We start from the raw sequence: 144,179 nt of genomic DNA, 5'->3' as shown, positions 1-144,179 counted from the left end.
CGAGCATCACTAACCTTGAGAGTAAATAGAATAGAGCCATTCATCTTTGGGATTACATGTCTTGGTAAAACATACACAGCACTTTATTTCCATCAAGACCCGAGCATTCCAAACCACAGACTTAAGAGCTATGGGACATAAATCATTTACTGCAATGTATGGTGCTCATTCAATACAGTCAGTAGGAAGCCTCCCAGCAAACCCAAATTAGTTTTGTGAAAGTTCCCCGAACATTCGTTAGGTTCCGTCATAGGTTTTCATGACACAAAAACTGTCCAGTTGTGCTGATGATTATTCAACGTTTGTATAAAACATTCGGCCAACGTTGCAAGAATGTTCCCAGAGCACATAGTCTGTTCTTCAAAAGGTTCCAAAATGTTTCATTAGGTTGTGGGAACAGTTGTGGTTAGAACATTGTAGGGACATCCCAAAATATGTGTTCCTAAAACACAAAACTGTCCAGTTGCGCAATTGAATAAACAATGTTTATTTTAGGGTGAAAAAAACATTCACCTGATGTTACAAGAACAATAATTCACTATAAATGTTCCCAGAATTATAAAATTACGTTTTGAACAGTTCTTGAGGTTTCTTTCATGTGTTATCTTATTGTTGAAGAAATTAGTTGTACAACAACATATATGGCAATTACTTGGAATCACATTACAATTTATTAGACATTTATTACAGTTCTACTGTATTTTGTTGATCGTCGCAAGCGGGGATCGAGGTTTGGCATGTTAGTCCTGGAATTAATCCACTGCGCCACTTGAATGGGACCAACACAAATATAAACTTGTTTATACCTTTACTCTGACTTCCAGGTTGTGGTCTTTGTCTTAATCTAGAAAAAGAAGAACACTCTATTATTTCTTACTCTACCAATCTTCTTTATATACTGTAAAGTTGGGATGTTATGACTTTCATCTCCCCTACAAACTTAATTTCAGAAAACATGTTAAATTATTGCCTGGCAGATTGCGGTGATGTGCACATAGATGTGAATATGTACTAAGACATCAAGCCATAGTTTGGATCATAATTGAAGGATTTCAGTACAAAGGGAAATCCACTAGAAACATTAGGATCCTGGTGGTGTAGCAGACTAAATAACCTACAGGGCTTGAACATGACAATAGGATCAACTCTAATTCATTACTATTCTTTAAAAAAGCTATAACTATGTTTGGAAAATACCATAATAAAATATAGTGATGTAAAAATATTGAAATTACATTTGTTTAAAAGTTTGGCAACTTCATATAATAATGTTACATTACACATCAGTATTAGCTGAACATTTCAGAAATGTTTTCAGAACTACTTCCATTAATCGTTGAAGTATGTCATAACCTTACAGAATAACTTCATAAGAGTCTCGCAGGAACGATCCTTGTAGTTTTGTAATAGGAATATCCTTGGAATGTTCACCTTACATTCACTAAAATGTTTCTCACGATATCTGTAAAAACATTCCACTAAGGTGCTCATTAGGTTGCCAGGGAATGTAACAACACAATGTTTCGGTAATGTTCTTAGAACATACTGCCAAAACATCATGTGGGAGTAACAGAAATGTTTCTGGGGAAACATTACAGCAATGTTCTGCTAATGATGAATATTGTCACGTTCGTCGTAAGAACTGGACCACACAACTAACAAAAACAAAACAAGATCCCACAAAACACAGTGGGGAAATGGTTGCCTAAATATGATCCCCAATCAGAGACAACGATAAACGGCTGCCTCTGATTGGGAACCATACCAGGCCAACATAGAAATAAAACAACCTAGATTACCCAGCCTAGTCACACCCCGACCTAACCAACATAGAGAATAAAAAGCTCTCTATGGTCAGGGCGTGACAGTACCCCCCCCCAAAGGCGCGGACTCCGGACGCAAAACCTGACTCAATTGGGGAGGGTCCGGGTGGGCATCTAGCGTTTGTGGCGGCTCCGGTGCAGGTCGTAACCCCCGATCAGACCCCGGATCCGGCCATGGCGTCGGGCTGAACGTCGTGCCTGGACTGGGCACCAGCGCAGAAGAGAGCTCCGACCATGGAGCTGGGTTGGACGCCGTGCCTGAACTGGGCATCGGCACAGAGGAAGGCTCCGGCCATGGAGCTGGGTTGAACGCCATGCCCGGACTGGGCACCGGCGCAAAGGAAGGCTCCGGCCTTGGAGCTGGACTGGACGCCGTGCCTGGACTGGGCACCGGCGCAAAGGAGGGCTCCGGCCTGTGGACCGTCGCAGGAGGTTCCGGACTGTGGACCGTCGCAGGAGGTTCCGGACTATGGACCGTTGCACAGAGGTTCCGGACTGTGGACCGTCGCAGGAGGTTCCGGACTGTGGACCATCGCAGGAGGTTCCGGACTATGGACCGTCGCAGGAGGTTCCGGACTGTAGACCGTCGCAGGAGGTTCCGGACTGGGAACCGTCGCCGGAAGCTCTGGACTGGGAACCATCGCCGGAAGCTCTGGACTGGGAACCGTCGCCGGAAGCTCTGGACTGGGAACCGTCGCCGGAAGCTCTGGACAAGGGACCGTCGCCGGAAGCTCTGGACTGGGGACCGTCGCCGGAAGCTCTGGACTGGGAACCGTCGCCGGAAGCTCTGGACTAGGGACCGTCGCCGGAAGCTCTGGACTGGGGACCGTCGCCGGACGCTCTGGACTGGGGACCGTTGCAGGAAGCTCTGGACTGGGGACCGTTTCCGGAAGCTCTGGACTGTTGATGCGCACTGGAGGCCTAGTGCATGGAGCTGGTACAAGTGGCACCGGACTGGTGACACGCACTTCAGGGCAAGTGCAGGGAGCAGGCACAGGACATTCCGGACTGGGGAGGCGCACTGGAGGCCTGATGCGTAGGACCGGCACAGGTTGCACCGGACTGGTGACATGCTCTTCAGGGCGAGTGCGAGGAGCAGGCACAGGACATGCCGGACTGGGAGGGCGCACTGGAGGCCTGATGCGTGGCACCGGCACAGGTTGCACCGGACTGGTGACACGCTCTTCAGGGCGAATGCAAGGAGCTGGCACAGTACGTACTGGGCTGTGGAGGCGCACTGAAGACCTGGTGCGTAGGGCCGGCACAAATCATACCGGAACGATGACACACTTCGCACGGCGAGTGCGGGGAGCTGGCACAGGACGTACTGGGCTGTGGAGGCGCACTGGAGACTTGGTGCGTAGAGCCGGCTCAAATTGTACCGGACAAATGATACGCTCCTCAAGGCGAGTGCGGAGAGCTGGCACAGGACGTACAGGGCTGTGGAGGCGTACTGGAGACCTGGTGTGTGGAGCCGGCACAGTTGTTACCAGACTGCTAGCACGCTCCTCAGGACGAGTACGGAGAGCTGACTCAGGTGGCATCAAACAGATAACACGCTCCTTAGGGCAAATGTCGTGCATCATACACCAACAAAACAACTCTCTCATTTCTCTCTCCTCCAATTTCTCCATCAACTCACTGACGGTCTCTGACTCTCTCCATTCACTCTCCTCCAATTTCTCCCTCTTCTCCCAGATTGGCTCTGGTTCGATACCTCGGCTCCGCTGACCACCCCGTGGCTGTCCTTTGGGCTTTCCTTGTGGCCACGAACCCCGGCGTCGTCGCTGTCCTCCCTTATCTCCTTGCGTCTGCTTCCAAGGAAGGCTTTCGTGTCCCTCCATGATTTCTTCCCATGTCCAGGATATCTTCTCCTCCTTGATCTCCTCCCAAGCTTAGGATACCTTCTCCTCCTGGGCACGCTGCTTGGTCCTGTTGTGGTGGGATCTTCTGTCACGATCGTCGTAAGAACTGGACCAAGGCGCAGCGTACGTAGCGTTCCACATCTTTATTATAAAGTGAAACTTCAGCAAATACAAAACAATAAACGAACAAACGAAACGTGACGTTCTGGAGTGCTCACAGGCATCTACACAAAAACAAAACAAGATCCCACAAAACACAGTGGGGAAATGGCTGCCTAAATATGATCCCCAATCAGAGACAACAATAAACAGCTGCCTCTGATTGGGAACCATACCAGGCCAACATAGAAATAGTACAACCTAGATTACTAACCCTAGTCACACCCCGACCTAACCAACATAGAGAATAAAAGGCTCTCTATGGTCAGGGCGTGACAGATATGTTATTCAAAACGACCATAACAACAAGCAGGGAATTCCTACAATGGTCTCATGAAGTTATAGTGTGACATTATAACACGATGGTTCTAATAATGTTCCCTAAACACGGAGATATTACTACTTCGAACTACTTCAAATAAAATATTTGGTGATCAGCAATATTCTTTGAACGTTATCATAATGCAGTGTTGTGTTCGAGACCACCTAAAGTGAGACCGATTCAAGACCAAGACAGGAGGGGGGAGACCGAGTCAAGACTGAGACCGGGAGGGGGACGAGAGGTCCGAGACCGATTAAATACCGAGACCAGAAAAATGCAAGTCCAATTCAAGACCACGTTTGTAATTTTGTCAAATCGTCACCATAATAAGATTTCAAAATGTCCCGTGTTTCTGTGTTCATATTTCAGCAGAACATATGGATTCTTTAGATATTCAGAATGGTGTAAAATGCCTGCTGAGGGCAAATAGAGCCACTCTACAATGTTTTACTAACCCAAACACAGTGGGGAACAATGAGGGCCTTCTATGCTTTAAGAGAAAGGCTAAGGATTTATACAATTATTATTAATTATATTATTATTTTCAATGATGTTCTGATTTAATCTCTGAAATTTTTGTTAGAAAGGGAAGGGTTAACACTGAAGAGAAAAAATCTGGATTTTTCTTTGGCGGTCTCTGTGGAGATAAATCTAGCTAGCTAAGTCAGCCATTGGATAGGCCATCAGAAGCTTGATAGAAGGCATCTGCCATTCAACTGTATTAGGGCAAAATGCTGGAGTGACAGTGGAATCAACCAATCACAATGACTTGTAATGGGTGGGACCAATTTTACAAAAATGTATGTAAACTTTTGCCTTCTCGAAGGCCAACAGGTCACTGTGCAATAGCGAGCAGTAGTTTTCCCATGGTCTAGCTAGCTTTTGTTGTAGGCTAGTTTGCAGCGGCTGTAGAAGGATTTATCGAAGAAGTTGTTGTTGTTAATTTGTTAGCTTGTCCCTTTTCAATAATAACTTTCAACAATAAGTAAAGTTTCATATGATCATCATCTGGTGAGTGGAACTGTGTTTTTTATTGCAGCTCGCATGCTGTTAGCCATCTCTTTGAAAATAACTTACAGTATGTGCGTAAAACATTGTTGCATTTAAACTTTAGATCAATGGTTACTTTGTGTGCTAATGATTAAATGTTTTTTGCAATGGGAAGTAATAGTTGTACATTTCGATTGGGAAATGCTTAGCCTAATGGTTATGTTTTTGTATTCTTATGATTGGAACCTACTGGCATATTATGTCAGAGTGAATGGACTGCTGTCTTTCCATCAGCCCTATGCAGTGGTGTAGTGGTGCCTGGAGAAGTGGGTCCTATGTGAAGGAAAGGCGCCCTGTGTGATATATCCTATGTTTTCCTATAGTTTTGTCAGATTTTCACTCTGATTTTCACAATTTTTTAGAAATAAAATATGAAAATGTGATGTTCTAAGTCCACAACAATGCTTAAACCACATCAGCAGACCATTTGAGGTCTGGGAAAAATAAAATATGTATTTTTGGCGGGTGTAGTTACCCTTTAATTCAATTGAGCAAAAGAAATGCCCTACCCATTGATACAAAACAGCATTATATCATTCTGTAGGCCTACATTGCAGTTTAATTAATTGCAGTTTAACATTTAATTGGGAAGGTTTTTTGGGAATGCCTTAAGAAATGTTCATGCAAACTGTGCATGATGACTGGATTGCTCATTGCAAATATCCTACTAACCAAGATGATGGACCAAACTTTTTCAATACCTGGTTTGCATAGCCATTGTTGCCTTAGTTAGCATTTATTGGTAGATATCATAAGTTGAAACATCTTTCCTACCCTACCGGCTACCGATGTCATTCTTCTGTGAGCTGCTCCATGCGACAACCAGTTGAGAGCTGCACACTCTTGCTGCCTGCAGATGATATTCTGCTGAAACTAGGCTATGTGTGCTGCTCACATGTGAATATATTTCACCTGCTTTGCGATTGTGTAGGCTACTTTTTGCATGATTTCTCTATTGTACTACATCAATAATAAATCGTATACCTCCAATACACTACTTTGATACGCAACAGTAGGGATTAAGAACTGAGTATAGGCAGTGCCCACTGAAAGAAAAGTGGGTATAGGGCAGTGAAGGCTGCTGAGGTGAGAACGGCTCATATTAATGGCTGGAACGGAGCAAATGGAACGGCATCAAACACCTGGAAACCATGTGTTTGTGGTATTTGATACCATTCCATTTATTCCGTTTCAGTTATTACACACGAGCCCGTTCTCCGCAATGACGGTGCCACCAACCTCCTGTGGTATAGGGCATATACCTGTGTAGAACCTCCACTACACCAAAGGGCCCTTGTGTTTTACAAAAAGTGCACTCTCCTACGTGAGTGCACTGGTATTACAGTTGCTGTCCTTTCACCATCACGGGCCTGTCACACACTGAAGGTGTAATAGGTTTGCCACTGCGCAAACATGTCTATAATAGCTCTAATTTCCCCCACTCTTCCCTACCAGCGAGTCAAGGAAATTTGGACAAAGTTTGAGGATATTTTTTAATGAAAGTAAAGGACAGTAATTGTATGAGTAAAGTAGGAATCCCATGTTTCAGTAGGCAATATTATATTCATGTTTCAAGAAAGGAGTGTATATATTTGGCCTGGCAAATCGCTTTTATGCGCTGACTGAATGGAAGCTGATAATGATGAGTTTTTTACTCCGCTGGTCTCTGTAAGAAATGTTGAGTCATCACCGTCCATGACCTAGTCAAGACCGAGTAAAAATGTATCCAACACCGATACAAGACTGAGACACTCAATATGTGGTCTCGAGACCGGACTCGAGTACTACAACACTGTCGTAATGATAGCTCAAACCCTAACTAGAACTTAATTGGTATGTATGCAAATGTTCTGGGATATGTTCCCAGTTTGCTGTGCTGTTTGTTGTGATAACAACAACAGCACATCATTGGTTGTTAGGCCTATACCGGATCCTAAACAGGACCACCCTGTTGCAGGAGAAATGTTCCTGTGTCGCAGAATTTGAAAACTTGTAGTGTATTCACGGATGAAAAATGCTTCTGAAGTTTGTAATTTCCACTTAAAAAATTCAGACCTGATTTGGCCTAATGAAAAATGTGCAACTATGGGGCAAAACAGATGGGGTTGGCTTATACTGTTGATAGCATATAAACTATATTTCGTCTCCAATTTTATTGAAAACATAAATAAAGTTGCACAATAAGCACTTTTCTCTCAAATACATCATTATAGTTGTTGGTTAGCTAGCTAGCTAGCATATGTTTGCCATATTAGCATACAGTAGATGTGACATCAGTCAAAATACCTCAAAACAAGACATGGTATCAAGAACAAGATCAAACGAGCTGAAACAAGCCACTTACAATTCATCACCTGGCAGTTTCTTGTCATTGTTGTTCGCTATCTGGCCATCCAGAACCATAACAACACACAGCCTTTTGCCCCTTTGAAGCGTGCACATCGTTTTTGTGACGCTGTCAGCTAACCCGTCTATATTGCTGTAGTATGTTCAGGGAACGTTATTGGAACAATCATGTTATAACGTCACACTATATCTTTATGAGAACATTGTGGGAATATTCCCTGCTTGTTATGGGAGTTTTTAATAACATCTCCATCAACATTAGCGGAACATTCCCGTAATCTTTTCCCAGAACCATTTCTATTGTTCTCACATTTTGTTGCAGCAGTATGTTCTAAAACCATAACTGGTACATTGTGTTAATAATACATTACCTGGAAACATAATGAGAACATTTGTTTGTTACAGATGTTGTGCACAACATTTTTGTGAATGTTAGGAGAACAATCCAAGCATATTTAATTTAAAACATTTCTTTGAATGTTTTTGGGATGTTATCAACCTAATATTAGATAAAAACCCTAACTGGAACTTAATGGGAATCTTACATAATGTTCTTGGAATGTTCCCTAATTTGCTGGGCTACCACTTACTCGGCTGTGTTTTGTTCATGCCTGGAGGATACATTGACAAACTCATGAAAACCCATAAATAAGACGTTGGGATATTCTCTATGATATCGAAAAATAAAGACTTTGAGAGTGTGAATGACAATCTACATCCTGCCTAATGACTAATGAATAGGCCATATAGTTTAATTGATCGAGAGTCATTTCGAGAGCATTTACGGTCAAATGTATCACACATCCTTGTTTGCTAAATGTCCTTGATTAATCATTGGAACAATCATCCTATTGAGAAACGAATAATGATGTTATTGAACAGTGTAAATGACCCAAATGCAGATTAATGCAAACTAGTCGATGTGCTCATACTCAATCAGAGGCATGCCTTCACAATGAGCCTACATGACCGACTCGGTAACATGAAAGGCCAATAATGTGATGGAGAGGCAATTTACTGCTGCTCTCCATCTCTCTCCACGACCTTTTCCAAGAGGTGTATAATGTATTTGTGTGCCTACCGCTGTAGTAAATAACACCGAGGCAGAATCACAGACCTGTCACCACACCTCTACTCAGTCTTCACAAAATGCCGCCCAATCATCAAACAGAGGCCACCGGATTGATGTATGAATTTAAAGAGGGCCGCCTACAATGGCGTTGCAGTGTCATTGTACAGTATTGAACCCATTATTTCCTCAAAAAGGAAATACCTAAATGGTCTGAAAACATTAACCCAATAATGATGAATGAATGTCAAGATGATAGGCTGGAATAGTATCCGAATGCAGAATTACTTTTGCTGTAGGAATTAGGACATTTTTAAGATAGAACATCATCGCCCGGAATGTGTACTGATTATTAGGGTTATGGATTGTTAAGTTAAGGGGGATCTCTTTCAAATGTCTAAAGTGATTCCCTTACTTTTAGGAACATTGTCAGATTCCTTGTCAGAGAAGGAAGAGGATGGGAAATAATGAGTAATGACTTCAATTAGATTATTTTATTTTAAACACCAACACTTTTTTGAACAAGTCTGGAAACTCTATTGAGTGGGACAATATACATTTTACTTACACTATTAAAGTTGAATTAACACAGGCGCTTTTTGCTGTGTAGAAACACATAGCAACACAATGTGTTCATTTCTCCGGTCCTGGTCCTGTCCCAAAGCCATCCCCTCAGCTTTTTAGTCTCCAAGAATAGCTAGACATGGGAGATGAGCTGCAGCTGCTCCTCCTGAATCTCATTTACCTGCTACCGTATCCCCGCTCTGAGACTACATCGGTAATTAATAGGTTTTTTCGTCTTCTGAAGAAACTCCCCTCAGCCACTTCCCCAGCAGGCGTTGGGACAGGCAAGACAGACAACAGATTTTCTCCGGAGACACCCCTGCTAAGCAGCCAACTTTGAGAGAGACTACTGAAATATTGAGAAGCCGCACAGAAAATTAAGAGCACCCATCCTCACCGAAACCACCATGTTGTTTTATTCATTGATTGATGTGGGGTTCAAGTTTTGTTGGCTGCGCCTTCCAGTCACAGGCCAACATAACACACAGTAGGGCTGGGAATTGCCAGGGACCTCATGATACGATATTCAAATCAAATTGTATTAGTCACATGCGCTGAACACAACAGGAGTTGTGGCTCAGTTGGTAGAGCATGGTGTTTGCAATTGTGTTTGCAATGCCAGGGTTGTGGGTTCGATTCCCACCGGGGGCCAGTATGGGGAAGAAGAAAAAAAAAATGTATGAATTGAAATGTATGCATTCACTACAGTAAGTCGCTCTGGATAAGAGCGTCTGCTAAATGACTAAAATGTAGACCTTACATTGAAATGCTTACTTATGACCCCCTAACCAACAATGCAGTTAAAAAAATACAAATAAGAATAAAAGTAACATGGAATTAAAGAGCAGCAGTAAAATAACAATAGCGAGACTATATACAGGGGGGTACTGGTACAGAGTCAATGTGCAGGAGCACCGGTTAGTTGAGGTGACTATGCATAGATGATAACAACAGAGAGTAGCAGTGGTGTAAAGGGGGGGGCAATGCAAATAGTCTGGGTAGCCATTTCATTAGATGTTCAGGAGTCTTATGGCTTGGGGTAGAAGCTGTTTAGAAGTCTCTTGGACCTAGATTTGGTGCTCCGGTACCGCTTGCCGTGCGGTAGCAGAGAGAACGGTCTATGACTAGGATGGCTGGAGTCTTTGACAATTTTTAGGGCCTTCCTCTGACACCGCCTGGTATAGAGGTCCTGGATGGCAGGAAGCTTGGCCCCAGTGATATACTGGGCCGTACGCACGACACTCTGTAGTGCCTTGCAGTCGGAGGCCGAGCAGTTGCCATACCAGGCAGTGATGCAACCAGTCAGGATGCTCTCGATGGTGCAACTGTAGAACCTTTTGAGGATCTGAGGACCCATGCCAAATATTTTCAGTCTCCTGAGGGGGAATAGGTTTTGTTGTGTCCTCTTCATGACTGTCTTGGTGTGCTTGGACCATGTTAGTTTGTTGGGGATGTGGACACCAAGGAACTTGAAGCTCTCAACCTGCTCCCCTACAGCCCCGTCGATGCAAATGGGGGCGTGCTCGGGTCCTCTTTTTCCTGTAGTCCACAATCATCTCCTTTGTCTTGATCACGTTGAGGGAGAAGTGGTTGTCCTGGCACCACACCGACAAGTCTCTGACCTCCTCCCTATAGGCTGTCTCGTCGTTGTCGGTGATCAGGCCTACCACTGTTGTGTCATCGCCATACTTAATGATGGTGTTGGAGTTGTGCCTGGCCGTGCAGTCATCAGTGAAGAGGGAGTACAGGAGGGGACTCACATCGGCTGCGGAGAGCCTGATCACACAGTCTTCCAGAACAGCTGGTGCTTCCATGCATGTTTCAGTGTTATTTGCCTCGAAGCGAGCATAGAAGTAGTTTAGCTCGTCTGGTAGGCTCGTGTCACTGGGCAGCTCTCGGCTGTGCTTCCCTTTGTAGTCTGTAATGGGTTGCAAGCCCTACCACATCCGACGAGCGTCAGAGCCGGTGTAGTACGATCTTAGTCCTTTATTGACGCTTTGGCTGTTTGATGGTTTGTCGGAGGGCATAGCGGGATTTCTTATCAGCTTCCAGGTTAGAGTCCCGCTCCTTGAAAGTGGCAGCTCTACCCTTTAACTCAGTGTGGATGTTGCCTGTAATCCATGGCTTCTGGTTGGGGTATGTACGTACGGTCACTGTGGGGACAATGTCATCAATGCACTTATTGATGAAGCCAATGACTGATGTGGTGTACTCCTCAATGCCATCGGAGGAATCCCGGAACATATTCCAGTCTGTCCTAGCGAACGGTCCTGTAGCTTAGCATCTGCTTCATCTGACCACCTTTTTATTGATCGAGTCACTGGTGCTTCCTGCTTTAATTTTTGCTTGTTAGCAGGAATCAGGAGGATAGAATTATGGTCAGATTTGCCGTATGGAGGGCGAGGCAGATTTTTGTATGTGTCTCTGTGTGTGGAGTAAAGGTGGTCCAGAGTTTTTTTTCCCTCTGGTTGCACATTTAACATGCTAATAGAAATTTGGTAAGGCAGATTTAAGTTTCCCTGCATTAAAGTCCTGTTTGCTTATGGCGGAATACAGCTCATTCAGTGCGGTCTTAGTGCCAGCGTCTGTCTGTGGTGGTATGTAGACAGCTACTGTATGGAAAATACAGATGAAAACTCTCTAGGTACATAGTGTGGACTACAGCTTATCATGAGATACTCTACCTCAGGCGAGCAAAATCTCGAGACTTCCTTAGATATTGTGCACCAGCTGTTATTTACAAAAATACATAGTCCACCGCCCCTTGTCTTACCAGAAGCCGCTCTTCTATCCTGCCGATACAGCGTATAACCAGCCAGCCACGACTCCATGAAACATAAGATATTACAGTTTTAAATGTCCCGTTGGTAGTTTAATCTTCCGCGTAGGTCATCGATTTTATTTTCCAAAGATTGCATGTTTGCGAGCAGAATGGAAGGAAGTGGGGGTTTATTCGATCGCCTACGAATTCTCAGAAGGCAGCCCGCCCCTTTTTCTTCGACTTCTCTTCACGCAAATGACGGGGATCTGGGCCTGTTCCCAGGAAAGCAGTATATCATTTACGTCAGGCTCGTTAATGGAAAAAAAAGGATTCTGACCGTCCGTAGTGAGTAATCGCAGTTCTGATGTCCAGAAGTTATTTTCGGTCATAAGAGATGGTAGCAGCAACATTATGTACAAAATAAGTCAAAATATAAGTTACAAACAACGCAAAATGACCAAAAAACACAATTGGTTAGGAATACGTAAAACGTCCGCCTTGTTCTCCGGCACCATCATGTACCAAGATATTAGCATAATACTTAGGTGCTGATACGTTATGTATTGCGATTCTCACGATTCTATATGTATTGCAATTCGTTGTTCCAAACATATTGTTCACCATATGTCTGCTGTAGAGGAACAAGTGAGAACCATGAGAAAACACGTTTTGATATCAGATATGGAAATTAAAGTGCTGAAAATTGCCCCCTATTTAAAAATAATATGCAGAACAAGCTATGAAGGAAAAATACTGGAGTTTTGATGCAGGTACAGCCAACTAGCACAAAAATAATACTGCGAAATTATCAAAACGATACCATATGATATATCGTCCCCAAAATAATATCCCGATATGTAACTATCTATTTTTTCCCCCCCATCACTAGTGCACAGCAGCCTTTCTAATGGCATCTTGATTAAAGGCATTCATCACTGGGTTTAATCAGATGCGTATCTACACTAAATAGAAAGCAGGAGGCTATGGGACCTAAGCTATGAGTCTGAGCTCTCTGAAATATATATCTTATACCATGTGTGGTTTGATCTAACATGAAAAATGAAGCCCCCCCCTGTGAAATGCTGTAAGCTATATTATGTTATTTACCTCATTGTCATCGTCATTTCATAACGTTCTGTATCTATATGTGTGGAAGCTAATCTTAAGCGGAGATGGTGAATTAAAAGGAGGTCTATTCTAATTTCATATAATAAAAGAGAAACAAAACAGACTATGCATGCACTGCTCCACATTCTGAATCTCATCCAACCCGGCCTCTTCAGGGCTTCGAGAATGTCTCAGAGTATTCAATTAAAAACCAAAAGTCATTAAAAATGTAGCCACCTTGAGACTGTTCAGTAGTGAACTGCTTTGGATTCGCTGGTCGTTTCAGGGTACTCCCAGGGCCGCAGATAACACTTGAATTGTCTACATTTGAAATTAAGATTTAGAGGTGCCATAAAACAAAACAATTCTGTGTGAATATTACGCTGAGGAAAATTGAGGAGAGAGATCAAAATGCTGGAGACACTGCCAAAGAAACGACGACACAATTGCCTTCAAACAGTTGCATATGGGTCAATGCTGACAACTGAAAGGACTGAAAGGGCAACATGAATCTAGTGAAAGTACATTATATAATTGTTGTGGTGAGTTGAGAAATATTAGATTCCCTTGGTAAAGGTTCCATTTTGATAAACATTTCACCTAGAATAATCATCTATTTTGATAAAACTGTATTTTTTTTACATTAAAACCACTTAAAAGGGGCAGGATTGGAATAAATTATGTTGTGTTTTTAATATTGCTGGAGTCAAATCTACCTTGCAATAATGCATCCTATGATAAATGTGCATACTTAAAAACAGGTATACTTGTACTTGACTGCTTTGTACGCAAAACAATAGCGAAGCTGTCCATCTTTGTAAATCATTTAAACAGGTTATTAATGAATCAATAATGAACTATATAGAAGCTTTGCAGGTAACTTAATGTCTGATATTAATTGCTGTGAATAGTCAATGATATTTCAATGTATCAACTAAAGCATTAATAATGCCTTGGAGCAATTTGCATTTAATGAGGTGCTGCATCATAAACCAGAAAGACACTCAACGGCACAAACTAATAAAGTTATTCAAATTAATCAGGTATTACAGATATCTCCAAGACTTTAAACAATACCAAAGGGCATACTACTTTGGTGTAATTTACATACATATGTCAAGAGGTATTTGAAATACATTACAGTTAATGAACTCATCAACCAAATGTATTCAACTATTTAGGTCCTGTCATAGTAACTAATTAATTTCTCCTTACTGCGATGGAACTGACATTGATGCCATCTCATGGTAACTGTGTTTTCATAATTGCACAGGCTCTCACCCTGCAAAGCAAATAGAGGCAGCAGTTAACCGAGATAAGAGGTAGCAGAGGCCTGTTACGATGATTAACTGGGAGACACACAAGGTTGCAAACCCAGCTCTAATGCACAATGTGAGCAGTATGGAAATGTTCACGATATGTTCTGTAACAAGGAAATGGGCCTATGTGTACAATGATCCATTGAATAAATAGTAGCCTCGAAATATAAGCAAGTCAAAATAATGTGTGGAGCGAGGCTGGCTGTCACTTCACACTGGCAGAGCTGTTCCACATTGGAAACAGGATCTTGGTAATAGGGGTATTTCTCTTTGTCCAAATCAAGATGATGAGGGGTGTCATTACCAGCAGACAGTGCACTGAGGTGCACACACCTCAATAACTGGGCAACTAATGGGCCTAGACATCTGCATGGTGATCGGGGGCAAGACATTATTGCCCAGGAATACCGTGTGCAAGTCAAATACAGAATGTTAACCATTCAAATACAGAATGTTAATCATTCTCATTTTCATGGTAACACCATTGAAGAACATACTGTAAGTGCCTAGGGGATTGTAATTGCATAACAGCACACCAGGCAACCTGGCTTGCTGCACCGAAATGGAAAATATTTTATTCTCCATCCAAGCTGCAACCCTTTACATACAGTATACCTGTACTTGTGAGAATGTACAGTCTATCGCATGTCAACAGAAATTAATTTAGTTAAAAGAAAACACAATGACTTCATGTTTTGCCACCACTTAGCTCCTAAAGGGAAATAGACTATATTCCGGTACTGTCAGTAGTTAACATGTTCATTTGCCGAATCCCCTGGAATTTAACATTCTCTCTCCTTGGCTCTGAGGATGTATGGTCTGCAGTGAAACAATCTTGTATGTGCATTTTTGTGGGAAGAAGCACTTTATTTAAAAAGAAAACGGGACAGGCTAACCATCTGAGAGGGAGGGAGAGACTCAGCCTTCTCTCCTCTCCATCCTCCTCTCCTCTCCTCCCCTCCTCTCCTCTTCTCTTCTCCCTTTCTTAGTCAGCCCCTCCTCGGTGGGTCCACACAGCAACAGCAGAGAGAGACTGGCCAAACTCATGGCTGATTCACAAACCTCAGTTTAATTACTCAGTTAACGATAGAGCTCTATACACCAGAGACTTTAGGGCTGACACTGACATTGACACTAATTTTCCTTCATCACAAGTACAGTCCAACAAAGATGTGCGGTTTTGCAAATTGCGCATCAATTGTGGTGAAGCAGATTCGTTTTTTTGATTCTGCCAAGAAATATTACTATCCCTGACACCAAAACACCAGCCACAATTAGAATAAAAGTACTCAGTACCATGGCTCAGAATAACTACAACAAATAAATAATGGGGAATAAAATTTTACCCACTCTTAACCTACTGTATATTGATGAAGGTAATCCCAGTCCCTGCTCAGTAGTCCAGGTAATAGTGCTGTAAATAAGGCTAGTATATGTGCTAACCTGTGCTTAGAGGCTTATACAAACCAATGTACATGACAGAGGGCAGCCAATTAAAAAGAAGCCCATGCATTCCGCAGCAAAGTCCTCAAGAGTTTTGCTTTCAGCAATCATCCAGTCTGGTGTTACAAACACCATGCTCCAACCAACTGAGCTATTGGAATCACGTCTAAATGTATTTTTGTGTGAATTATTTGGAAACCCAGAATACCAGGTTTCATAGAATACAGACCATAGTCATTGAGTTTGGTCTATTGTTAAGATAGACCTGAGGCTACTTGTCTATCAGCAATACAGCACAGCACTCTAGTGGTCACAAGGGGAATGTGTGTGTGTGTGAGAGAGAGAGAGAGAGAGAGAGAGAGCGAGAGATTTATTCTATTGCTGTGTTTTTCAATACTGTGATGTGAAGGTACACTCCATTTCCACCCCATACATTTCCATGAATTAATCTTTGACGTTTGTCAATGGTGTGCGAACTGGGAGAGGAGTAAGGTGCAGGAGAGCAGAGAGTTGTGAACAGGCGCGCACTTTATTTAGGCAGGAGAAACCAACAGACGGACGTCACTGCGTCGAAACCTCCATCCAATATGAAAAGTGCAAAAACGCGCAAACAGTCACAATAATAAAGTACAAACAAATAAACATACCTCGTGAATAAAAACACGGAATAAACGCACACCAGAATTAGCGCGTCAAAAATGACACGTAACACGAAACAATCACACATAAAGACATGAGGGGGAACAGAGGAATAAATACGTGTAGTGTGATTGGGGAATGAAAACCAGGTGTGCAGGGAACAAGACAAAATGAATGGATAAATGAAAAATGGAGCGGTGATGGCTAGAAAGCCGGTGACGTCGACCGCCAAACGCCGCCCGAACAAGGAGAGGAGCCGACTTTGGCGGAAGTCGTGACAGTACCCTCCCCTCGACGCGCGGCTCCAGCAGTTCAGGGCGACGGTGGAATTCCCGCAGCAGTTCAGGGTCCAACACATCCGCCACCGGAACCCAGCACCTCTCCTCCAGACTGTACCCCTCCCACTCCACGAGGTTCTGAAGGCCCCTCGCCGACGCCTCGAATCCAGGATGGAACGGACGGAGTACGCCGGGGCCCCCTCGATGTCCAGAGGGGGCGGAGGAACCTCCCGCACCTCAGACTCCTGGAGCGGACCAGCCACCACCGGCCTGAGGAGAGACACATGGAACGAAGGGTTAGTATGGTAATCGGGGGAAAGCTGTAACTTGTAACATACCTCGTTCAGTCTCCACAGGACTTTAAATGGCCCCACAAACCGCGGGCGCAGCTTCCGGCAGGGCAGGCGGAGGGGCAGGTTTCGGGTTGAGAGCCAGACCCTGTCCCCCGGTGCAAACACCGGGGCCTCACTGTGGTGACGGTCCGCGCTGGTCTTTTGGCGCAGCTTGGCCTGCTGGAGGTGACCATGGGCGGCTTCCCATGTCTCCTCCGCGCGCCTGAACCAATCGTCCACCGCAGGAGCCTCGGTCTGATTCTGATGCCACAGTGCCAGAACCGGCTGGTACCCCAGTACACACTGAAAGGGGGAGAGGTTAGTGGAGGAGTGGCGGAGCGAGTTCTGCGCCATCTCTGCCCAGGGCACGAACGCCGCCCACACCCCCGGCCAGTCCTGGCAATAGGACCACAGAAACCTGCCCACATCCTGGTTCACTCTTTCCACCTGCCCATTACTCTCGGGGTGGAAACCTGAGGTGAGGCTGATCAAGACCCGCAGACGTTCCATGAACACCCTCCAAACTCTTGAAGTGAACTGGGGACCTCGATCAGACACTATATCCTCAGGCACCCCGTAGTGCAGGAAGACGTGTGTAAACAGGGCCTCCGCAGTTTGCAGGGCCGTAGGGAGAACGATGAGGGAGACAGGACTTAGAGAAATGATCCACAATAACCAGGATCGTGGCGTTTCCCTGTAAGGGAGGAAGATCCTTTAGAAAATCCACCGACAGGTGTGACCAAGGCCGTTGTGGAACGGGTAAGGGATGTAGCTTACCTCTGGGCAGGTGTCTAGGAGCATTACACTGGGCGTACACCGAGCAGGAGGAAACATAAACTCTCACGTCCCGAGCCAAGGTGGGCCACCAGTACTTCCCAGTCAGACAGCGCACCGTCCGACCGATCCCTGGATGACCAGAGAAGAGTGATGTGTGGGCCCAACAGATCAACTGGTCACGGACAGCAGACGGAACGTACTGACGCCCGACGGGACACTGGAGTGGAGTGGGCTCTGTACGCAACACCTGCTCAATGTCCGCATCCAGCTCCCACACGACCGGCGCTACCAGGCAGGAGGCCGGGAGAATGGGAGTCTGATCCATGGGCCGCTCCTCTGTGTCATACAGCGCGTCTGCCTTCACATTCTGGGAACCTGGTCTGTAGGACAGGGTAAACACAAAATGGGTAAAGAACATGGCCCACCTTGCCTGACGAGGATTCAGTCTCCTAGCTGCCCGGATGTACTCCAGGTTGTGGTGGTCAGTCCAGATGAGGAAAGGGTGTTTAGCCCCCTCAAGCCAATGTTGCCACGCCTTCAAAGCCTTAACCACAGCCAACAGCTCCCGGCCCCCACATCATAGTTCCGCTCCGCCAGGCTGAGCTTCTTCAAGAAGAAAGCACAGGGGCGGAGCTTCGGTGGCATGCCCGAGTACTGAGAGAGCACGGCTCCTATCCCAGCCTCGGATGCGTCCACCTCCACTATGAACGCCAAAGAGGGATCCGGATGGGCCAGCACGGGAGCCGAGGTAAGCAGAGCTCTTAGGTGCCCAAAAGCCTTGTCCGCCTCAACCGACTATGCAGACATACAGGACCCCCCTTCAGCAGTGAGGTAATGGCCAAAACCCCGGATAAATCTCCGGTAGTAATTGGCAAACCCTAAAAATCACTGGCACCGAGATGATGCAGCATTGCTGAGTGTTCCTGGACGCGCTCCTCGACTCCTCTGACCGGGGTACCTGCTCCTGCTGACCCATGGTGGGTGTGTGATTCTGTCAATGGTGTGCGTACTGGGAGCGGAGTCAGGTGCAGGAGAGCAGAGAGTTGTGAACAGGCACGCACTTTATTTAGGCAGGAGAAACCAACAGACGGACGTCACTGCGTCGAAACCTCCATCCAATATGCCAAAGTGCAAAAACGTGCAAACAGTCACAATAATAAAGTACAAACAAATAAACATACCTCGTGAATAAAAACATGGAATAAACACACACCAGAAATAGCGCGTCAAAAATGACACGTAACAATCACACACAAAGACATGAGGGGGAACAGAGGAATAAATACATGTAGTGTGATTGGGGAATGAAAACCAGGTGTGCAGGGAACAAGACAAAACAAATGGATAAATGAAAAATGGAGCGGCGATGGCTAGAAAGCCGGTAACGTCGACCGCCGAACGCCGCCGGAACAAGGAGAGGAGCCGACTTTGGCGGAAGTTGTGACAACGTTAGACTCCAGATGTTAGGACAGCAATTTCAATTAAACATATTGTTAAGCACCATATTACATTTTGAATCTGTGTTTTACAGATAATAGTAAATGAATCACACATCACATAATATTCAGGCAGGTGTCATTCAAAGATATGCAAAGAAAGAACACATAATATCCATTCATACAGTATCGAAGAGACTTGATGAGGCTATACATAGAAGAAACACATTTGAATACATTTGAAATGCAGTGTAGTGATGGGAGGGAAGGAAGTGACTTCTGCAATTAGGAGATAATTACTCACAGTTAAGATGACATTTTGACACTGCAAGCTTTTATCTGCATATGAGTGTGTGTGTGTGTGTGTGTGTGTGTAAGAGAGAGAGAGAGAGAGCCCTGTGTGTCCCTGAGCCCTGTGTATCCCTGAGCTCTACTGTATGTGTGGGTAGAAGGGTGTTTGCAATCTCAATCTCTATGTAATCTGTGAGGTAGGTGACCCATCAAGGCTCCTATTAACCCGAACAGAGCTCATTTTGCACCATGCCAAAACAAGGATGCCATGACCCCTCCATAGCCTTTGCTTATTGAATGAAAGAGTTACATCAGAGGGCCAAGTCACTTCTCTTAGTTACTGGGACGACTATTAGGTGTAAGGCTGTGCTTATTTAGCCAGCAGCCTGCATTAAAGTGAGAAAGATTATTGTGCCGGCTAGGGCACTAGCCAAATGATGAGGTGACAACCAGGTTTTAGCAATAGGGTGCTTTTCGGGTTCTCTATTAATATAATGGCAACAAACAACTTCCAGTTAATGTGAATATTTGATGTGTATTGTTTACCATCAATATACAGTACTTCATTAAATTGACCGGGAAGAGAGATAGGACCTCAATGATGTACTTAGATTGCACCAACAAAAATGTCTGCCGGAAGAACTTCAACGCTGGCTAACGGCTGAATAAATACTAGCAAAAAGTAACTTGCATTAGTGAGCAGTCCATGTTATGCAGTAGGCCTATCAAAACATGTCAGCTAAAAAAAGGAAATAGAACTCTGTTAAATATTTCATGACTTTTTATGAGTGCAGTAAAATGAATAGCCAACTCCTCTCTTCAATTAAATGATTCCTGACTCTGTCAGTAGGCCTAGTACAGTACACTATTGAATGTGAATAGCTGCTAAAAATGTCCAGCTATAGCAATTAAGAAAGACAATCACACTTTAATTACCCTGGTCTTAAGTATCCTCGCTATTAAAATGGAGTCATTCAATGGATTTAATACGTCAATCATGGCTATATAATCCCTGTCTCATTAGAAACCAGCTTTAAAATAAAATGAATATGAGAAAATGCAGTTGAGAATGGGAACAAAAGAGGGCTAGGTATGTGCTGAAATGTAGGAGTTAACACTGGGGATGAAATGTACTTTTAATTAAATCCTGCCAGAGTCACACAATCACGCTTATCTCCCCTATGTGGGGGCGCATAAAGAGTCAAAATTCCATACACAGTTTTACAAGAACATAAAACAGATATTAAAATGGTAGTGCTTTACCTCCAGAGGTATTCATGAACAATGAATGAGCTTGTTCTTTCTTTTTAATTTGCATGATCGGCCTCTCCTATGCTTTTCTCTCGCTGTCTTTCTGGCACAAAACTAAAATCTATAATGTCCTAATTGGAAAGGTTATGTACAGTATCTGTGCAGTGTGCAATGATTAATCATTTTTTCAGCAAGTCTACTGCATGAGTGCATGAATACAAATGGCTTTGCAATTTGTTAGAAGAAACATTTGGACTTAAAAGTAGACTCAGCGATATGACATAGAAGCAGAAAGTAAACAGCAAAGTGGCTTCATTTCCGCAACAACTAAGAATGTTGAAACGCGAGGCTCAACTTCTCCGCTGTTTTGGTCCCGTGGCTACCACGCTGTAACAGCGTGAAGCAAAACCGTGCACAATCAGACACTGTGTGTGAGTCATACGTCTCGTCATCTGTGGCGCTGTTCATGGCAACCCCATTTCGCGGAGTCTACCTTTAAAAAGCCTGTAATGTCAGTTTCACTGCATCTGTTTCATTTGCCATTCAGTACCATTCATTCAGTGTTACATATGAATCAGCCAGATTAGACGTGACATAGCAAATGTAGATCCAGGCCTTCAAATTATTAGGATATGTTAGGTTTGATTACATAAAACAAAAGGAGGTTGGAGGTTAGTTGGTTGGTTGGTTGGTCAGGGTGGATGGGTGGGCGTATAACACGAACGTCTAGCAACCCAAAGGTTGCGTATTCAAATCTCATCACGGACAATTTTAGATAGTTTGCAACTTTCTACTTTTTAGCTACAGTGGGGGGAAAATTATTTGATCCCCTGCTGATTTTGTACATTTGCCCAAATACAAAGAAATTATCGGTCTATAATTTTAATGGTAGGTTTATATGAACAGTGAGAGACAGAATAACAACAACATAAAATCCAGAAAAACGCATGTCAAAAATATTATAAATTGATTTGCATTTTAATGAGGGAAATAAGTATTTGACCCCTCTGCAAAACATGACTTAGTACTTGGTGGAAAAACCCTTGTTGGCAATCACAGAGGTCAGACATTTCTTGTAGTTGGCCACCAGGTTTGCACACATCTCAGGAGGGATTTTGTCCCACTCCTCTTTGCAGATCTTCTCCAAGTCAATAAGGTTTCGAGGCTGACGTTTGGCAACTCGAAACTTCAGCTCCCTCCACAGATTTTCTATGGGATTAAGGTGTCTGGAGACTAGCTAGGCCACTCCAGGACCTTAATGTGCTTCTTCTTGAGCCACTCCTTTGTTGCCTTGGCTGTGTGTTTTGGGTCATTGTCATGCTGGAATACCCATCCACGACCCATTTTCAATGCCCTGGCTGAGGGAAGGAGGTTCTCACCCAAGATTTGACAGTACATGGCCCCGTCAAATGATGCGGTGAAGTTGTCCTGTCCCCTTAGCAGAAAAACAACCCCAAAGCATAATGTTTCCACCTCCATGTTTGATGGTGGAGATGGTGTTCTTGGGGTCATAGGCAGCATTCCTCCTCCTCTAAACACGGCGAGTTGAGTTGATGCCAAAGAGCTCCATTTTGGTCTCATCTGACCACAACACTTTCACCAGTTGTCCTCTGAATCATTCAGATGTTCATTGGCAAACTTCAGACCGGCATGTATATGTATTCTTCAGCAGGGGGACCTTGCGGGCGCTGCAGGATTTCAGTCCTTCACGGCGTAATGTGTTACCAATTGTTTTCTTGGTGACTATGATCCCAGCTGCCTTGAGATCATTGACAAGATCCTCCCGTGTAGTTCTGGGCTGATTCCTCACCGTTCTCATGATCATTGCAACTCCACGAGGTGAGATCTTGCATGGAGCCCCAGGCCGAGGGAGATTAACCGTTCTTTTGTGTTTCTTCCATTTGCGAATAATCGCACCAAATGTTGTCACCTTCTCACCAAGCTGCTTGGCGATGGTCTTGTAGCCCATTCCAGCCTTGTGTAGGTCTACAATCTTGTCCCTGACATCCTTGGAGAGCTCTTTGGTCTTGGCTATGGTGGAGAGTTTGGAATCTGATTGATTGATTGATTGCTTCTGTGGACAGGTGTCTTTTATACAGGTAACAAGCTGCGGTTAGGAGCACTCCCTTTTAGAGTGTGCTCCTAATCTCAGCTCGTTACCTGTATGAAAGTCACCTGGGAGCCAGAAATCTTTCTGATTGAGAGGGGGTCAAATACTTATTGCCCTCATTAAAATGGAAATCAATTTATAACATTTTTGACATGCGTTTTTCTCGATATTTTTGTTGTTATTCTGTCTCTCACTGTTCAAATAAACCTAACATTAAAATTATAGACTGATCATTTCTTTGTCAGTGGGCAAACATAGAAAATCAGCAGGGGATCAATACTTTTTTCCCCCAGTGTACTTTGCAACTACTTAGCATATTAGCTAACCCTTCCCCTAACTCTAACCCTAACCTTAACCCTTTTAGTTAACTCTAACCTTAACCCTTTTAGCTAACCCTAACCTTAACCCTTTAACCTAACTTCTAACCATAACCCTAACCTTAACCCTAACACCTAACTCCTAGCCCAGCAAACGTTAGCGTTAGCCATCTAGTTAATGTTAGCAACAATAAATTAGAATTCGCAACATATCATACGTTTTTCCAATTCGTAACATATTGTACGAATTTCAATTTGTAACATATCATACAAAATGGATGATGGAAATCCCTAAATTAATGCATACCATACTGTCACGTATACTCCCTCTCCGGCGCTCGAGGTCACCAGGCTGCTCATTATTACGCACAACTATCATCATTGTTACGCGCACTAGCGCCTCATCAGACTCATCTGGACTCCATCACCTGCCTGATTACCTTCCCAATATATGTCACTATATATGCCTGATTACCTTCCCTATATATGTCAACTTCCCTATAAATTTCACTCTTTTGCCTAGGTGTTATTGTTTCTGTTCCACTGTTCATGGCTGTACGCTACCTGTGTGTTTTGGTCTATGTTCATTTAGTTATTAAATACACTCCTTGAACTTGCTTCCCAACGTGCTCGTTACAGAATAACGCCTCACCAAAGGGAAGCATCAGGGAGTGTTTTTATTTTTTTTGTTAGTGTAAGTGACTGGCTCATCAGGCTCCCGCGCTTCAGCCTAGCTCGTCAGGCTCCCGCGCTTCAGCCTAGCTCGTCAGGCTCCCGCGCCTCAGCCTGGCTCGTCAGGCTCCCGCGCCTCAGCCTGGCTCGTCAGGCTCCCGCGCCTCAGCCTGGCTCGTCAGGCTCCCGCGCCTCAGCCTGGCTCGTCAGGCTCCCGCGCCTCAGCCTGGCTCGTCAGGCTCCCGCGCCTCAGCCTGGCTCGTCAGGCTCCCGCGCCTCAGCCTGGCTCGTCAGGCTCCCGCGCCTCAGCTGGCTCGTCAGGCTCCCGCGCCTCAGCAGAAGTGACCGGCCCGTTCCTGGTCCCCTGGTCAACGTCCTGAGGCTGGAGCCACGCATCAGGGAGGGGATACTGTCAGGTATACTCCCTCTCCGGCAATCGAGGTCACCAGGCTGCTCATTATTATGCATACCTGTCACCATCGTTACGCCCACCAATGCCTCATCAGACTCACCTGGACTCCATCACCTGCCTGATTACCTTCCCTATATATGTCACTCCTTTGGTTCTTTCCCTAGGTGTTACTGTTCCAGTGTTCATGTCTGTACGCTACCCGTGTTTCTGCTTTTGTTCTATGTTCATTTAGTTATTAAATACACTCCCTGAACTTGGTTCCTGACTCCCAGCGTACACGTTACACATACGAAATTTAACATACAGTATCATATTCCAAATGAAGTGTGTCGGATTTATATACAGAATAATATGAAATGCTGTGAGAGGGGGTTGTGTGAATCTACGTCACACCTTGGAATGGAGATTGGAGATCCAACACAGCAGGGCTAGACTAATTCTGTTCTTGAAAACCAGACCAAACGTTGTAGGCTATAAAGTAGGCAAACATCTTAATTGTTGAGGGGATTTTAAAAAATGGCTCTGTCATGTAGCAACAGCTAATCATTAATATGCATCAACAGCAAGCAGAGCTACTACACCCCCAATATTTGCCACATCCATATGGTCTACAAGGTGACAGCTGCTCCTTCAGTCAGGAAGAGATGAGTGAAGAGAGGGGCCTGCCTATGTTAGTCAAATGAAAGGGAACGTAGTCCCGGTGACAAAAAATGCAAGCTTTGCAAATTTTTTCAGGTGGAAGCGATGCAGTGAGACTCCCCTGAAGTCTGCCAGTGCAGCGCCAGAATGATGCACAAAGAGTCATCTCTGTGAACATGACACAAAATGTCAAATAGACCAGGCTCAGCGGAATTGTTATGTGCTCTCCTGAGGGACGCTCAGACTGAGGACGAAGATAACATGAAAAGAGAGTTCTTCGTGGAGGTTTAACCTTATCAAGCACCCCTCAGTCGAGTGTCCTTGAGTCCCGCTACCTGGGGTTTCACTTTCAGATAGCAGGCCTTAGCAGAAAAAAAACACCTTGTTGTTTGAAAGGGAGAGGGTCCAACTCTGATGTAAATAAATAAAAACATAGGGTACAAAGGTGTATGGTGTGAGATTATCAGCATGGCTACCAAATTCTCCAAGTAGAAGTATTTCATCAAAGTTCACTAAGAATAAGAAATCAGAAAGGTCACACACAGACAGGGTTGGTTGTTAGTCTACAATTTCCATTTCAGGTTTATCTTTCTTTTTGTCTGTTTAAGACAGTCTTAGAAAGTTAGCTGGATAACTTTATATGCGATGTTGTCATATTTGATGACAGACCTTGACAAGAAGGATGGTTCCCTCCCTTGTGTTATGTAGCCTACACAACTGCACGAATGCGCAAGGTGCACAAGACCTAGATTAAACACTATATATGCAAATGTAGGTGGACACCCCTTCAAATTAGTGGATTTGACTATTTCAGCCACACCCATTGATGACAGGTGTATAAGCAATCTCCATAGACAAACATTGGCAGTGGAATGTCCTTACTGAAGTGCTCATTGACTTTCAACGTGGCACCGTCATAGGATGCCACCTTTCCAACAAGTCAGTTCATCAAATTTCTGCCTTGCTAGAGCTGCCATTGTCAAGAACAAGATCACAGAACTGGAGCGGGACCACCGAGTATGCTTGTAAAAACGATCTGTCCTCGGTTGCAACACTGACTACCGAGTTCCAAACTGCCTCTGGAAGCAAGATCAGCACAAGAGCTGTTCATGAACTGGGTTTCCATGGCCGAGCAGCCGCACACAAGCCTAAGATCACCATGCGCAATGCCAAGTATCTGGAATAATGAATCATGATTCATCATCTGGCAGTCTGATGGACGAATCTTGTTTTGGCGGATGGCAGGAGAACGCTACCTGCCCCAATCCATAGTGCCAAATGTAAAGTTGGATGGAGAAGGAATAACGGTCTTGGGCTGTTTTTCATGGTTCAGGCTGTGCTGCTGGACACTCCTGATATCCATCCAAATCCGACGCATTGTGAAAACTGAGTGCAAGTAGGTCTATGTCCGGCTTATTTTATGAAACATTTATAACAATGGCCACATCCCAACGGTACAACAGATTTTGCTATCAACTCAATGAATCAAATCAGACTCACCAAAATTAAAAACTCAGTTTTAGTTTCTTCTCCTTTATTTTGCAGTGACGTAGGCCTAGGATGTGGTCCAAACACTTAAAAGACACACCCTCGTCCACTTAACCTCCCTCGCCTTATGCCCTTGGGGGAATCCCTGTCGCCATCGTGGAGGGCAGTCCAAATTATTAGCCAAACAAGGGAAGTTTGCAACGTAAGCCTCACAGCCCTCGTTTTTAAGTCGGCTTTGCGAGTGTACAATTATATTCACTCCGTGGCCTAAAACTCCCCATAATTCAATTTGCGACGATTGTACATCCGCTAAGAAAAGTCTGCGAAAACTTAAAAACAACCTCAATTGAGAAGTCAACATACAAGTGTAAGTAAAAACAAATGCAAATAAGTTTGAAAATGTGCTACTAGTGCACATGATGGCACAAACACGTCTTGTAAATACTAAATATGTTTTTGTTTGGTTATCTTTTGGAAATTGTAGAAATAAAACATTTTCCTTCTTCAGAAGTTCCAGCTAGGCAGGCTAACGTTAGTTAGCTAATTAATTTGCTAGCTATCAAACAGTAGGCGTATATATTAATAATTATATATTTAATATAAGTACACATGCACTCATAGTTGACTGTAGCGCATATAAAGCACCTACAAGCTACCGGTGGCTGAAAACACAATCATCACGGGATGAACAAGTGACGAATTTCTGACCAAGGGTGGTCCATTTGAAAATCATTCCTTCCTCCATCACCCCTTGCCCTGCAAGTGTTAACTCAAATCAAATCAAATCAAATTGTATTTGTCACATACACATGGTTAGCAGGTGTTAATGCAAGTGTAGCGAAATGCTTGTGCTTCTAGTTCCGACCATGCAGTAATATCTAACAAGTAATATAACCTAACAATTCACAACAACTACTTTATACACACAAGTGTAAAGGAATGAATACGAATATGTACATAAAAATATATATGAGTGATGGCCGAACGGCATAGGCAAGATGCAGTAGATGGTATAGGGTACAGTATATACATATGAGATGAGTAATGTAGGGTATGAAAACATACAAAGCGGCATTGTCATGATACATCATCAGAAGTGTCCACTTAATTTGAGAGTTGAGGGAATAGGGTGTCTTTTAAGTGTTTGGACCGCACCCTAGGCTACTTTTCCTTTCCCCACCACAAGAGGAGCATTTGAGATTACCTTCTAAACATTGTGGCAGAGTGTAGTGCGGCCTAAACCGAAAACAATATGCTATGCTGGTTTAATATAAATACGCCTACTTTAACACACAAAATGAACGATTTTTCAAACTTTCAGTGGGAAAACAGGTAAACCCACAGCTGCAGCTGCTTCTCTATAGTATTTCCCACCCTTTGAATACAGGTAATTATCATTGTTTCCACTCCTTGTACTCCGTGTCATATGCCAGACTGGCCTTTCAGTAATTTCAACTTTCAATATGCAGTTTGACAATGTGGAAACAGACTGATACCCAGACTAGAATTCATACTCCGAAGATGGAATATGCCATTGCCATACCTTTAGTTTAGACACATCCAAAATCAGTTTTTATCACAATCATGATTGTGTTTACAAATGTAAAAACCAATGCACACAGGCTCAATATGGCTGATCTCAGATCTGCCCTTAGAAGCGACAGGACCTGTAGCGTGATTTCATTCTTCAGTGGCAGTGCGCATGTGCGAAATTTAGAGAGGGACGCTTGAGAAACTGAAGCTGCAGACGATATCTATGCTTATAATTAACAGCCTTCAATAAAGGTTAGTATTGAAGTTCACGGCAAACGGATCCCAAGAGGCACACGGTGTGAAATATTTCACCACTATTTAGAAAATCTATAGGTATCTGACTTTTTTAACGAACAACGGTAGCAATAGCAGAATCCTGTCGATGTTTCAGTGCGGCCGCGGCCTCGGCATATCCTAGATCTGCTTGCCGATATGAAATGCCACAGCAGCGGGGCGAAACTTTGGCTCTTCAGCCTGCATTAGCCCAATAGATGTCTGAGATTCTGGTTGTTGTAATAGAGAGCTTGGTCAAAATTGTCGAATTAAAGCTTGGTCAAAATGTTCTTGCACTTTCATTAGCGATATATGCTTGAGAATACTCTTTGAAAATTATGTTTATTTTGCAATAGAATAATCATGTGGCGTAATGTTTACTTTTCTCAATGTGTTGCTTACATGTCTTTTTTTTTGTTTCAGGACAGAAAGAAAACCATGTCAACTCAGCCTCTCATCAGATCAAAGCAGACCGAGAAATCAATCAATGGAATATCCACACAGGTTGTTTGCACAGAATTCAGTAACTACATATTTATAGTTCTCACACAGTATGGAAAGATTGGCACTTTAGTATCAATCACACCTGACTCCAGATCAGGTGATATCAGCACTGCCATGTTCACCACCAAAGTATTGCTGGGAAAAGAAGAGGTAAGCAGCTAGACACCACTGGAATTTTTCTTAATATTAGTAGCATTGTATTACCGTAATTGACTACTATGAGTATGAGTATGGCTGGCTACACTGTTCCTCACACACGGTCTTGTTTTATTTCTCTCTGCAGGCTTTGACACATGTCTGTGCCAAAAACTTGGCAACATTTGTGTCACAAGAGGCAGGCAACAGGCCTGTTCTACTGGGTTTGGCACTCAAGGACAGTTCCATAGAAGCAATAAAGGCCATGAAAGATGTCATCAAAAGTTGTCAAGTCTGGTAACTACTGGTACAGGGAACGAGCAACAGAATAGCTTACCTGGAAAGACAATTTAAGAATTTAATTTAACACGTTTTTTCCTCAATGTTTTCCCATCCTTTAAAAATGTATTTTGTTATCTGTTGTTACTTCTAAGCATGATGTGGTAATAAATGCCATATAAATGGGAAGGTTATGTATTATAAATGCCTATGGAATTTTGGGGATTGAGTGGGAGCCAATGGCCACAAACTGATTCTGTTTGAGACAACCATCTCGATTTTAAAGCCACACTCTAAATACTGTTAGTGCACAACTAACACAAATATAAATAAAGGAGCGAATGCATCTCATTCCCATGAAATTCACATGCAAAATAGCATTTGATTGCTATGATATAAAAGTTTGGGGTCACTTAGAAATGTCCTTCTTTTTGAGAGAAAAAAAAAGTGTCCATTAAAATAACATAAAATTAATCAGAAATACAGTATAGATATTGTTAATGTTGTAAATTACTATTGTAGCTGGAGATGGCAGATTTTTTATGGCATACAGAGGCCCATTATCAGCAACCATCACTCCTGTGTTCCAATGGCACGTTGTGTTAGCTATTCCAAGTTTATCATTTTAAAAGGCTAATTGATCATTAGAAAACCATTTTGCAATTATGTTAGCACAGCTGAAAACTGTTGTCAAAGACGCAATAAAACTGACCTTCTTTAGGCTTGTTGAGTATCTGTAGCATCAGCATTTGTGGGTTTGATTACAGGCTTAAAATGGCCAGAAACAAAGAACTTTCTTCTGAAACTCATTAGTCTATTCTTGTTCTGAGAAATGAAGGCTATTCCATGTGAGAAATTGCCAAGAAACTGCAGCTCTGGTACAACGCTGTGTACTACTCCCTTCACAGAACAGCGCAAACTGGCTCTAACCAGAATAGAAAGAGCAGTGTGAGGTGCACAACTGAGCAAGACGACAAGTACATTAGAGTGTCTAGGTTGAGAAACAGACGCCTCACAAGTCCTCAATTGGAAAACTTCATTAAATAGTACCCGCAAAACACCAGTCTCAACGTCAACAGTGAAGACGTGACTCCAGGATGCTGGCCTTCTAGGCAGAGTTCCTCTGTCCAGTGTCTGTGTTCTTTTGCCCATCTTAATCTTTTTCTTTTTATTGGCCAGTCTGAGATATGGCTTTTTCTTTGCAACTCTGCCTAGAAGGCCAGCATTCCGGATGTCCCCTCTTCACTGTTGAGACTGGTGTTTTGCAGATACTATTTAATGAAGCTGCCAGTTGAGGACTCGTGAGGCATATATATATATATATATATATATATATATATATATATATACAGTTGAAGTTGGAAGTTTACATACACCTTAGCCAAATACATTTAAACTCCGTTTTTCCCAATTCCTGACATTTAATTATAGTAAAGAATTCCCTGTCTTAGGTCAGTTAGGATCCCCACTTTATTCTAAGAATGTGAAATGTCAGAATAATATTTGAGAGAATTGTTTATTTCAGCTTTTATTTCTTTCATCACAGTTGGGTGAATTTTGGCCCATTCCTCCTGACAGAGCTGGTGTAACTGAGTCGGGTTTCTAGGCCTCCTTGCTCGCACACTCTTTACCTTCAAACTCAGTGTCTCTGCTTGACATCATGGGAAAATCAAAGAAATCAGCCAAGACCTCAGAAAGAAAATGGTAGTCCTCCACAAGTCTGGTTCATCCTTGGGAGTAATTTCCAAATGCATGAAGGTACCACGTTCATCTGTACAAACAGTAGTACGCAAGCATAAACACCATGGGACCATGCAGCCATCATACCGCTCCGGAAGGAGACACGTTCTGTCTCCTAGAGATGAACGTACTTTGGTGCGAAAAGTGCAAATCAATCTCAGAACAACAGCATAGGACCTTGTGAAGATGCTGGAGGACACAGGTACAAAAGTATATCCACAGTAAAACGAGTCCTATATAGACAACCTGAAAGGCTGCTCAGCAAGGAAGAAGCCACTGCTCCAAAACCGCCACAAAAAAGCCAGACTACAGTTTGCAACTGCACATGGGGACAAAGATTGTACTTCTTGGAGAAATGTCCTCTGGTCTGATGAAACAAAAATAGAACTGTTTGGCCATAATGACCATCGTTATATTTGGAGGAAAAAGGGGGAGGCTTCCAAGCCGAAGAACACCATCCCAACCATGAAGCACGGGGGTGGCAGCATCATGTTGTTTGGGTGCTTTGCTGCAGGAGGGTCTGGTGCATTTCACAAAATAGATGGCATCATGTGGATATATTGAAGCAACATCTAAAGACATCAGTCAGGAACTTAAAGCTTGGTAGCAAATGGGTCTTCCAAATGGACAATGACCCCAAGCATACTTCCAAAGATGTGGAAAAATGGCTTAAGGACAACAAAGGTATTGGAGTGGCCATCACAAAGCCCTGACCTCAATCACATAGAAAATTTGTGGGCAGAACTGAAAAAGCGTGTGCGAGTACGGAGGCCTACAAACCTGACTCAGTTACACCAGCTCTGTCAGGAGTAATGGGCCAAAATTCACCCAACTTATTGTGGGAAGCTTGTGGAAGGCTACCCGAAACATTTGACCCAAGTTAAACAATTTAAATGCAATGCTACCAAATACTAATTGAGTGTATGTGAACTTCTGACCCACTGGGAATGTGATGAATGAAATAAAAGCTGAAATAAATAATTCTCTCTACTATTGTTCTGACATTTCACATTCTTAAAATGGAGTGGTGATCCTAACTGACCTAAAACTTTGGAATTGTTACTTGGATTAAATGTCAGGACTTGTGAAATACTGAGTTTAAATGTATTTGGCTAAGGTGTATTTAAACTTCCGACTTGAACTGTATGTAAATAAGGTATTTCTGTTTATTTTTAATACATTTGCAAAATTTCTAAACTGTTTTTGATTTGTCGTTATGGGGTATTGTGTGTAGATTGCGTGTAGAGGATTTTTTTATTTTTTTATCCATTTTAGAATAAGGCTGTAATCTAACAAAATGTGGAAAAAGTCAAGGGGTCTGAATACTTTCCAAAGGCACTGTAAAAAAAAAAAAAAAAGTTCATATTTTTATTTCATCCTTATTTAACTAGGTAAGTCAGTTAAGAATAAATTATTTTTCACAATGACATCCAAACCCGGGCTACGCTGGGCCAATTGTGCGCCACCCTATGGGACTCCCAATCACGGCTGGATGTGATACAACCTGGATTCAAACCAGGGACTGTAGTGTTGCCTCTTGCGCTGAGATGTGGTGCCTTAGACCCCTGTACCACTCGGGAGGCTCATTTACACTGATGTCCCCAATTCTGATCTTTTGCCCAATTATTGGCAAAATAATAATTGTTGCAAAGATCAGAATTGGCTAAGTGTGTAAACACAACCTAGCTGTAAGGAGTTCACACTTGACTTGATTCTACAGTGAAGGCTAATGCAACACTAGAATAAACACTATGCACATAATAAATATATATATATATATATATAAATATATATATAGAACAAAAATATCAACACAACATTCAACAATTTCAAAGATTTTACTGAGTTACAGTTCATAGAAGGAAATCAGTCAATTGAAAGAAATGTATTAGGCCCTAATCTATGGATTTCACATGACTGGGCAGGGATGTAGCCATGTGTGGGCCTGGGAGGGCATAGGCCCACCCACTTGGGAGCCAGGCACAGCCAATAAAAATGAGTTTTTCCCCACAAAAGGCTTTATTACAGACAGAAATAGTCCTCAGCAACTCCCCCACCTCTCCTCAGACGATCCTGCAGGTGAAGGTCCTGGGCTGGCGTGGTTACACGTGGTCTGCGGTTGTGAGCCCAGTTGGACATACTGACAAATTCTCTAAAATGACATTGGAGGCAGTTTATAGTAGAGAAATTAACATTCAATTCTCTGGCAACATCTCTGGTGGACATTCCTGCTGTCAACATGCCAATTGCACACTCCCTCAACTTGAGACATCTGTTGCATTGTGTTGTGTGCACATTTTAAAGTGGCCTTTTATTGTCCCCGGCACAAGGTGCACCTGTGTAATGATTATATTGTTTAATCATCTTCTTGATTTGTCACACTTTGGCAAAGGAGAAATGCTCAATAACAGGGTTGTGCCCAAAATTTAAGAGAAATAAGCTTTTTGTGGGTATGGAGCATTTCTGGGATTTATTTTTTCACCTCCTTAAACATGGTACCAACACATTACATGTTGCGTTAATATATTCTTTCAGTGTAAAGTGTTGTTTCATGAGCTGAAATGTAAAAAAATCCAGAGAATTTGGTATGTCCAACTGGCCTCAAAACCACAGACCACGTAGTTCTCACTTATTACATACACACACGACTAGATGGACATGCAAAGGGTGTATATGCCACTAGGCCTATGGTTATGTCACATGACGATGACCGCGTCTACGTCCATGTTCCACCTGGGTGTTTACCTGGGGTGTATTCATTAGTCTGGTAACGGAAACCGTTTACCGTTTAAGAACCAAACTGAAGCAAACAGAGCGAACGGAACGAAACTGGGAGGGACCTATCTGAATTTGTCCAATTGAAACTCGTTTTCGTTGCAAAACCTTTTCCTTTGGCTTAAAACGGTTTATGTTGCGACGAAACGTTTTGAAACAGAAACAGCGCAATGAATAAATCCTTGATGTTGCAGTTTATTGAGAAGGGACAACAGTCCAAAGAGGATATATTCGGTATTATCTGTGTCGCTTTTATTAGAACATGAATTAAAACATAGGCCCATATCCTCCTTTATTCGAATAACCTACACTGACTGAGTCACCGGCTCTGTGGACTTCGAACTCGCATTACACCTGTCTTCACAACAAGGAAGTATTGAATCCTTCGTTCGTACCTTTTGAAAGGAAGCCATTTCTCATAGCAAGCTCACTGGTAATGGTATTCGATAACATCAGCTAAATCGTCTTTATTTCTTAATTGTTCCAGTCTAATTTATTTTTGAGAAACGGCACGATTTTCACCTACCCCGTTCCATTTGAAGTCTATTTCGCTCAATGTGGATATACCAGTAACGTTAGGTCAAGGCCATCGAGTCTACAGACCGCTAAGGTAAACCTCAGTATTTTACCTATGTAGCCTACATATAACTAAGTCATTACAAATATTTGTTTGGACAAAATGTGTGTAGGCTATGACTTGCCCATGCAACAGGTTTCTCAGACAGATTATTAAAGCTGTGGATGTTTTTGTCTTGATAATTCACATAGGCCTATCACAGGGATTATCAACTACTGTAGATTCAGCCGCGGGACGATTTTTTCCTTGAGCGGGTGTTCATGGGCGGGTGTTGTGCCGAAAATCCCCCCTCTGCCAGAACACCGGAACATAATTACAAATCATTTGTAGATAGCAAATAGACCGCAAGAAGACTAAAACATAATCATTTCAACCCTTGCCCACATTTTGTATACAATTCAATATATATCTCTATTATGCGTGGGAATATTTTGGAACAGAGTTCCCAAATTAAAATCACATGGAGCTGATCTGCTAGTGTTTTTAATGGTATTTTATACTGGAGTTGTGATCTTATAGTTTTTGTTTCGTTATTAAGAAGTTCGCAGCTCATAGAACCTGCGCTTTTTCATAAACCAGCAGCCCTGATTCAGTCATGCAAATGTTTAGGAAATGTAAAATATGTTTTCCTATATGTATGTAGCCTAGACAGTGGTGTAAAAATACTTTAAAGTACAATTTAAGTAGTGTTTTGGGGGGTGCCTTCTGGTTTGCTTAAAATAGAAGTAATTTGAAATGATTTATACTTTTATACTTTTACTCAAGTAGTATTTTACTGGGTGACTTTTACTTGAGTCATTTTTTATTGAGGTATATTTACTTTTACTCAAGTATGATAATCGCATACTTTTTCCACAACTGCGCCTAGAGCAGGGTTCCCCAACTGGCGACCTGCTGGCCAAATTATTTATTTGGCCCCCCACGTTTTCTGAGCTCTATCTGTCTACGCTGAACAAAAATATAAATGCAACAATTTCAGTTTATAAAAGGAAATCAGTCAGTTGAAATAAATTCATTAGGCCCTAATCTATTGGTCACAGATACCTTTAAAAAATGGTAGGGGCATGGATCAGAAAACCATACAGTGTGACACATCTCCTTTGCATAGAATTGATTGTGGCCTGTGGAATGTTGTCCCACTCCTCTTCAATGGCTGTGCGAAGTTGCTGGATATTGGCGGGAACTGGAACACGCTGTCGTGCACACCCATTCAGAGCATCCCAAACATGCTCAATGGGTGACATGTCTGGTGAGTATGCAGGCCATAGAAGAACTGGGGACATTTTCAGCTTCCAGGAGTTGTGTACAGATCTTTGCGACATGGGGCCGTGAATTATCATGCTGAAACATGAGGTGATGGCGGCGGATGAATGGCACGACAATGGGCCTCAGGATCTTGTCACGGTATCGCTTTGCATTCAAATTGCCATCGATAAAATGCAATTGTGTTCGTTGTCTGTATCAAAACCCCACCGCCACCATGGGGCACTCTGTTCACAACATTGACACCAGCAAACCACTCGCCCACACAACGCCATACACGCCGTTTGCCATCTGCCCGGTACAGTTGAAACCGGGATTCATCCGTGAAGAGCACACTTCTCCGGCGTGCCAGTGGCCATCAAAGGTGAGCATTTGCCAGCTGCAGTCAGGTCAAGACCCTGGTGAGGACGATGAGCATGCAGGTGAGCTTCCCTGAGAAAGTTTGACAGTTTGTGCATCAATTCTTCAGTTATGTAAACCCACAATTTCATCAGCTGTCCTGACAAATCCACAGGTGAAGAAGCAGGATTCGGAGGTCCTGGGCTGGCGTGGTTACACGTGTTCTGCGTTTCTGAGGCCAAATTCTCGAAGACAATGTTAGAGTTGGCTTATGGTAGAGAAATTAACATTACATTGTCTGGCAACAGCACTAGTGGACATTTCTGCAGTCAGCATGCCAACTGCACGCTCCCTCAACTTGAGACATCTGTGGCCTTGTTTTGTGTGACAACTACATTTTGGGGCTTTTTATTGTCCCCAGCACAAGGTGCACCTGTGTAATTATCTTGCTGTTTAATCAGCTTCTTGATATGCCACACTGTCAGGTGGATGGATTATCTTGGCAAAGGAGAAATGCTCACTAACAGGGAAGGAAACAAATGTGCACACAATTTTAGAGAAATAAGCTTTTTGTGTGTATTGACATTTTTTGGGTTCTTTTATTTCAGCTCATGAAATATGGGGCCAACACTTTACATGTTGCATTTATATTTCTGTTTATATATATATATATATATATATATATATATATATATATATATATATATATATCACTCATTCCATTTTTTGTAAAAAAAAATTACATTGTAGAATAATAGTGAAGACATTAAAACTATGAAATAACACATATGGAATCATATAGTAACCAAAAAAGTGTTAAACAAATCAAAATATGTTTTAGATTCTTCAAAGTAGCCACCCTTTGCCTTGATGACAGCTTTGCAAACTCTTAGCATTGTTTCAACCAGCTTCATGGGGTAGTCACCTGGAATGCATTTCAATTAACAGGTGTGCCTTGTTAAACGTTCATTTGTGGAATTTCTTTCCTTCTTAATGCGTTTGAGCCAATCATTTGTGTTGTGACAAGGTAGGGGTGGTATACAGAAGATAGCCCTATTTGGAAAAAGACCAAGTCCATATTATGGCAAGAACAGCTCAAATAAGCAAAGAGAAACAACAGTCCATCATTACTTTAAGACATGAAGGTCAGTCAATCTGGAGAAAAAAAAATCTTCAAGTGCTGTCGCAAAAACCATAAAGCGATATGATGAAACTGGCTCTCATGAGGACCGCCACAGGAAAGGAAGACCCAGAGTTACCTCTGCTGCAGAGCATAAGTTCATTAGAGTTACCAGCCTCAGAAATTGCAGCCCAAATAAATGCTTCCCAGAGTTCAAGTAACAGACACATCTCAACATCAACTGTTCAGAGGAGGCTGCATGAATCAGGCCTTCATGGTCGAATTTCTGCAAAGAAAGCACTACTAATGGACACCAATAATAAGAAAAGACTTGCTTGGCCAAGTAACACGAGCAATGGACATTAGACCGTTGGAAATCTGTCCTTTGGTCTGATGAGTCCAAATTTGAGATTTTTGGTTCCAACCGCCGTGTCTTTGTGAGAGACAGAGTAGGTGAACAAATGATTTCCACATGTGTGGTTCCCACCGTGAAGCATGGAGGAGGTGGTGTGAGGGTGCTTTTCTGGTGACACTGTCTGTGATTTATTTAGAATTTAAGGCACACTTAACCAGCATGGCTACCACAGCATTCTGCAGTGGTACGCCGTCCCATCTGGTTTTGGCTTAGTAGGACTATCATTTGTTTTTCAACAGGACAATGACCCAACACACATCAAGGCTGTGTAAGGTCTATTTGACCAAGAGGAACAGTGATGGAGTGCTGCATCACATGACCTGGCCTCCACAAGCACCCGACCTCAACCCAATTGAGATGGTTTGGGATGAGTTGGACCGCAGAGTGAATGAAAAGCAGCCAACAAGTGCTCAGCATATGTGGGAACTCCTTCAAGACTGTTGGAAAAGCATTCCAGGTGAAGCTGTTTGAGAGAATGCCAAGAGTGTGCAAAGATGTCATCAATGTAAAGGGTGGCTGTTTGAAGAATCTCAAATATAAAATATAGATATAGATAGATATAGATAGATAGATAGACAGACACATGCATACTGTACATTCGGAAAGTATTCAGACCCCTTGACCTTTTCCACATTTTTCCATATTCTTTTGTGTTACAGCTTTATTCTAAAATGTATTAGTGTTTTTTTCTTCTTCATCAATCTACACACAATACCCCATATTGCCAAAGCATTATAAATCACATTTACATAAGTATTCAGACTGTTTTCTCAGTGCTTTGTTTAAGCAATTTTGGCAGCAATTACAGCAAGTCTTCTTGGGTATGACACTCCAAGCTTAGCACACCTGTATTTGGGGAGTTTCTCCCATTTTTCTCTGCAGATCCTCTCCAGCTCTGTCAGGTTAGATGGGGAGAGTCGCTGCACAGCTATTTTCAGGTCTCTCCAGAGATGTTAGATTGGGTTCAAGTCCGGGCTCTGGCTGGGCCACTCAAGGACATTCATAGACTTGTCCCGAAGCCACTCCTGCGTTGTCTTGGCTGTGTACTTAGGGTTATTGTCCTGTTGGTAGGTAAATCTTCACCCCAGTCTCAGGTCCTGAGCGCTCTGGAGCAGGTTTTCATCAAGGATCTCACTGTAATTTTCTCTGTTCATCTTTCCCTCGATCCTGGTGCCAGGTTTCCTCCAGATGTGATGCTTGGCATTCAGGCCAAAGAGTTCAATCTTGGTTTCATCAAACCAGAGAATCTTGTTTCTCATGGTCTGAGAGCCTTTAGGTGCCTTTTGGCAAACTCCAAACGGGCTGTCATGTGCCTTTTACTGAGGAGTGGCTTCCATCTAGCTACTCTACCATAAAGGCCTGATTGGTGGAGAGCTGCAGAGATGGTTGTCCTTCTGGAAGGTTCTCCCCCAAGGCCTTTCTCCCCTGATTGCTCAGTTTGGCCGGCGGCCAGCTCTTCTTCTATTTAAGAATGATGGAGGCCATTGTGTTCTTAGGGATCTTCAATGCTGCAGAAATATTTTGGTACCCTTCCCCAGATCTGTGCCTCAACACAATCCTGTCTCGGCACTCTACGGAACATTCCTTCGACCTCATGGCTTTGTTATTGCTCTGACATGCACTGTCAACTGTGGGATTTTATATAGATAGATAGGTGTGCCTTTTTTCCAAATCATGTCCAATCAATTGAATTTACCACAGGTGGACTCCAATCAAGTTGTAGAAGCATTTCAAGGATGATCAATGGAATCAGGATGCACTTGAGTTCAATTTCTAGTCTCATAGGAGAGGGTCTGAATACTCACTTAAATAAGGTATTTCAGTTTTTAATTTTTAATACATTTGCAAACATAAAAAAAAAAAGTTTTCGCTTTGTCCTTATGGGGTTTTGTGTGTAGATTGATTTATTTCATTTTACATTACATTTTAGTAATTTAGCAGACGCTTTTATCCAGAGCGACTTACAGTAGTGAATGCATACATTTCATACATTCTTATTTTTTTTAAATATTTTTTTTGTGCTTTTAATCCATTTTAGAATATGGCTGTAACGTAACAAAATGGAAAAAGGAGAGGGTCGGAAGTGTGTGTGTGTGTGTGTGTAGTATGGGACATAAGACTGTAAAAACACCCCGCAAATCAGATCCAAGTGATATACAGTTGAAGTCGGAAGTTTACATACACCTTAGCCAAATACATTTAAACTCAGTTTTTCACAATTCCTGACATTTAATCCAAGTGAAAATTCCTGGTCTTAGGTCAGTTAGGATCACCACTATATTTTAAGAATGTGAAATGTCAGAATAATAGTGTAGAGAGTGATTTATTTCAGCTTGTATTTCTTTCATCACATTCCTAGTGGGTCAGAAGTTTGCATGCACTCAATTAGTATTTGGTAGCATTGCATTTAAATTGTTTAACTTGGGTCAAATGTTTGGGGTAGCCTTCCACATGCTTCCCACAGTAAGTTGGGTGAATTTTGGCCCATTTCTCCTGACAGAGCTGGTGTAACTGAGTCAGGTTTGTAGGCCTCCTTACTCGCACACGTTTTTTTCAGTTTTGCCCACAAATGTTCTATAGGATTGAGGTCAGGGCTTTGTGATGGCCACTCCAATACCTTGACTTTGTTGTCTTTAAGCCATTTTGCCACAACTTTGGAAGTATGCTTGGGGTCATTGTCCATTTGGAAGACCCATTTGCGACCAAGCTTTAACTTCTTGACTGATGTCTTTAGATGTTGCTTCAATATATCCACATAATTTTACTTCCTCATGATGCCATCTATTTTGTGAAGTGTAGCAGTCCCTCCTGCAGCAAAGCACCCCCACAACATGATGCTGCCACCCCCGTGCTTCACGGTTGGGATGGTGTTCTTCGGGTGGTGTTCTTGCAAGCCTCCCACTTTTTCCTCCAAACATAACGATGGTCATTATGGCCAAACAGTTCTATTTTGGTTTCATCAGACCAGAGGACATTTCTCCAAAAAGTACAATCTTTGTCCCCATGTGCAGTTGCAAACCATGTGCAGTTGCAAGGTCCATTGCTGTTTTTCTGGGATTGATTTGCACTTTTCGCACCAAAGTACGTTCATCTCAAGGAGAAAGAACGTGTCTCCTTCCTGAGCGGTATGACGGCTGTGTGGTCCCATGGTGTTTATACTTGCGTACTATTGCTTGTACAGCTGAACATGGTTCTTTCAGGCCTTTGGAAATTGCTCCCAAGGATGAACCAGACTTGTGGAGGTCTACAATATTTTTTCTGAGGTCTTGGCTGATTTCTTTTGATTTTCCCATGATGTCAAGCAAAGAGGCACTGAGTTTGAAGGTAGGCCTTGAAATACATCCACAGGTACACCTCCAATTGACTCAAATGATGTCAATTAGCTTGTCAGAAGCTTCTAAAGCCATGACATAATTTTCGAGAATTATCCAAGCTGTTTAAAGGCAGTCAACTTAGTGTATGTAAACTTTTGACCCACTGGAATTGTAATACTCTGAATTATAAGTTAAATAATCTGTCTGTAAACAATTGTTGGAAAAATTACTTGTGTCATGCACAAACTATATGTCCTAACCAACTTGCGAAAACTATAGTTTGTTAACAAGAAATTTGTGGATTGGTTGAAAAACGAGTTTTAATGACTCCAACCTAAGTGTATGTACACTTCCGACTTCAACTGTATGTGATTATTTTCAAATGTTAGCAAGGTTTGAAATGATTTATGTTTTAGTCAAATAATGTATCTGTTTGGGCTTCTTGCGGTCAATCTGAAGTCTAGAAATTATTTGTCATTATATTCCAGCCCCCTGACTATCCACTCAAGATAAAATGGGCCCGCTAGTTGTCGATCCCTGGCCTAAAGCTTCGTCATTTACCCGAAACAACACTTTTTATTGTTTCAGATGAACAGCTCAGCAGAGGCGATGGCGATGGACTCGGAAGTCCCCCAAAATGAGTCTCTGATGCGTTTCGCATCTCCAATTCTTAACAAGTCAGACATATCCAACATGACAATAATTCAAACAGGGAATGGGACTATTGTGGCACACGATATCTTCTTGAATACGACCGCTGCTCAAGCTCTGTCGGGGATCTTCGTCTGGTCAGCGCTGCTCCTCACTTGCCATCAGGTAGGTTACATTATATCAGTTGTCTGCCTCTGTACTTGTTTTGATGTGAATCTAGAAAACAAAAAGCATGGCTCCAGGCGTTGTCAGTATCACTCAGCTTCTAGGCAAACAAATGCAAATATGTAATGGGAGCTAGGTAGGTGTTGTGGGTTGTCTACACCCTTACCAGAGGGCAAAGACTCCAGCCAGACAATACTTTTTGTTTTTCACTTCTACATTTGATCCAGTATCTATTGTTGACCAGACCTACTTTCTCCATCATTGAGAGGCACGACTGAGTGTGATAGTTAATTGGCCCCTATCTGTAAAGTGACGGTCTGTTCATAGTGTGTCATTGTTTCTTAATTGTTACTAGGTGATCCATTAGTGTTGCTGTTTGCGGGCACTTCCGTTGACCGTGACTACCACTGATAACGACACAATGCAAACAGAGCTGTCATCGATCAAATGGCCCGGGCAGAGCAGTCATATAACTTTAGTCAAGTATAGTAAGGCCTAACCATGATTATATTCACATTCAGTATAGGCTTACTGAAGGGTGTTTTTTTTTCTTCAGTTATTGCTATTTACTCTGTCTCTTGCTGTAATCCTTCAGTAGAGACAATGGTGATCCTTATCATCAGACTGGGGTTTCATCAACTCCAGAGAGGGTGTACATTTGAATGGCATGCATTATCAGCAGAGAGGTGACCTCGACAACACCTGCACATTTCCAGCTTCGCAATAAAAGGAGAGGATCACGTTTTGCGAAGGGCAATCAGCAGAGGCCCCGTGTGTTTTCTGCTGCTCTGCATTGGGGAGCGAGCCGTCTCTTCTCATATTGTGCTGATGAACCGATAAACCTGAGTGCTGCTGAGAATGGGTCCATCCAACCTTTAGCGGCTGTATAGACAGGAAGCCCCCAGGGAGTCCCACTGTGTTGGCTCTGGTTGGAGATTTAGATGATCACATATTTCTAGATAGGAATATGATGGTGTTATTGTCCCCAGGGTTCATGTGCTGACCTTTTCTATACGCTGGTTGCAACATTTCTGATACGTTTCACATTATCATCAGCTCATACTTTATTACTGAAAATACATCAGGCAGAAGTTGGCATACCTCTGGTATAGCAAGAATGCCCTTTTTTACTAGATTTAACATGTCTTTATAAAATTGAAATTGTTCATAAAAGGAGTTTTTAAATTAGATTTGTTTTTTTCACGACACGCAACATTTTTTTTGTCAATTTGGCATTCTATGGAGTCTCCCGTTCCGCCCATCTGTTTAGTTCTGGAGTAGTTTGTTTTCCCATCCATTCCCCATCGAAGCAGGCCAGACATTAACATATGTGGCCCGTGAGATAGTTGCAGGGTTGCATGAGGCAAGCATGCAGGGAGATTAAAAACAGCCTTCCCGACAGGATTGGTTTTATTTAGTATTCTGGTGTATCATCAGATTTTCCTCTGTAAGAATGTCTCTGGAGAGTTCTCCTCCTCTCCCAATCTGCATGCTAACACCGTATGCTGGTCGATGCTGACCTTAGATGTCCCTGTCTGCTCACTGTGGTCCAAAGCACCAGGTGTTACAGTGCTATGGAGTGTTACTGATGTTCTCTGACACACTACACTGTTCAGACCTCCCACTTCCCGGGGCAGCTTGTCAGGGAGAGAGGAGGGTCATGATATCACACTATAGTCAGTGTGATGTGTGGTTTTCTCATTCTGTCTGGGTGTTCTGTATAGAACCGTCATGCTCAGTGCGCGCCCCTCTCACTTTCTCACGGACACTGCTTGGTATAAACGCGAGGCACTCCACAGACTTTCTCATTCCAACATGGACGTTTGGTGTGTCACAGCTGTCAGTGCCAGGGGCGGGCTGGGGAGTGTTATGAGGTGGAGTTATACGCCTTTCACAGACTAACTGAAATTAGCTGGGGGTTGGACTTGGGCTACTGCTCAACTAAGACAGAAGGGTATTGAGTCAGGCTAGAGCAGAGTCATTACCCAGGGCACAGCTCTGTCTGTCTACCTGTCAGCTCAGCATTATGGAGCCTGGAGGACCGCAGTCTTTCCACCAGCCAGTCTGCAGCCTGCTTCACTTCACTTCTCAGGAGAGCCACATGCATCACGCCCTGGCACTGGCCAGCCTCTAATGTGCCACCTCTAATGGCCATTCAATCATGTTGCATGAGTCTGTGTGAGTGGATCTGAAGTCAAGAAATGCCAGGGTGCACCACTTGAAATGGATCAAACTGCAATACTCAACTCTGACCATTGCTGGTGTACTGTATACGATGCATCACTAGATTATGAGCTTTTAGTTTCCTTTGGCATTTGCCCCTGAAAATATGTAGTTGATTATGTGCTTCACAACTTAATTACTCCTCATAGCTTGGTTCCTCTCTAGGTTTCTTCCTAGGTTCTGGCCTTTCTAGGGAGTTATTCCTAGCCACCGTGCTTCTACATCTGCATTGCTTGCTGTTTGGGCTTTTAGGCTGGGTTTCTGTATAAGCACTTTGTGACATCTGCTGATGTAAGAAGGGCTTTATAAATACATTTGATTTAATTTTGATTTGAATTATGTAATGGATGCTCTGAACTTTCCTTCACCCCATGGCCTTGACTCCAATTCTGAAAAATGTTGGTTCCTAGAATAGGGAGTCATGGCACACCATTTAGCATTCACATACTGCATTATGTTTTAAAATGATTCAGTGAAGTCGAAGAGTTCAATCAAATTCAACAGTCTGAGACACAGGTTTTGAAGCAGTGCACCCCTCTACTTCTTTCTGTTCTCCCTCCCAAGTGTAAAAACGTCAGTGTAACACATCTCTAGCGGAGTTGATCCTATAACACAGACATTCACTTTTCATTCAAGCTTTTGTCTTGATCAGCAAAAATTCATCCCGCTCACCTTGTTACCCCAATTATGCAGTGTTATCTTTCTGGGTTTTCATTTTTACCCTCCTTTATCGTTTTCTTACCTCTCGACCCCAAATCTACAGACACGGTCCTTTTTTATATATATTTTAGTCAATGCTGTAATGCTGTCCTTCTAAAGCCTGTTGGGCCCTGTGTGATAGCCAAATCGTGCCTTGAGAGGGTTCCAAGGAAGTGCCGTTTATTCATAAGAACCCATCTCTGAAGCACTGGCCCCCTAATACTGCTCGTCCGGTTTAGCTCAATTATTCATAATGGTTGGTCTAGGGGCTGAAACTGGGATTTGAATACCTCAATGCATTTTTGCCTAGTCAGTGCTCTTGTTTTTTTAAATAACAATTTTTGTTTTGTTTCTGTGTTTTCCAGATCTACACACACCTGAGGTCCTACACAGTCCCTAACGAGCAGCGCTACATCATTCGCATTCTTTTCATCGTGCCAATCTATGCGTTCGACTCCTGGCTCAGCCTGCTCTTCATCAGCAACGACCAGTACTATGTCTACTTTGACTCCGTCCGAGACTGTTATGAAGGTACGGTAAACAAACCACCCCACCCTTCTCCTCCCCTTCACTGTTGCCTCATATCTCAGCCAGCGCCCTGACAGCGGTTTACTCTATAAGCACCTGTACAGGCGGCAGTAGTCCGACACCGGGCGGGTTCTGTCTGGCCAGTAATGACATTTAGACTGGCGGTAGACCTATTATGAGTTGATTGAAGCTAAAACGGACTGGCCCAACCTGTTTTTCCTCACCTGTCAGTTCTTCCCTTTGGGCAGAGAGGCCCTATTGTTCATGTTGTTCTGTTTCCAGGGCGTGTAGACTTTCAGACCTGTCTTTTTTTCCTCTTAGGCTTAGTGATTTTTGTATTCTATTCTTTGCAAAAGGTGGAAAAGGGATGTACTTTAGTTGAGATCATTCTAATCCGAACTAAACTAGTCAAGAGTTGTTTTTTAATTCAAAACACAAAGGAAATGTTAATCTTCCTCATTAGCTATTCTTCACATTAAATTATTAATGTCTCATGAATTTTACTCTGAAAAGCCTTTCTTTAATAGTCATTATGTACCGAAGCAATAAGAAAGGACTGTAGTACTTTAACAATATCAGAGGTGAATCACATGCAGAATTGTGTAATTTGATATATGGACAAAACTATTAGTATTTCACATACATTATTGACCAGACTCATTTAGTGTTTGAGACACGTTTATGATTGGTGGTGGAGATTGCTCTTTAAAAATAGCATCTGAAAGCAGGTTAACTGCATTGCATTGAGTCAGCATGGCCAGGGCTAAAGCACTGTGAAACTCTGTGCCCCTGATACTTGAGAGTGTAACCTGAATTCGCTTTTTTTTAAACCCCTCCTGAAATAGCATCCAAGGCTTAGGAAGGATTTGGAGGACAGAGAACCATCCTAAACCTCTTAGCGGTGGGGAGGTAAACATTGATTGGTGAAAAATATGATTATTGTTAAGTGAAACCCTCTCACCAAAGTCTAATTTCAGTTTCCACAGCTTCTAAATTAGGATGCAAGATCTCTACAGTGCTATCATCACAATCTGGCCCACAATATTACCTGCAGCACAGAATGCTCACAGGTTGACAAATTATCTTTAAAATCCATGTTTATCATGAATGATTTCTACAGACAGAACATGAATATTTACTGAGATTAGCTGGAATCGGTAGCCTTTACACTCGTACCCGTATACGGGTTGAAATGGCAGATTTGGGCACCAATAAACGGCTAAATTGGAAGGCATTGGCTGTACAGTAACATGTTAAAGATGCACTTCAGTGCTGTATGGGTTCTGACTGACATCCGTGCTGAACTTGAGCACCGCGCGTGACAAGATGTCACTCCCATCCCTCCCCCTAATTGGTTGACTTTAGCAATTTTTGTTGTTGTCTGAGTGAGGGAAGTGCTGTAAATTAAGAGAACTCTTATGTATTTTGAAAGATGAGAAATTGAGGATTATAATAAATACCGCTTTGATGTCATACAAGTAAGCCAAACACCCGTGAGTCCAAATGTGCACTTCACATTTCCATATCATAAAACTCATGTCATATACAGTGTCAACGTTTATGATCACTATGTTTAATGTACAGTTACATGATGACATACCCAGGGTTATTGTGAACAGAATGAGCCTATGTTTGTCTACCGTGAAGAAATCTCCCCCGTGGCACACGTACATGAATGCAGTCACGACTCCTTTCTATGTGCACCAAAATGATCTGTTTCCCTGTATTGCATTGAGAAAGCCTGAAATTGTAAGATCGTATTTTATAACTTAGCTAGTCATGTTGGCAATAGAACAAGCTTTCAAATGATGCCCACCTGACCCAGATTGTGATTTGTAATGGTCTGTTTTTGAATTGCGTAAACGACAACAGTAATTAAGTGATAGCAGGTTTGTGTTCAAAACAACTAAAAATATGCTTGCTCTAATTCCTCAATGGAACAGCTAGGAGAGCGAAAAGCACCTTACAGTGGAAGACTCTCCTTGAGTCATAAAAATGCATTGAAATTACTTGTGCACACTTTGGAGAGGTGTGTAGCCACTTGGACCTCTCACTCAAACCCTTGTCTTTTTTTTTTCTTATGTTGCGCCTACCCCACATTTTCCAGGAATATTCTCATCATGTTACTGAATGTATCAAGAGTATTTTCAGATTTCGTAATCAACAGATGCGGTGAAAAGTACAGTAAATGTAAAATGCACATAAAATCAACAGTGTAATGTTTTGGATTCAGTCTTGTCAGGTGAACTGTTGTGTCCTCACCTTTTGGTGTAATAATTTCCCCTTTATCTCTAAACTGTTCCCTTTCAGTTGCTACCATGGTTATGCATTTCATATTTCTTCTGAAAAAAATGTAGCCCTATCCATGTAGGCTAGTTCCCACGAGTGTAAAGAGTTAATGGTGAAACAGCCACACCCGTTTGTGATATTACAACATCATTGCACGCGCGGTAGAGCACAATATCTACTGCAAAAATGTTTTACCATGCTGCACGACGCTCCTCAGCTCAGCAACAAAAACAATAAACATGGTGGTAGAGCGGCCAGTGGTGCTGTTTCCCCCTACTACGGATTCCATCTTCAAACGGACTGACCCGTGACGTTGAATTATTGTTTTTGAAAATTACCCCACTTGCAAAACCTAGTATCAGTGTTGTAAACAACATTCCATCATTTACATTTACATTTACGTCATTTAGCAGACGCTCTTATCCAGAGCGACTTACAAATTGGTGCATTCACCTTATGATATCCAGTGGAACAACCACTTTACAATAGTACATCTATATCGTTTTTTTGGGGGGGGGGGGTTAGAAGGATTACTTAATCCTATCCCAGGTATTCCTTAAAGAGCTGGGGTTTCAGGTGTCTCCGGAAGGTGGTGATTGACTCCGCTGTCCTGGCGTCGTGAGAGCGCTTTTTCCACCATTGGGGTGCCAGAGCAGCGAACAGTTTTGACTGGGCTGAGCGGGAACTGTGCTTCCGCAGAGGTACGGAGGCGAACAGGCCAGAGGTGGATGAACGCAGTGCCCTTCTTTGGGTGTAGGGACTGATCAGAGCCTGAAGGTACGGAGGTGCCGTTCCCCTCACAACTCCGTAGGCAAGCACCATGGTCTTGTAGCAGATGCGAGCTTCAACTGGAAGCCAGTGGAGTGTGCGGAGGAGCGGGGTGACGTGAGAGAACTTGGTAAGGTTGAACACCAGACGGGCTGCGGCGTTCTGGATGAGTTGTAGGGGTTTAATGGCACAGGCAGGGAGCCCCGCCAACAGCGAGTTGCAGTAATCCAGACGGGAGATGACAAGTGCCTGGATTAGGACCTGCGCCGCTTCCTGTGTGAGGCAGGGTCGTACTCTGCGAATGTTGTGGAGCATGAACCTACAGGATCGGGTCACCGCCTTGATGCTAGCGGAGAACGACAGGGTGTTGTCCAGGGTCACGCCAAGGCTCTTAGCACTCTGGGAGGAGGACACAATGGAGTTGTCAACCGTGATGGCGAGATCATGGAACGGGCAGTCCTTCCCCGGGAGGAAGAGCAGCTCCGTCTTGTCAAGGTTCAGCTTGAGGTGGTGATCCGTCATCCACACTGATATGTCTGCCAGACATGCAGAGATGCGATTCGCCACCTGGTTATCAGAAGGGGGAAAGGAGAGGATTAATTTTGTGTTGTCTCCGTAGCAATGATAGGAGAGACCATGTGAGGATATGACAGAGCCAAGTGACTTGGTGTATAGCGAGAATAGGAGAGGGCCTAGAACTGAGCCCTGGGGGACACCAGTGGTGAGAGCACGTGGTGCGGAGACGGATTCTCGCCACGCCACCTGGTAGGAGCGACCTGTCAGGTAGGACGCAATCCAAGAGTGAGCCGCGCCGGAGATGCCCAACTCGGAGAGGGTGGAGAGGAGGATCTGATGGTTCACAGTATCAAAGGCAGCAGATAGGCCTAGAAGGATGAGAGCAGAGGCGAGAGAGTTAGCTTTAGCAGTGCGGAGAGCCTCCGTGACACAGAGAAGAGCAGTCTCAGTTGAATGACCAGTCTTGAAGCCTGACTGATTTGGATCAAGAAGGTCATTCTGAGAGAGATAGCAAGAGAGCTGGCCAAGGACGGCACGCTCAAGAGTTTTGGAGAGAAAAGAAAGAAGGGATACTGGTCTGTAGTTGTTGATATCGGAGGGATCGAGTGTAGGGTTTTTGAGAAGGGGTGCAACTCTCGCTCTCTTGAAGACGGAAGGGACGTAGCCAGCGGTCAAGGATGAGTTGATGAGCGAGGTGAGGTAAGGGAGAAGGTCTCCGGAAATGGTCTGGAGACGAGAGGAGGGGATAGGGTCAAGCGGGCAGGTTGTTGGGCGGCCGGCCGTCACAAGTCGCAAGATTTCATCTGGAGAGAGAGGGGAGAAAGAGGTCAAAGCATAGGGTAGGGCAATGTGAGCAGGACCAGCGGTGTCGTTTGACTTAACAAACGAGGATCGGATGTCGTCAACCTTCTTTTCAAAATGGTTGACAAAGTCATCCGCAGATAGGGAGGAGGGGGGAGGAGGATTCAGGAGGGAGGAGAAGGTGGCAAAGAGCTTCCTAGGGTTAGAGGCAGATGCTTGGAATTTAGAGTGGTAGAAAGTGGCTTTAGCAGCAGAAACAGAGGAAGAAAATGTGGAGAGGAGGGAGTGAAAAGATGCCAGGTCTGCAGGGAGGCTAGTTTTCCTCCATTTCCGCTCGGCTGCCCGGAGCTCTGTTCTGTGAGCTCGCAATGAGTCGTCAAGCCACGGAGCAGGAGGGGAGGACCGAGCCGGCCGGTAGGTTAGGGGACATAGAGAGTCAAAGGATGCAGAAAGGGAGGAGAGGAGGGTTGAGGAGGCAGAATCAGGAGATTGGTTGGAGAAGGATTGAGCAGAGGGAAGAGATGATAGGATGGAAGAGGAGAGAGTAGCAGGAGAGAGAGAGTGAAGGTTGCGACGGCGCAATACCATCTGAGTAGGGGCAGAGTGAGTAGTGTTGGAGGAGAGCGAGAGGGAAAAGGATACAAGGTAGTGGTCGGAGACTTGGAGGGGAGTTGCAGTGAGATTACTAGAAGAACAGCATCTAGTAAAGATGAGGTCAAGCGTATTGCCTGCCTTGTGAGTAGGGGGGACGGTGAGAGGGTGAGGTCAAAAGAGGAGAGGAGTGGAAAGGAGGCAGAGAGAAATGAGTCAAAGGTAGACGTAGGGAGGTTAAAGTCACCCACAATTGTGAGGGGTGAGCCATCCTCAGGAAAGGAACTTATCAAGGCGTCAAGCTCATTGATGAACTCTCCAAGGGAACCTGGAGGGCGATAAATGATAAGGATGTTAAGCTTGAATGGGCTAGTGACTGTGACAGCATGGAATTCAAAGGAGGAGATGGACAGATGGGTCAGGTGAGAAAGAGAGAATGTCCACTTGGGAGAGATGAGGATTCCAGTGCCACCACCCCGCTGACCAGATGCTCTCGGTGTATGCGAGAACACGTGGTCAGACGAGAGAGCAGTAGGAGTAGCAGTGTTTTCTGTGGTAATCCATGTTTCCGTCAGCGCCAAGAAGTCGAGGGACTGGAGGGTAGCATAGGCTGAGATGAACTCTGCCTTGTTGGCCGCAGACCGGCAGTTCCAGAGGCTGCCGGAGACCTGGAATTCCACGTGGGTCGTGCGCGCTGGGACCACTAGGTTAGAGTGGCAGCGGCCATGCGGTGTGAAGCGTTTGTGTGGTCTGTGCAGAGAGGAGAGAACAGGGCTAGACAGACACATAGTTGACAGGCTACAGGAGAGGCTACGCTAATGCAAAGGAGATTGGAATGAAAATTAACTAAACAACTGGGGAAGCGAGAGAGCAGGGCCTCCCTCACTAACCATTCACTGAAACACTCAAATATAACTTTTCCAACTTCCACTATAGAAATTATAATTGATGTAAACTACAGTGGTTCAATGTTTCCAGGAATAGGCTCAAACTTAGTTTATTCAGCTAGATAACTTGGTAGAGTATTCTTCCGTGAAACCCACCCAGTGCACCGTGTCCTATGACGCCGTAGCTAACTAGCATGCTAGCATCCAATAGCACACGGTTAGCACCAATACTTGGTTACAACCAACTACCAATGGATCATTCGTGTCCGTGTCTAGTTCCTTTCATAACGCAGAAGTGATTAAACGTTGACTAGCTAACACAAAGTCAGTCCTGCTAGCTACACAAGTGGACTACACAACTCGAAAGTTCAGAAAGTTAAGCTTACGTTGCAAAAATCTTATTGACTAAAAATGATACAGTACTGCTAGCTGCTAGAGTTGGCTAGCTAGCAGTGGCTGCGTTTACCTTTGTCTTTTATCTTTGATACGTAGACAACTATGTAAATGTAAATGTAGCTAGCTAACATTACACTAATCAAATCGTTCCGTTGTAATGTATTTAGTTTCTACAGTACTGCTAGTTGGTAAAGTTGGCTAGCTAGCAGTGGCTGTGGTGTCATAATGTACAGGAATGTATGTGAGTGACTTTGTCCCTTCTCTCCATGACAGCATTTGTGATTTACAACTTCCTAAGCCTGTCCTTTGAGTACCTCGGGGGAGAGAGTGCCATCATGTCCGAGATCCGAGGGAAGTCCATTGAGTGAGTGCTCCCAGTCCCATCCCCCATACCATGGTCTCATACTACACTCTATGCAAGTAGCTTTCAAACAACCCACCCAAAATGTTGGGGATTTTCAGTTTGTATTGCAAGTCTTGCAGTCACCCAGGGTCAGGCTGTAATTTCCGTGAATTAACGTCTTGATCTTGTTTTAAGGTAGTCTGACTTCAAGGATAGTGCTGTCTTGTATTTTGGACACTAGAATGTCTTTAAATCTGGTACACATTCACAGCATACAGTTGTGACCACACATTTTCTATCATTCCCAGGTCGAGCTGTATATATGGTACCTGCTGCTTAGGTGGAATAAGCTACTCTATTGGCTTTTTAAGATTCTGTAAACAGGTGAGTTTCCATCTCCCTCCTTGCTTGGGTGATGAAAGCACTCTGAAAATATGGAAATGGGAAATTGTGATTTTGTTATTTTAATGTCACCTCGTTTAACTTTTTTATCAAGATCGCGCCTCTATTGCGAAATGACAGCCATTATAATTGGCTGTCCACTTTTTAGAGGATAAGGTTGACTGGTTAAAAAGGAAAATAAAAGCAATCTGAGAACAGGTGAAAGCAGCTTTGTAATAAGCACAGAGAAATAACATGAGCTGTCAGCTTTACTGTCCCCATAGTGTCTTGGGGATGCAGTCTGTGCTCTGAGTCTTACCCTGATGTCAATTGGATCTGAAAGGTATGTCCTCAGAACAGTCAATAGACGTCCAGAAAAGGGAGCTGATTAACACTCGGCATGTTCTGGCTGGACTCCTATGTTGGCTGGTTTCAAAGCACAACCTTGCTGTTCTCTTCCCTCTGGTAGCAGAGTTGGAAGGGATAGAAATATATCTGCTCTGGCTCTGTGAGACGACAAGTTGGAGGGAATGGGATCAATAACTGCATTTAGAGATTACTCCGGGTTTCAAGAGGAGGACGTCTAATCCAAAAGCACCGGCCTGTCCTAAAGTTGCTATATCATTTCCCATTTAAAGGTCTGCAGGTGGCCCCAGTAAGGAAAACTACTGACCCTTGAAACTCAATCCCATGTCCCTTAGTGTACTTTAACATTACTTCAGACAGTACATTGTTTTGGCATAATGTCAATACATGCATTTTTTTAACATAGTATATCATACATTGCAAATTGATAGACACACAATTTCCACAAAATGTTCATTCATTTTATAGATTACTCAGTGTTTGAAGACGTACAGTACAGTTGGCTACCTTTCAAACCCAATAAACAGCACCAAGTAGTTGGCACCTGCATTGTTCCTTGTTTTGTGTCTGTGTTCAATGCATGTCCCATCCTGTATTGATGTCATGCAGGCCACTCTTCAGTTCTGTGTCGTCAAACCCATCATGGCCGTCATCACCATCCTCCTGCAGGCCTTTGGCAAATATCATGATGGAGACTTTAAGTGAGCACAACCTTTCATTCCATTCCATTTCACCCATTCAACTTCACTTCACATGCTTGCACTACTCAGTGTGTGTTTTTGCTTTTTACATTTCACATGAAAGTATTAGACATTGATATTTACAATACGAGTATTGAGTAATACATCAATTTGGATGGAAATTCAGAAAGTGAATGTACAAAGATCCCCACTAACACGTCTGTATTGATCCTGTTCCCCTCTGCAGTGTGAATGGAGGATACCTCTACATCACCATCATCTACAACATCTCTGTCAGCCTGGCCCTGTACGCTCTCTTCCTCTTCTTCTTCGCTACCAGTGACCTGCTGAGGCCTTATGAACCCGTGCTCAAATTCCTCACCATCAAATCTGTCATCTTCCTGTCCTTCTGGCAGGGTGCGTTGGTCCCTTTACTTACCTTGACTTAATATCAACAGATTCAAACCCCGATGGGGTTGGAAAAGTCTACAAAATACATTGTAATTGATACATTAGACTGGAGTAGCACATGAAGGTGTTGTCTTTTGTTGTTTAGGTATGGTGCTGGCCATCCTGGAGCGCTGTGGGGTCATCCCTAACGCCCTGTTTATCGACGGCCAGGAGGTGGGGGCCGGCACAGTGGCAGCAGGCTGGCAGAACTTCATCACCTGCATCGAGATGTTCTTCGCTGCTATCGCCCTGCGCTACGCCTTCACCTGCACCGTGTACCAGGAGAAGAAGAACGAACTTCCAGGGACACACGGTAACTGCACTTCTACACGTCCAAAGAGAGGGGAGGTACAGTTGAAGTCGGAAGTTTACATGCACTTAGGTTGGAGTCATTAAAACCCGTTTTTTTCAACCACTCCACAAATTTCTTGTTAACAAACTATAGTTTTGGCAAGTCGGTTAGGACATCTTCTTTGTGCATGACACAAGTAATTTTTCCAACAATTGTTTACAGACAGATTATTTCACTGTATCAAATCCAGTGGGTCAGGAGTTTACAAACACTATGTTGACTGTGCCTTTAAACAGCTTGGAAAATTCCAGAAAATGATGGCATGGCTTTAGAAGATTCTGATAGGCTAATTGGCATAATTTGAGTCAATTGGAGGTGTACCTGTGGATGTATTTCAAGGCCTACCTTCAAACTCAGTGCCTCTTTGCATGACATCATGGGAAAATCAACGCATTCTTTCTCCTAGAGATGTACATACTTTGGTGCGAAAAGTGCAAATCAATCCCAGAACAACCGCAAAGGACCTTGTGAAGATGCTGGAGGAAATGGGTGCAAAAGTATTTATATCCACAGTAAAACGAGTCCTATATCGACATAACCTGAAAGGCCGCTCAGCAAGGAAGAAGCCACTGCTCCAAAACCGCCACAAAAAAGCCATACGGTTTGCAACTGCACATGGGGACAAAGATCGTACTTTTTGGAGAAAGGTCCTCTGGTCTGATGAAACCAAAATAGAACTGTTTGGCCATAATGACCATCGTTATGTTTGGAGGAAAAAGGGGGAGGCTTGCAAGCCGAAGAACACAATCCCAACCGTGAAGCACGGGGGTGGCAGCATCATGTTGTAGGGGTGCTTTGCTGCAGGAGGGACTGGTGCACTTCACAAAATAGATGGCATCATGAGGAAGTAAAAATAATGTGGATATATTGAAGCAACATCTCAAGACATCAGTCAGGAAGTTAAAGCTTGGTCGCAAATGGGTCTTCCAAATGGACAATGACCCCAAGCATACTTCCAAAGTTGTGGCAAAATGGCTTAAGGACAACAAAGTCAAGGTATTGGCGTGGCCATCACAAAGCCCTGACCTCAATCCGATAGAAATTTTGTTTGCAGAAGTGAAAAATGTGTGCGAGCAAGGAGGCCTACAAACCTGACTCAGTTACACCAGCTCTGTCAGGAGGAATGGGCCAAACTTATTGTGGGAAGCTTGTGGAAGGTTACCTGAAGCGTTTGACCCAAGTTAAACAATTTAAAGGCAATGCTACCAAATACTAATTGAGTGTATGTAAACTTCTGACCCACTGGGAATGTGATGAAAGAAATAAAAGCTGAAATAAATCATTATCTCTGCTATTATTCTGACATTTCACATTCTTAAAATAAAGTGGTGATGCTAACTGACCTAAGACAGGGAATTGTTACTAGGATTAAATATCAGGAATTGTGAAAAACTGAGTTTTTAAATGTATTTGGCTAAGGTGTATGTAAACTTCCGACTTGAACTGTATCTGTTGGGAGCTGATGAAGTGGTCATTTAGAGGGCTGGAAATTGGCAGATACGATATTATCAACCTACTTGGGTGCGGATACGATATGTATTGCAATTCTCACGATTCTGTATGTATTGTGATTTGATACTGTGATTTCTTTGCAATTCGATGTTCCAGACATATGGCTCACCATATGTCTGCTGCAGAATTTCCCTTAAGTGTTCAATTGGGTAGGCGATATAGTGACCCCACACACTTTAAACCCTTTACGCTCCTTTGAGACCCCTTTTTCAAAGTCACCGAGCCATGGTAGACAAAATAATGAGATGTTAATTAATAACTTATCTCAGGAACCACACCTGTGTGGAAGCAACTGCTTTTAATATACTTTGTATCCCCCATTAACTCAAGTGTTTCCTTTATTTTTGGAAGTTACCTGTGACAATGCAGTTTCAGTCCCATTCCCTGGCTGTAAACATGGAATGGGAAACACATCAGAGAGTAAATGCCAGTGTGAACCAGGCAGGCTTGAGGTCAGCAGAGGAACGGTCTTCAGGGTGTTCATCATTACTCATGGCTCACAGGAAAGTTGCTAGCCCAGCACACTATAGAAAGAGCATTTCATAGCCTCAATACGCTTAATCGCAGGAACTAGCGGTACCACTCTGATGTCAATACCTTTCACGAGCAGAAGACAAATGGAGACCAAGGGAAAAGACTTCTGCGAAGATATCAATCATCTCGGCTCGTTCCCTCCTGCAACAGCAATCCTGCTGAGGCCTTGGGCTATAGGAGACAGACATGCAGAAAGAAACGGAATCGCTAAATGCTGATTAAGTGTGAAGTGTTACCATATCCATTTCATTTGACTGGTAAAAGTTTTCTCTTCATCTTGCCGAGTGATCAAAATGAATTGAGGATGTCTCCCATGTTCGGCGTTCATGCTCGTGCACAAAATGTATTATTCATTTGCTATATTTGATATTCATTTAACTAATGATAATGTAGCTGCAGAAAGTTAAGCAGCAAATTAGATTTTTATTGTGGTCTAAACTTGTAAATGAAATGCAGCTGAAGCCAAACTATTCACTGAGGAGTTTCCAAAAGTATGGTTTTGAAAGTAAATTTTCCCTCTCAAAGGGATGCATGGTGTTGGGGATACATTTCTTATATGCCCCACGGAGTTGTTCTTTCTTACCAAAGCATCAATTCAAAGGTCATAATTCAGTGCTATAGTATGTGACTGGACTGCATAAACATTACCTGAACCAGAAGGATTCCCATTAAGACTAGTCTAGCCTTTTGATATAGCTGCTGAGCGTTGTAGAGTCACAGCCCCATCCAACCCTCCCTGTGCTGGGAAGTGTCAGAAGGTCATCCATGTGTAAAGGTGTTTTCAGTGTCTGTGGAGGTTTGGGAGGTTTATATACCTCCAGGCTGTCCTCCTCCAACCCTGACTGAGGCCAGCCCCAGCCCTAGTTGCAAAACAGGCCAGCTGTGATGGAAAAGCTCAGGAGAGCATGCCTAACCACGACTCTGACCCTGAAGCACAGCGGAACCCTCCGCCGTGCCGCCTTCCCTCCAGAGACCTGGCCTAGACTGCACTGTCGCTGACCCTGAAACAGAAGGCTGCGTTGGTTCTGTCTGTACCGGACCACTCCCGGGGCGTTGGATGAGACATCCTGGTATTATAGGGTCAAGTATCAGCCTGGCCCACAGCTGGAGGAGCTCAGCCGGGGAAGTGACTGGGAAGGTAGACAGAGGAGAGGAAGCATCTTCCTCACTCCCACTGAATTGCTGCAGACTCCCTGTCATCTCTCTCTATGCTCTCATCCATCAACACTGAGAATAGAGGAACACTAACAAGAGGTTCTCATGTGGTGGAACACTGGGCACAAGGACTGAGTACAGGCTTAAAACCAATTAATTTGCATTAGTGAGATTTGTATCAACTGTGGTTCTGGACTAGGGAGTTTTTCCTAATGAGTCTCTGTCAGCACCTTGTCTTTAAAAATGCATGAATTTAATTTGCATAAGCGTAACTACTCTTGTATTTCTCATGTTGTATCTTGTATTTTCTGTGGTTTGATATTCAGATCAAAGTTATGTCCTATAAACAAGTTAAATGACCATGTCAAAATGTGTCTTATATTCTTCTAGACAACATCGCCCCCATGCAGAGCATCTCCAGTGGTCTGAAGGAGACGATGAACCCTGGGGACATGGTCCAGGATGCCATCCACAACTTCTCCCCAGCCTACCAGCAGTACACCCAGCAGTCCACCCAGGAGGTGGTACAGCCCAGCCAGAACAACGGCAAGGCAGGCACAGGTGGCAGCAGCAAGAGCTCCAAGAAATCTGACAAAGTCCTGCTGATTATCTCTGATGACGAATTCTAAGGAGCCGCCCACCACCACGAGTATCCATGTCTTTGTTTCCTCACCACACCCAGGACAACACTGGCACCGCATATCCCACTGTCAGACCTGGCATCCATCCGTGTGGTTCATTTTCATCTTCTTTCATTTTATTTTTTTAAGATGAACTCTTTACTTTAGTCCTGGTTTTAAAGTAACTGTCCAGTGTTTCCAGATTTCTATGAAATATGATCTATATATAATTAATTACAACATTTGGGAAAGTTTTCCTTCCAAAAATGTTTAAGTATGCAGTTTTTCTCTGTTGGAATGGTGTCAGCGTACCCCAACAATAGAATGGTGAGGTAAAAATATTAATGCGAGTAGATAGCTGAGGAGGATGACATCATCCTCTATGAGGAAATGGCAAGCATGTTTTAAGCGGTCTGTTTGAAATACAAGTTTGAGGTGAGGTTTCTGAAGTGTTTTTCTCCAACTGATGCTTTCACCACAACATTATTTGGGTACGAGTTAACAGATGATGAACTTTTAAAAGTGAGATTTTCACTGGACAGTTAATTTAATGACTAATTCCTGCCGGTACGATCAAGAAGGGGACAGAATGAAGATTTGAATAACCTTATGTGATGAGATGATTTTTGTTTCTGCCTTGCTAGTCATGATACTATGGGAAAATAGACTGTCTGCTGAACCGTATCAGACAAGGCAGGTAGTGATGCAATTTTTATTTAGGTAATTTCTCTGATCCTGATTCGGTCTCTATCGTAGCAGTGACTGAGCTCTTCTCTGGCCGCTGAAGTATGTACTCCGCTCTCTCTGATTCATGTGAGTTTCAAATAGGAGCTGATTAATGTACGACTTCAGGAGGGAACCCAGGAATCGTGCCTGTCATGGCTGGCTCTGACACTTCAAGGACCATTTCTTGCATTTGCGTGTTTGAAGTATTTGCTCAGCAGTCCTCTGTTGGGTCTCCTGACGAACTGAATTATTTTTTTCAAAGACACAACTGACTTTGGAGTAGGAACTTCAAACTCTAGACTTTGGCGCTTTGAAATCCTTTGTATCTAACATGCCACAGACAAATTGGAGGATAAGGCCGACTCCCACAAACTTGGAGGGTTGTGGTATTCTCGTGAATTTTCTCAGCATGGATTAGAGTGTATAATTCAGCAGAGCTCTACAATGTTAACCCTAAAAAAAAACATTTGCAGTATTGTAAATAGTTTGAGTAGAACCTTTATAGTTTCTGATGTTCCTGTTATTGTTCCTTTCAACTCACTGAAGATAACATTTGTACAGCAATTGTTTGATTGGTTTAAATGTTGAATTATGTAGTGTAATTTGGGCTCAATGTTCTAATTTTTAAGACATGTCTGCTGTTATGTTTAGCTTAATGACAAAGTTTGATAAATTGCTATATTGTATATAAGCTATGTAGTATTAACAATGTGTTTTCAGTGATTTCTGCAGATCAGTTTGATATTTCATGATATTTAAGTTGGTTTCATGTCATTAGAAAATATATAATATATTTTGTTTGTGGGAAATTGTGATAGGGTAGATGGTGTCCCTCTATCATTTTGAACTGCATTTAAGTCAGGGAAATGAAGTGCAGTGTAATCACTTTTTCCATACCTTCATGTGCCAATTATTGCTGCCTTACTGGGAAAGCAGAAACAGATGTAGAGTTGGGTATAATGTGATCACTGAGATGTAGTGTAACTATAGTGTCTATTACTGAATCCTGGTTTATTTGGTTGCTTGACACATTTTGCACTCATGTAAAATAAACGACTAAAGAGATGTTTCGGAACTTTGGCCACTGCGTAAGTATTTTTTTAAACCTCCTGTTTTGGGCTGGATGTGTCAATGTGTAGTTCATATATGCAAGAAAATGGAATGTCCGCAACTGGGGTCAATCTGACGAAGATCCAACTCTGATTGAAACTTTGTCTTTATTGTGCATCTGATTTAAATCACCATGGGAGCATACCAGAGTTGCGCACATTCCTTTGTCTTTGATATGTTCTTCTGTCCTGCACCTGATAAGTTGGATGTGCATATATATATTTTCTATAGTTTATATACAGTTGAAGTCGGAAGTTTACATACACTTATGTTGGAGTCATTAAAACTCGTTTTTCAACCACTCCACAAATTTCTTGTTAAACCTGTTGAGGACAGACGTTCCACTAGCGCCTCACCAATATCCAATGGTAGCGCGAAATACAAATACCTAAAAAATGCTATAACTTCAATTTCTCAAACATATGACTATTTTACACCATTTTAAAGACAAGACTCTCGTTAATCTAACCACATTGTCCGATTTCAAAAAGGCTTTACAGCGAAAGCAAAATATTAGATTATGTTAGGAGAGTACCCTGCCAAAAATAATCACACAGCCATTTTCAAAGCAAGCGTCTATGTCACAAAAACCAAAACCACAGCTAAATGCAGCACTAACCTTTGATGATCTTCATCAGATGACACTCCTAGGACATTATGTTATACAATACATGCATGTTTTGTTCAATCAAGTTCATTTTTATATCAAAAACCAACTTTTTACATTAGCATGTGATGTTCAGAACTAGCATACCCACCGCAAACTTCCGGCGAATTTACTAAATTACTCATGATAAACGTTCACAAAAAAACATTAAAATTATTTTAAGAATTATAGATACAGAACTCCTTTATGCAATCGCGGTGTCAGATTTTAAAATAGCTTTTCGGCGAAAGCACATTTTGCAATATTCTGAGTAGATAGCTCGGCCATCACAGGCTAGCTAATTTGACACCCACCAAGTTTGGTGCTCACTAAATTCAGAATTACTATAAGAAAAATTGGATTACCTTTGCTGTTCTTCGTCAGAATGCACTCCCAGGAATTCTACTTCAACAACAAATGTTGTTTTGGTTCCAAATAATCCATAGTTATATTCAAATAGCTCTGTTTTGTTCGTGCGTTCAGGTCACTACCCAAAGGGTGACGCGCGAGCGCATTTCGTGACAAAAGATTTCAAAATATTCCATTACCGTACTTCGAAGCATGTCAAACGCTGTTTAAAATCCATTTTTATGCTATTTTTCTCGTAAAATAGCGATAATATTCCAACCAGGCGACGTTGTATTCATTCAAAGACTGAAAGAAAAAAATGGAGTAGTCTCGTGGACGCGCATCTCTAGTGTCACTGTTCCCAGGCTGACCACTAACAAATTATCCTGCTGTTCTTCGCCCAGAGACAGCAGACACCCCATTACACTTTCTGGCGCCTTCTGAGAGCCAATGGAAGCCTTAGAAAATGTCACATTACAGCACAGATGCTGTATTTTCGATAGAGATGCTACAGAAGGACAACAAATTGTCAGACAGGGCACTTCCTGTGTGGAATCTTCTCAGGTTTTGGCCTGCCATATGAGTTCTGTTATACTCACAGACACCATTCAAACAGTTTTAGAAACTTAAGAGTGTTTTCTATCCAAATCTACTAATTATATGCATATTCTAGTTTCTGGGCAGGAGTAGTAACCAGATTAAATCGGTACGTTTTTTATCCGGCCGTGAAAATACTGCCCCCTATCCCAAACAGGTTAAGGACAACAAAGTCAAGGTATTGGAGTGGCCATCACAAAGCCCTGACCTCAAACCTATAGAAATGTTGTGGACAGAACTGAAAAAGCATGTGCAACCAAGGAGGCCTACAAACCTGACTCAGTTACACCAGCTCTGTCAGAAGGAATTGGCCAAAATTCACCCAACTTATTGTGGGAAGCTTGTGGAAGGCTACCCAAAATGTTTGACCCAAGTTAAACAATTTAAAGGCAATGCTATCAAATACTAACTGAGTGTATGTAAACTTCTGACCCACTGGGAATGTGATGAAAGTTGAAAAAAGTTGAAATAAATCATTCTCTCTACTATTATTCAGACATTTCACATTCTTAAAACAAAGTGGTGATCCTAACTGACCTTAGACAGGGAATTTTTACTAGGATTAAATATCAGGAATTGTGAAAACCTGAGTTTAAATGTATTTGGCTAAGGTGTATGCAAACTTCCGACTTCAACTGTATGCACAATGTATACTTAACAAAAGTATAAACACAACATGTAACAATTTCAAAGATTTTACTGAGTTACAGTTCATATAAGGAAATCAGTCAATTGAAATAAACAATATTAGGCCCTAATCCATGGATTTCACATGACTGGGCAGGGATGCAGCCATGGGGAGCCAGGCGAGGCCAATCAAAATTAGTTTTTCTCCCACGAAAGGGCTTAATTACAGACAGAAATACTCCTCAGCACCCCCACCCCCGGATGTGAAGGTCCTGGGCTAGCGTGGTTACACGTGGTTGTGAGGCCAGTTTGGCACACTGCCAAATTCTATAAAACGACAAGGGGGCAGCTTATGGTAAAGACATAAACATTAAATTCTCTGGAAACAGCTATGGTGGACATTCCTGCAGTCAGCATGCCAATTGCACTCTCCCTCAAAACTACTTGAGACATCTGTGGCATTGTGTTGTGTGCAAAACGGCGCATTTTAAAATGGCCTTTTATTGTCCCTAGCACAAGGTGCACCTGTGTAATGATCATGCTGTTTAATCAGCTTCTTGATATTATCCACACCTGTCAGGTGGATGGATTATCTTGGCAAAGGAGAAGTGCTCGCTAACAGGGATGTAAACAAATTTGTGCACCAGATTTGAGAGAAATAAGCTTTTTGTGCATATGGAAAATTTCTGGGATTGTTTATTTCAGCTCACGAAACATGGGACTAACACTTTACATGTTTCATTTATACAGTGCATTTGGAAAGTATTCAGACCCCTTGACTTTTTCCACATTTTGTTACATTACAGCCTTATTTTAAAATGGATTAAATCGTTTTATTCTCCCAATTCTCTCAATCTACACACAATAGCCCATAATGAAAAAGCAAAAACCTTTTTTTTTATACGACAAATATATATCACGTTTACATAAATATTCAGACCCTTTATTCAGTACTTTGTTGAAGCAACTTTTGAAGCGATTACAGCCTCGAGTATGATGCTACAAGCTTGGCACACCTGTATTTGGAGTGTTTCTCACATTCTTCTCTGCAGATCCTCTCAAGCTCTGTCAGGTTGGATGGAGAGCGTCGCTGCACAGCTATTTTCAGGTCTCTCCAGAGATGTTCAATCGGGTTCAAGTCCAGGATCTGGCTGGGCCACTCTAGGACATTCAGAGACTTGTCCCAAAGCCACTCTTGAATTGTCTTGGCTGTGTGCTTATGTAACAGTATAGCTTCCATCCCTCTCCTCGCCCCTACCTGGGCTCGAACCAGGGACCTTCTGCACACATCAACAACAGCCACCCTCGAAGCATCGTTACCCATCGCTCCACAAAAGCCGCGGGGGGGAACAACTACTTCAAGGTCTCAGAGCGAGTGATGTCACCGATTGAAACACTATTAGCGTGCACCCCGCTAACTAGCTAGCCATTTCACATCGGTTACACTTAGGGTTGTTGTCCTAATGAAAGGAGAACCTTTGTCCCAGTCTGAGGTCCTGAGCGCTCGGGAGCAGGTTTTCATCAAGGATCTCTCTGTACTTTGCTCCATTCATCTTTCCCTCGATCCTTACTAGTATCTCAGTCCGTGCCACTGAAAAACATCCCCACAGCATGATGCTGCCACCACCATGCTTCACCGTAGGGATGGGTGCCAGGTTTTCTCCAGACTTGACACTTGGCATTCATGCCAAAGAGTTCAATCTTAGTTTCATCAGACCAGAGAATCTTCTTTTTCATGGTCTGAGTCATTTAGGTGACTTTTGGCAAACACCAAGCGGGCTGTCATGTGCCTTTTACTGAGGAGTGGCTTCCATCTGGCCACTCTACCATAAAGGCCTGATTGGTGGAGTGCTGCAGAGATGGTTGTCCTTCTGGAAGGTTCTCCCATCTCCACAGATTAACTCTCAGGTTCTTGATCACCTCCCGGACTAAGGTCCTTCTCCCCCGATTGCTCAGTTTGGCCGGGTGGCCAGCTCTAGGAAGAGTCTTGGTGGTTCCAAACTTCTTCCATTTAAGAATGATGGAGGCCACTGTGTTCTTGGGGACCTTCAATGCTGTAGACACTTTTTGTTACCCTTCCCCAGACCTTTGCCTCACAATCCTGTTCCAACAATTCCTTCGACCTCATTCATGGCTTGGTTTTTGCTCTGACATGTGGGACCTTGAATAGACAGGTGTGTGCCTTTCCAAATCATATCTAATCAATTTAATTTACCACAGGTGGACTCCAATCAAGTTGTAGAAACATCTCAAGGATGATTAATAGAAACAGGATGCACCTGAGCTCAATTTCAAGTCTCATAGCAAAGGGTCTGAATACTCACGTAAATAATGTATTTCAGTTTTTTATTTTTAATACATTTGCAAACATTTCAAAATAACTTTTTTGCTTTGTCATTACTGGGTATTTTGTGTAGATTGATGCTTTTAGTTTTTTTAATCCATTTTAGAATAAAGCTTTAATGTAAAAAAAAATGGAAAAGGGAAGAGGTCTGAATACTTTCCGAATGCACTGTTTTTGTTGAGTGTATGAGCCGAAAAACAAAGGTCATGTGGTTTGGTAAGAAGAATGACCCTCTCCCCACAGGTGTGATTACAACCTCTGAGGGTTTAGAGCTTGAGGTAGTCACCTCATACAAGTACTTGGGAGAATGGCTAGACGGTACACTGTCCTTCTCTCAGCACCTCACTGTAGACTAAAGGGTGATTTATCATTTAACCAATACATTTTTTTAATTTTTAATTTTAAATCAGGAAATCTAAACTATAGTATGGTCCTTTGGGTGAAGGATTGTTGACATTTATTTGACATTTGTATCTGAAAGCGTAATTGAGAAATAATACCAACTCCATAAAGCAAATATTTGTGTCATATGAAGCTTCACTGCTTACTCTGAAATATGGGTAGTATTTTGATTTTTCTTACATTATTTTATTAATTTTAAAAAATATAAAGATGAATATAGAAAACATGCAAATATTTCTATATATCGTTGAGCATAATATACTTTATGGGCATATCAATTTTCCAGAGTGGGATCTCTGCTAGTTTTAAAGTTATGGCCCTTTTTCTACAGAGAAATTGGTACAGTAGGCAATGTAACCAATCACAGCCCTGCTTTTACTTGTATCATTGCACATCCTGAAAATCACCAACAGAAGGTGACCATTTTTGTCCATTTTCACATTCACTCAGTTGGTAACGCTTACAACACTTACTGAAATTCAGCGAAACGTGTTTAATATTTGTAACCAGGATTTGACAGTGACTTCTACATTGGACACTTATATTATTGACATTTTCAAAAATTACAATGAAAAAAATTCTAAAAAAACAAAACTCCTATGTGTAGCACCTTTAAAGGAGGCCTGGGTAAGGCCAAATTGTTATTAATATGCCAACATTGATTCATTATTTCTCTATTATGCTTTGATTAAAAAATCAATATTTGTCAACAATCCTTCCCACACAGGATCTTTCTATGGATTAAAGTTTGTGAAAATCCCCCAAACTCTGGGCCTTTTTTTGTCCTGGTTTCCTGAGGAATCACCCTATAGTGTTTGAAATCATTCAAGGAGTTAGACAAAAAAAATGAGAAAAAAAGCTTTATTTAAAAGTACAAAAACAGACACAGCAGACGTCTATTTACAGGAAAAATTTACCTCCTTGTTTTCAATCGAAAAAGAAACAAATTATTTTATTTGTACAGGAGGGTATTTCATTAAACGCAAAAAGTAAATAAATGAATGTAAATAAAATAATTTAGATGTTGAAAATACAATTTACAGAAAATCAATCAAATAAATATTGAAGTTCAAATAAAATACATACTAGTTAGCAGAGTAATGAAAGGTCACGCATGGTACGGTTTCTCTTCAAAGTGCTGCCTCATTATTATTTTATTTACTCACCATCAGCTAGAAAGCGGAATAATAGAATTATCATCATGCCTCATTAACTACCACAAACTAGACAAATTAGCATCTAATCTAGTGTCGTTGTGGCTGTGCATTAAAACTTGAGATCCCATTCATTGTGAAAGTCCAAACGATAACATTTTTTATAGTTAACATACAATTGTGTGATACAAAGTGGAAGATGGTGAGTGAAAGCATAACATCCATTGTATTACAACTGTTATTCTTTCACCCACCACCACCTTGTTTACTCATTTGAATGTTGACGTATACAAAGTACTAATTTGGAGCAGCATACTTTATATGTCATGGAACTGTTTTACCAATTTATAAGTACATCTGCTGAACATAGGACATTTAACATGCATGTTCTGTGTGCGTTTATGGAAAATAGCTTGTAGGACTGACTGACAGAGCAAATATAGGAAAGATGTGTAGGCCTACATAAAACATAGTGTAGATATAATCAGGTGAAGAATATACAATCATTTAACCACGGCAGCCTAAAAGGCAACATATAGCAAAACGTACAAGATAAACATTTAAAAGTGCCCACTTGGTTTTTGAACTATCCAATTTCCTTACCGTTGCATTATAATGGCTCATATCAGAAAAGATGCAATCAACCATGGCAGAAAAACATGTTATCTACATTGCCCTCTAGTTGCTAGCAGTTTCATTCATTACAGTGCCCTGTGCATATGAATTTGCCATCTTCAATGTTCAATCCAACTCTAGGAGCAAAGTTCTTTATTTCTAGATCGAGGGTACTGAGGGATAACACAGCCACCTGCTGTGCAGGAAGAGCATAACTACTAGTGCTTCCATACTCCATCTTCAGCTGGCAGAGCTATGTGTAGATGTGTATCAAGCCTTAGTGAGTTTCAATACAACTAGGGAGGAAAATGCAGCTTGGGTTACATAGAAATTAATCTTTGTTGGATGTTTATTTTGACACAAAAGTATATGTTTTGCACTCAAATTTGAGTCAGACAGTATTGTGGCTTTGTTTAGAACAAAATTGAATGAAATTGAAAGCAATAACTAATGGATAAAAGTCATAAATTGATATGCAATTGGACTGCAAAAGTCTCCAAAACAATTTGATCAATAATAATGTGCTTATTCACAGCATTTATAAAGACTACCAGCAGAGGTCAGTGTAAAGCTCAGAAAAGGGTGCTAAATAATTCAAGTGTTTTCACTTCAACTTTAATTTCATAACTTGCATTCTGCGGTATATTCTCCTCCAAATTGTAATACTTGTATCTGTTTCATAGCTGTCACAAAAGCATCAACTCAAACTTCAAAAGTCTTGGAGTTTAGCAATGTGATACAAACGTAACTTCCTTATAATAGCATGTGGGCATATGGCAATTAGTTACCAAAGTAAGTCTTTTCTATCAAAATATACCCAATCCAGCTACTCTAAAACAGTCGTGACTGTAAACACAGACAACCTAATTTGCAGAATAGCCGAGGGTAGTTTCCAAGTAATAATTATGAACTGACCTTCAAAGACAAATACAACTATAAAGTCAGCAGAATAGATTCCTTATGATTTAATTGATGCTATAGATAATTGAACTATCCTGCTGAGATAGGCCAGAAAATAGGAGACAATTACAAGATCACACCACTCCCAGGTATTTAATATCCCTATAATAAAGCAACAATTATAGAAAAACACACATATATAAAAACATGGGAATTAAAGTGTAATAACAAATATACCAAATGAAAACACAACATGAGAATGATAAGAGCACAGCAATGGCCCTGCCTGAAATAGCAGAGGGCCATGCAGCAGCAAAGTCCCCCTTAGTGCTCTTTACAGCTAAGAAACAGGGGAAGAGGAAAAGTCATGTCCACTGGGGTAAGAGAAAACCTTGACAAGAGCCAACTCTAGACTTCACTCGTGACTAACTGTGATAAGTGCTGAAATGCAAAAACTATAGATTCTAGATAATTATCCAGAACTGGCACTTATAAACTTCAAAAAGCATACTCAATCTGTGCTTGTTTACGGGTAACATTTGAAGCTAACGTGCCATTGGATTTGGTCATGACACCATTCCTAGAGTTTTTTTTCTTGAGTTTTATGCCGGGATTCCTCTTACCCAAGAGTCTGTGTCGAAAGCATTTATGTTCAATGTCTACTGTTTCAGAGAGTTACCAACACCGGCAGCAGCACTTTCAGACGACCCAACAGTAGGAATGATTTGTAAGAGGACGGCGTTCTCAATGTAAAGTGACAGGAGGCAGTTGAGAGCTTCAATTTTCCTTATCTTGCATTGAAACTAAAATAGAGGCTCTAGCTTAAGTCTGTAATATACAGGAATTCATTGAATTGCATTTCATTTGTCAAGGCAGCTCCCATTATCACTATATCCAATATGGATTACCTACCATGAAATATGGCATAGCATGGAGAGGGAAGTTCAGAGGCAAAATATCATAGGTAAGTGCTTGTCTTAATAACATAAAATAAATATGCCACCCTTGGCAATAGTTATAAACTAGCTGCAACTTTAGCAATTCTGGGATAGACCACAAACTATGATCAGCATCATACAATCTCCCATTGCTAAAGTAATACACGAATGGACTGCGGTATTTCCCAAAAAGATGCTTCAGGTGTCCTATGATTTTAGATGTAAATTTGCAGCTATATGATTTTTAACATTTGCAAACCGTGATCTAACAGTTTCATAGTAAGTGCCGTTCAATGATCTGTCATTTGCCTAATTTGTGTTTTACTTGTACTGTAGATTTAGTTCCTCACAGCTGCATGGAGGATAACCTATGAGTATGTTTGTATTCTTATATGTAGGCAATGCTATATACCTGCAAGTCTAATCTACAGTCTAAACCAGATAAAAGTTGTCCAATGTCAAAAGGGCCTGGTTCATCCAGCTAAACATGCTTGGTCAGTTATCAAATATATATATCCTTACTTTTATTTTTTTTACAGTTGTCAAGCTGCCTTTGAAATTGGAAATATAAAAGCTTAAAATATTGAACATACTGTATGAGTGACAAAAAAATTGAATATTATTGAGAGATCATTCCGAGATCAGTTTAAGGCAAAAGCTTCAATGCCTCAATTTTCATTGAGATAGTATATGCTTTCATATACAGAAGAAAGAAGGCTTTTAGGCTTAGATCAGCGTTTTTTTGTTTGTTATTTTAAATATTTATAATGTATTAATACTGTATTTATGAAAATAATATATTACTTTATACTCTGTAAATGCAAGATACCACAGGCATCAGAGCTGTCTCAGACCAGTGCTGCCATCGCGGGGTATAATATCAAGTATCCACTCACACTGTAGTATGAGCTAATCTCTGTCATCAGTCAAGGAGAGAGGGTCAGAGGCCCAATGCCCTGCCGGTGCTGGGGAGGTTGTAGCACAGTGCACAGACAATGTAGATTATGTACAGTATGTGAGAGAAAGAGAAAGAGAGTAGAGAATAAATGCAGCATCATGTTATCATCACACAGAGCTAGTGGCCACCCCACCCCCTTCCCTCAGTCTAATTACTGAGCTTCCTCTCAGCATGGGTCAGGTGCCATTGGTTTCAGGCTGGATCGGGTCGTAACCGGTAAGGACCAGGCAGGACGGTGAGACGAGAGCGTAGTCCTGTCGACACTAGGAGGGAGCTGAGAAGGAGGTTGGGCTGGAGTTGTGGTTGTTTGTAGACTTGATGATGGTGATGACGCTGGTGGTGGCCACCTTGCCTGGTGAGAGAGGCCCGCAGGTGACAGTCCGGGCAAAGCACTGCAGGGCCTCATACTTGGCGCGCAGGGCGTCCAGCTCCAGCCTCATGCTGGCGTTCTCCCGGGCCAGCTTGTCTACCTCGTGCTGCAGCTCCTGCTTCTGCCTCTCCAGCTCCTCCTTCTGGGTGACCCGCTTGATGCGGCAGCTGGCGGCGTAGCCGCGGTTCTTCAGGGTCCTCCGCCGCTGCTTCAGCCGCACCACATCCTCCTTGGTCAGCCCGCGCAGGTGTGTGTTGAGCTCGCGCACCGACATGGCCACCAGCTCGTCATCACAGAGGGCCGGAGCATTCTCACCCACTTCCTTCTTAACCTGCAACAGAGACAACCGTTGATGAGATTCTGGACCTTTCCTGAACTCATCATTTACATTAAAGATGGTGTACGAATACAAATTTACCTTTAAAGTCTTGTTTGCTTTAAACTGAGTCGTCATACCCTGCATGCATAAACTGGCCAGAATCCCACAGATGTCACACTGCAAAACAAAGAAGGGAAAATTGGAATTGGAATAAAAAAAAGGTATATATTTGTATGCATAATGTAGTGTATTCGTTGTGAAATTAAAGTGTCGGGTTTGAGTGTAGCCAAGTTCAGATACAGCCATCCTAAGAAGCCACTCCCCTTTCCCAAGAAATCTATTGAAGAGATCCCACAACAACATTCCTGAGTTAGTTACATCATCTGTAACCAGCTCAGTAGATTCTCTAGTAACAGAGACTGCCAGCAGAGGTCAGCATCACACTGGAAGATGATGAATACACAGACTGCTGGGCAAACCTGTTTACTTGCTGCTGTAGGGAGGGCCCTCACAATGTAGTTCACTAGACCGTAGCAAGACAGCAAGAATAGAAACAGGTCAGCTCTCACCACACAGCTTGTCTGAGCCCTCTGCTTAGAAACTGGGCATGGCCTATTTTGGTCAAAATTGTTTTTAGAAAAAGGCCTATCTGAACACTATAGTGAAACGCATGCCTTTGAGACTGCCACCATGGCCAAAAAGAGAGAGAGACTGCTGTGTACCTGACTGTGAATAAAGGCCCACATTCTCCCAAGGCTCCATTTCAGCACCCTGACTTGCTCTCTAGGCAACAGCTGCCATGGAAATGCCCTGAAAATGGGTTTGGGAGTATAGTCACATGGTCAGCCAAAGGGTAAACAAGTCTCATTCATAACCCTGTCATACACATGGTAGACATTACAAGGGCAGGTCAGTTTGAAGAACTTTAAGTGAGGATCACCAATAGTTTAGGGAGTGTGTACAATAACAGTCTCAAACTCTGAACATCGGCCCCTATTTTTAATTTCCCTCAGACCTAATGCATAGTCTCTTTTTAGATACAGTACTATTTAACCTAACATGGCCTACATTGACCCGTATGGGTCTCCTCTTTATAACACAGAACAAATGCCTACGTCAACAGTAAAACTACCCAACAAACACAAGCCTACATTTATGGTCATACTGAACTTCATACTGAAGTCATGTAGATATGTGGGAAATTCCTGAAGATCGTGTGTCACAGAGGAATAGTTTCCCTTATGGTCAGGGGTGTATTTTTGTAGTGAGACAATGTACTCTATTTGGTTTAGGACTTGTGTCTGCCTGTCTGGCTCGTATTACACTGGGCTTTCCTGAGCTGCTACATGCCCTTATTTAACGCTGCTGGATATATTTAGCTCACTGTGCTGCTGACGCAAAATTCTGCCAGCTAAACAATTTAGGTGAACATGTGATACCTCATTAAGAGGCCAAATATTCCATCCGGCGCTTTGAGCTGCACTTTCTCGAACAAGATACAACAACCCAAAGGGTGAGGTTTTAATGACTATTCCTTTAGGGAAGTTCATCTCATGCCCCCTCATGCTGATCACAGCAGTTTCTGACAGCTGTTGCTGGGTTGACCTTGTGTTGAAGAGCTGAAGTGGTTTCACTGTATCTACAATAGAAATACTGTTCTTGCATCGAAAGTCTTAGTCAGAGGTCCTAAGTGGAAAGGGGCAGAATGCTAAATGATTGGTCTGATGATAATGGAAAGTTCACTGGCTTTGGCACTGAATCTGAACATATCACTTATAAGTTCTTAGTCAGCCATCTGTTTTGTCTTTTGTAAAACCACATCGGAGGTACAGCCTGTGCCTGGCCGCATGTTTCTGTAATGAAGGGATACATGAATGTAGAGAGGGGACACACACAATCCTAACTTGGAAAATGAACCAATAGATTCTTCTGTTTTGTGTGGATTTAAGAACCACATGAAAACTTGTTTGGTGAACCATCACGTCTGATACTTGTTTTGGCCATCCCCTTTGAACCTCATTTGAAATTCACTTGGGTTTTCAACTTAACTATAGGAAAAAGAGTAGAGAAAAGCATACACATTGCCTTATTTTGGCACATGTATGCATCTTTGAATCAAGCACTGCACGGCCAGCCAAAAATGTAAGACAACGTTCCAGCAAGTTGGCTGAAAGAGCCTGTTTTGAATTGTTGCATCAGGGGGGAGACCCTGGGTAATATTCCATGAGACGCGAATATCATGAAATGGGATGGAAAGGCCTCCCTCTCCGTACACGGGGTGCTCAAGCTTTACAGCTCAGAGGCCACGTTGTTTCCTTCAAATTCCTTCTGCATGTGCTCCTCTCTGTTTTTGCAAATGACACTAAGTCGAGCTCCACTTTGCTGCTTTCCTTCTTCCAGAGAGGAAAAGAGCAGTAATGTCCAAAGACCAAATCCCTGTTTTGATCATCTTTCAGGACGAGCAAGAGGCACATTTTACAATTCAGTACCGCTTTTGACTGTGCACATTTCACGGTCCTCCAGAAAACCATTTCCCTTTTCACCTTTTTGAGTGCTTCAGCTCGTGTCAGAGAAGACCTTAAAGTAAAGCCATAGAAGGTGGCTGAAGTGTGGATAACAGAACCACCTTTCTGACTGAGCACACACACAAACACAAAGGAAAGAGGCCCCAAGTTTCAATTGGGAGGATAAATGTACTCAGAATAGATCCTGTGTAATGCACCCATCTCTGAGAGGAGGGCTTAGTCTACTCAGATGTAAAGACGTCGCTGTAAAATCTTACAAATGTCTGGACTTCAGATGCGTCTCATATCTAAGTCTAACAACAGCCAGAATGAATCAAGTGTTTACGACTAACAGGGATACAGAGTAGGACTATCCCTAATTTGCATCCTGTAGCACAAACTCCAAAAGGTTCTGGGACACTAAAGTCCATGGAGAATAAGAACACCTCTTCCCAGTTGCCCACTTCACTGAGGCTAGCAAACACCGTCACCACCGATAAATCCACGATAATTAAGTATTTTTCTACGGCTGGCCATGCTTTGCACCTGGCTACCCTTACCCCAGTCAACAGCCCTGCACCCCCCACAGCAACTTGCCCAAACCTCCCCCATTTCTCCTTCACCCAAATCCAGATAGCTGATGTTCTGAAAGTTGCAAAATCTGGACCTCTACAAATCAGCTGGGCTAGACAATCTGGACCATCTCTTTCTAAAATTATCCGCCGCAATTGTTGCAACCCCTATTACTAGCCTGTTCAACCTCTCTTTCGTATCATCTGAGATCCACAAAGATTGGAAAGCTGCCGCGGTCATCCCCCTCTTCAAATGGGGGAGACACTCTAGACCCAAACTGTTACAGACCTATATCTATCCCACCCTGCCTTTCTAAGGTCTTTGAAAGCCAAGTTAACAAACAGATCACAGATCATTTCGAATCCCAATCTGGGAATCCCGAATCTCCGCTATGCAATCTGGTTTCCGAGCTGGTCATGGGTGCACCTCGGCCACACTCAAGGTCCTAAATGATATCATAACCACCATCGATAAAAGACAATACTGTGCAGCCGTATTCGTCGACCTGGCCAAGGCTTTCGACTATCAATCACCACATTCTTATCGGCAGACTCAACAGCCTTGGTTTCTCAAATGACTGCCTCGCCTGGTTCACCAACTACTTCTCAGACAGAGTTCAGTGTGTCAAAATCACAAGGCCTGTTGTCCGGACCTCTGACAGTCTATGGGGGCGTCACAGGGTTCAATTCTCGGGCCAACTCTTTTCTCTGTATACATCAATGATGTCGCTCTTGCTGCGGGTGATTCTCTGATCCACCTCTACGCAGACGACACCATTCTGTATACTTCTGGCCCTTCTTTGGACACTGTGTTAACTAACCTCCAGACGAGCTTCAATGCCATACAACTCTCCTTCCGTGGCCTCCAACTGCTCTTAAATGCAAGTAAAACTAAATGCATGCTCTTCAACCGATCGCTGCCCGCACCTGCCCGCCCGTTCAGCATCACTACTCTGGACGGTTCGGACTTAGAATATGTGGACAATTACAAATACCTAGGTGTCTGGTTAGACTGTAAACTCTCCTTCCAGACTCACATTAAGCATCTCCAATCCAAAATTAAATCTAGAATCGGCTTCCTATTTTGCAACAAAGCATCCTTCACTCATGCTGCCAAACATACCCTCGTAAAACTGACTATCCTACTGATCCTTGACTTCGGCTATGTCATTTACAAAATAGCCTCCAACACTCTACTCAGCAAGTTGGATGCAGTCTATCACAGTGCCATCCGTTTTGTCACAAAAGCCCCATATACTACCCACCACTGCGACCTGTATGCTCTCGTTGGCTGGCCCTCGCTTCATATTCATCACCAAACCCACTGGCTCCAGGTCATCTATAAGTCTTTGCTAGGTAAAGCCCCGCCATATCTCAGCTCACTGGTCACCATAGCAGCATGCGCTCCAGCAGGTATATTTCACTGGTCACCCCCAAAACCTATTCCTCCTTTGGCTGCCTTTCCTTCCAGTTCTCTGCTGCCAATGACTGGAAAAAAATGCTAAAATCCCTGAAGCTGGAGACTCATATCTCCCTCACTAACTTTAAACATCAGCTGTCAGAGCAACTCACAGAGCATTGTATCTGTAAATAGCCCATCCAACTACCTCATCCATGTTTTGTTTTTTTCTCCTTTGGACCCCAGTATCTCTACTTGCACATTCATCTTCTGCACATCTATCACTCCAGTTTTTAATTGCTAAATTGTAATTACTTCGCCACTACGGCCTATTTATTGCGTTACCTCCCTAATCTTACCTCATTTGCACACACTGTATATAGATTTTTTCTATTGTGTTATTGACTGTACGTTTGTTTATTCCATGTGTAACTCTGTTGTTTGTGTCGCACTGCTTTGCTTTATCTTGGCCAGGTCGCAGTTGTAAATGAGAACTTGTTCTCAACTGGCCTACCTGATTAAATAAAAGGTCAAATAAAAAAATAAAAATAAAATAAATAACTTAGTTAGACAACACTTAAGTTTCCATGATGAGAGAGGGAGCATTTACACACAAGGTGGTGGCTAAACAGATGGAAAATAGAAACCATTTTCTGGCCACAGGAAAAGCCTGATGATTTCAGCACCATATTTCATCAGCTCACGTAGTCCAGATCATGAGGAAATGACTCATCGTATCAAAGCACACAAGTCCAGCTGACAACATTACTGTAGGCTCCAGATGCAGCCCACTGCTAATAATCACTGTTCTCTGCCCAATTGAACTCTGTTGGAAAAAGTGAACATAACCTTTGTCATAGTTTGTTGTTTAGTCATTCAGTGTAATTGACATTAATGACTTACTCAAAGCTTGAGCCAAGAACTAGGGCTATAGCTTTGCTAAAATACTCTAGAATGAGTTTTACTTAGGTGCATATTAAATCAGCACCACAGTATCAGCCCAGGCAGTAACCATTAATAATGGACGAATAACTGCCTTTTAAGCACTGATCGTGACCTGGCTAGAAAAACAAACCAATAAGCTGCAGGCCTGTTATGGTATTAGTCCAGAGACAATGTGTGAAATGTGACTCCGTTTCGTTTTTGTCATTCAGACATCAGCTCAAATTCAAATCTGTGTGCTTGGTTTATGACAGGTACTGTTCTGGGGCCTGACGTTTCGCTAAAATAAACAGCACATCAAAGTGCTGAGTGCTCAGGTCCTAGTGATAGATGAAGTGTTGGCTTGTCTTGGCTGCTTGTTTTCCTTCTCTTTTCGATTCGTTTTGGAGTTTGGGTTTGGTGGAAAACAGACACGCTACGTTCCTCTGAGAGAGCAGAGCGAGCTTGATGGAGCTCCCTTCTGTTCAGAATGTCTCCTCTGTTTTCTCAGGGAGTTGGGGAGGAGAGAGCCTTCCTCCAGACTATGCTGTGGTGGTGCACTCTGCTCTGCACTCCAGCGCAGCACATTTGGAGAGATGTTATGTAAAGGAAATGGAGAGCATAGCCGAGCCATGAGTCATGCTGTTTACTGGTAAGAACTAGGACGAGCGGCAGGGAATCACACCCTCCCAAACTGACGTTTCCTGGAAATGAACGTTGTTTCTCAGGGCAGAAGGAAAAGTACAGGAAACGGCTGGCATAACCGCCGGAACTTTTTTACAGAAAAGGGAGGAGGTAGATATCTGAGCGAAGCAAACTTTCCAGCTGGGGACATAGGAATTCAAAAGAATGTCAAGTACGCACACAGCAAGGACAAATCTGTCCAGTTATTACCTAACTAAAGCCATTCCATAGTACACATTGAATAACAATGAAGATCAATGAGAAAACAAATGACCATTACATTTTCCAACTTCAAATAACAAAGGAGTTCAGTACTTGTTAACACAAGAGACTTGAGATTACATCAGCAGGAGAAAAACGACAGTCATTAATCCAATCCCGGCTCTCCATTAAGTTGTTAATATTCTTATTTCAGTCTGAGTACCCAGGTTCTCAGATGTAAAAGTGAGAAAGTTCAGGACATTTCTCCTTGTTTACTGTATACCACCTAATACCATAATTACAAAAACAAGGCACTTTACTCGAGACTATCCCTCCACACCCCAGACCACAATGTGGCGGGAGCATTGGTCTGAGATCCAGGAAGTCATCCAGGAATGGGCTGGGTGCAGATCCTGGTGGTTGGTACAACACAGGCACCTAAGGGGCCCTTGTTGAGAGATGCCAGTGTATATCTCTCCATGCTTCAGTGTAAACTTGTTAATGGGACTGTTAATCTGTACATGTAATACAGTACTGTAAATATGTGTCATCTGTCATAGCTGTGTAATTCTTATGACATGGTCTTTGCCTCTAGAAATAAATTATTAGAACATATAGTAAGGAAATTAAGTTACACATTTCACAGTTAAAAAGGAAGTTTACACACAAAAATATCTGACTTGGGTTTCCTTTTGAGTCATACCTTTTCACTAACCACAGAAATTTCACAATACACTGCAAAACCCACAATGAGTACAGGGGGTGGAGGAGAACACGCAGAACACTCAATACTATGAAAACTGTGGCCATCATTAACCATTATGAGTATGTATACATCATATTGTCATGCTGAAATATTGGGTAGGGAAGTGAGAGAGCAGAAGATGATAAACCCTCTCTCTCCTCCAGACATCACATTGGGAACCAAGCCACATGTTAACCTCATGACAGAGCATGGATATGATGCACTTGGTGTGGGAGCTCACCACCACCACATATACCTCATTAACAGTGACTCAGGACATTGGCAGCCTCTTAGACAAGGTTTCAAGGCCCTCATACAGTGTGGAAAGTTTTGGATGAGAAAGGACTCCTCTCATATTTTCCATATAAATCACAATGACAGTAAAGTGTCCAAGAATATGATCCCAGTCTGGAGACATGCAGTCAGCACCAAAATATGAAATTGCTAAGGATTTCTCTTTGTTTATTCTATAAAGCTGGGCAACGGGACAGAGGCAGAGACAAAAGTCAGCGTAGCAGGCCCGTAGATTCAATTTCATATTGGCCTGTGACACTGCGGTTTCCAAAAGAGATTCTGCTGAACCAGGGCCGACTATGGCACTCTCTCCACTCTCTACTGTCAAACCAGGGTATAGGATAAAAGAACGAAATCACTGATACAGCACTAACAATTTGTCTTTGGGAATGTCTACAGTAGTATTCAATAGGACACGGCACCACACTAGACACTAGCCTTCATAAAGTATTCATACCCCTTGACTTAGTCTACAAATATTGTTGCCTTACAGCCTGAATTCAAAATGAATTAGATTTTTCTCAACCATTTACACACAATAGCCCACAATGGCAAAGTGAAAACGTGTTTTTAGACATTTTTGCTAATTAATTGAAAATCAAATACAGAAATATCTCATATACATACAGTACCAGTCAAAAGTTGGGACACACCTACTCATTCAAGGGTTTTTCTTCCTTGAATGAGTAGATGTGTCCCAACTTTTGACTGGTACTGTAAGTATTCACACCCCTGAGTAAATACTTTGTCAAATCACCTTAGGCAGCGATTACAGCTGTGTCTTTCTGGGTAAGTCTCTAAAGCCTTGTTCACACGGCAGGCTTTAATGCTCAAATCAGTTGTGTTCAGACAGCAGTCATTTGCTGACATGGCTACGCTTGTTGTCATACTCCCGACAGGTGTGTGCATGGGGGTGTAGGCTGATTGATGGTGGCGTTCGTGCTTCCCATCACTCTGAAGTTATGTAGTAAGCTAAGGTGACAATGCCTGCCATGGATATTTCCCAGTTGCTTGAATGTTAAAAATCATTGTAAGAACACTTAAATCCTAAAAGGATAGGATGACCCATCTTTCAAAATAAGTCCTTTTTTGCTAGCCAAGGCAGTCAACTAGCTAGCTAGGTAGCTGTTTAGCTTTCTAGCACATTCACTAATTTGTTTGTAAACAATTAACAAGCTAATTAGCTACCACATTTTCTTGTCAAACAGTCAACAGAGTAGCTTGCAAGCAACATGATATGACCATTCAGACAAGTCACATGGCCACAAATCAGATTTGTATCAGACTTCAAACCACCTACGAAGGTGGCTTGAAATATCCGACTCCATGTGGCGTTCAGACTGCAGGAAGAATAACAGATTTGAATCAGATATGCAAATAAATAGGATTTGAGACTTCAAACTGCCAATGTGAACACGGCTTAAGAGCTTTGCACACCGGAATTGTGCAACATTTCCCTATTATTCTTTTCCAAATGCTTCAAGCTCTGGCAAATTGATAGATAACCATTTTCAGTTCTTGCCATAGACTTTCAAGTAGATTCAAGTCAAATTGTAACTCTGCTACTCAGGAACATTCACCGTCTTCTTGGTAAGCAACTCCAGTGTAGATTTGGCCCTGTGTTTTAGCAGCGGTAAGAAGGACATCTGTATCTTTGTAGTGACTGGGTGTATTGATACACCATCAAACATGTATTTAATAACTTCACTATGCTCAAAGTTATTTTCAACATCAACTTTTTATTTTTTTCCCCCCATCTACAAATAGGTGCTCTACAAATTGCAAAACCTCCCTGGTCTTGTATGTGTGGGGTGCAGTGATTAAGTAGTCATTCAAAAATCATGTTAAACACTATAGAGTACCACAGCATGAGTCATAATACCCATAAAGGCTAGCGGTCAAACAGGGAAATGGTTCCAATCCTTTTTTCACCATACATTTTTCCCCATATGGGACTTTAGAAACACTTAAAATAAGGGCTGTGTTTCATTTAGGCTTACCCTGGCATGACATTTTGATAACCGTGTAAATCTCTAGGACATATTTACCCACCAAAAATGAAATGCTAATTCCAGTCTCAGCATGACAATGCCCCCGTGCACAAAGTGAAGGCCATACAGAAATGATTTGTTGAGATCGGTGTGGCCTGCACAGAGCCCTGACCTCAACCCCATCGAACACCTTTGTTACCATTTACCATTTTACATTTTAGCAGACGCTCTTATCCAGAGCGACTTACAGTAGTGAATGCATACATTTCATACATTTTTTTCTCCGTACTGGTCCCCCTGTGGGAATCGAACCCGCAAACACCATGCTCTACCAACTGAGCCACACGGGACCACTGGGATGTTGAACGCTGACTGCGAGCCAGGCCTAATCGCCCAACATCAGTGCCCGACCTCACTAATGCTCTTGTGGCTGAATGGAAGCAAACCTTCCCATTTTACATTTTAGTCATTTAGCAGACGCTCTTATCCAGAGCGACTTACAGTTGCATACATTTAATTTCATGCATTTTCGTACTGGCCCCCCGTGGGAATCGAACCCACAACCCTGGCGTTGCGCACACCATGCTGGCGTTGCAAACACCATGCTCTACCAACTGAGCCACAGGGAGTGGAGACGGTTATAGCACCAAAAGGGGGACCAACTCCATATTAATGCCCACAATTTTGGAATGAGATGTTCTTAAAGCAAATGTCCACAAACTTTTGGTCATGTAGTGTATTTAGGCATGCCAGAACAAGACAGTTCAGATTTTCATAACTTGTAAACATAAAAAAACAACTAATTCCAATGTACCCCTTTTACCAAAGAGTACCATCTGTCTACCACAATATACTATTGCTTAACTTAGCAGAGCAAACATAATTCCACTTTGACATTAAGGGGCATTGTGTTTAATTTAATTCATTTTAAATTCAGGCTGTAACAACAAAATGTGGAAAAAGTCAAAGGTGTGAATACTTTCTGAAGGCACTGTATATTGCAAATTATATATAATAAACTGAACATAAACCTAACTCCTACAGTATATACTACATTTAAGGAAAATAAACACTGCCATATTTGCTGATAATTACAGTAGCCCACACACTTTTAAGGGCCTTGATATAGTAAAACAAGCAAATCGTAGAATTACTCACGTCTGAATCAGGGGCAACGTTTTATAACTCGGCTCCGTCTTCATTATTTTTATCCGCTTTACTAGCCTCCTGGTGGTCTATCCCCACACCGTGCACTTTGACTCAGAATTCTAAAACCCAAACCACGTGTTGTTTCCTTCAGTCGTAAATATAGATGTGGACAACGATATGGATACAGTAATAGATCTCTGAAAATATTACACATTTTCAAGTTATTAAGAGGCAGAAGTAAAACATTATCCTTCAAAATATTACGATGGGTAAATAGATGGAATAAAAAAATAAAAACTATTCAGAAAATCACGATTGTTAAATTGGTGAAAAAAGTTCATTTCTGGCGTTACGCTACTCCAACACGTGTCCATATATAGCAGAACAATATTTGCAAATAACCATAAAAGTTTGCAAACTATTTCAAATTGTTAAGATGGGCCTAAAAATTACCAAGTACGTTGATAACATGTAAATTAAATGTTTGGTTAAACCTGATCTTACTTGTTGATACATGCGTAAAATCGAATCTGTCACCGTGATAGCATCAGCAATTTTAGAGAGGAATGTCAAAACATCTCCCAGAAAAGCGCTCGTACCCTCACCTTATGAAAGCGGATATTCTCCTTCGGGAAAGCGTAAAGCTTGTGAAGTTTCCGTCCTATACGGGTTGAAGGTACTTGTCGCAATTCTGAAAGGCGTCCAGCAGTCGAACCGAAATGTATCCCCGTACTAAATTAACTACAAAACAACAACAATGTATCAACATTCCACTCCGTGCTTCCGCAAGCACTCTCGTCACCAATTCCTCGTGACCGCCCCCTCCATTCATGAAAATAACTTTCTGCTGACGTGAACGAGGCGGGAAACTAGGCGAAGCTAGAAATAGACGCAGTTTGCGAATACTTTAGGGGAAATTAGCGAGATAATGTGTAGATTAAATCATTATTATACTAATGATGGGTATCCAAATATAAATAGACTGTTAATACTTCACAAACAATGTCAGCACGTTTTAGCTTTTTATAGGCCGATTCAATAATTCCATGCGCACCTGATTGCACAATGTTTGTTTTTATGTAACTATTAGTGAATCCCTATCCCACATACCTTCCCATAATTTTACATTACAGAATTATCTTTTTTTTTGGTAATCTGACCCTAAAGTTACTGCCTCACTGGTTAATAGAAGAAACAGCGCCATCTGTCTTTTCCAATGTCCTGTCCTTCCAACCTTTCTTTTAAGTTTTGGATTAATTATAGGCTGCATAATGTTGAAGGCTCTGAGCCCAACTATAAACTTGCTTATTCCGCCTTCTTACTAACCACTTACATTACTGCCCCAAGACCATTCTCATGCATGACAATATATAGTCTGAGAAGGGTGACAGACATTCTCTTAGGTGAAATGCTTTAGAAAAAAAACGCTGCATTTTTTATTTAAACAGACAGATAAAATATTCTTCCAAAAACGATTTACTAATTTTAATACTGCATGTTTAAAATGTGTATGTACATGATACACATTAACAGCCTAACTCTAGGGCTCATCTCATTGAACATCCTCAAACTGAGCACAGAGGTTGATAAGCAATGCTGACACACCTTAAGGCTGTGGACTATTTGGCTTCAACAGTATTCACCTGCCACATCAATTTAGATGCACCAATAGAACCATTGAAACAATGAACACGCATTTACACGGGCATTCCAATTCTGGTCTTTTGCCCAATTATTGGCAAAAGATCCGATCTGATTAGTCAAAAGACCATTTAGTGGCAAAAGATCCGAATTGGGCTGCCTGTGTAAACGCAACCATAGACTGCGCTGCAGAGGTTTGAGAATGGAAAAGGTCAAATTTATATGGAAGGGTTGTAAATTACTAAATGATATTCATATAATAATCAACTTGCTCCTTACAATATGCATTAATACATTGATTCAAATCAGGATGTCTTTAGTGAGGACCTCTCCATTACACTGGAAATAATAAGAAAAAAGATTCCCACAAATTTCCTCGCAAAGGAACTGACTAACTCCCGTGGAGTTCACCCACTGTGGCTGGGCCTAGAGCCAGGAGGTTGGTGTATGGTTGTATTTCTGTGGATGACCATTGCCATGGGTGATTCAACACATGAGCGTTTTCCTCAGTAGAGGCATATGGACTAAATTGTACATTGATGTGCTGGGATCTGTACATTTAAAGTTGATAGCAAATGCAGCTTATGAGATGAGTATTTACTCAAGTTTCTGTTATGGGTGGTTCTCATTCTAAAGCAATGCCCAAACCTGCATTATTAGAGCACATCTTGTCAACAGAATTAACATCAGGTTATGTTCGCAATAGTTTATATGCGTCTGTAATCCCCCCCTGAGCATTCTTGTAATTAAAAATATAATTGAATGTGCACTGTGGCATGGGATTGTTTGGCTTGGTGTATAGTTGGGCTGTCGGCAATTCATTATTTTATTGATCATGTGGACGATTTATTAGAAAAATGTGTCACCCATGTTCCACTCCAGCAGTGTCGAAGCCTTTACCTGAGGCAGGACTTGTCTGTTCATGTCTTTGTTTTGACTAAATCAATATTACACAGTAGTGTACTGGGACATGAAACAATAAAGATCAGAGGAGGTGTTATCTTTTATGCCCACGATATCCCACCGATGATGCTGAGCTCGGATAAAATTATCTGAGACAAAAACCTCCAATACCCCAACAGACTGTTGATGATTAACATATACATGATGACTTCACTAACTTCTTCAGTCTAGTTATTAGCAGGGTTTGGGAGTAACTGTTTACATGTAAACAGATTACCAAAAAAAACGAATCAGTTACGTTACCAGCAAATTTTTTTTTGGGAAAAACTAGATGATTACTTCTTGAATTACTTTTATTTTCAGAAAGGATGTTTTCTCAATGACATTCAATTCCTCTTTGTAGTCTTCTAATGCCTCTTGAAGCGAAAGTAATCCAAACATAACTGGAAGTCATCAGATTAGGTTACTGAGTTTGGGTAATACAAAAATTAAGTTACTGACTACAATTTTGGACAGATAACTCGTAACTAACAGATTACATTTAGAAAGTAACCTATTCAACCCTGGGTACTAAGCAAAACAAATTAAAAGGGTTGCAATTGTCACAGCAATATGACTACCACATTGACTTTAGCTTCCTGAGGTGCATACAAAATGGGAGATTCTGTTTTGGGTGGATTTCTCCTTAAAAACATTGACTCATAGTTGCCCGTGAGCTGTTTCTGAAGAAACAGAATACTCACAAATTGGTTTTGCAGGTTTGTGGACTTCCCATGTGACACAGGATTTATATTTGGAACATGACTAAGCATTCCACTGATTTATCCAAAATATGGTTAATATGAAAAACACTTTATGTAACACACTGTCAGGTTACAGGGCTATGGAAACATGTGGTGAAGCAGTTTCAGTTTGTCTTAGTAGTCTGTTATGAAAGACTGGTATTCAGCAATATTGTCTCTGAATAAGATGTAGGCTAGTTTGTTGCTATTAGAGAAAGTGTCAAACATGTCTGATGTAATAGCATGGAGAATACTGTAACAGTGTCGAAAGTAGGATAGATGGCTCATCTTATGTTTTGGGAATAGTACGGCGGCTATGTTATGCACTGTAATGATGTCATCAGATAAATGGAATGTGTATCATCAAAGGAGAGCACAGTTGACATGCTGTTTTCATAAGCAGTAACTGTAACCAAATACAAGAACTAAAGCATTTTCACTAACAAGGCTAGATTACAAGCACATGTTTTTTTTTTTCAATGTGTGCTTTACAGTGTGTGTTTTGTGGTGTGCCTTTCTGGGTGACAGTACTGTTTTCTTATGTCTGGCACAAGCAGTAATGTATGTTTCCATGCCTGACATCATTGTTAGGATTATTGGAAACCTTATTCCTTTTCCAAAGCTTTTAGGCAAATAGTGCCACCCATAACAACACCCACTGCCATATATTATTACACTTGGCCTATGCCTACTTGTGAAACCGGAGAAATTACATTATAGGATAAATACAATTACAATGGGAACATTAGTCATACATTATTTGAATGAAAAATATTTAAATACATTTTTATTAATAACAAAATGCATATGTTTCTATACTTAATAACCTATAGCCTAATCTTCATTTAGTTTGTGATCTGCACAGCACGAGCACATTTTTTATGTTCTTTAACGCTCACCCTTTCACGGGCGGGACTTCCGTTCGAGACGCGGGAACTTCCGTTCAGGAAAACAATATGGAAGTGAGAACGAATCTGTTTCTTTTTGATATTCAATAGTTTTCAATTGCAACAGTCAGTCATACGTTCCATGCATATTGGAAACGAACTAACACTTAGTTGTTAATCTAACTAGCTTTTTGCCGATGTAATTGCTTGTAGCTAGCTACTAGCTAGATCACATACCGGTAAACGTAGGTAGCCGCTTTCTATAATGCTTCACAATAACATTAGATAGATAGCTAGTAGCTACTACTTAGCCCTGTCAGTTTGACAAATGCCAAAGGTTTTAAGCACTTTTCGAGGATAAATCCGTTATCTTGATGTGAAAATGCTTTACAAATAGGCAGCCTCGATGTTGAGATAGGAATTATTTACCGACCAGTTTCCAGGTAGCTATGCTAACTAGCTATCTGTGTGTCTGATGTTGAAATCACTGCACCCACACAGTACATGATCTGGCAGTGAGTGTACATGATGAATCGTCCCAAGCCTACAACGATTAGGCGGCCTAGTGCTGCGAAACCCTCCGGTATGTACAGTATCTAGCTATGTGTACCCACTTTACCTAACTTTTGTCAAACATACAATACTATTACAAGTCTTTCTCTTCAAAATGTTTGCATATAGGTCACCCTCCTCCTGGAGATTTCATAGCACTGGGGTCAAAGAGTGGCGGAGAGTCCAAAGCACCTGCAGTTCTCCTTAAGCCAGCGTCCACCTTACCCGCTGACCGTAAACGAGAGACTTCCTCGTCACTTCCATCCTCCTCTGGCCTGTCCGGCCTCGTGAAGCGCCCCAAGATCTCCTCTACCCCTCCTGTCAGCGCCCTAGGACGACTGGCTGATGTGGCAGCAGTGGACAAAAGGGCTATATCGCCTTCGATCAAGGAGCCCTCAGTGGTGCCCATAGAAGGTAGGAAACAGTATCAATTCAAATGTTGTTTTTTTCAGAGGAATAGGTAGTGGTGAATCCTGATGCTGTGACTGTGCATATTACTAACACAATGGTTCTCATGCAGTCCCCCCAGCAGTGCTCCTGGATGAGATTGAGAATGCAGAGCAGGATGGAAATGATGATCGCATTGAAGGGGTGCTCTGTGGAGCTGTCAAACAGCTGAAGATGAACCGGGCCAAACCTGACATAACACTATACCTCAGCCTCATGTTCCTGGCCAAGATTAAGCCCAATCTCTTTGCCACTGAAGGCATTATTGAGGTGAGATTTGAAACGCAACATTTTACAATCAGTTCCATACAATTGTTATACAGATTGGTTCATTACTTTTTCTATCTGTACGTGGACAGGCCTTGTGCAGTCTCCTTCGCCGGGATGCCTCCATCAACTTCAAAGCAAAGGGCAACAGTCTGGTGTCTGTGCTAGCCTGCAACCTGCTGATGGCAGCCTATGAGGAGGATGAGAACTGGCCAGAGATCTTTGTCAAAGTGAGAACCACTCATCATTCCTGTTGGATTTCTGTTTTTATTCTAGCTGCATTGTTACCACTCTTGTGCGCTCTTTAACACGTTCATCTTCTTTTCAGGTGTACATTGAGGACTCTTTGGGGGAGCGAATTTGGGTAGACAGTTCCCATTGTAAGAATTTTGTGGACAATATCCAGACTGCCTTCAGTACCAAAATGCCCCCAAAGAGTATGCTGCTGCAGTTGCAGACTGACACTGGCCGCTCCGGTGGAGATATCAGTGCAGGTATAGTACTGTATGTATGTACCTACCGGTTTGTTCAGGTGTGAATCCAGGGACATTGGATTTGACTCTTAATCATTACTACGTCATTTAACATTTGGCGGTAGCCTAGCGGTTAAGAGCGTTGGGACAGTAACCGGAAGGTTGCTGGTTCGAATCCCCAAGCCGACTAGGTGAAACATCTGTCTGTGCCCTTGAGCAAGGCACTTAACCTTAATTGCTCTTCTGAGTCGCTCTGGTTATGAGCGTCTGCTAAATGACTAAAATGTCAACTTTCCAGGGAGCAGTCCTCACCCCTCCACCCCAGATGAGGATGACAGCCAGACTCAATTGCTGATTGCTGAGGAGAAACTTAGCCCTGAAGATGATGGACAAGTTATGCCAAGGTATTTAGGCATAGGTTACTACGTATACAGTAGCAGTAATATATCGATTGCCTGTCTGTATTGTCTGTCTGCTTCTACTTAGACCGATCAGTTTATTGGACAGTTTGTGTTCATTCACTCTTCATCTCATCGTAGGTACGAGGAGCTGTCTGAGAGTGTGGAGGACTATGTTCTAGATGTCCTGAAGGACCAGTTGAACCGCAGGCAGCCCATGGACAATGTGTCCCGTAACCTGCTCCGTCTGCTCACTGCCACCTGTGGCTACAAGGAGGTGCGGCTTATGGCTGTGCAGAGGCTAGAGATGTGGCTGCAGAATCCAAAGGTGAGAGGAGGAGTAACACTCGGCTACACACATCACCTTCACTAGTTAACAGGAATCATCATTTCATTGGCAATCGTGGTCTAAAGTGAACATTAGAGCCATCTCCTTCCAGCCTCAAATCCAGAATGTAAATGCATCTGTTTGCATGAAATGAAATCTGATAGTGAACTAGTGTTCCGTTATGTATAATGAAGCCTTTTGTCTCTGCAGCTGACCCGTCCAGCTCAGGACCTTCTCATGTCTCTCTGTATGAACTGCAACTCCCATGGAGCGGATGACATGGAGGTGATCTCCAACCTCATCAAGATCCGTCTGAAACCTAAAGTCATCCTCAATCACTACATGCTCTGTGTCAGGTCTGCAGGTCCTCTCTTATGGCCATATGATTGTTTAGTTTGGATAGTCCCCTACACATGCTTTATAGATGTTCAACTAAGTACCCAGGGGCCTCAACCACAAACCCTTACCCAAACCCTAGCTTCATGTCCTCATCCTGGTTCAAACCAAACCTCAACCCGAACAAGTTGTTGCATATCAACATAGTTGATGTGTTCAATGTTGTTAGTTTGAACATCCTATAGGGGACCATTTATATTTCAAAAGCCTTGGTGCAGAACGCTTTATTCATACACTTAACTATGCTGTCTGGCCTTTGTTAACCAGGGAGCTACTGAATGCACACAAAGACAACCTGGGAACTATGGTGAAGCTGGTGATCTTCAACGAGCTGTCCAATGCCAGGAACCCCAACAACATGCAAGTCCTTCACACACTGCTCCAGCACAGCCCAGAGCAGGCCCCTAAGGTGAGGGAGTATTCCATGCTGACAAGACAGCTGGGGAAAATAACAAAATGTGTTACTGTGGGGAAAGTAAATATATGTGGCTCACAGTGCTCGAAATTAAGGCTTGTCCGGGGAAAATAATAAAAATATATAAAAAATGAATGTCGGACAACCAGAATATAGATTTTAATTTTCCGAATGGACAAGTAAAAAAAATCACAATATCAAACAATTGACATTCTGAGTAAATTGCCTATATTCCTATTTGCTAAAGCCTATTTCAATCAATATGTAATATTTACACAAAGCAAGAGAACACTGTAGACAGTGCTAACGCCTCGATCACACCAACAGTGTCATTGTGCAAAATGGTACGCTGCAGCATCTGGATATGTGTGCAACAAAAGTTAAACATTCACCTTGTGGTACCATTTCTGTCAAGCCGTCTACGCATACAATTTGTTGCATACGTTCGATGAATCCAACATATGCACCACACAGAACACACCGCAACTGCCTCTACAACTCAATGCTGCAAAGGCAAACGCAGCGGTCCATTGGAAAGGAATGTACTCCTGCTGTACTTAAACGCAATGATGCTGTCGGTGTGATCGAGTTGTAAGAGTCTGACTAAAGCAGCACAAAATATCCAGTCAGAATATATATATTCTTCTTTCTCTCTCGAATGTCGGATGATCTGGGCCAATAGCCAGTCTATTTATATAGAGGACACTCCGGTGTCTTATTGTTATAGAAGCCCACATTTTTCATTTCATATTAATGACTTGGCCTATTAAGCCACTCTCAGTTTAATGCATGCTAGATTTCTCCTGCCGTGCTATTTCATCATCTCAAAGTTTAAGTTGCTTTTAAATAACTCCAAAACAGGGGAGGCCTAAGGTAATAATGAGAGAGATAGAAACAATAGCAAGATATAAAGATCAAATGAGACATTTGAACAAATCTTAGTTGAGCAAAGAATTATAAGACAGAAATGCTGCATGCATGTGAGGTTGGAAACTAACTTGAAAATATCATAAAGCATTAAGTCCGATTAAAGTTATGAAGACTGTTTTCCAAACTATTCTAATAAACTATTTATATGTCCTAAAGTTGCAGATTTTAAATGGGAATAATAATGAAAGTCAGAGTCTTTGCTATTCTCAAACACAGATTTATTTTAGGCCACGGGGTGAAATTGAGCAAACAATCCCAAGATGATGAGTCAAAAGAGAACTTATACTACAGCTGATGAAAGCTTCTGAAAGAAATGATGCAGTGTGTGCAACCTACCTACAATGCATATAGTAGCCTAATAAGAGAGGAAGATGAGGGAATATATGCGAATCAGTTTGTAATTATCCAGTTCTGAGGTAAGCAGAGTTGCTCTGGAGCCCATGAGGATCACATGACCCCACATGACGCAACAAGAGCACAGCCAGCATGGCTCGTTGACTGTGTGTCACTCGCTCCATCTGCCTGCTCACAGACACACAGATGACCAGCTAGGCCTAGGCTACTACACATTTCTTTCGTGCCACAGCTCCACCTGAATGGAATAGGCTATTCGAAAAAGATTTGTCTCCCTAAATGTCTTTTGTCTATGTCACGATTTTGCTCGTCCTTCATGTAGCATGCGATCCAAATGCTTAGCAGTCTTCAAACCAGTATTAACCGTGCGACACACAGCTGTACCTGTCCTCTAATACAGAACTAGTAAAGGCCCACTACACTACATTCTGATTTTTCACAGTGACTTCAGTTTTCGGACAATTAAAACATTTAATGTCAAGCCCGGGTTCCGGGTTCCCGGGTTCCGAAATGGACCAGGATAAGCTTTATTGGCTTTGGATTGAAGTGCACGTTTTTTTTTTTCTCGGATTGATCGCACTTTTACTTTATTTTTAATAACTGAAACACAAGAAGGAGATGTTGTTTGGAAACCGCTTGTCTTAAAGCTGTTCTCTCCCTTCTGGTCCTCTCCTTAGTTCCTGGCCATGGTATTCCAGGACCTGCTGACCAATAAGGATGATTACCTGCGTGCCTCTCGAGCCTTGCTGAGAGAGATCATCAAACAGACCAAGCACGAGATCAACTTCCAGTCCTTCTGCCTGGGTCTGATGCAGGAAAGGAAGGAGGCCACCTACGTCGACATGGAGTTCAAAGTGAGCTCATGATCTTTATATTACTCCCACCTTGCCTCGGTCTCCTGTACCATTAAATAACTCACCCCCTACATAGTTATATGCCCTTCTGTGCCTCTTCACCGATGAATAACTTCTATGTGTTCTCTGTGGATCTGAGCTCATGCTCTCTGTCTGTTTTCCACAGGAACGCTTTGTGATCCAGGTGACAGACCTGCTCACATGCTCCATGATGCTGGGCATCACAGCTCAGGTCAAGGAGGCTGGCGTTGCATGGGACAAAGGAGAGAAGAAGAGTAAGTTCGTGTAGTTCTCTGGTTGTCGTCGATGTGGGCATTTTGAACATCCCTTTTGTCTGTTTCAGATCTGGATGGTCTGAGATCCTTTCAGAATAATATCGCTGCCATTCAGAGGGATGCTGTGTGGTGGCTTCACACTGTTGTTCCCACTATTGCCAAAGTGCCCTCCAAGGACTATATACACTGGTATGTGTTTGGGAGTTTTCGTGCCACTTTGGTTGTTCAAAAGGATAAACATAGGAGGAGCTAATAAACCTCCTACAGTAGTTTCTTAAGATTATTTTCATTACATGGGAAGAAGAATTTACTTGTTACTTTTCCACAGTCTTCACAAGGTGCTTTTCACAGAGCAACCGGAGACCTACTACAAGTGGGATAACTGGCCCCCTGAGAGCGACAGAAAGTGAGCATCTCTTCCCAACCTTTGTTTTAGATTTGTTTTGTCCCTGCTGTCTGTCCCTGCTGTCTGTCCCTGCTGTCTGTCCCTGCTGTCTGTCCCTGCTGTCTGTCCCTGCTGTCTGTCCCTGCTGTCTGTCCCTGCTGTCTCTCCCTGCTCCGTTGGCATCACTTATTTGTTTTGCCTCCGCCAGTTTCTTCCTGCGGCTGTGCTCTGAAGTGCCTCTGCTGGAGGACACTCTGATGCGTATCCTGGTCATCGGACTGTCCCGTGACCTGCCCCTGGGCCCGGCCGACGCCATGGAGCTGGCGGACCACCTGGTGAAGAGGGCAGCCGGGGTCCAGTCCGATGGTACAACAACTGCAACAGCAATGGGTAAGTGGAGTTGACTTACTTACAGTAGTTAACATTTTCATGAAAAGAGATGATGTTTAGGGAACTTTGTTTATTTGGCTTTACACGGAGAGGGATATTTACCTTGTTTCCTGGTTTTGCTTTTGTAGATCTGGATGTGTTGAGAGTGGAGCGGATCCAGCTGATTGACGCAGTGCTGAACCTGTGCACCTACCACCACCCAGAGAACATCCAGCTGCCTGCGGGGTACGCTGCTCTCTTTTACTGTAGTTAATCAACTTGCCAGCCAGCTTTGAGTCGATGTTCATGTTGTTTTCTGTAAATAACACGTTTGATATTTTTCAAGCTATACTCCTCCGAACCTGGCGATAGCCACACTCTACTGGAAAGCGTGGCTCCTGCTACTTGTGGTGGCCGCTTTCAATCCACAGCAAATAGGTATGAGTCTCAATCACGTTTCCCTACAAATCACCAGAGTATATATTAGAACCTTAGCCACAGGTTTTACCTTTTGTTACAATCAACCATTTATTTCTCTCCAGGCTTGGCTGCCTGGGACGGCTATCCCACACTGAAAATGCTCATGGAGATGGTTATGACAAAGTAAGTCACAAGTATGAAACGTTTATCAGTTTAAACCCAACACATACCAGACTAACTACTCAACGAACCTTATCTTTCTCCTCCCCCTTTCCCGTTCCTGCTTGGCAGTAACTACTCCTACCCTCCATGCACGGTGGCCGATGAGGAGACCAAGACCGAGATGATCAACAGGGAGCTGCAGGTGTCCCAGAGAGAGAAGCAGGAGATCCTGGCCTTCGAGAGCCACCTGGCGGCTGCCTCCACCAAGCAGACCATCACAGAGAGCAACAGCCTGCTGCTGTCCCAGCTCACCAGTCTGGACCCACAGTAAGACTCCTGCTTCATACCTGCACCTTGTAGACTACTTTTAGGGACTGTTCCTAGATGCAGATTAAGTCTAGTCCTAAACTAAAAGAAGCATACTAAATGGAGAATCTCCATTGAATGGTCTTTTTAAGGCCACGGCTAGGCTTAATCTGAGTCTGGGAAACCGACCCATTTTCATTCATTTGATAATAAGTGGTAATCTTACTTGTTTCTCTTTTCTAGGGGCCCCCCTCGCAAACCCCCACCCGCAGTCCAGGAGCAGGTGAAGAGCCTTAACCAGTCCCTTCGCCTGGGTCACCTCCTCTGTCGCTCTCGCAACCCTGACTTCCTGCTCAACATCATCCAGAGACAGGTAAACAAGAGCACATCCTCTCTCGCCAATAGAAAGTATTCTCTCTGGAAGGAACTTTACAACTGTGTTCTATGTTTTCCCCAGGCCTCCTCTCAGTCAATGCCCTGGCTGGCTGACCTGGTGCAGTCCAGTGAGGGGTCCTTGGATGTGCTGCCCGTGCAGTGCCTGTGTGAATTCCTGCTTCACGATGCTGCAGATGACAACTTGCCCATCGAGGATGATGAGGAAGGAGAGAGCAAAGAGCAGAGAGCCAAGAAAAGACAAGTATGCTGCCGTTTCTCAACAGCTATCATATTTTTGTTTGTTTTGAATGGCTTTTGTGGCTAGAGAAATCACTGACCCCAGCATCTCAAAGGATACGCTTGTTACGTTTTATTTCATCCACACAAACCAACAAATGCCATTTTTTCTGTTGTCGCTCTCGCTACACCAGAGGCAACAAAAGCAGAGGCAACTCCTTGGACGGCTGCAGGATCTGCTGTTGGGTCCTAAAGCTGACGAACAGACCACGTGTGAGGTGTTGGACTACTTCCTGCGCCGCCTCAGCTCTTCTCAAGTGGCATCAAGAGTCCTGGCTATGAAGGTGCATTATAAGAGACAGGACACGCACTAATATGAGTGTTTCATTGATTTACTGAGGAGATGTATTCATCTACTTTGGCTGCTGCTGTTCAGGGTCTGTCTCTGGTGCTGACTGAGGGGGGTCTGAAGGATGGAGAGGAGAGGGACCAGCCCATGGAGGAGGACTCCAGAGATGCTGAGCTCCTGCCAGGGTACCAGTGGCTCCTGCAGGACCTCCCCAAGCTGCCCCTGTTCGACAGCGTCCGGGGCATGACCTCCACCGCTCTGCAGCAGGTCAGTGGGGATCTGGTCTAGATCGTTCGTACCAATGTGAGCCGTATTTGGCCTCATTGTCAGGTTGTAGATGACACCGAGTTTTTTGTTGTTGCTGAAGGGATGTGGTAAGAATGTGTGTTGTGTTTGTGTTTCTTCCCCAGGCCATCCACATGGAGACAGACCCACAGACCATCAGCGCCTACCTCATCTACCTGTCCCAGCATGCACCAGTGGAGGAGCAGGCGTCTCACAATGACCTCGCTCTGGTAGCCCTGACACCTCTTATCCTCAGTCATACCTCCTATTATTTACCTGGGCTGTGTGTTCAGTCGAGCACCCCGTAGCAAAACGTTTTGCACGGAGAACTAAAGTCTGTGTTCTTATTGAACAAGTTCAGGGAGTTTCAAAACGTTTTCTTCCCCACTGAACACGACCCTGTATTGCCTTCATAGTTAGATACTGAGGTGGGTTTGATTTGTGATCCTCTAGGATGTGGCCCGTCTGATTGTCGAGCGCTCCACCATCATGAACAGCCTGTTCTCCAAGTACTCCTGCCGGCCCGAGTCAGACGCTGTGCTCTCAGCCCTCATCTCCATCTTCTCCAGCTACATCAGGAGGATGAGGAAGACCAAAGAGGGAGAGGACCTCTACAGCTGGGTGAGGATTGGATCATTACGGGGAGGGGGTGGGGGTGTAACCTTAAGTTTTCTACATCTAAATGAAAGATGGTTTCAGACTGATCGTTTCATATTGGTAGACCCTTATCGATCATTTCAACTAGAGGTGCTTGCTGTTAATACAGTTGTCACTGAAATTACATTACTCCTTTAACCCTTTCTATTGAACTCTATAGTCAGAATCTCAGGACCAGGTGTTTCTGCGTTGGACCACAGGGGAGACGGCCACCATGCACATTCTGGTGGTCCATGCCATGGTCATTCTCCTGACGCTCGGGCCACCCAAAGGTATGCATCTCTGAATACCACACTTGTTACAAACATGGCCTGTCTACTGTACCTCAGTGTCTGTTTTCAGTGTATAATATGATTCACGTGTGTCTGTTTTCAGAGGAGAGTGACTTCTTCAACCTCCTGGACATCTGGTTCCCCGACAAGAAACCCCTCCCCACCGCCTTCCTGGTGGACACCTCCGAGGAGGCCCTGCTGCTTCCTGATTGGTTGAAGCTGAGGATGATCCGGTCAGAGGTCGCACGATTGGTGGATGCAGGTACGAGTCCAAACACATTTTAAATACACGCAGGTAGAAGTGTACATGGTGTAGGCCTAACGGAGTAAAATACGACCGTATATAAAAAATATCATTCTGGTATTTATGACGCAATGTCTGTCCTCTGCAGCGCTGCAGGATCTGGAGCCCCAGCAGCTGCTGCTGTTTGTCCAGTCGTTTGGCATCCCCGTGTCCAGTATGAGTAAACTGCTGCAGTACCTGGACCAGGCCGTGTCCCACGACTCACAGACACTGGAACAGAACATCATGGACAAGAGTGCGAGAGCTTGACCACAAACTATCCTACTACACTATATCTATTCCACGTGAATAATGTTTGCCTCAGTCATGTAGCTAGTGCTCATATAATTTATTCCTGAAGATTTTATGTCTAAGTCTGACTATTTAGTGCTGACGGTATATTGTCTATTCCTGATGTTTCTGTATGTCCTGTGCTACAGACTACATGGCTCATCTGGTGGAGGTGCAGCATGAACGAGGCGCCACAGGGGGGCACACTTTCCACAGGTTGCTCAGCTCCTCTCTTCCTCCTCGCAGAGGTCAGTCAGGGAAAGGGGGACACCTAGTCAGGGGTACAAATGAATGGATTCAACTGAAATGTGTCTTCCGCATTTAACCCAATCCGAGAGGTGCGGGCGGGCTGCCTTAATCGACATCCACGTCTTCAGCGCCCAGGGAACAGTGGGTTAACTGCCTTGCTCAGGGGAAGAACGATAGATTTGTACTTTGTCAGCTCGGGATTCGATCCAGCAACCTTTCGGTTACTGGCCCAACGCTCCTACCCGCAAGGCTACCTGCCACCCCATACAGTCTCTTACTACTACTACTACTACGTGATTATATTTGTTTATGCCTCTCTGGGTTACATTTCTTATAAAAGTTTTGGAACAGCCCAGTAAAAACAGTTTTGGTATTTTGGGTCCATACCTGTCAATAACCCGAAGACTATGATGTTTAACCTTACAGATAGTACTGAGGTGAACAGAGCCAAAGTTACCGTGGAAACTCCTAGTGGCTCCTTGAAGATGAGAGCCAATCAGATCCCAGTGATTGGGCCTGAGGATGACCTCACCGGCATGTTGCTTCAGGTAGGAATGTATCTCTGCCTGGAGATGGATGACACATTAATACCTGTCTGAAGTCATTTTTGAAGTTTATGGAGAAAATCATTTTTCCAAAAAGTTTTCTCTCCGATTTAATCAACCATTTTCTTGAAGTTTGTCTGATAAAACAGACACCGAGGCTTTTTTTAATCATACCTCCACAAGTAGCCTACAGTGAAGTGATTGATTATCCTAGCTGACAGAGTTGTTTGGTTAGTACTGTAGTCAGATCTACCACCTGTTTTCAGAGTGCTGACTGAGGGTCTAATACTTTTGGCAGATGTTCCCTCTGAAGGTGGACCTCCGCAGGCCCAGCCCCCCTCCCCGGCCCCTCTCCCTGGCCCTGCAGCAGGCTCTGGCTCAAGAGCTGGTGCGTGCCAGACACGGGGGGCACCCCCAGCAGGGTGGGGTGGCAGTGCGTCTCCTACAGGCCCTGGCTGCCCTGCTCAGCTCTGCCCACGCCGGGGCCCTCGTCATGGCCATGAACCGCAGCCACGCCCTGTCCTGCCCCATGCTGCGCCAGCTGCACCTCTACCAGGTAGGATTGATTTACTTTGCTGTCCTTCTAAACAGTGTAACAGTGCTGCATCTCTGTCTCTCTCTGTAGCCTATATATGTGTGTTTCATCAGTCACCACTACGACAGAATGTCTGTCTTTACACCAAACAGATGTGATTGTATTGGGTTGTATTTTTAACATGTGTTTTTTCTCCTTCTCTCGGTCTTCTTCCGTCTCTTCTACTCAGCGGCTGGTGTCGCAGGACGTGGCCTTCTCCTCTCTCTTCTTCAAGGCTGTCATGGAGATGATGACATGGTTGGAGAACCCGGCCGTGGAGGCGGGGCCGCTGCGGGCCCTGCTCAAGTCCTTTGCTGGACAGTATTCCCAGAAGCACCAGCTCACTGATGGTGCGTGCTCCTTATCATGTCCTTGGCTGCGTACAAAATGATACCCAATTACACATATATATATATATATATATATGATACAGACGCACACATACTTGGGCCTAGTCACAGATAGTCAAGTAATCCACTGTTAACGGTGTGACGATAACTGACTATGCCTATCCTCTGCAGTTCGTACAGGCTTCCTCCACCTGGCTGAGGCCCTGGCTTATCGGAGGGACTCCGAGGTGGCCGTGAGGGCCATAATCGCCACACTGAAGGCAGGGGAGAGATGTAACGCAGAGCCGGAACTGATAGGCAAAGGTATGGTACTTTAGTGCGTCGTTCACTCTCCCTCTCAGGCTGGAACATCAACTATCCTCACTATTTCTGCCCCAGTTTTGATGTGGTGGCTGACGTTACGCAATTTCCCCAGATCTGTTTGTTTCATTGTTTCTCTGTTTTTCCTTTTGTTAACCTGTTCCTTTATGAGTTTATAAGCTCTTCTCTGAAACCAAACCAGACCAGCCGCTTCCAGTTTGTTTATGTCCAATATGGGCTCAGGTCTCCATCAAGCCCAGATGAAGGATTTTTATTTTATTTTTTACTTTAAACTGGTTGCGGCCAAGCTGGTGATTGAGGTTACGCAGAAATGCGATAATGGTAGTTGGTAGTTCATAGTTTTGGTGGTTTTTGGCTTGCCTCTACCATGTTTTATTTTTCCTCTGAATCACAAGATTTTTCCTGAGCTCAGCATCATGGCCAGGTTTGTTTTTGGTTTTTAACTTCTGAATTTTCCGCCGTAGCTGAGGGAACGGCACAACCATCACATGACAGCTCGTAACACTCAGTACTGTTTGTTGTTTCCAGTGTTACAGGGGCTAGTGGAGGGGAAGTCTCCGTATTTGGAGGAACTGCTGGCCTTGCTAATGACTATTGGAACAGAGACGGGGACCGGCTCTACCACCGCAGGCCCTGTTGCCATGGTGATGGCGCTGCTTCTCCAGGAGACTGAAGAGCAAGCCGTGAAAATGGAGGTGGATACAAACAAGTAAGCGTGTAAATTCTATCACGCCTAAATTCATTCAAGACATGTATTTTTGCCCTTACTCAAACAACAACATACAAATCTGGTTAACTGTGGCATTGATCTCATAGAGAACATTTTGTTTATCTCTTTATGACTTTGTGTTTTGTAATGCCTTAGAAATATTACTATTGTATGTTTAATAATCAGCACTTTGTTTGACTGAGGGATTGTATAGATTCATCGTTCATGTAGCCCGACCTTGAGCCTGTCAATCTATTCACTTCCCTTTCAGCAGCAGCTCTGAGGTGACAAAGACCTGGTCCAGCTCAGGGCTGCTTGTTGATTGGCTGGGACTTCTTGACCCTGAGGTCACATCTGTGTGTCCAGACCTTCAGCGGAAGCTGCTCTTTGCTCTCAACAAGGTAATCTCAGCAAATATTTGTGTGTGTGTGTGTGTGTGTGTGTGTGTGTGTGTGTGTGTGTGTGTGTTACTCCACCACCTTACTTCATGTGGTTTATTCCAGGGTAAAGGAACTCCCTCCTACAGACCATACCTTCTGGCATTGCTGACCCATCAGTCCAACTGGACAACTCTGCATCAGTGCATCAGTGCTCTTCTCAGCAAGCAGCAAGACCAGCGGTCAGTCAGTATATCAATCCCAAATCATTACCTTCAGCAGTAGTAGTCACACGGACAGTGTTTTCCAAATAGTGAAAGTTGTATTGTAATATTCTGTAATGGTGTTGTGTATGCTGTTCTCCAGACTGGACCCATCTTCTGCTCTGGACTTCCTGTGGGCCTGCAGTCACATCCCTCGTATCTGGCAGGGCCGGGACCAGAAGACCCCACAGGTAGCACAGTACACCGGTCTAGCCCTCAAATGAGGACTTCAATTAATCCAGTCACATAACACAAAGCAGAGAACCTTGTTCCCCCTTAGCCTGACTGCTTTCAACACTTCTCTCTTGTGCTCTTGCTCCCTCTCTCCAGAAACAGACAGATACATTTGTCCTGCGGTTGAACCCGGAGGAGCTTATCAGTCTGGTGGACCTCATCATGTCAGAGTCTGAGCTCAACAGCCGTGGCGACTCCTCGCCCCCTGCCAACGCCCCCGGCAACGCCAAGAGCACCCTGGACCACACCTCCTGCTCCCTCATCCAGTCACGGCTGCCCCTGCTCCACAGCTGTTGCCATGGCGACCTGGAGAGAGTGAAGAAAGTCTCGGAATACCTCATCAACTGTACAAAGAAATGGGAAGACGGGTATGGGTGGAGTGTTGGCTCTCGGACTGACATACTTAGTCAGGCTTGTACAATGGGAATTTTATACTATTTACAGGGTGATCTGTTGCTATGTGATCCACTTTAGACAGAGACGCCCTCTCTCTGTGTCTCTCTGTGTCTCTCTGTGTCTCTCTGTGTCTCTCTGTGTCTCTCTGTCTGTCTCTGTCTGTCTCTCTCTGTGTCTCTGTCTCTCTCTCTGTCTCTGGCTCTCAACTGTCTCTGTCTCTTTCTTTCTTTCCCCCCCCACCCCATCTGTTCCTTCAGCAGCAGACATGACACTCCACAATATTTTGGTCCCATAAGGTTCAATAAAGTGCCCACAGTTCATTTAGTTAGACATATTTTTCACCCTCCCTAATTAGCCCCAGTATTGAACTTGGTCTTTGGCCTCTTTAAACCGAGCTGATAAACTTGGGGCCATATCACTAGATTACCCCCGGACGGAACAGTTGAAATTCACAGACTGAGTGTTCTGTCAGACACAACGCTGTGTGGACCAGGGAAAAGGCGATAATTAGGTCTATTGGTGTGAAATGAAAAGGAGCAGAAGTCGTGTGTTCTGTGATCTCTTTAAAGGCTCAGTGTATTATAATAAAGCCAAGAGGATTAGGGCTGCTGCTCTACACGTGCTGCCTGTGTTGTGGATTCCTGCTCCGACTTAGCTGCCTGTCAGAGATCAGGGTGCAACTTCTCTTTGCAGAAGCCAAACCTTCTTTCATGAGTCTGCCTCTGGTTATTAAACCAATTGTAATGGGGAAACTCTGGCCAAGGTCAAGCAGAAAAATTATCTATCCAATTACAATATTTTTAAGCACAGCTAAGCTGTCTTGTTCAAATAGTTGCCACTGAAAACATGGGTTGCTTAAAACCCGTCTTACAAAGCAGACTGTGTTTGTCCTTGTGTGGGATAAACATTCCCTGTGTGATAGGCATTCTCCTCACAGCCTCTTCTTTTAAGGCTCATCGCTAGATTAGCTGGTGTTTATCCCAATTACATGATGGTTGTTGAAGAGACATTGGAATCTGACTCTTGGTCAAGGTTGTTGCTGTTTATGGAAAACACCGCCAGTGATGACCAGTGAACACAGATCCTGTTGATTCGTAGACGGTCTGACGTGTAACTTTGCCTCCATCAGACGAGAGCATTGTAGTAGGAGACCATTGTGACTGTCTGCTGTGTGGAAACTGTTGTCGGATGTTTGCTAGCTGACTCCATTGTGTGTTCCTTAGTGTGATGAGTAAGCGGTGCCAGAACCTCCTGCTCCAGCTCTACCTGCACTTCCCAGAGGTCATCCAGCACGTGACCTTACCTGACGCCACCCTGAGCAGCGAGGGGGCCGCCGACGGCACCACATGCAAGGTAGACCTGACCTTCAGCTGGCTCAGTCGCTTAACTGTTTCTCAAAGCCGTTGGCTGGCACAGAAGCCATCGTGGAGGTCTTAAGGACTGATGTGTGATCCCTCCCTCTCAGCACGACGTCCTGGTTCACCGTCTGGTCACGTTGCTAGGCGATACGGGAGACACAAAGTCGGCTGAGAACCGGATGTCAGACGCTAACCTGGCCTGCAGGAAGCTGGCTGTGTCCCACCCTGTCCTCCTCCTCAGGTGAACTCCATGTTCATTAGAAACTTAGTGTTGGACATATGAATTCAATGCACCTCTTATGGTAGATTGTAGCGCCATAGCTACCTTCACTGACGTGATTTATAATCACCCTGTGAATGTTTTTGTTCTCACCTTTGCTGTAGTAAGGTGGAACGTCTGGGGAATGATCACAGCTTACCTTTCTAAACTTTCCAGACACTTGCCGATGATCGGAGCGCTTCTCCACGGACGCGTCCACCTCAACTTCCAGGAGTTCCGGAGCCAGAACCACCTGACGTTCTTCAGCAACGTGCTGGCCATCCTGGAGCTGCTGCAGCCGTTGGTGTTCCACAGTGAACACCAGAGGGCGCTGCAGGACTGCCTGCTCTCCTTCATGAAGATCCTGCAGGTGAGGGAATGAACACGGAACGCAGTCACAGATCAGCCTCAGGGTTTTCCAGTTGGTTTGGTGACATTTGCTTGTGTTTTTCTTTTTAGTGTTTGAGGTATTTGACTTCTCATAGGTGGGGAAAGAATAGATTGTTGCCACTGTTACAGCTGTGGTTGGCTGGATATCTTGACTAGATCTAATGTTTTTTCACAGAACAGTAGTAGTTCCACAAGGTCAGCTGCTTTGTGCATTAAAATAAATATCTTATTGATGATGGAGTTATTAATGTTGTGGTCCATATTCCCTGCAGAACCTCAGGAGACCTCGTATGCATCCGTTGGCCGTCTTCAGTAAATATGTGCAGTTCATTCAGAAGTACATTACCCACGATGCAGCAACAGCCATTCCCTATCTACAGAAGCATTCCGATATCCTACAGTAAGTCATTGAGCTGAGTTTAAAAAAAAATGATTATTGAGACGTTAGGATTGGCAAGACCGTTGCATTAATGTCAGTTGTTATTTCACATTGTGTGGAGCAGCGAAGGAGTGACTTGTTTTTCTCTGTTTGTCCCACTAGGGGCCTCTCATCAGAGCACCCTGACCTGCTGCTCAAGTCCCTACTGGCTGGCCTCACCCTGCCTGTGAAGACTGGCTCCTCTGACAGCTCTGCTGAGGACAGAGATGGTAAGCTTATCCGCTCGTGAAAACTTTGCCTTGAATGAAAAAACATAAGTGAATCAGAACACATCAACAATTTGGCAAAAAAAAAAAAAAAAGAGAATATATTAATTACACATTTTGACTGCGTACAGATACATACAAATCAACCATCTCGCTAATTGTGGTGTTTTTGACATGTCTCTGGGTTTCCTCCGATCAGATGAGTCGTCCTCTGGTTCCCTGCCCCTGGTCAGTATCTCAGCCTCCGTTCCACTGACTGCAGCTGACATGACCAAGTACCTGAAGAAGATCTCCAGGGGAGAAGCCATCGAAGGTCATTAACGTTTAATACGCTCTCAGGTCAGTTTAACACGTAACTTCAGGGATTTTGCTGAACTTTACCAACATTTTGCTCCCCTCTGTTTCAGATGTACTGGAAGTTCTGACCGAGGTGGAGGACAAGTCCAAGAGGAATCCTGAGATCATCCAGTACTTCACTGTAAGTTTGCCTTCTAATAACAGACCTTTATTATGGACAAATAATCCCCCAACACACTCTGCTTTGCACCACTCTGTACAGTATAAGTAAACAGGTTTTCATTGCCTTCCCTGCCCACAGAATGACCTGCGGAGACTGATGAGTTCTACTGAGGACTTGTGTCGTAACATGGCCTTCAGCCTGGCCCTGCGCTGCATCCAGAACAGCCCGTGGTAAGATCAGAATGCTGACAGGATTTCTCTGCTTATTTTTATAGGGATCTAGTTGCGCTCTAGTTGTCTGGCTGGATATTAATTTATTGATGCGTTGTCTAGGAATGTGTGGCTGCAAATGTTGCTGTAGTGGTACCTGTGAGGTGTTAACTTTAAGGAAACATTATTTTACATGAAAGACGTGTCCTAAGTAAGATGTGTGTTTTTTCGGTACTGCTGCAGTACTGCAGCAGACTTCCTGCCCACCTTCATGTACTGTATGGGCAGCGGGAACTTTGATGTGGTGCAGACAGCGCTTAGGAACCTGCCAGAATACGTGCTGCTCTGTCAAGGTATGATTGTCCCATCTTCTCAGCACTACACAGCTTCTGTGCTTGGTCTTTATTATGGAGCTAAACTCGCAAGTTGGAAAGTAAACTGTTCTGTGTTTTCAAGATGTACAAGGATTCATGCTCAAAGCAAACATTTTCTCCACAGAGCATGCAGACATCTTACTCCACAAGGCCTTCTTGGTGGGGATCTATGGGCAGATTGACACCAGCTCTATGATCTCTGAGTCCATGAAGGTCCTGCACATGGAGGCAACAACATGAGGACCCGGAGGTACAAGTCCTTCTCCTCTGACGGGAGGCAGTGTCACCATAACGTTTTTGTACTGTAGATTTAGACTCAAGTCATACACAACTGCTCTGTGCGTTTTATCCATTTGGTCATTTCATCAGGATTTATGGATTGATACGAACTGATTATTTGATTCGAAGGTAATATCAAAGTGTTCAAAAGATGGTGATAATGATTATTGTAAAAAACAAAATAGAAATAAAAATGTCACTCATGCTTGTTTTGCAGTGGTAGTGCTTCTGTTATTTTTGAAATAATGAATACTGTCTATCTCTCAAAAAAAAAGAGGAAAACGTTTGGATTTTTGTCTCAAATATAATAGGATTAACATCACATAAAACCAGGGTGCCATATGTCGTCATTTCTGTTGCTTCTAACCTCAGAGTTCATACTATAATGGTGTCTGTGCTGCATATTTAAACATTTTCAAAGAGAAGTCAGTTACCAGCTGAAATTGTGTAGCATAATCTTTGGAATTTCAGCAGAACTAATTATTGCTTTTGGGCATCAACATTTCACCACCTCAAACAAGAGAAACGGAGCAACAGTTAATGGAGCAAGACCCTGGTGCCTTCATATTTCATTCTATGCGTTCTCTGAGACAGATCATGTTTGAAATGGCTGTCATAGTTATGCACTCTTTTCACTGGGGTGTAGAAGACAAATTAAAGGCATGCGATGGAAACCAATTTGCCATGAAAGTGTGAGTTGTTTTGCCCAGTGCCACTGACTTCCTCAGAAACCCTCTCGATGGAGTCAAAGATGTAGACGAAACAACATGCAGGCATGCAGGTAACCCAGCTAAGTGTTCCTTCCTCACCCATTTATGGGAAATTAACCAAGGCAGTAATTGTTCAATCACACAGACCAAAGCGCTGTTTTGAAGGCTGCATGTGGGCAGGCTGTTTTGGCCAGCACTGAAATGTACTTTGCTGGTGTTGGATTACATGGTGGGACATGGGGAGGAAGCAGTTGGTTAGTGAAGGTGGAACATGCCCACACTGGTGGGTCAGGGGACGCTGTTGTCCGTTGGGACTGACAGTCACTCTACATACGGCACACATGGGGCTGATGAAAGCAGCCTCCTTCAATGAGGTCCACACATGTCCAATGATCTGCTCCCCGCTACCCTTTTAACATGTCATAATCGATGGTAAGCTAGGGGTGGAAATGTCTTCAAATGTTCAAGTGATTCTGCCACCATTATGGTTTTCACCGTTATACGTGCTGCTGTGCATAATCAATTGGATACAAATTGGAATGAAAAAGACTCTTGGATGGGTTGACTAATTGTCCAAATATGTTTCTTATTGCCTGTAGTGCAAACAATTGTGCTACAATTTGTTCACAAAAAAGCCTCTTGTATTATTTAGTTTGTATTTGAAAACATGTTACCTCACGTTTGTTTTGAGTGTATTTTTATCTATACTTTTCCAATTTTGTTAGAGTTAAAAAGCAATAGATTTCTATGTAGTGCAATTATTCTACTTGTCTGTGTTCTCCCCACTGCTTGTTTTTTGGTTAATGAGTTAACTGCACCTGTAAGGTGTTCTATAGTACACACTGAGTCTGGAGTTGAAAGTGTTTGTGGTTATCCATCAGCTAGCAACAGATGCCGTAGCTGCCTGGGCTCTTGGTGAGGCGCCAGCATCCCATTGGCTTGGTGGCAGTGAGGCGGAACAGAGATGAGTGACAGCCAGTGAGGAGGAGGAGATGGAAAGAGAGGGCTGTCATTAAGTAGCCTGATGGGCCACTGACATGCTAATAACCTCTGCCTTGATTCATCATCACATCAGACTAGCGTTTGATGCCCTCAGAAGCACCTGGTGCTGTGGTCTACTAAAACCGTCTCAATGTGCCATGCTCCAAGTTAAGCTTCATGAACTACCTTATATCAATCATTTTTACTGCTGCACATGAGGTATTTTGTAACAGCCCTCTCATGGCTTTATGAAAAGTCACAGATTGTTAAAGAGTTGTTTTAATGTTAAATTTGTTGATTTGCTAGTTCATGTGAAAGTGGACAGTGCAGGAAGGTGGGGGTGAGTCCTTGTCTCTCACTCAACCCTGGGAGGGGCCCCGATGTGCCTCTACCTGCCCAGCACACCTGTCTTCCTCTCCTTAGATCATCTCGTCTTCCTCCACGCATGAGTTGCACTTGGCCGACGTGGAAGAAATGTGGACCGGCTCTCGCCTCTCTTTTCCCCTGGCACTTTGAAGCCTAAAGTGTGATTGCTCTTGGATCGTGGCCGCTTTCCCTTGAACGTTTTGTCATGAAAAGCAGGTTGGGCTCTCAGCTTTATCCCATAGCCAGTGATCCAGGACTAAACCAATCAGCCTGCTCTCTGCAGGATACTCTTAGCAAGCAGAGAGAGTGAGGCATCGAGCAGATAGGGGCTTACACTGCTCTAAAACACATGTCCCTTTGTCTTCCCTGGATGTGACAAACACATCCATCACAATAATTTAATAACAGACGGAATTCAATTGTACTGCCATGCTTTGATTTAAAGTTCAAGTTGGTCAATAAGAGTAAGTGCAACCAAAAGCAACCGATGATGAGATAAAATCGCAGCAAGGTTATGTTGTTTTTGTTGGGGTTTTTTTACAATTTGCAATGAATCAGAAATAAAAATTTGGAGTTTAGTTAGACCCTGTCTGAAAAATCTGCCTGACAATCTGAAAAGTCATTAGCAGCAGAGACAGTTAAGTGACAACCCTTAAGCTTCACTTATGCTCTCATTAAAAGTTGATCTTATCAGTGTTCATTGCTGCTATTACGGACTGCAAATTACACCGGCCGTAAGCACAGTCCCGTGACACCAACGAACATCATCCATCTTCACAAGACATGTGGCAGAACTTTAGTCGGATGTTTTGAAGTGTCACTCTAATGGGTGAGTATTAATGATATTGTGCGTTGTTCCCAATCTCTGTCATCTAAGGTCCTGTACTAATACGTCCACAGTTACATTTGATAGTGGAGCCAGTTTCAAATGTCCTTTAACAAGAACATTGAAGGCTTTTGTTATGTATGGTACATGTATTGCCTAGCACCGCACTAACCTAAATAGCTGCTCTTTATGTTGGTCTTATACTGCAGAGTATTGGCATTTCTCATTCCAACATTCCTAGCATTGCTTCTCTTGTCCTCTTTGGAACTATCCCTTTACATTTACATTTGTAAGCCGTAAATACGAGCTCAAACAAGCCCATTTCAAACTAAAGTCAGTAATGGAAAAAGAGGCACAACAACGTTGGTGGGTTTTTTAAATCCATGGAGAATGTGCATTTTGCCCCCCAAATGTTGAAGGCCCACTAATGATGCTGTGATTTTTATTTAAGTCTGCTGTGGATTTCACAGGCTGCCATGTGATCCAGGGACCTGGGAATACCTGAGAGACCAGTGAAGACTGGTGTGAGCCACTGCCATTGTTGTCCTAATGCCTCCTTCAATTATCCACAAGCAGCTCATTTGTACACGAGCCCCTTACTGATGGCTAAACCACCCCTGCTGGTTTCCACCAATTTCTCCCCTGATTAGGTGGATCAATGGGCATTAGAGGAACCCGGGAAAGACCAAACACAGCGGGGGGGGGGATATACTTTCAGACATCCCAGAAATCCCTCTGTCTACCTGTGTGCCAAGGACAAATGGAACGGAGATGGCCATTCAGTATTCAGTGCTAACCCACACACAATGTTTATTTACCCACCCTTCAAACTAGACACTTTTAATCTATTTTCCTTTTTGCTTTAGAAACGGCGAAGCCAAGAAATGACTGGGGGCTGCTGGAACAGAGTGAACATTGATGCCTCGCTGTCGCACGCATACACACGCACCAATAAACATGCTCACAGATTCAGCTTAACATAGAGATTGTCCAGGTATTTCTGATGTTTGTCTATTGACCTCTATACCTGTGCGTAGGCTTTATTTAGTGTTTGAACAGGTGTGGATGAAAGCCCCACTGGAGAGGAGAGAGAGGTGCTGTCCTCTGACTAGACAGTGATTCACCTTCCCCTGGTGTTGGGAGCATGGCTTTGGCCAGATGTCTCCTGCTGATGTTCTGGAACTGATCAAAGGTATGCAGTTCAAGCCGCCAGTCTGTGGTGACAACCATGACAGTGGCGTGTTCTAGCCGCCGTCTGATCCGATAAGCAGTTAGCGGGGTGTGTCAGGTGATGCGTATCTCCGGATTAATTGACACACCTGTGTTTCATTCACATCATAGACAGTCAGTCCTCATCATGATCAACTCATCAGAGATCCTTCAACACCGGGGCCACAGCTGGGCTGCTTGGGAAAGGTGGGATGATCTTTAAGAGTATGCACAGCAACGTGAGTTGACTATGTGAGAGAAAGAGTGTGTGTGTGTCTGTCTGCGTGCGTGCGTGCGTGTGTGTGTGTGAAGGTGTGAGACCTAATTATTGTCTATAAGTTTTGTAGTGGATACGTGTAGTGGATACGTGTAGCTCTTATGTGAGAGAATGCTCTCTCTCTGTCACGGTCTGTTGGAGTACAGTGCTGTATTACCTTCCTTCCAGCATGTGTGGAGATTTACTTTGAGGCCCCGTACTAAGCTGTGATTTGGGACAGTTTACCTGATGACATGAAAGAGGGATTGAGTAAGACTTTAACTTATTACATAGTAACAAAACCTGCTTGCATTTGTGTATAACACTGGTAATACCTGTTTATAGGTTTATTAGATTTTATTTAAATGTATTTAAACTTGAAAAATCCCATTGAACCCAAGGCCACTTTTACAAGGGAGCCCTGCACACAATCATACAAATTCACAATATTTACAATTCCAACACTTGCGGTGATCATTATTCCCATTAAATCCCTATCGATTGGAATCTCTAGCTCAATGTAATTGTTACAGTCTTTATGTTAGGATTGTGTATATTACTTGGAGAGAAAGAGGAGACGTTTTAATACAAATACAAATCTGGGTGACATGAAATCGGTGCAAATTCCAGTTGAAGCTTAGCTGTGAAAGTTATCTGTTTTCAAAGGCCAAGGAGCCCTGACCCACAGCCATTGTCAGTGAACTCTGTCTTCAGCCGAAGACCAAACAAAACCTTCTATTTGAGCAGGTGAGCCTATTTTAGATAGAAGACTAGATGGGACAACTTTAGTCATTTAATGACAGCATTTCCATTGTTTTTGTTGAACGTTTCATTTGAAAGATTAGACCTAGCTATTAGGAAAGCGTTTATTTTGTAATTGTATAAACTTTTGGGGTGTATAATGACTGCAATTAGTGTATCTAACATCCAAAATGAACATCAGATCAGGAAATAAGTGTTAGGTAAACGTTTTCGATCCAGCTAATTGTCATCATTCAACGTCATGTCAATTAGGTGGTGTAATTAGCGTGAACTTGTTTACCTTGGCAACAGTGGCTCTGTGCTTGGCACCTCTGAGCTTGTTTTGATCATCTCCGAAGGGCTGTACCAGTTTGTCATCGGAATCGTTTCTTCTTCTTCTGCTTGACAACTATTAATTGAAAGACGAGCGATATTCTCAAATATTTGTGGTGTACGTGTTCAACTGAACGTTCAAGCTTTTGTTTTTTAATGTCATTTTCACACCTTGACGTCTGATCCATCACTTTGATTGAAATTTCCAAAGCTAAAAGATGTCTTAACTTGTTCAAAGTAAACCTCAGACACCAAATCCATGCAGAGTGCAACATGAAATAGAGGGTGGAAGCTGCTGCTATAATGTAAGTTGAATGCAGAACCTTGTATGGGATTGGTGTGCTGAAGAGGATAAAGTGTACATTGTGGTTTTAAATGGACTTGGATTGAATGATACCATGGTGTGAAAATCTACCTGGAGATGGATCATGGGTCAGATTCACATTCCTGTCTCCATTTCTCTGAAGCCCAGCCCTCTCTCTCACACCCAGGAGTCAGTCTGGGCCCACTGTGAGTCATGTGACTGCTGAGGAAGGAGGGGGAACAGCAGGATAGGAGAGAGAACCTCACCAGACTAAGGTGAGACCCCCTTACCTGCTGAGTGCAGTCCTCTCTCGCCTCCCCACCCATCACCTGCATCTCACCTGAGCTCCTCCTGAGTCTCCATGTCAACCTTCATCTTAGGTAGCCTTCTGGATCGAGAGTCAATGTATGGCTGATGACTGCAATTCATCCCGCAGAATTGATGGTGGAAGATTCTGTGATTTCTTTCATTCTGGATCTGGTGATGTACTTCATTAACAGCCCTATTTGATTTCACTGTGGTAAAAAAGCCTCAAAACTTGACTCTGCTCCATTTTGTGCCAACCTCAACAAGAATGTTTACTCTGATGTTGTGAAGTGCTGCTGAGATACGTCCAATTGTTTTGGTATCAGACTGTCCCCTTTATACCAGTGGATTGACACTTAAGACTCTGGACTCCTCTAAGAGCTTTTGGATAATGTTTGGCCCTGGGCAGTTGGTCTCCACTCTTCTACCTGCGGTCTTCCACTCCTCCGCAGCTCACTTCTTCCCTGCGTTCCCCACCAGACTGGGCTCCCCTCCACAGATCCTGATCCCTGGGCCACTGATCAGCTATGAGTCCCTGCGGAGTTACTTGCAACCAGAGCCCTGCAAAGAGGCTCTGTTCCTGGCCACACAGGCAGCTGGGATGGGGCAGTTCACGGCCAGCATGGGTGAGTTCCAACCAACAGTCTGCCTTAGAATGTCAGAATTACTGTAACTTTGGAGAACACATGGATATTTACATTCATGTGTGACAATTTATTACAGATACGTGTTGGCTTATTAGTTGGTGGAATGTATTTTCTCATAGAGACTCATTGAGCACTATCTAATGGCAGTGTAAATGTTTACAAAAGATTTTCCTAACAGCTCCTAACTAACAATCAATTATCAAGCACGGTTAAAGAGGGCCTAATGAACGGCGGCGCTAATTATCCAATCTAGAGCCATTAGTTCCTTGTCAACCGTTGGCGATTGTGTAATTGGCGGTTGTGCTGTGCTTTCCAGATGAACAGAGGCCAGTGAAGCAGCGTCGTGCGCGGGCCAACTACAGCAGCTGGCAGCTGGAGGAGCTGGAGAAGACCTTTGAGACCACCCACTACCCTGACGTCTTCATGAGGGAAGCCCTGGCCCTCAGACTGGACCTCATCGAGGCCAGAGTGCAGGTACGGTCCCAACACCCTCTTCCTTCCAAACCATTTTTACTAATGCATGAACTCTGATTTCTAGAAGCCATCTTTGCTTCTATCAGCTTTCATGCCACAATGTTACTGTATTTTCTATATATAAAAAATATTATTTGTTTATGAATACGTCAAAAAACTGTTCAATCTAGTGGATACTGATTTTTTTTCCCGAAACTGCATTGTAAGAGATTTCACTCTCTCATATTCTACATATTACATTGGTTCTATTTTCACCAGGTGTGGTTTCAGAACCGCCGAGCTAAGATGCGGAGGCAGCTGAAGTTGCAGGGTCAGCTAGGAGAGCCATTTCCCAGGAAGAACAAAGCTGAGGACACAACAACAGACAAACCCAACAAGAGCTTACCGGAGCTAGAGAGCTCTGAAGGTGAGCACTGGGAGAGGAGGCAGGAGAAAGGAAGCTATCCCTGGACTAAAGTACCTCGTTCTGCTGTGGTGACCACCCCCATACAGGGTTTGATTCAGGGGCCAGCAGGGGAATGGGAGGGGATGGAGGGGCCCAGTCCAGAAGAGTTCCGCTGCTGTAGCATTGCCAAGCTAAGGGCCAAGGCCAGGGAGCACGAGGCTGAGATCCACAGCACTGTGGCCAGGTCAGGAGGAGAGACATCAGCACTGCAGACACAAACACAGAACACTGACGACAGAGAGAGCAACTGATATGGCTCTTTCTCTCTGCATGGCTTTGCAAACAGGTCCTTAAGACCTCATTATGGTTGAGGCAACTTGCCTAAGTACCCCATCCTTGGTTTTATTCATTCTGTTATTCAATGAGGATATGAACTAACATTTACAAAAGGTGCTGATTTTTTGTTTAATATTATATGAATGTATTGTGTTTTGAAATGCCATTATTTTTCTGTACTGGACAACTTTCTCTATCAACAATCACGCTAAACGTGTATTTGAAATGCTCAGACTAGGAAGAGGTGAATGCTTTCCAAAATATATAGTATATCCATAGTAACATCTTATAAATATATAGTATATCCATAGTAACATCTTATAAATACATAGTAACTCCACAGCAACTTCTTATAAATATATAGTATATCCACAGCAACATCTTATAAATATATAGTATATCCATAGTAACATCTTATACATATATAGTATATCCATAGTAACATCTTATAAATATATAGTATATCCATAGTAACATCTTATAAATATATAGTATATCCATAGTAACATCTTATAAATACATAGTAACTCCACAGCAACTTCTTATAAATATATAGTATATCCATAGTAACATCTTATAAATATATAGTATATCCATAGTAACATCTTATACATATATAGTATATCCATAGCATCATCTTATAAATATATAGTATATCCATAGTAACATCTTATACATATATAGTATATCCATAGCATCATCTTATAAATATATAGTATATTCATAGCAACATCTTATAAATATATAGTATATCCACAGCAACATCTTATAAATATATAGCATATCCACAGTAACATCTTATAAATATATAGTATATCCATAGTAACATCTTGAAATATTATCCTTAATGTTTCTTTACACTTTGGCTGAACAATTCCAGTTTCTATCATGAACTATCTTGAACTCTTGAACACATGAAACAAAGATGACATTGTTATCGTTTCACATTCCCCGCTGAGGTGGTTCATTTTATTGAACCTTTATTTATCCAGGTGAGTCAATTCAGAATAAATTCTTTATTTAATAAATTCATGATTTTTCACACCTAAATAAATCTTTCCATAATACATGTAAAACTCCGATATACAGTCCTGACCTTCATCCATCACCTCAGGGTCTTTAGATATTCTGCTGTATTACTGGTGACTAAATGCTCTTACATTAGCCATCAGATTAGGGTAAAATCAAAAGAGGAAACGCTCTGATGACTTCTCAATGATCTCATCGATGACAAGCCCAACCCTGGCCGGGGCTATCCTGTTACCTTCACTGCAGACCGAGAGGCAGGATGTCTGCGTGCTGCCACAGGCCCTCGCAGGAAACAATGGAAGTGGCTGAAAAATGACTGCCCCCAAATGACAGGAACGCTTTCTGAAGATTACGAGGCAAATACATGTTGTTTTTTGCTGAGAAAGATAAACTTTTTACAACAGTGCTGTCATTTAAATACATCAGTTTGTATATTTTATCGGTATTGTCGAAATGTATATCAAGACGACTCACATATTGTATCGTCTTGAGCTATACTGTATATCGATGTTTTAAAAGGTACAGTTGGCTAAAACATATTTACATGATGGGACTATAAGAATAGCCTGTATCATCATTAACACTACTTTTCCAGAGGTGGCACTATTTGTCCTACTGAACCGTATTATGTTGATTTTCAGAGCATGGAAAGAGCAGCTGTTCCAAGTCTAAAGGATTTTCAGCCTCACAGTCAGAGCACTTCCTTCGGGCTTAGACATTGGCCTTTTTTTGTATGGCCAATCTCCTGTATGACATGAACAGCTTTTAGTTCTGTGGAAGAAACATGGGATATGACACCACTTGGCCAAGGTCACTGCAAATTCCAATCCAGAATCTGGGGATATGAATAGGGAGTTGGAAGGATTGTAATGAAAGGAGAATGTAAATCTTGAGTGTAGGGCCGGCCCTAGCATTTTGGGGGCCCCTTTGACAACGGAGAGAAACATTTTAAGATTTAAAGTTAATTTCCTGCAATTCTACACATTTTGACATGGGGCAGAGAGAAAAATGTGCAGTTTTACAGATCATTTACTGAAATTATACATATTTTGCCATGACTTATAGCATGTTAATATGATATCTGATTGAGAGTGACTAACAAAATCAAAGGGGGGCCCCTGGAGGTAAAGGCCCCTGCACACATGCCCTTTGTGCCCGGTCGGTAATTATTTTGCCCATGACTACTACATGTTTAGATAGCTGGGTAGACTAACTTCAGAATCTAAAAAATTCTAGCTGACGAGCTAATTGAGTGACTGACACAGCAAGAGGAAAACTGCCAACGCACAACGCACGACATTGCATCTTGTGTATTCTACTATTCTAAAGCTCAACATTAAGTTGAGTCCTCGACAATTTTTTTTTTTAGTTTGGGGCCCCATAAAGGCCGGGGGTCGAGTGCCTATGTCACTTATGCCCAGGGCCGGCTCTGCTTGAGTGTTAGTTTGAGTCTTCTGTATGTTTTCAAAAGTCTCTCTGTAGTCTAACAGTGCCCCCCTCTGGTAATGAAATCTCATCTCCTTTTATGGGCCTTTTATCAGTTAGATTTGCTCACCTCCTCCGTCCTCTCTTGCCTCCTTTGAAAAAGGAAAAAGTTAATCGAGGACAGTCGGCGAGGAGAGTGAACGTGGATGGAAATGCGCTTACTTGAAATGATACGGTCCTTCTCCACTCACTCGTCATTAGGCAAATTACGTTTACTGGGGTGGATCCCAAAATAAGTGTAAAGTGATCAAAACAAATTAAGTTAGTTGTGCAAGAGATTTTATAGATAAAACAAACAATAAGTAGAATATTGTTTTTAAACGTGTGCATGTTTTTCTCCTCTGACAAAACAAAAGCTGATTCAAAGGGTGTGTGGAAGATTTCAAAACTCTTCCGCGGTAAGATGCACATGAATATCCTTGATGAAAATTGCTATCGAGAAGGGGAGGACACTCTTTCGTTTGCCTACTAATGACTTGACACACTCTTGATCAGTTGTCGGTTTCCTGGTCATGGAGGAGAGAGGACAGAGGACGGTCTTTTGCCCAAATGAGAAAACCCCATAGGTATTATTATAACTGTATGTATATTCATTGTCAGCAGGATATTTATTGCCCGTGTGCATTTGCTTCAGTAATAATTAAACGATCCATATCTTTATATTCTGTAGATTTCAAGGTCTGGTAACACATATTTAGCTAATATGTTAAAACAATTCATATAAAAAAAATGTTAATACAACGTTTTAGTGTAATTAGTGTTACTACACACGTTTTTCCCAATGTATTTTGTTTTCTTTGTTGTTCCTACTTTGTATTAGGCTACTTGTATTATTTACACAAAGTAAATGTTTTTTTGTTGCTGTTTGTAAATATATCAATGTCCATCTAATCTCTTTGTAGACTATGCATCTTGTTGAGGTTGTCGAGTTCTTGGTGGGTCAGTTTCTCCTATGTTGGGTCATACTCAGACACACTCAAGTTGTTCTTGATTGTTGTCCAATCTCAATTAGAGAGTATCCCCCAGTCACTCCATCTTCATTTGGGCCCATCTCATTTGGGTCAAATTTGAAACCACCATTGGTGACCCAAAATGGGTCAGTGGGTCTGGATTCTGGGTTAATTCGTTTCATGGAGACTTTAAGCCTCTTCCGAGTTTGCAACATGTAACTTAAAATATGTATCATTGGTTTTTCGAATGAAAATGCCCCATATGCAAATGAGCAAACAAGGGCTCAGCCGAATCCTTTGTATTCATAGCCTAATTGAGTTGCTCATTAAGGCCTCAACACTAATGTCTGCTCATTAGTGCGTTATTGTAGGCCTATAGCCTATTTTGTCCATGAAAATGATAATGAATTTAAAACCACAATGACTTCAACAATAGGGTTAACATTGATTTTATATATATATGAATATTTGATAACCGGACAGACACTAAAAGGATCGATTAACTGCCAACACTGTGATTATTAAAAAGTGCAATTATGTCACGGTGTAAAGTGATAATTAACAGCGTTAATTAGGATACTGAACCAAAGCCTCGCCCCCTTGCGTCACGCCAATATACTTTTTCATGAGGTATGCAATGGTAGCGTATCAGTCGCGAGCATCAGCTGATGATTGAACACTGAATAGTTTGAACTGGCTTTTCTTTCTTGGTAATCGGTATCTTGCTTTCTACTACCTGTACATCACCTGAAATAAGACATAACACCCACTGGTTGCATACTTTTCTTTTGTATAGATCTTTTTTCGGAAGTAATTTATTTGTCAGGACGCGCTCCGGGAAGGATGGCTGCCATCAAGGCGCTTCAACAGTGGTGCAAACTTCAATGCGATGGGTACCGAGATGTGGCTATCATCAACATGACAACTTCTTTTAGGGACGGGTTGGCGTTCTGTGCGCTTATCCATAAGTACAGACCGGACCTAATGTAAGAATTATAATGACTTAAAATACAGATTTGGGTGAAGAATTGATGTTCAACGTAATGGTTAATCAGGTGCAACAAATCATCAGCAGCAGCAAACAATCAATACGTCCAAACACTTCGATGGGCATTCGCTTTTAAAGCTACAGTTAAAACTTGTAATATTTTTTGAATCATATGAATAACCGACCTCGGCGTTTTCCAAACTCGGTGACCGTTTTATTTTTGCCATAACACCACACAGCTGATTTCAAATGATCAAAACTTGATTAGTTGATTTGAATCAGCTGAGTAATGTTAGGGCAAAAAACCAAAACGTGTAACGTTACCGAGTTTGGGAAACCTTAGCCTCCTGTCGACGTACCTTACCACAACCAAACAACATTTTAATGTTTTTGTCATGTAGTCTTCTACTTTGCGAACACATTTTGTAGCTTAGACTATAGCTTCGAATCATGATTTAGAAAAGTAATGTTCTCATGTAACGTTAGGCCTAATGTAATCCTTGTAACACTACATACAGTAGAAACGAAGCGCTATTTGCTATCATGTTCTATTTATTTAGAACTAAAGTATTCCCAGTGGCTTCCTGTCTAACAATGGTGGCGGGAATCCCCCCTCGCCAGCGTCCTTTTAGTCAGAGGATGGACAAACTTTTGGTTGCAATTTTTATTTAATTTTACCTATATTTATCTAGGCATGTTCATAAATTAGGCTAGATTAGCATAGGCAAATATTCATAAGTGAATTTTGAACTACGAGTAAGGAATCTTTGTTTTTTTTTAACCATAGTTTCATGTAGGTTTGCATGTGATCCTTTATTTTTAATCAATACGTTGCATAATGTCACATGAATGGCAATAAAATATGCCCTAGTCAAACTTCTTAGAGTTTCCAGGTTAGCTCAAACATCATTCTTGTTTAACAAGAGAACACATTCGATTTTATGTACTAAATGTCTGAAATAGAAAGAAACCTCACAGCATAACCATTCCCACAAGATTTCTTGCTGTACTAGTGGACTACAATATTATCTTTGATGAAACCTGGGTATTTTCCATGAACAGGGCAGTTACTCACCCAAATTCACGAGAATAACCTTTGATCAACCTCCCCAATGTGAATTACTAATTTCCCTGTGTTCTATATTCAGAGACTACGACTCCCTGAATAAAGAGGATGTTTTTGACAACAACAACTTGGTAAGATGTACTGTCTATTTATGCATGTAACATCAGCACAGTTGAAGGATGTACATTGACATGCCCATACTGAACTGTTTGGCCATCTTATCAGGAAGTCAGTTGGTTTGTGATTGAGGTGATTGCATTGTTAGAAATGCATCAAGTCCTTTGTAACATTCAGGCCTATTTTTATTAGTGAAGTCTCCAAAGGACTGGAATTGTGCACAAGTCAATTCATGGTTATTTTTGATATATACCTCAGAAGTGTTTCTATTGAACCGGGGCAAACACATTTTGCTTTGAAGGGTGATGTTGAATGCAACTCATGAAAAGAATGTGATGGCTCACCATAAATGTGACCTATTGCTTGTAGCATGCATAGTATGTAAACGCAGTGGCCAAATGCAGAACGTCTTTCCCAGTTGATAACTGAACATGTATTCCTAGGATTTCATGTCCCAGGCAAGGTTATTCATATACCAACTGTAGTTTGGGAAACCATCTCTGCTTGGGGTGCTATACGAGGTCTGTCCCATGTTGCTGTTTTAATGTGAGGAGAATATCATCTGCGAGTTGTACGGAACGTGTCAAGTCAGTGAGTGTTACACTGCCTAACAATTCACTTGGTAGTGACTTTGGCTAGTTACACATTTCTATTGATACTTCGACAGATGCCGACTTGACTATTAACACCTGAAGAACATCAGATACTATGTTGGACTTGGTTGTATTTAACTTGTTTTTAACTCCTTTGGAATTATTTCACCAACTGTTTTGTCGTTGTCCCCCCCCTCTCTATTTCCTTCATAGCAGGAAGTGTGTTAGGATAAGAATGAGTTAAACAGCAGCGCAGCTGGGACTTGTCCATAATTTAGTCATTCTCTCTGTGCTGGTTTCCTCTGATTTGAGGATTACAGACCTCATAGTGTTCTATGCTCTCCAGGATCTGTTGCTAAACACTAGCTGCTAGTTGTGCCGATCCCCCACAGCGTCTGTTAAGAACCTGAGTACCAGAAGAGGCTCCCTGGGTTATTCATTATGAATGAGGCTTACTGTTATCCGTGGGCCACTCGATCCGCACGATAAAGGTCCATTTACAAATGTTAGACAGTATGGTGAGACAACACTGCTTGGGGGGTTGCATAAGAAAAATGTGTTTTTAAGCCACAAAGAAGAATATCGTTTTTTTTCCTTCTCAGTTTTAGTAACGCTAGTCTATTTGACCAACCAACTAGGAAGGAATTCCCCCATGGTGGAGTCCAAACACCAATGTTGTGTAGCTACTTCTTTTTAGTATGAGGTAATCCCATACACATTGACAGTAGTCCTCTCTATTTCATGACAAGGAGGTCCCAGTCCTTCGTGTGTGTGTCAGGTTTCTCTGTGGTGGTTCTGTCACTACAGACTCAAATATGCATTTGTCTTGTCCAGACTCTGTTTCGTTACAGTACAGCAACAATGGGCAGTTACGTTTCTGTTATACAGAGAATCTCACAAATGTAGAAGTTGTTTGGCCTTTCTCCTCCTGCTCCAACGCGAACGGATATGCCGTTCTGCAAGGCTGTACTTTAACATTTTAATGAGCACATCCAGGTTGAGCCTAAACAATGCCCCGTTGTCCTTCTCCCTCCTTGTTCCCAGGGCTGAGTGTGCACAGAAAATGTGCTATTCATTATTCACCCCCTGTCCAGACCTCCCCGGCATGGGGCCACAAACAGCTGCTGGCTGGACTTCACTATTTCCTATTTCTGAAGAGACCATTTTGTCTGGCTTTTGTTTACAGTTAAATTAAGTAGCTGCTTTGTATATTAAGAAACACTCAAGAACATTGGGAAAGTGTTATTCAAATGATGTAAGATTTTTCCTTATTACCTCTGCTTTGTAAATGTAAAAAAAAGTTAACATTGTACATTTTTACAAACTGTTATGTGTTCTGCTTGCTAGGGGGAACTCCAATACACCTGACCCCTCTTGTCTCTCTATGGCTTTAGGGTTGGTTAATAAAACAAGTGTTAATTTCTAACTTCAGGCTTTCCGGGTTGCGGAGGACAAGCTGGGGATCGCTGCTCTGCTGGATGCAGAGGACATGGTGGCCCTGAGGATCCCAGACCGACTGAGCATCCTCACCTACGTCTCCCAGTACTACAACTACTTCCACGGACGCAACCCTAGTAAGACTGTCTGACTTGAGGCAGCTTTGTTACATTGGAGCACTAGCCTATATGTTGCACTAAATGCTTCCTTTCCTGGTGAGGTTTACTTAAGGTGATTGTGGGAAAAACACAGGTGTTGTGTTAAATTTGGTGAAAACATTACTTCAAACCCGTTTAGTGTAATGTGCCTGTCCTTACAATCAGTAGTATATTTAAAACTTGTCAAATGTTTGTTTTTCAAATTGTTTATGGTTATTGGTTTATAAGATGGTTTGGATATACAATTTCAGTTTCACATGCACAAAGCATCTCTACTGAGCTATTGGTTCAGGTACTGTAGACTAGAGTATTGTGGCTCAACCCTCTGATTTTCTGATGGCCAATGTTGTCTTCCAGTTGGAGGCGTGGGTGCTGTGAAAAGACCAGCAGAGGGCTCCAAGGAGGAGCCGTGTGGAAAGAAGAATCTCCCGGTGGTTGCCAAAACCATAGTGTCTAAAATGGCCATAGAGAATCGCCCACCTCCCTCCTCTCTCATGGTGAAAACCTCCCCCAAAGCAACCAGAGCTGCTGTTCAGGTTAGAGGAGTACAAATGGCTCTTTAATGTCTAATTAAAAAAATAATGGTAAAATGTTCGACAGGCATACATTTAGGGGAACTACTTTTGTATATATAGTGTACATTCAGTATGTGGACACCCCTTCAAATTAGTGGATTTGGCTATTTCAGCCACACCCATTGCTGACAGGTGTATAAATTCAAGCACACAGGCATGCAATCTCCGTAGACAAACATTGGCAGTGGAATGGCCTTACTGCAGAGCTGTGACTTTCAATGTGGCACTGTCATAAGATGCCACCTTTCCAACAAGTCAGTTTGTAAAATGTCTGCCCTGCTAGAGCTGCCCCAGAAAACTGTAAGTGCTGTTATTGTGAAGTAAAAACGTCAAGGAGCAACAATGGCTCAGCTGCGATGTGGTCAGTCACACAAGCTCACAGAACAGGACTGCCGAGTGCTGTAGCGTGTAAAAATCATCTATCCTCGGTTGTAACACTCACTATAGAGTTCCAAACTGCCTCTGGAAGCAACGTCAGCACAAGAACTATTCATAGGGAGCTTCATGAAATGGGTTTCCATGGCCGAGCAGCCACACACAAGCTTAAGATGGTAATGCCAAGCGTTGGCTAGAGTGGTGTAATGCTCGCCGCCATTGGACTCTGGAGCAGTGGAAATGCTTTCTCTGGAGTGACCAATCACGCTTCACCATTTGGCAGTCCAACGGATGAATCTGAGTTTGGCCAGGAATGCTACCTGCCCCAAAGCCTAGTGCCAACTGTAAAGTTTGGAGAAATAATGGTCTGGGGCTGTTTTTCATGGTTTGGGCTAGGCCCTTTAGTTCCACTGAAGGGAAATCTTAAAGTTGGTTTGTCAAGCTCGGTGTGGAAGAACTTGACTGGCCTGCACAGACCCCTGACCTTAACCCCATCGAACACCTTTGGGATGAATTGGGACGCCGACTGCGAGCCAGGCCTCATCGTCCAACATCAGTGCCCGATCTCACTAATGCTTTTGTGGCTGAATGGAAGCAAGTTCCTGCAGCAATGTTCCAACAGGGAGTGGAAAGCCTTCCCAGAAGAGTGTAGGCTGTTATAGTAGTAAAGGGGGACCAACTACATATTAATGCCCATGATTTTTGGAATGACATGTTTGACGAGCAGGTGTCCACATACTTTTGGTCATGTAGTGTATCTAAACTCCCTTTTTCAGGACCCTGTCTTTCAAAGATAATTCGTAAAAATCAAAATAACTTGACAGTTCTTCATTGTAAATGGTTTAAACACTGTTTAATTAATGAACGTGCACCTGTGGAACGGTAGTTATGACAATAACAGCTTAAGGTCACAGTTATGAAAACTTAGGGCTTTTTAGTGTTCTTTCTACTGACTCTGAAATGCACCAAAAGAAAGATGCCCAGGGTCTCTGCTCATTTGCGTGAACGTGCCTTAGGCATGCTGCAAGGAGGCATGAGGACTGCAGATGTGGCCAGGGCAATAAATTGCTATGTCCGTACTGTGAGACGCCTAAGACAAGACGGACAGCCCATCGTCCTCGCAGTGGAAGACCACGTGTAACAACACCTGCACAGGATCTGTACATCTGAACATCACACCTGCGGGATAGGTACAGGATGGCAACAACAACTGCCTGAGTTACACCAGAAACGCACAATCCCACCATCAGTGCTCAGACTGTCTGCAGTAGGCTGAGAGGCTGGACTGAGGGCTTGTAGGCCTGTTGTAAGGCAGGTCCTCACCAGACATCAACGGCAACAACGTCGCCTATGGGCACAAACCCACCATCGCTGGACCAGACAAGACTGGCAAAAAGTGCTCTTCACTGACGAGTCGCGGTTTGGTCTCACCAGGGGTGATGGTCAGATTTGCGTTTCTTGTCGACGGAATGAGCGTTAAACCAAGGCCTGTACTCTGGAGAGGGATCGATTTGGAGATGGAGGGTCTGTCATGGTCTGGGGCGGTGTGCCACAGCATCATCGGACTGAACTTGTCATTGCAGGCAAATTCAATGCTGTGTGTTACAGGGAAGACATACTCCTCCCTCTTGTGGTACCCTTCCTGCAGGCTCATCCTGACATGACACTCCAGCATGACAATGCCACCCGCCATAATGCTTGTTCTGTGCGTGATTTCCTGCAAGACAGGAATGTCAGTGTTCTGCCATGGCCAGTGAAGAGCCTGAATCTCAATCCCATTGAGCACGTCTGGGACCTGTTGGATCGGAGGGTTAGGGCCATTTCCCCCCAGAAATGTCCGGGAACTTGCAGGTGCCTTGGAAGTGTTGGGTTACATCTCACAGCAAGAACTGGCATATCTGGTGTAGTCTGAGGAGGAGATGCACTGCAGTAATTAATGCAGCTGGTGGCTACGCCAGATACTGACTGTTTTGATTTTGATCCCCCAGTTTGTTCAGGGACACATTATTCCATTTCTGTTAGTCACATGTCTGGAACTTGTTCAGTTTATGTCTCAGTTGTTGAATCTTATGTTCATACAAATATTTACACATGTTAAGTTTGCTGAAAATAAACGCAGTTGACAGTGAGAGGACGTTTTTTTTTTTTTTTTTTTGCTGAGTTTACATGACAAACACTTTTTTTATTTTATTTTTTTATTTTTCCTCTCTCCTTCACAGAAGCCTGAAGTTTTGGTGGAGAGCTCCAATAAGACGGGCACTCTGAGCAGTAAATGTGTTGTGTGCAAATGCCACGTTCATCTGGTCCAACGGCACTTCATCGAGGGGAAGCTTTACCACAGGAGCTGCTTCACGTAAATGTCCACTTTTAAAATAGATAGCAGCTCCATCATTATGGTTAAAATGTGTTGATACCTTTGTTGCACCTTTCACTAGGTGCAGTGAATGCTCCATCGTCCTCCTGGCTGGGGCCTATAAACCAGGGAAGGAGCCAGGTATCTTCATCTGTAACAATGACCAGAACACTAAGAATGGCTGCAACAAGCCTCCCTCTGGGGTTGTCATCCAAACCGGATGCCCAAGCGCCAATGTTGAATCCAGAAGTGACACCAGCAGAGTCCAGTCTGTCTCCCGCTCCACCTCTGTACCTTCGATCCCCATCAAGGTGGTCTTGCAGCCTGTGGAGACCACCACCCCAGCTCCCCAACCCTGGACCAGCTCGGCCCAGAGAACCCAGGCAGCACGGCAGAGGTTCTTCCAGTCATCTACCTCAGCCCCAGAGGGCCCCTCCAGCAGCCAGAAGCCCCCAGCCCCCTCAGGACTGCCGAGGGTACCCCTGAGTCCTGAGGAAGAGAAGAACCGAGCCAGGGCTGTCATTACCCAGAAACTAGTTGAAGCGAACTGCAACAACAATAACACCAGATACTTTGTTATCCGACCAGCAGAAAGGAGGTGAGAAAAGGCCTTTGGGTTTACCTACAGGCTTTTAGTGTTGTTCCAGTGTGCACAGCCACAGTTCCTATCATTTTGTGGATGTCAGCTAATACTAAATGTACATTTCCAAACCTAATGGTGATGGTATTGCTTCCCAGGTTTGGAGACGTGCTTAGTTCAGCTGACCTCCCCAGCTGGAAGCAGGCTAAATGTGGGCCAGGCACAGCAGGACAACTCTTCACCAGCCCCACAAGCAATAAGGAATTGCTTAACACTGTCAACAAAGCCAGCGTCAGACCAACAACTGTATCCTCCACCACCAAAGGCAAGCTTTTTCAATTCCACTTAATTTTCAGTACTTTTTTTATCATGATCATGTTTTTACAATGGGTCATAGGGGGAAACTTCAAAAGCTGGAACGCTTTCGATTACCTTGTTAATACAAGGGTGTAGCCGAGAACAGCATTTCCATACAGTTTAACAAAAGTCTGTTTTTAAGTGCATGAAAATAAGATGCGCTGCTAGTGCATTAGCAGTCTTCACTAACAGCCATTTTTAATTTGGTCATCCCAGCTTGTTTAGCCCTTTATTTTAAATGTAAAAAAAAAAAATGTACATTGAATTTGATAATGAGCTTGAATCATCCACTCTCCTTTGAAAATGTATTTCTCTTTGGCAGTAAGTGCAGGCTGTGCAGAGGCTCCTGTTAACTGGCGATCAAAGCTCAAGCCTGTTAAAAATGGACCAGGACTGAAGTAAGTCTGGACAGCTCATCAGTTATCTGTTAATCAACCACTTTCTCTTTCTAATCCTGTACATCCACGCAAAGGGAAGGCGGGTATGGTCACCCGGGTGAGAGATTAAATTATATATCTGATCTGGAGAGCTAACCAGTTGGGCATCTCATGTATCCACTCCTCCAGCCTCCAGATTCATCCTGCCTCGCCTTGCTCTGTTATGGCTGATTGGCTGAAATTGCTGCCACTCTCCTCCCCCATCCTCACAAGTCCCAAGGAGTGCTATGCCTGAAATGAACCCTAGTGCAACACTAACTAGCTTCCCAGAGTTCCCTCTGACCCCCTCCACTGTTTTTTCACCTCCATTATTTCTAAATATTTAAGGTGAGGCTGAATGTTCTGTTTGTACTTACTGTATGTTCAATCCAAAATGGTTGATTTCAGGGGAAAGTCCAATATTTTCCTGTTCCTTACATGCACCCTCTTTCCCCAGCACCTCTGACTCTAAGGACCAAGCGATCATTGTTGAGCAACCCAAACCTGAAGCCATCTCGAAGTCTTTTGCTACTAGTATCATCGTCAACATCAGCTCTACCTCTCCTCCGATTCCCCCAGCAGCCTTCAACCCTCCTCCACCTGTCTCTGTGTCTCACAGAGCTCCGTCTCCCAAGCAGCCCCGTTGCGGCTCTGGAGGCTTGGGTACATGCTTTTTATTATCCTCTAAAGTTGGCAGAGTAGTGATTAGTGTCTCATAAGTGATTGAGTAAACATTTTCGATGACTTGTTGGGATTTTAAATTATCGCGCCTCACCTTCTAGGTACTAAAAATGGGAATTATTCTACTCTGTTGTCCACTCCTCCCCTGGTTCCTGTCTGGCACAGGGTTCCCACTCCCAATAAGCCTCACCTCAGCTCTTCGGGATCGGGTAAAGACAAGAACTCCATTCAGTGATTGCATCGCAACAATGTATTTGGAGTCTATATATTGCAGTTTATTAATCGGTTACATTCTGTTTGATTTTTTTTTTAGGCTCAACGGATGGCGATTATTCTCCCCTATGTCTCCTAAACGGCCTCGCCATGGCTCCACCGGTTAGACGGAGCCTTCACTTTCTATTACCAGACATTGTCTCAACCATTGATGTTTGAATCTTTTTTTTGTTATGTCTTAGCCTGTTTATTTTCAGAAGTTAAGTCTTATGTGACAATGGCTCCCTGAGTGTCAGCCATTAAATATGTAATAAAATAGGATTATCTACCTCTTAGGCTCCAAAAATGGAAAGTATTTGTCACCCACAAACACCTCTCAGTCTGAAACGAGGTCCCCCTCGGTAAGTTGTCAGTTTTGTCTCCTACTTAAATAGTGGCATGTTACTAGAGGCAATAACTATCCTATGTGACAATATGTACTATTCTTATGAAAATCAGGTTATAGTTAAATCATTACACAGGATTAGCAATTGGTGGTGACACAATGGGGTTTTTCTTTGTTTTGTTCAATGCAAGTCCCATCACATCCCCATGGACCAGATAGTGAAGGAGCTGCGTGAGATTGAAGACAGCCTGGGCGACTTGGAGAGGAAGGGAGTGGAGATGGAGAAGAGGCTTCGCAGCTGTGAGGAAGGTACTTTCCAAGGGACTTCCCTTTACTCCCAGTGTCTCTCCTTCCTTTGTTGATGTTGACTAATAGCGATTGTTCATTTGCCAAAGCAAGTGGGGGAGGTCCTCTGCATACACTTTCTCCCTTTGACGTTTTAGTTAAGTTATTGGTTTTGGCATTTGTCTGGCTTTTGAAGGACTTAACTGTGTGCAGAATCGCTTGTCGTTTATGTTAAAGAAGACGGACCATGTTTCAACCCTAACTGGATCTTTTTTCAGGACAAGATTTTGAAGGACATGGGAGAATCTCAATTGCGTACTCCTCGCCTCCTCAACCATTGGATGAGGAAGCCCTTCTCCTCCAATGGGTTTTGAGAAGGGGAGAGGATGCGAGGAGTATGCAATTGAGATTCTCCCCCTCTATCAAAGTTTATTTCCAAGTTAACTTCCAAATAGACCAACCAGCCTTTATGATTAGATATTTCTTAATGTACTTCAATTGAAATGGCCCAGTCCCTCCACTTCTCAGTTTTGAGTTGTGCTCTAATGGTGAGCATGTTATCCCTGCTAGCCCACCTGGGACTCTACACAGGAATCCAAACCCACACAGCCTGGAGGGGAGAGGTGACTGCCGAACAGGTTCCATTTCCCTCCTCCACGGCCCAATGAGGCGAGAGGCGGGCATTGTCCACATGGGAGCGCCTTCTCCCTCTCTGATACTATCCATCCCCCTTGAGTGATAGCGAGGTGGTGGTGAAGAGCTGACCAGCCCCAGAGACTGGCTGTGGCTGCAGACAGAGCAGGAGCAGTAGGGGGGCCTGATTGCTCTGCTCAAGGTCACCATCTGGGCACGGTTATATTAATATTATTATCTGGTTCACTGCTTTACTCCCTCCCTCACTCCTTACATGCTCCTGTCTGTCCTGCTGATAGGAGGCAGGGGGAGTTAATGGGACTCTTCTCTCTGTCCCAGGCCAATTTGTACTATTGGTTGTGGCTGGTGTGTTTGTATACCCACAGCCCTTAGGCACTGGCAAAGGCTCAATGTGCATGTTGGACTGGAACAATGTGATTCATTTTGTTCATAAGTCTTGCACAAATAAATGTCATTTATTTTATGTATTGCCAATGAACTTCCTTGACACTGGCCTTTTGCAGAGGGTGAGGGGGACATTTTGATGGACCCTCTGATGGTTGACTGGTTCAACCTGATCCGAAAGAAGCAGACCTACATTAGGAGGGAGTCGGAGCTTGTGTACATGTGAGTACTTGTCAAGTTAAATGTTACCCAAATGTATATGCACCATTTTGGAATTACAATGGTTTAAACATCACTTATTGCATTTGTCAGAGCTAAGACTCAAGACCTGGAGGAGCAGCAGCCTGGAGTGGAGGGTGAGCTGCGTAGACTGTTGGAGAAACCAGGTAGGAGGCACAATGTTCACACAGCAACTCAACTGTTTACTTTACAATCCCCTAACAGATCAGCAGCTACCGTTTTGTAGTGCCCTTATGTCTAACACAGGTCGTCTTATCCCTGGTGTCACAGATCATCTGAAGTCTACAGAGGAGCGTCGGCGAGAGAACAGGCTGATGGAGAGGTTGATGGAGATTGTGAACGGTAGAAACGCCATTGTAGAAGGACTGGATGAAGACGGGCTCAGGTAGGGAAGTAGTGCAACTTTATTGCTTGTACAATTTCAGTTGACCTTTTTTAAAATGTGAGGAGCATTTGAGTATCTGCACTGGTCTCAAGCAGTGACTGGAATGTCACTGAGGTCAAGCTGGATGTGTAACTTGAAAAACCTAAACATGTTCTCCATTTTTAGGGAAGACAAAGAGGATCAGCAGTTGAATGAAATGATGCAGACTCTTGGTGAGTATTTAAAATGCCCCTGTCTTTAAACCCTGGGATGTTCCTTGCTTAATGTCTTTTCCTCTCTTTGTTCTGGTGGACAGGACTTAAACAATCCAAAATCAAGAGGAAGTCTTCCTTCAAAATGCTGTTCAGACAAAAAAGTAGTAAAAAGGTCACTGTGAGGGATCCAGGGACTGCGTTTTGATCTGCTCTGGGGGGTTGAGGTATGCGTTTTCCCATGTCTGGATTGTTTTTAATTGGGTTTATATTTTCAAGTGATACGGAGTGTGTGCACCAACTTTTGTTCATGGCGGTATTGGAACTCGGCTAATAAGTAACAAGATTGTATGTTGCTGAGTCTAAAAGATCTGAAGGTCCAAGACCAACTTCTTTTTTTCCCCAGCAACATATCACATCAAGTTGGTGTTTTGTCACAAAGGTTTGTTTAGAAATGTTTTTTGTTTGAGAAGACTCCAGGCTTTCACTCTTCATTTAGTGTTGTTCTTGAGATGGGTCTCATGACACTTGACTGATCATAATGTGATGTTTTGTTCCTTGTGAGTTATGGTGTATATCTAAGAGAACACAATTTAGCTCATGGTTTGCTTAACTTTGTTAGTTTTTTTCCCCCCACAGTCTAGGTTTGGATTGTTGTGAAGAGGTGTTCAAGAGTCACTGTTAGAATGAGTCCAATGCAAAATAATGTAACAGGTATTGTTGCACCAGATAATGGTGAAGGAGAATCCATATCACTGTTAAGTTGTTAGTATCAAAAGAAGAGCTTGCCTTTGAGTGACGTTTTTGCTCCAGGATGTCTATTTTAATACCAATGTCTTTTATTTTACTTCCAAAAAGTATGTCATTACAAAGAAACATCGAGTAACATTTCTAGTGGAATCTGTCTGTAGACCAGTGAAGTGGTGAGCAGCGTGTTCTACGCTACCTCATTTTTAAAGGCTGTAATTCTCCTGTCGTGCTGTAGGTGGCACCATGGTTTTACCGTATACGTACCGGGCAGGAACCTGAATCCAATTCACCACAGTACACAGTTAATTTATTTGCAAATTTTATACATGCTGCAAAAAGTTCCAACTCTGCTGATGCAATAACATTGTGAAAGCTTACGTAGAACAGTAGCTTATAAACTAATGGTTGTATTGAGCTTTTAATCTTAAACCTGTTTTAATTAAACATATATTAGTATAGAATTATCTACTGAAGCATTGTTTATGCCTGGTCCATTATAGCAATGTTTTAAGTAAACATTGTTGTCTTTTGGAGTCATCTGTGAAAATGCTGTTTGAGGTATGCACAGGTCCCAATGTCTGACTTTTTAAAATTTGGAAGGAATGTTAAATTAATGTGTTTTTTATTTTTTATTGAAATGAGTTGGCTGTCCAATAAATAATTTGAGCATACTTGGTTTTGAAAGCACTCATATCTAACTTAAGGTCTTGTAGAATTTAACTGTAGGCCTTTTTTATTTTACTTTAAGCAATTATTGGCCATGATATTTTATAGTTTCAATTAACATGTTCCTTGATAAACTGTAGGGGATGTATTTTCAATATAATTTGAATTCTTCACATGTGAGACTGTTCAGTTCCTAATGAGAAATCTAAACCGATCCTTGAGTTCTATCTCATAGAAGCACAAAGTTACAGACCACAGTCCTCATCCAACATGTTTTGGTTCTGGACCAGCTATGCCGGGGCCCTACTTAAGCTCAGAAGTGATCATTCAGAGCTATGTACTTTTCTGCATTTAATATGGGTTTTAGGGACGGCATCAAGATGATTTTGTTCACGTCAATATATTTGCAGCTACTTATAAATGATATATCCCCAATTGAAGATGCATGAAATTGTGATCACAAACTTGGAACGGCATCTTTCTAGCTGAGAGGAGCTGGGGTGATATTGGTGCAGTACGCCATGTGTGATGTAGGTGACAGTCAAGACAGAATACGCGTGATCGAGGTAATTAAAGCTTTGCGCCCCATCTACTGCAAATGCTTGCGCTTCTGCAATTAAGAATCAAAGGCGAGGGCTTAGTGTCAGGGGGGTGTCTAATACATGGTTTTAACAGGAATGGGACCTGATTTGCCAGGCTCCTAGCGACAAGCATTAACAACGGCCTCAAATTAGAGGGCCATTAATATTCATAAGTAAAACAATTCGTCCTGTGAATGTGCTGAAATGAAATCCTCTGAGGTGAGCTCTTGTGTCCGCGCTGTCCATCAAAATATGCCATTACTGATGGAGTGGTTAATCTTTATGAAAGGGTGGCAATAATGTGTTGTACTGGCTCTGACAAAATACACGTTATCTTGACTTATTCAGGGTTTTACGTTCAATTCGTTTAAATTATTTGTTACAAGGACTTGTGCCGTACTCTACATTGTATTGCATCCTTACGCATGTTTTACAATGAAATCCACTACCCATCTATAGTGTAATTTATATTTGATAGTTTTAGCCATAATTGCTATAGTAACAAGACACCAGTAAGCATTTTTGAGGGCATATGGGTTAACCCCTCTGTATAAAATGTGTGTGTGCGCATGTTGTACTCATTCAGTCTGCCACTAGCCTGTAATTATGATCCTCGAGGTAATTTTATCAGGCTCATTAGCTCTGATGAGTAAACGAGAAGCGTGCCTCTAATTTATTGGCCATCCAGGCTGGAGACTTAATTCTCATCAGAGATCTTAATATTTGTACAGAGAGACAGACATGTTCTATGAGTTGCTAGGCTGTAAGACCAACACTAAGTGAAAGGGAAAGACTTTATCACTTATAAATCATACAGTAGTTACAACACTTTTAGTGGACTAACACACTAGACACAATTGAGCATGTGCTAAAAGTTGTCATTAGATGTGCTAAAACCAGGGTCTAACCCGCATCACATTCATTTCATCTTAAAGCATTATTTCAAATGAAAGTTGTTTGTCTAGTCATTTGATTGTAAATGGATGTGTAAAATTAGTTTCTCAATATGGCAAACCAGAATCGCATTGTTTTGTTCACAGCTTTACTTCAATGGAGTAATTTTTATTTTATTTTTTTAGTGACGATACTTTTTCTGTGTCAGAACGTTTTGAGAGAGCCGAGGTAAATACGCTCACAATTCCAGTGTGTAGAAATTTGCATTGAGGAGAAATTATGTATGCTGGCTAGTGGAAATTAAATATATAAAGTACATGACTGGTAGATTTGACAAGTGCAGCTTTCATCCATCTCAAATGAATAATTTTCACTTCCCTTAAACATCCCTAATCCAACCATGTTATCAGTGGGCATGCAGGATTCTGCCTGACTTTCTGCTCAATGCCACAGCAACTTTTAACTTAACAGAGATTCTGCAATGCAGTTGCTTTACCACAGGGTCTTAACTCTCACACTTATCCTTTTCCTGCTGGTTTTGTGGATCAGTAAAATTCCCCTCACAACACAATACATAACATAAGTCTTAATAGATGCCAGAATGTCTCACTCTCCTCAGACTATGGGCTGGCTCGGTGGATGACTGACTTCACTGTATTTTACCTGTGATTCACATTTGGCTGAAAACCAAGAGAGGATGGTCTCCAAAGAAACCTAGGAACAGAATTTGGCCTTTGGTCCTTTTTGATATCAGAAAGTGTGCTAATCATAAGTGAGATGCCACTGTGGACATATTTGGCATTTCAGATGTTCAGTAAAGGGATGTGTTAAGTGATTTAAATGTTGAATTCCAGTCTGCTATGCAAGAACAGTTTGGTTGGTGTAATATTTTAGTAATACCCCCATATGAAGACAGTGACGTCTTCTCCACAATATTTAATTTCTTTGAAATATGCCGGTGTATTCCAGTATCTAAAGACTATGATAAACAATTCAATGAGTAATTGCTGTTTACATTGCATAAGTCCTGTTTGATACCCTCTAATATGAAGGGTTATGGTGCCGTCTACCTTTTTCAATATCCACTTTCACAGAACCCCTCAGTTTGCGATAAGAATATTAACCTCATCAATTTCAGGTAACTTTCAACGCTTTACCATCTTGTCTTAAAGACCTACATGTTAGCAGGAGTCTCAGCCCTGGCATTTAGTGACATTTTAAGCCTTTTAACAGAATCCAGACAGGGATTTGCAGTTTCCTCCTAAGGAAAATAATTTTTTCAGAAATTGTGGGCAGGGCGATTAAGTAAAACAAACATGTAGTATAAATAGAAGTCTTGTAAATTATATTTGTATTATGTTGCTACAGTAATTATTGCTGTCAGGCAATTACTTAATTTGGTAATAGTTATTTTCCACTGCCTTTTCCATCAAGCATTCCTTTCATGTCCATGCCTCTAAGGTCAGAGGTCAATGCAACATCAACAGTGTTTCTGTGTAACTGAGCAGTCTTTACAGTATGGTACCATATGTTCCCCTTCAGACTCCTGGTTATGTTCTGGACAGTGGTCCAATTGTGGACAGTGCAATGGGGGAAGTTCACCTTGCTTTCAAACAAAAAACACACTTCTCACTCAATACTGTTTAAAACATAACGGATATATAGTTGTTCGTTTCTCAGACAGCCTATGAGTGACACAGTTTAGAACACACGCTCCTGAGTTTCGCATAAGTCTGTGGAGTGTCTCTGCTTGGGTGTGTGACTGCTGCTGTGTAGTGGAGAGACTGGGCTCTGTTCTCTCTCTCTGTGGGCAGACTGCTTTGATGCAATGCCTGTCTTATCTCTCGCTTGGCAAGGTTAATGAAGTGGTGGCGTTTTCGGAAGGAAGTCGGAATGGGATGAGTAGCAAAGACCAGAGGAAGCTCCGAGATGAAACGTACAACTCTGAGCGGCTATAAGTGGCAATTTTGGTGAATTACTTAGACAATAAGAGGGAGTTTGTCATCCTCTTAAACACAACGGAAGTGGGTATCAGCGAATGGTCGATTGGATCTCTTTAAGCCCAGTTCATGTGGAATTACATTAGCATTTAGGCTCTGGTTGTAATATGATCTGTCACATCTCCCATATAAGCCCATGTTGGTGTTGCCATGTGGCGTTTTAGTAAAGGTAGTTGTATTCAACTTGCACTGTAGTGCTAAGCAAGTGTAACAGAGTTGCTTTGAGACACTAAGTTTGACTGCCCCCCCTGAAAAGAAACCTTTGCTACATATTAAGACAGGCTTTGGACCCGTTTCCATATGACATTGTCTCGGCTTAGGTACATTTGAAACCTCATTATGGTTTGTCAGGTGCACCAGGTCCCACTTAACTAAAGGGATGGCTCATTTTATTTACGAAACCTCACTTGGAGCCTGGCTCTTGGGTGCAGCTTAAACAAAGGCCAACAATGGCACCCTAATACGACTACAATAACAGGTGATGTACTGCTAATGCTTTGTAGCCCTCAGCTTTTTGGTTTTTAATATTCCAATTTCCTTTTGCATCTATAACAGCTAATAGGTAAACAGGAATGAATCAGAGAAATGAAGCAGGTCTACATGCCAATGAATTAGCATATAGATGAGTTCATCCTATACAAATAGTGCTCTTTTACCCAGACCTCCCTGCGCTGTGCAAGAGATCATACAGGATATGTAAAGTATGCAAGGAGAAAATGTAAATTAATCCATTTCAACCTAATAAGAAAATTATTTTTATGTTTAACCCTCATGCTCCATTGTCCAGAATTATTGCGAGTGCAGTGAAATCATTCCCAGATTCAACTTAATTGTTTCAACGGGAACACACCGACACTGACGCATAGCGGACGTAAAGTAGCTGTGCATATCAAGTAGTCTGAGCATTCTAATCATGAATATGTGATGGACTGGAAATGTTTTACATGATCACATGTTATTTTACAGAACTTTCATGAAAGGAGCATTATTGACCATAACGTTTTGTATTTCACCCTCATAATTGTAAACCCCGTAAATAAACCCAGTCGTCATGAATCACAGCTATGTATTACGTAGCTCTTGTTAATATGCTAAAATAAGCTTATCGAATTGGGTCAGCTAATTAAGCAATTAGCTTATTGCAGATCTGTGGTGACACTGTACTAATCTTTGATATTGTGAGCACAGATATGCCCAAAACTGAGAGGAAGACATGGCTCTCTCTCTGACGGGCTTGGCTCTCTTCTCCTTTCCTCTCACTCACAGGATAATGTTTGAAGTCAGTCTTCTTCTGAAAGTAGATATTGAGGATGTCTGTGTTCACTAATACTCCCATTTCTCATGCAAATCCCTGGAATTGAATAGGTTGTTTATTGTCTGGTTGTTTAATATATCGAGACATTTATGCACTTGTTGTCGACGTGTTTGCTCTCTGCGTTTGTAGCTGTGTTAACACACGTGAAATCCCCGACAGATTAGACTTTGATAGGGTAAAAGCCATGATGAACGTCTGTGGCTTTAGTTGAGCCTCTTCACATGGCTTTTTACCAGCCGTCTGATGCTGGTACACTTTAGCATGACTTTGGAGCATTAAACCCAAACTATGTTGTATGGTTATTGTACGCTTTCATTTATCTAACATGTTGAGGATATGCATGAAAGAGAGCCTGCTTTGGGCCCATTAGAAAAAGCTGTTGACTCTCCCTCACACTATAACACTGCATTATGCGCTGTAAGGTTGAGTGCAGTGCAGTGCAGTCTTTGCCCCCGGGCTATACTTAACCTAGGGCAGTAATTAGCCCAGGGCTAACATGTTTGATGTCAGCTCTTATTAAAGGAACTTGCGACAGCAGTTCCACTTTAAATAATGTACAACTTAATTCTGACTTAAGTTATTTGGAATGCTTCTCCTCTTACACCGGTTGAAGCTAGAAACTCCATTCAAACTTTAAAACGTGCAGACTGGTCTGCAATAGGTTTCTTGTAAAATAAGATTTTTGTCCTCCTAAAAAGACTTTAATTGGATTTCTTCAACATTCTAAAGCTCCCATTGTTAAGTCCCATGACTTCCAACCTTTTATTTACTGTTAACAATGTCACTTTTGACACAAATCAGCTATGACCACTTTCCAAACAACTCAGTCAAAAACTTAGTTTGCTTCTCTGCTAGTCAAATCTGAAATCAGAACAGCTATCTTCTACCAATCACATTATACAGCTGATTTAGCAACCAAATCAACTACATTTTCTATAAACTTAGACAAACTTAGAGGGTATGAAATCTTGGTCTGTTTCCATGCTATTCAAATGTGAAATCAGAACAGAAATAACCAATCATCTACCAATCAAGAGGTACAGCTGTTTTAATAACTACATCAGCTACTTTCATTAAGCTAACTTCCCACTGTTAAATTAACTGCAATGGGCCTTTCACATTTTTTAATAATTATAGCACTGGGGGAACACATTCCAAGACAGATTATGCCCCACAGCTCACTCCAACCCACTAAATTAACCCACTCTAACAACCTAACACAGGAAGGCGGTGTCAGAGGATGGCCTGAAAGATTGCCAGAGACTCCAGCCACCCCAGCCATGGACTGTTCTCTCTGCCACCCTCCAGCAGGCGATACCTTAGCACCGAGACTCAAACCAACAGACTCCGAGACAGCTTCTATCCCAAGCAATAAGACTCTTGAACAGCTGACAATGACTGCCCACCCTCATCCACAGACTATCTGCACTGACTCTATGCACACACTCTGGTCTCTACCCACATGTCACACCACCTACACTGACACTCTTGCGCGCACACTCTCTCAACATGTACACACATTCACGTCACCATTCACACACCCATCAACCACTAACACTGCTGCTATATTAATGACTGTTTTTGGGCCATGGGCCACACCCTCTCATGCCAAGCCAATTGGCAAAATGGTGGCACTATAACAAGCGATTGAAAAGCTTTTAAAGGCCACACCCCTCACCCTGTTTGCGCTAGAAATGTGGTATGCAGATCCCTCTCCTCACATGAAACAAATTTGCCTCAAGGACCCATAAAGTCTGCCATGATGGATTTTCCGGCATTTAGAATTTTTTTGAAAAACGACGCTACTCTTCTGGCGGGGATTGACCGATCTGCACTAAACTTGATATCTGGCCTCTATGGACCAAGGTATGTCAAACAACATGGCCGCTACTGACCAATAAACATTCACTCGGGCGTGGTCTGGCACATAAGTCAGTCACGGATATTTGTATTTTAGCACATCTTGGTACACGCGTTGCAAACACTGTCAAGACTCAACATATGCGGGTACCTTCATATCGACTACACATTGACGCTATAACAGGCACATTTTTGTACCTCTTCATCTGACTCGATGATGAAATTTGGCGCACATGCTCAAGGATATGAGTCTAGCTAACCTGTATAGTAGGGTTGAGTTTGGCCACATTGTGGCGCTGTTGGACAGGAAAAAACATTCGTGCAAGCCATCGGCTCATAGCGGCCATATTGTTTTAGCTAGAGTCTTAGAATATATTTGAAGATGTGCATCCGTAGATGCTGTATTCCAAATTAGGTGCCGATCGGTCCAGCGGTTCTGGAGAAGACGTTTAAAGAAGTCAACATCATTAAAAATGGTCAAATACATCAAAGCATATTATATTGCATGAGCAGTTTGATTTTGAGTCTGATTTGGCAAGCATGGTAAATATTACAAAAGTAGCTCATCCTAAGGCAATGTGTAAAATGGTGGCACAGTGGGCACACAGCTGAACCCCGGCAATGATGCTTCCTGATGGGCAGCCCCCAGGTGGTGAGGGTAGGCAAAAACACATCCGCCATGCTGACCCTAAACACGGGGCCCCTCAGGGGTACTTGCTTAATTCCCTCCTGTAATCCCTGCACACGACTCCAACACCTTCATAAAGTTTGCTGACAACACAACGGTGTTAGGCCTGATCACCGATGACGATGAAACTGCCTAGAGGGAGGAGGTCCGAGACCTGGCAGTGTGGTGCCAGGACAACAACCTCTCCCTCAATGTCAGCAAGACAAAGGAGCTGATTGTGGACTACAGGAACCGGAGGGCTGAGCACACCCCCATCCACATCGATGGGGCTGTATTGGAGCGTGTTGAGAGCTTCAAGTTCCTCGGTGTCCACATCATTAAGGAATTGTCATGGTCCACACACACCAACACAGTCGTAAATAGGGCACGACAACGCCTCTTCCCTTTCAGGAGGTTGAAAAGATTTGGCATGGGCCCTCAGATCCTCAAAGTTCTACAGCTGCACCATTGAGAGCATATTGACTGGCTGCATCACGTTTGGTATGGCAACTGCTTGGCATCCGACCGCAAGGCGCTACAGAGGGTAGTACGCACGGCCCAGTACATTCCTGGGGCCGAGCTCCCTGCCATCCATGACCTCTATACCAGTCAGTTGTCCTGGTTGTTGTCCAGTGTCAGATGAAGGCCCTAAAAATCAGCCACCCTAAGTCATAGACTGTTCTCCCTGATACCTCATGGCAAGTCTGGAACCAACAGGACCCTGAACAGCTTCTACCCCCAAGCTGTACAAATGCTAAATAGTTAGTCAGGGTAGGTATTGGTTAACTATTTAACTATCTGCATTGGCCCTCTTGACTCATCACATACGCTGTTACTGTTCGTCTGTCCTGTTGACATATAGGTATCCCTACCTATATGTACATACTGTATCTACCTCAATTCCATCGCTCCCCTGCACATCGATGCCGTACTACCCCATGTATATAGCCAAGCTATCATTGCTCATTGTGTATTTATTCCTCGTGTTATCTTTTTCTATAATTATTAGATATATTTTTTATTATATTCTGTATTGTTGGGGAAGAACTTGCAAGTATGCATTTCACTGTACTATTTTACACCTGCTGTATCCTGTGCACGTGACAAACTTTGAAACTAGAAACTCACTAAACACGACAATAGCTACCCTACTTAGCATTGCTAAACCTACCAATCTACATCTATTACTATTAGGCTACTTTTACACAGTCACTGTACAACTACCACCAAGGTTATTATAATTTAGTGTTTTTATGATCGTTTTTATTTCTATTAGTTTAAAGAATTGTATTTGAAATTCAGTTTAGTTTCAGTAAGTTTTCAGATCTGATTCATTCATTTTTATTTACTTTAAGTTTCATTAAAAAAAAATCGATTTGCTTTTGATATGATTTGAGTTTCAGTTTTAGTGTTATGGACATAAAGTAGCCTATGTGTGGAAGGTTAGGAGCCATTTACGTGTTGTGTAGTTTCAGTATTTTTTTGCGATGTCACTTCTTGCCACTGTGGGGCAGTAATCTATAAGGAGATGGGTCAGGTCATCCAGTGCGTTTATGTTAGGTTCGGTCAGGTTTTAAAGGTAGACTCAGCGAGATGACGTAGAAGCACCAAGTTAACAGTAGCAGTGGGTCAATTTCCTCAACAACCCTGGAGCGTTGAAGCGCGAGGCTAAACTTCTCTACTGTTTTGGTCCTGTAGCTACCACTTTGTAGCAGTGTGAAGTGCAATCGTGCACATGCACAGATACTCTGTGTGACTGTGTGAGAGCAAAGTGTTGCATCGCTCTCATCTCAATGGGCACGTTCCTCTGCTCAAACATTGCAGACGCCTGCCAGATCTTACAACACCTGGATAGGTATTTTACCAATCAGCTAACCACATCATGGTCGCATTCCCCTGCTCAGACGTTGCATGGCTCAACCAATGGTTTAATGTCACGTCATTGACTATGCAGTCAGGCATAGTACTGCTATACCATATGTGGTTAGCTGATACGTATAATACCTATCTACTCAAGCATTTCCTTTATTTAGGCAGTTACCTGTATGTTTATGCTGACATTCAAGGTGCTGTAATTCACTCCAGATTTCATTGGTAAGGCCTTTTGTGCCCATCACTTTGCATTATTAAAGACGCATGTTACCATGCAATCTCCGATGTGTGGGACTTGTGGCTCTGGACTCTGTTTCAGAATGCTTGTCGGTCACCTTTATTGACAGTGCGCAAGTAACAGTCTGCTGCCAAATTAATATCTGCATCGCATTTCTTCACATCATGGAGTCAAATGTTGGGAATGTGAGTGTTGAGAAATGCCAAAGATTTCTATGGGAAGTTTCCTTTTGGAGTGTCTATACACCTCAGTGAAGGCCCGTTATCAAATATACATATCTAGATATCTATTAGGTGAGATTTTTAGTTTACACAACACAAAAAGGCTTGATGCTCAACGTTTACTCTATTACCCGATGCTAACGTTTCTTCTGTGCATTGTTCATTTAAGCTGGAGCCCATATTTGGCTCAGGGGGCATGGTCTCAGACCTGGAGACGGTGACCGGCGTTGAGTGGTGGTGGCAGAGTAAAGCTACTGGCTCCTGAAGGAACGCTATACATAATGTAGGTCATTGCTCTCAGGTGATATTGCTCACTCGCTGTGCCATAATCTCCTATTTGAATATGAGAACGCCTTTGCCACACAAGCATGGCAATGCCTAAAGTATGATCCACTTGCTCCTAAATGCAGAACCGAGTGAAATATGACTGACTTCTCCACGACTCGAAAGCATTGATTTGACATGGCAAAGCACCCCAGGCTCTGCTGGATACAGCACACTTAAACACATGACTTAAAAGACTTTTGGCTTGGGTGGAAAATGGGCTATATAGCATTTCAGACATAGGAGTCAGGGGTATGGTTGTTACAAGCATGATAATAGGCCTGGAGCTTTTCCTGTCGTCTTTTTATGCATTCTATGTTTTTTTTATTAAGAAGAAGAATCCCAGTCTGTCCGGCAGCACATTGACATCATTTGAAAACAAATGTGATCCAGATGATTTGAACCATTTAAATGTAATATTTATTGTTTATTGTGTAGGAAATAGCTACAATTGTTCGATATCCATTCTTTTCTTCCATGTTCAGCTGAATGGTCCAAATTGCTGAAATAAAGAAATTATACTTTGCAATTTATGAAGGGAATCAGGATATCATTTCTGGAAATTGACTTCCTGAAAGTATGCCAGATTATTTCCCTGCAGGGAACCATTGGTACTTGTGGGACGGTGCTCTACAAGTCTCAAATAATGTCACTAGAGGAATATTGAAAAGATTACTACTTTGCTACACTTAACCCCTACACGAAGCTAGTGCACAGATGGTCACGGGACTTCCCAAAATAGCCTACATGTTGAAGTTGGTCTATTTAATAATAATTTGCCAAGTAAGACGTGCGGAGGTGCTCAGGTCTATAAAAGGTTAATAAGCCTCAGCTGCAGTGTGGTTATCCAAGGTAAATGTCACTTAGATGCAGGCCACCATGGGTCAAGATCTCCCCCCAGATCTAAATGTAATCACATGGCCGTCGTCTGGCCCCAGCCTCACCCTCATTAGTGCTTGGCTTGTGTTGGAGTGTGATCTGCTTCAGCCCTGGCACTCCCCTTTACCCCTGCCTCTCCCCTGCCCCAGGCACGTGACCAGCCAGCAACTAAATAGCTGGAAAGTCGTGCTCAAAGCTGCCCAGAAATGAGGCCTTGGTTGAACTAAGGTTTTCACTGTAACTGTAGGGGGTTGTACCAGGGGGAACCACAGTGAGCTGACCGCTATCATGTGATCTGATCTGCTGCGCAGGCTGTGAGCTGTCACCTGACAGAGCGCTGTGCCACCTGCCAGGCCCGTCCCCCAAATAATGGCAGACTGACCAGTGATCCACACAGTCGTCTCATCTTAATTATCTCCTCTGTGTTTAATTAACTAACCGCTTCTAGCAGCCAACAATGCTGCTTTAGATTAGTCCAAATCATAAGCAACTCAAGCAGAATGTGTCATTGTCAGACTACTTAATCTCATATCGTGGGTTGGCTCCTCTGACATTTAAGTAGAGTGAATGGATCGTTGGCCCAATATAATTATTGTTTAGTAGTCTAAGGCAATTAAAATGTATGACCTATATCATAATCACTCCAGGCTGTGCAATTGCATGTGATTCCAGTTTTTGCATGGCCATATTGTTTGTGAGAACACTTAAGGGAGAATGTTTGACACATGCATTATGTCTATGTGTTCCCACTTATTCTACTCTGCTGAAGAGATGCTATGGTGCACAGGGTCCATATGGACCCAGAATACAGAATTATTTCATTCTGAATATTAATATGAATTATACACAAAATGGGTAATAATTTTCCTGCCCTACAGAAATGATTAACATAATTCTGATAAATAACCAGATGGCAGAATGTGTGAATTGAGTTAGATTTATCTTAATTAATATCTTGAACCTACTTGGAGAAAGGTAAATGGCTCCACCGGGGCCAGGGATGTGTCTCTGTGTGTGTGTGTGTGTGTGTGTGTGTGTGTGTGTGTGTGTGTGTGTGTGTGTGTGTGTGTGTGTGTGTGTATCTTTCTCCTGGCCTGCCATGTAGAGGCAGCCCGAGGATATTAAGCTGCTCTCCAGGTATGCATCAAACCTAGGCAGCCTGCTGATAACACACATACACACAGACAGGCCCACAGAAGCACTCACACTAACATGCTTACGCACAAGAACACTTTTCCCATATCCAATCCAACATAGAGTTTGTACTGCTGCATATGCAGCAGGGTCACATGTGTATTTGTGGAATGTATGCATGACGTTTATAACAGATGACAATCAATTGACTGAGTTTCTTTCTTTTTCACATTTTACCTCAGACTGAGGAGATCTATTTGTGGCCATGACAACTTTCTCCTCCATTTTACAGTGAACACATCTCAGCTCTAATTTCCCAGCTTTATTGCTAATTAAAAATAAAGTATACATTTATTTTACGCTGTCACAAATTAAGCCAATTAAAATGTTAATCATGACAAGTAGAAAAGGGACAAAGGAATTGATGATATTGACGTTTCTTTAATTAATTCATCTGGGGTCCTACTGTGTTGCATAATTATGCTTAAGTGTTTAATTACATATTTTGATGGGATCCTCAATTACTCTGACTTAATAAAATATCATTAGCCTGTCTCTCAGGTTCTAAGCTGTAGAGACATTTATTAGTCTATCTATTTAAATAAAATATTAGATTACCGACTGGCTAGGATATTTGGCAGGTATCCAGGCCTCAATCTACAGTAAATCTCAACCTGGAAGCCGCTCCCTCCTCACATCAAAGTTTGACATAGCAGCTAACAAACAATGTGAAATTTACATATTAATTAGTGTCAGGGAATCAGAAGCAGTGATGAATTCAAATGACTACTGGCCCCTCTCTCCGGTGTCTCCCCAGCCCGTCCCCTACCAGTCTGCAGTCACACTGCCGCCATGCGGAGAATAGAGTCCTCATAACAATGGAAAATGCCAAGACCCAAAGGGTACCTAGACCTCCATCACAGACTGGATCTCTTTTATTACTTGGTGAGTGCAAATATTCTATACCCTTTCACCATCCTGTATCTGTACAAAGCGCTTTGCAGTGTTGTGACACCTACAATATGCAAAAGACCGAAACTAGTCTGCACAGATAGTCTGACAAAAATTAATTTAATTTGCCAATTTTGACTTATACCGGAAAACCATGAGTGAGCCACCATACTGTAGCCATTACACAATGCAATTATTAGCATGTGAGAAATCACTAAAGGTTATCATTCCACTGAAGCTGAAGTGTCAGGCTCACAGCAGCTTTTCACACAGCGTGAGTCCATACACACACACACACACTCGCAATGTGTTTAAACTCTGTCTTCTTCAGGCCGTTCGTTACCACGTCTCCGTGTATCTGAACATGTTTCACATCTTCCACCACAGGAACGAGAATCCTTGGCAATGGCTCTGAGGCGTATGCCTATAATTAGAAGGCAGTTCAATTGGGTAGCAGGTAATTTACCTTTAGGGGGAGACGACTAATTATTGTCTTTGAAAACCTAATTTAGCGTCAAACACTTCAGGTGTTTTTTCCCCTCTCTTTAGCAAAGGGAAAGGTGTCCTGGAGCAGTCTTGGGTTGGGGCGGAGGACCCAACCCCCGTGTCTCCTGTCTCTGGTGTTATAATGTTTACATGGATGACTTCTAAAGAGAAACTAAGAGCCCGTGTCGCTGTGCAGAAACAGTGCAAAACAGAACAAAGCGTTTTTGTTGTCCTCCTTTTGTCCGTCTCTGCAGGTTCTAGTGGAGGAAGGCATCACTCTCTGCAGGTGTATGGGGTTTCTTCTAGAGTGGAAGGCACCACTCTTAGGCCCTCTGTTAAATGTTCCTAGCAGGTGAACCTGTTCCTGGCAGATGGTGTTTGTGTGAGTGACGCCCGTTCCCAGCAGAGGCAGGCCCAGGGAAACGATCACGGAGCACAGTCTCTGCAGAGAAGCCCCATCCAACCTGATGGCATATGCTCTGCTGTGGCCTACACCTGCTGAAGGATGGCGTTTACACCGCCATCCCTGGGCTCCACCGCCAAGTGGGGTGTTAATCACAGCTCACTGCTCACTCTGCTCACACACACTTTTTAAAACCAGTAAATAACTGAATACACAACTGCAGGGGCTCTGTCACTATGGACGTAATGTGATCATTTCCCCTGTAAGGCATTGGAACCTCTTTTGTTAAGCTATGTCTATCGTAGCACAATGTAGGCTAATGTGTGTAGTTTGAAACGGCAGAACATTAAAACTGATTCCACTCGACTATAATGTGTCCTTTCCCAGACATGATGTATCTATTGGATGGAGCAAACGTGACAAAGTCATCACAAATGGACAGTTGAGAGTACAGGCCTGCATTCTATTTAACTCTATGACCTATACAACCTCTTAGCAAACAAAAACATGAAAGTTACTCCAAGCACAATAGTCAAGCGAAGCCATATTCAAGCAATTTTATGGCTCATCCATACTATCATAGGTGTATGAAATGATTTACTGGCTGATGCTTCTCATCACTAGAGCTATAGAAAATATCACTTTATGAGAGTGTTTTCCCAGGCCCTTTTGACTAACCAGTGCTAACTGGAGTAGAGCAGTGTCCAGTGTCGTTGTCGGACTAGATTGGAGGTCAGTAACAGGTCCACTGTTGAAATATGTAGACAGCTAATAGCCTGGAACTGCCCCGTCCAACTGGAAACCAGTGAGCTGCTTACACTAAAACTGGGGATTAGGACACAGTCGCCCAAGTCACTGCCAATTCAGATGGCTCGGAGACCCTGTGCAAAGCAGTTTGATCTGGCGAGCTGTCATCGATTCACACAGCTTCCAGCTGGAGCACAGGAACCCCATTGAAGCACGGGATGGAACCCTCTCCATCTTGGCACATCTTGGCTGGCTCAATCCCCCGCAGGCCATTAGGGACAAAATATGTTTTGTTTTTCTATTTTCTTTTTTTTCTCCTCCCGAAGAAAAATACAGTCTGTCTTCATGCTATAACAGCCATTACTTAATTGTGCCGGATTTTCCGAGCAGAGTGTTGCTTTAATTAAGCAGCTAATTGCAATGTAGCTCTTGATTAGCTTTGGGGGATGGGAATGTTCAGACAGGCTGATATGTTGTGCACACTTCAGAATCATTTACAGAAATTGAAGCTAATTTCACTCTCTGTGTCTATTGCTGCATTAATTTAATTTGGTTTGCTTTTAGCTCATTAACACTTCTAATTAATACGTTGACATCACTATTAAGATGTCTCTTTGAAATTAGCGTCTCCTGATAATCAGGATGGAGGAGGCTGACGGATCGAGTGAGAAGCAGACTGTAGGGAGACGGAGACGGAGAGAGAGAGCTCCTCCAGACTGAAGGAGAGGAGAGGAAGATAGTGGCCTCGTTTCATAAACCACAGCTAGTTTATCATAGTGGACACTAATAGGGTTTTGTGGGTAAATTGGAAATGAAAGGAATGTTGATTGTTTTAAATTGGATAGAGGTTACAGTTAATGTGCGTGTGCATGTGTAGTACGTGTGCGTGTGTGTGTGTGTTGCTCTTGAAGAGGGGTGGGGGTGGTGGCGAGGGCTGGGACGTCAGGGCCAGATGCCGTACACAGCTGAAGATCACGCCTGACTAACTATGTGTTTGGGTTTGTCACTTTAATGAGGAGGATTTAGTGACTATGGGTTAGTAATCCTCAGTGTGAAGCCTCATCACACCACCGTCAGTTTAGCCAACTTTTACCACCACACACTGCCATCTCCTAGAGCTGGCTGGAGGATTTTACTGATAGGATCTTCTTTATTAAACATAAACCAATCATGTTATTTACATTTCTTATGTATTTCATTCAACCTGTTAAATATCTTTGCACATGTCTGTTATTTGGATTTCTGAAATATTCAAGCATGATTGTACTTTCTTATAAAATATTGCATTGAAATGACAAAAAATTACCTATATCCTTCTACAAAGTGTTTATTAAATGTGTGGCAATTGGATAATGACTGAAAGAGGAGATTATCTAACAGAGGAGCAGTCAAGATGCTGGTTCCAAACCAAGATTCTCTCTCATTGGACAAGTTTCAGAGTCAAAATAGTGGCTCTCCAATTGACTTTCTCTCACTTTGTCTTTCATTAGGGCATACAAGTCAAGAAATCAGCATTGATGCAAAAATGATTGTTATTCGACAGGCAAATCAATGGTAAACCTTGTTTTTTTTTTCAGTGAAGTGCTTTGTTTGCTGGTAGTATTCTCCCACTGAAGGGAAAGCCTTCTGTTTAGTACTTCATTAAAAGTCTCTCAAATAGGAGCCACTGGGGAGCGGATCTCTGCGTCACATGTAGAAGCTATCAACATCTGCATCAATTAACCCTTTCCTCCCCAGGGACCCATTAGAACGAGGAACACCCTTTAAAATTGTGTATGGTTCAGATTAGGCTCTGCAATGGTGAGTGGGAGCGATGGTATGGGCTTCTTTTTTTTTTTTACTTATAGATTTGTGTATGTGAGACATCTCAAATGTCTTGGCTTTGTTTAGAAGCTTTGCATCTGTGCTCTTGGAATACGCTCGGGTTAACAGTTATAGTACAAAGCCGTCAGCAGCTAATGTATGGTTAACGTTGTT

The 144,179-nt window shown here is 42.8% G+C and overlaps 6 protein-coding genes across 11 annotated transcripts; 5 read left to right on the top strand and 1 right to left on the bottom strand.

Annotated features, from left to right (window-relative positions):
- The first annotated feature begins 28,160 nt into the window (after positions 1-28,160).
- Positions 28,161-29,383, top strand: LOC106607335 (proteasome assembly chaperone 3). The gene is made up of 3 exons (XM_014204199.2): positions 28,161-28,255; positions 28,700-28,930; positions 29,064-29,383. The coding sequence occupies exons 2-3, from the start codon at positions 28,715-28,717 to the stop codon at positions 29,214-29,216; spliced, it is 369 nt and encodes a 122-aa protein (XP_014059674.1). The 5' UTR covers positions 28,161-28,255; positions 28,700-28,714; the 3' UTR covers positions 29,217-29,383.
- A 4,430-nt stretch (positions 29,384-33,813) lies between these two features.
- LOC106607336 (transmembrane protein 184B) lies at positions 33,814-59,450 on the top strand. Its single transcript, XM_014204203.2, has 9 exons — positions 33,814-34,319; positions 41,326-41,553; positions 44,841-45,006; positions 51,525-51,615; positions 51,903-51,978; positions 52,951-53,042; positions 53,269-53,438; positions 53,578-53,784; positions 57,415-59,450. Exons 2-9 carry the CDS (start codon positions 41,326-41,328, stop codon positions 57,651-57,653), a joined length of 1,269 nt encoding a protein of 422 aa, XP_014059678.1. The 5' UTR covers positions 33,814-34,319; the 3' UTR covers positions 57,654-59,450.
- Positions 59,451-65,289: 5,839 nt separating this feature from the next.
- Positions 65,290-80,990, bottom strand: LOC106607337 (transcription factor MafK). Of its 3 annotated transcripts, none has more exons than XM_045720544.1 (4): positions 80,764-80,976; positions 80,168-80,355; positions 69,798-69,875; positions 65,290-69,710 (listed from the first exon to the last, which is right to left on the bottom strand). In XM_045720544.1, exons 3-4 carry the CDS (start codon positions 69,840-69,842, stop codon positions 69,273-69,275), a joined length of 483 nt encoding a protein of 160 aa, XP_045576500.1. In that variant the 5' UTR covers positions 69,843-69,875; positions 80,168-80,355; positions 80,764-80,976; the 3' UTR covers positions 65,290-69,272. The 3 variants fall into 3 exon arrangements, with proteins under 3 accessions (XP_045576500.1, XP_014059681.1, XP_014059680.1); XM_014204206.2 differs by having other exon boundaries at positions 80,168-80,277; XM_014204205.2 differs by lacking the exon at positions 80,168-80,355 and having other exon boundaries at positions 80,764-80,990.
- Positions 80,991-84,376: 3,386 nt separating this feature from the next.
- LOC106607338 (integrator complex subunit 1) lies at positions 84,377-102,651 on the top strand. Of its 4 annotated transcripts, none has more exons than XM_045720542.1 (48): positions 84,377-84,446; positions 84,873-84,954; positions 85,053-85,337; positions 85,444-85,640; positions 85,730-85,867; positions 85,966-86,131; positions 86,409-86,514; positions 86,650-86,836; positions 87,047-87,192; positions 87,500-87,641; positions 89,609-89,785; positions 89,952-90,060; positions 90,129-90,249; positions 90,389-90,466; positions 90,654-90,835; positions 90,964-91,060; positions 91,161-91,252; positions 91,357-91,417; positions 91,526-91,723; positions 91,946-92,075; positions 92,160-92,339; positions 92,509-92,658; positions 92,751-92,930; positions 93,074-93,178; positions 93,402-93,569; positions 93,766-93,877; positions 93,981-94,139; positions 94,270-94,416; positions 94,601-94,699; positions 95,127-95,248; positions 95,544-95,801; positions 96,010-96,169; positions 96,341-96,472; positions 97,019-97,199; positions 97,471-97,600; positions 97,703-97,818; positions 97,943-98,030; positions 98,170-98,441; positions 99,693-99,822; positions 99,935-100,068; positions 100,264-100,456; positions 100,749-100,876; positions 101,018-101,124; positions 101,321-101,434; positions 101,529-101,599; positions 101,720-101,811; positions 102,034-102,143; positions 102,289-102,651. In XM_045720542.1, the coding sequence occupies exons 2-48, from the start codon at positions 84,897-84,899 to the stop codon at positions 102,402-102,404; spliced, it is 6,624 nt and encodes a 2,207-aa protein (XP_045576498.1). In that variant the 5' UTR covers positions 84,377-84,446; positions 84,873-84,896; the 3' UTR covers positions 102,405-102,651. The 4 variants fall into 4 exon arrangements, with proteins under 4 accessions (XP_045576498.1, XP_045576497.1, XP_045576499.1 ...); XM_045720543.1 differs by having other exon boundaries at positions 84,416-84,616; XM_045720541.1 differs by having other exon boundaries at positions 84,408-84,954.
- Positions 102,652-108,390: 5,739 nt separating this feature from the next.
- Positions 108,391-110,931, top strand: LOC106607115 (paired mesoderm homeobox protein 2). The gene is made up of 3 exons (XM_014203719.2): positions 108,391-109,101; positions 109,439-109,596; positions 109,855-110,931. Exons 1-3 carry the CDS (start codon positions 108,867-108,869, stop codon positions 110,290-110,292), a joined length of 831 nt encoding a protein of 276 aa, XP_014059194.1. The 5' UTR covers positions 108,391-108,866; the 3' UTR covers positions 110,293-110,931.
- Positions 110,932-114,400: 3,469 nt separating this feature from the next.
- LOC106607233 (MICAL-like protein 2) lies at positions 114,401-127,635 on the top strand. Its single transcript, XM_045719506.1, has 19 exons — positions 114,401-114,767; positions 115,918-115,966; positions 117,978-118,119; positions 118,498-118,676; positions 121,310-121,443; positions 121,526-122,041; positions 122,182-122,348; positions 122,703-122,778; positions 123,254-123,459; positions 123,579-123,686; positions 123,791-123,852; positions 124,027-124,091; positions 124,125-124,140; positions 124,267-124,384; positions 125,518-125,620; positions 125,711-125,784; positions 125,909-126,023; positions 126,189-126,235; positions 126,319-127,635. Exons 1-19 carry the CDS (start codon positions 114,625-114,627, stop codon positions 126,420-126,422), a joined length of 2,424 nt encoding a protein of 807 aa, XP_045575462.1. The 5' UTR covers positions 114,401-114,624; the 3' UTR covers positions 126,423-127,635.
- The last annotated feature ends 16,544 nt before the right edge of the window (positions 127,636-144,179 follow it).

The sequence above is a fragment of the Salmo salar genome, chromosome ssa06 (assembly GCF_905237065.1).
Source record: "Salmo salar chromosome ssa06, Ssal_v3.1, whole genome shotgun sequence".
NCBI classification, from domain to species: Eukaryota; Metazoa; Chordata; class Actinopteri; order Salmoniformes; family Salmonidae; genus Salmo; species Salmo salar.
This window is presented reverse-complemented; position numbering and strand designations above follow the sequence as displayed.

What these genes read in the sequence shown, in the direction of transcription:
- LOC106607335 (XM_014204199.2), top strand. Translation starts at nt 28,715, where the DNA reads ATGTCAACTCAGCCTCTCATCAGATCAAAGCAGACCGAGAAATCAATC. An exon ending in TATTGCTGGGAAAAGAAGAG is followed by an intron (nt 28,931 to 29,063) that starts GTAAGCAGCTAG and finishes TTCTCTCTGCAG; the next exon opens with GCTTTGACACATGTCTGTGC.
- LOC106607336 (XM_014204203.2), top strand. Translation starts at nt 41,326, where the DNA reads ATGAACAGCTCAGCAGAGGCGATGGCGATGGACTCGGAAGTCCCCCAA. An exon ending in CGTCCGAGACTGTTATGAAG is followed by an intron (nt 45,007 to 51,524) that starts GTACGGTAAACA and finishes TCTCCATGACAG; the next exon opens with CATTTGTGATTTACAACTTC. An exon ending in TATCATGATGGAGACTTTAA is followed by an intron (nt 53,043 to 53,268) that starts GTGAGCACAACC and finishes TCCCCTCTGCAG; the next exon opens with TGTGAATGGAGGATACCTCT.
- LOC106607115 (XM_014203719.2), top strand. Translation starts at nt 108,867, where the DNA reads ATGTTTGGCCCTGGGCAGTTGGTCTCCACTCTTCTACCTGCGGTCTTC. An exon ending in GCAGTTCACGGCCAGCATGG is followed by an intron (nt 109,102 to 109,438) that starts GTGAGTTCCAAC and finishes TGTGCTTTCCAG; the next exon opens with ATGAACAGAGGCCAGTGAAG. An exon ending in TCATCGAGGCCAGAGTGCAG is followed by an intron (nt 109,597 to 109,854) that starts GTACGGTCCCAA and finishes TATTTTCACCAG; the next exon opens with GTGTGGTTTCAGAACCGCCG.
- LOC106607338 (XM_045720542.1), top strand. Translation starts at nt 84,897, where the DNA reads ATGATGAATCGTCCCAAGCCTACAACGATTAGGCGGCCTAGTGCTGCG. An exon ending in AACAACTGCAACAGCAATGG is followed by an intron (nt 90,836 to 90,963) that starts GTAAGTGGAGTT and finishes TTGCTTTTGTAG; the next exon opens with ATCTGGATGTGTTGAGAGTG. An exon ending in AGATCATCCAGTACTTCACT is followed by an intron (nt 101,600 to 101,719) that starts GTAAGTTTGCCT and finishes CCCTGCCCACAG; the next exon opens with AATGACCTGCGGAGACTGAT.
- LOC106607337 (XM_014204205.2), bottom strand. Translation starts at nt 69,842, where the DNA reads ATGCAGGGTATGACGACTCAGTTTAAAGCAAACAAGACTTTAAAG. An exon ending in AAGCAAACAAGACTTTAAAG is followed by an intron (nt 69,711 to 69,797) that starts GTAAATTTGTAT and finishes TCTCTGTTGCAG; the next exon opens with GTTAAGAAGGAAGTGGGTGA.
- LOC106607233 (XM_045719506.1), top strand. Translation starts at nt 114,625, where the DNA reads ATGGCTGCCATCAAGGCGCTTCAACAGTGGTGCAAACTTCAATGCGAT. An exon ending in AAGTACAGACCGGACCTAAT is followed by an intron (nt 114,768 to 115,917) that starts GTAAGAATTATA and finishes TTCTATATTCAG; the next exon opens with AGACTACGACTCCCTGAATA. An exon ending in GAGTCGGAGCTTGTGTACAT is followed by an intron (nt 125,621 to 125,710) that starts GTGAGTACTTGT and finishes TGCATTTGTCAG; the next exon opens with AGCTAAGACTCAAGACCTGG.